This window comes from Lagopus leucura, unplaced genomic scaffold (genome assembly GCF_019238085.1).
Source record: "Lagopus leucura isolate 7727_CA_CO unplaced genomic scaffold, USGS_WTPT01 Super-Scaffold_100030, whole genome shotgun sequence".
NCBI lineage: Eukaryota > Metazoa > Chordata > Aves > Galliformes > Phasianidae > Lagopus > Lagopus leucura.
The window spans coordinates 5,379,220-5,513,789 of record NW_024962281.1 but is presented as its reverse complement, the minus strand read 5'-3'; the positions used below and the strand labels follow the sequence as shown (position 1 = coordinate 5,513,789).

Genomic DNA, 134,570 nt, shown 5'->3' with positions numbered 1-134,570 from the left:
CATGCAACCCCCACCTTTTTGCCACTAAGAAATTCCATCGAGGATCGACTCTTTTCTTCCAGCTGTAGGGTTTTCATACCGTGTTTGTATTCCAGTCCCGATTTCAATTACCTGGCTAACCTTTTCAATTTTCACAGAGAGTGAGAATCAGAAAACAGCAGGTCCCTTATTACAGCTCACACTGGCGGGGAACGTTTCACTCCCCTTCCCTCCCCCATGTTTGTAGGAAAGCTCTGTCAAATTCAAACAAACTCATTGATCATAACTTGTCTATTTACTTACGCTTTGCTGACTGTTAAGTATTCTGGTCCCTTCTGCAGTCCTCTTTTCCGTCCTCTTTCTGACTTGAATGTGCTGTTTTTTATACCATTTCTGAAAGCCAAGGAGAAATAGTATTAAGTCTTAGCCCTGGAGTTCGACTCCAATGGGAACTCTCACCAGGGTCAAATAGTGGAGAATGGAAAAGCTTTGTGTTTCAAGAGAGGATGTTAGCTGATTTTTAATAACGAGACATGATGTTATTCAGTCCTTATTTACATGTCTCTGAGCACTTTCCAGTGGAGGCTCAAGGCATCACAGAGATTCTCCCAGGCAAGGGGCAATTCAGGCACAGGACAACACTGTGCTAATCCCAAAGCCACAGCTCTGCCGCTGAACTGCACTGGCCAAAGCTATCACCTGCAAAAGAAATCATGTTCTTCCTCCTTTTTGCTTTACTTACTTCCCCAAGTCATGACCCTCCTCTTATCTCCTTCAAGAGCAAGTGTAGAGTTTTGCATCGGGGGAGGAAGAATCGCATGCATCAGTACAGGTTAGGGGATGATCTGATGGAGAGGGGCTCTGTGGAGAAGGCCCTGGGGGTCCTGGTGGACAACAGGTTGGCCATGAGCCAGCAGTGTGCCCTTGTGGCCAAGAAGGCCAATGGGATCCTGAGATGCATTAGGAATAGTGTGGCCAGCATGTCAATGGAGGTGATCCTTCCCCTTTACTCTGTCCTGGTAAGGCTGCATTTGGACTATTATGTCCAGTTCTGGGCTACCCAGTTCAAAAAAGACAGATCTCCTACGAAGAGCACAATGGAAGGGCACAAAGATGATTAAGGGCCTGGAGTATCTCCCATATGAAGAAAGGCTGAGTAACCTGGGTCTGTTCAGCCTGGGGAAAAGACTGAGAGGGGATCTGATAAATATTTACAAATATATAAAGGGAGGTGGGAGCCAAATAGATGAGGCCAGGTTCTTCTCGGTGGTGTGTAACAATATGACAGGGAGTAATGGCCTAAAACTCGAACACAGAACTTCTTTATGGTCAGAGTGATGGAGCACTGGAGCAGGCTGCTCAGGGAGGTTGTGAAGTCTCCTCCTATGCAGATATACAAGACCCAGCTGGACGTCTACCTGTGCAACCTATTGCAGGGTACCTGCTTTAGCAGAGGGGTTGGATTCAATGAACTCTTGAGATGTCTTCCAACTACTGAGATTCGTGATTCTGTGATTGATATAAAAATCATTTCTAGGCAAGAGCTCTGCCTGCCCCATCTCTCAGCCACGCAGCTCCTCAAAATGGTGTATTTGATTTTTTAGGGGATTTAGTGAAATAGATGAGCTTCTTTGCAACTCTTCCCCTCCTTCTTATTCTTCCTTTGTTGTTTCCAGCTCATTATCTTTGCCCGCATACAATTTCAAATTAACTTATTTACCCATAGATTTCATATCTCTAAAAACCAGCAGGGGGCCGTGGTAAGACACTCCTCCAGTTAGCAGCAAATGAAGGTCTTAGCCTATGCTAACTAGGCTCTGGGAAAGGTGGCTCAGCTGGGACTGTTCTTGTCTTGCTTCCTTCAGACACTTCTCCCAATTGCTCAAGCGAGGCATTCCATCCACCCATTTTGCAGCCAAAGTTCATCACAACCACTGAACTCCACAACAGTCATCTTCATAAACTGCAAAAACAAGGTTTTCTCAGGAAATCAGGAGGAGTCTATAGCAGTAGATGATATTCCCACTTCATAGCAGGTAAGCTGCACCACTCACCAAAGTTCCCCTTTGTTTTTCAGGGAGAAGGGACATATATCAGGTATTTTCTTCCTGTTTGCAAATATCTTTTTCAGAATTACCTACTGCAGCACAACTGCAGTTAGAATTATCTACCTCAGTGCAGCTACGGTTCCATTTATCAGCAGAGACTGCTGCTAAGCTCCATTTTTAGGCCAGAAGGGTCTGAAAAAGGCAAGGGGCAGATATCTGCTCTGACACCTGCACATATAGCCTCTAAAGAGCATTTGCAGACAACATACCTGGATTAACAGGCCAGCTACTCTGGTAAGAGCCCACTGGAGGTCAGCCTTGTGCTGTAAGAGCCTGTGTGGGGAGCGAGGTGATGGGGTGCTGTCTAAGTTCTACCAACCCAGACCCTAATCCTGAATGTGGAGTGCACAGTGTGCCCCACAAGAGCAGTTCATGCAGACCCAGGGTGCTGCTCAGGTCCAAGCCAACTTGTGCCACGGCACCACAGCTGGCCAGTCAGGCTTAGCACTTGCACTCCTCTCATTCCATGGTCTATTCATCCAAGCTGACCTGAAAAATGCAGTTTCGGGGCTGTTCTCAGTCTTCTGGTTTTGTTTCACAAGACTGCAGCATCATAATGAAATAAGGTTGCACGTTGTGGATGAGAGATCAGGATACTGATGCAGGACCAACACAAGTACACGTCCAGACACGCTTATTTAAGAGCCACGTTCCTTACCAGAGTCAGTAATTAAGGTTTTTATACTGAACATCAGTGTCCTAACTTTACAGTCATCTCCCCTCACCCTGTGGGACAATCCAGGAGCTTAAAAAGCATTTCATGGAGAACAAACTCCTTCAGCTAAACACTTTGAGAAAATGTATTTTTGCCCAAAAGAATCTATGTTTTACTACAGAACCCCATGAGTAGCACTGCAAAGACAGCTTCGTCTCTACCAACTGAAATCAGCTCTTCGTGACTCACAGACTTACATAAAAACTGCAGATCAACAAGGCCTACACAGAAAGAGACAGAAGAGTACTCAATTGTGATTTCCTCTGGTCACTATTCCACCAATCTGTCTGCAGCAAAATTTCTCCGTTTCACCTTCATGGTGACTTACTTTTCCTCTCTGAAACAAGAAGCAGAGCTGTCCTACCTTGCCTTCAGTCAGACCACATCTGGAAGGAAGGTTGCACATCATCCACACACACTCACTGCAGCTCATGACTGCGATGATAGCCAGCATTGAACAAACTCTCTGTGGGCTTTGAAAAGAACAATCACAAGAAGCTGCAGGCATATATTCCTCCTGCTTTGCTGTGAAAGATAAAGCCAATCTTTTGCACTATTTTTCTAGCACAGCAATAGAAGTATCGATCCCCACCAGTGGTTTCCTCCTCTCTGAATGATCAGTTATCCTCTGGTGTTAAACAAGCTGCAATTATGCATTCCAAACGCCTGGAGAATCACAAGGGTCAAGGCACTTTCTGATCTCCTGCCTCCTATTCCCATCAGTACTGCCATCTGCATGGCCTCGTGCATGCCACATCTTCTCAGTAAGAAAAAGGCAGCCTCAGCCTACCCATCCTTCACACCTCAAGGAACAGCAAACAACTTTCTAAAGTCTAAAATGCACTTAAGAGGAACTGGAGTAGATAAAAAAAATAAAATAAAATAGAGAGACAGAGTGGGCCACTGCAATAATATAGTAACGTTGGCTCTCCATAATTTGGTGATAAATCCAGACTGGAATGATTACTTGGAAAATGCAACCCTAAGCAGCCTGAGACTTTGCAGCCAAGTTATGACACAGTCAGAAGTCAGGCAAGCAATGAGTAGGAACAGAGACACAATTGGTGCCTTGACAACATCCATTTCCATATCAGATATCTTTCTATCCCTTTGGTGTGCCTCTCTTGCTGCATACTGGACACTTAGAAGAGTAGGGTGCACTGTGCTCAATATGGGCAAGTCATACACCAGTGAGCTTGGGCCAAGGCAACTCTCAGGTCCTATTTCTTTGTTTTGTTTGTCTTTTCCCCCTTATCCTTTGTTACAACATCATTGCTGTTTACTAAAGAAAGTGAAGCATGCCTTCACCTTGCTTTTTGAATGCTTTGCAACCGATGGCCCATTACCACTTCATTTACCTGTTAACATTTTGTACCTTCACACATAGGACTGGACCACTTTCCTTTACCAACACACCACAGTAGATGAAGTCCTGGTTTGCTACCAGGCCAATCCAATGGTGGAACATGGTGGAAGCAGGACCCAATCTCACACGTCTTGTCTGATTTGCTCCACTGATTTGCCCTGTGCATTTCAGAGACAAAGTCAAGACTTGCTCAGCCTTCCTGGAACTGTCTCACTTTCCCCCATCATAGCCCAGCTGCCACTGCTCCCAGTGCTGCAGGCTGAGTCCTGGCCATAATGCACTTCTGCTGTGGGCACAACTGGATGAAAATACCCTATAACACTGAGGGATAAGGGCACATCATTCTTTAGCACAGCTCAGAGGGAAATAGTGCTTGTTTTAGCATTTCTAAAACAGAAGGTTTTATGGATATTGGGGGTTTGTTTGTTTGATTCTGGCAGAAGCAGCTTTTCAATCTATTTATCAAGCTGCCTGCAGCTCCCATTTCAAGGCTGATGAAGGTATAATAAACAACAAGAGGAAAAATGTCCTTTGCAAGGCGTAATTCAGAGTGATTTAATAAATAAAATAAGGTTGGGAAAAATAAGAAAAACAATCTGTGCAAATTTTAGCTTTCTTCTTCTCTTCACTTTGTAGTATACATTTAAATAAATGCATGAAGTTGATTGGATCATTCTTTCAAAGTCATTCTATAAAAAGTCCTGCCTATGAATTCATCTGCCTACAATGGCTCATGTCTCACCTGCCAATCTCCAAACTGCCCTCCAGATTTCCTCTTTGAAATTTATAAGACCCCCAGAGTTCCTTTGAAAAAAACCACACGTATTCTTTACTAATGAAACCTTTGTGGAAACACCTGTGCAATCAAGTGCAATCAACATCAATACTGCAAAGCACCTGGGTACCACATAGCTCAGATGACTGAGGCTAGCCTTCCCAAAAGCAATATTGCCCCCTTTCTTCTGCCCTGGAGAGAAGAACTTGAAGTCTGCAATAGGCTTTTGTTCTCCATAGTGGAGACATCACTCTCATTGTCACTATGGACTCTCCTCTATATCTTCGCTGTGCAAGTTCTGCCATTTATTTCTGGGGTATGTCAATGAAGTTACTGCATTTCTTTCTAGCACATTTGGGATATCAAGGGCTGATAGACATTCAGATTGGATGTCTGAGTGTCAGCTTCAGCACTTTTCTTCCAGAAGCTGTCACCAAGTTTAATTAAATCACAGCAACTCTTCCCTGGGTCCAACTCTTTCTGCAACTTATTTAGGTTAAGGCCCATGGGCTTCAGCAAATATTAAAACCCTGTTAGCAATAGAGGAAACAAAGAGGAAATTGTAGACAGAAGAAAATGCTGAAAGATGAAAGATGAAAAAGGCACAGAGAAGAGGGAGAAAAAAACAACCCCAGAAGAACCGGGACTGAAAAGAAAATAGGAAAAAAGGAAAAGGAATAAAGAAAGAGAATGAGAGTAAGGATGAAAGAATGGAAGATAAGGAGAAGGGAATGGGAAGGAAGGAAGAAGGCACAGAAGTATGCATAAAGAAAAATCTGCATTGGTTTGTGCTAATGCTTCAACAAATGGAAATGTTATCAACAATAACAGAACCCCTGAGCTCCATAACAATAGGCGAAGTAATTCAAGCACCACTTCCAGATTAAACAAACATCGAAGGGTGGTTGATTTCTTTTTCTTTTCCTTTAGTATATGTAGAAAATAACCTCATGCACTCACTCACATTCTGTGGCTCATCATCACAAAAACATAACTGAAAGAATGAAGCCATCCTTCTGTGCAGACAGAAAACAAACCAGAGGTCTCAGTGCTTTCTGGTTGCTGCAGCTGGGGCCTATCTTCTTATTTATTTATTTTGAAAGTCCCTCCTTGTACTCTAGAGACCATATCCCATAAAATATTGGGATATCAAGTTAAGCGTGAATAATTCATGAGGTAATTATAAAACATTTACACCAGAACATTATTATCTTGCAACTGAAAAAAAAAAAAAAAACCCAAATACTTAATGTCCTCCAATACTGATGGCAAACCTCTTGTGCCCTCAACGCTCTTTATTGCCAGAATTAAATGAAATTAATCTTCAATACTGCTTTTGTGCCTACCAACCCTGAACCACACAAGAAACACTCTGAGGTAACATAAGAAGATGGAAATATCTCTCTTTATATATGTTTATATTCTGACACATGGACACAGAGGGGATTTCATTTCAGTCTTGCCCCCTGAAACATACTCTGAGGCATAAGGGAGTTAAGCTCTTATGCTCAAGTGATAGATTCAGTGCATGCTGATGGGTTATTACCATCCACAGCCACTCCGGAGCTGTGCATGCGGTGAGGAGTTATTGTGACTCATAGAGACAGATGAGTGCAAACACACACCCAAACCATACACAGAGGGATTGGGGTAGGATATCAGCTTTTCTTTCTCATACTGCAAGGATGCATTTTTCCCTTCAGCCATAAGTGAACCTTAGGTTTTGGCTCCTGTTATTACTGCCTGGAACTTGCTTTAAATTGAAAATAATTAATTTCAGATTTACACTGGTGTCACCAAACCAGGATTTGGCCTTGCGTATGCATCCAAAATTAACACTGCCCTCTCTGTCTATAAAGAGTTCTAGGAAAGCATCTCTGATAATGCAAACCTGTAGCAGGACAAGTATAACTGGCAGGGGAGAACTTCTCCAGCCTGGATAACCATTCCTCTGTCACCTTCCACTGGGACACGAGGACAGAGAAAGTGGGAAAATTCCCATGGCCAAACCTTCACTGTGTTCTCTTGGACCTAATCACCACAATACTCCTGAAGGCTTCAATAGACACATACTGAAGAATCTTAAAACTGGTTAACTTACAAAAACCTGGTAGTTTTTTTGTCAGCCTTGTTTCTTGGCAAATGCTAGTTTTTAAATAAATCACTCTCTAACTCACCATCTCCCTGGTGGGCATATGATCATCCATGCAAAAGGAAGGCCAAGGGCTCCTCTTCCTCCCAGCAGCTATTAAAAGGTTATATTAGGCAGCATAGCTGGTGTACCTGCCTTACAACCCAACCAGGAGCAGACTTGTCCCTCTGCAAGGGCTACAAGCACATTGCACATGCTGAGCAGGTGAACACGTCCCCCAGAGATTTATGATTAAGCTGATGTTAAACAAAGCCACCCGCAGCCCGCAGCATTGCAGTTTGATTAACCACACACACCTTTGTAGAAGGATTAGGAGGACTCAATCATTGTGATGCTTGAATCTTAATTGAAAACCAGAAATCTGGTCCCAGCGGTGTGCTGGGCTGGGATCTGACAGGGGAGCATCTGCTTTAGGGGAATGGGGAGGCTCACAGCTCCAAAGAGCCATGCTTACCTCCTGTCACATGCCACGGGATTGTAAAAGACTGATGGATGCAGCAGGGATGGGGGTTTATTTTTCAATCATCTATGCGGAGCCCATTTAGAAATCTGTCTGCTGTATGCAAGTGTCAACAAACACTCATGAAATTTCATCTCTAAATCAATTTGCAAAATAGGAAAAATGCTTTGTGAACACCAATGTAGTCCTGTGTATACAGCTGCCAACAGATGCCCTCTGGGATGATTCTTGCTATTTGCTATGTTTCTCTCAGCAAGATGTCAGAAATATATGAGGTGAAGATGAACTGTAAGAAGGTCTATTATCCCCAGCCCTGAAACACAAAGGAGTTCTGGTTCAGGTCTTCTCCCTTGGGTACCTAACTCAGCCATATTACATGAGGATCTGTGATTAAGAGAGTGCTAAGCACTTTGGATTGCCACACTCATGTGGCTCCATGCTGTCCACGCAGGGAAGCAGTCCCAAGATCTTACCTGGAGTCCATCCGCTGCTCTCTGAATCCCCAGGAGTCCCATTCCCGAGCATTTTATCTCAGTGCTGATGTTGCAGTGCAGTGCTGGCATGAGGAAAGCAACAAGACTGCCCATGAATGGTTATTACTGTTAGCTATGTCATCCTGCAGCTAAAGACCACAAATCACTGTGCTAAATGTTGTTCGTGTCCCCCTCAGATATGTAACTATGATTACAAGACTGAGCCCTAATTTGATACATTAGGACAGAGGCAATAGAACAGGCTGTGTTTCAGTTCATGCATTTGTTCACATTGTTCCTGAACACCTCTTCCTAACAAGTGAGATCTCTTCAGTTCACAGCTCCCAGTGAAATAGCTGAACACCACAGCATTTGTTTCTCTGTGGAAGGACAAAGGGAGGATCAAGTCCAAGCAGTTTCTCCTCAAATCATGGATCAATCGAACAGCTCTGATGATGTCACTATTCCTGGCAGCAGGACCAAATTCAAAATTACCTCAAATTTGAAAGATTGATTTCCACCACCAGCATTTAATGTCTGCTCTACCTTTCTTTTCCCAGAGCAGCACAAATAAAAAGAGAGGGAGAAGGAGACAGTTCAGATTCAAGTGCAATTTAGCATTCATTTGCATTTTTAAATTAGTTAAGCTATGGTCCGTTGCAAAGCAATGACAGAGAATTTTTGTAATAATTAGTCTGCTGGGAGTGCAGAAATGGCTATGGAGGCAGGTTGTGCTCAAAGATGAAGCAGTGCTCAAATGCTCGAACTGGGATTTGCACAGGCACACATACTCTCATTCATACAGGGCCAGATTCAGCTCACCAGACACAGGTAGCTACAATTCAGACAACTTCATCTGCACTAGACACTGACTACAGTGGAGAGACAGGGATGTTTATGGAGTATGATTCATCTCATTCAGAAGACTGAATCAGACCACCTGAGCAGACAGATAACTTTGACAAGAGTGTAGCTACCTCACACAGCCAAAGACATCTGTAGCAGAATCATAGAGGTTGGAAAAGATCACTAAGATCTCCAGGCCCAATCGCTGACCCACCCCCACCATGCCCCCTGACCACATCCCTCAGTACCACCTCCCACAGTACTTGAACACCTCCAGTTAATTACAGTGATCCCACCACAACCCTGGGCAGTCCATTCCTGCTAGACATCACCAATTTTCGGTTCATTTCACATCTCAATTCCCAGTGACCATAGTAGTCACCTGAAGTGATGTGAGATTAAATTCTGCAGTCTCTTGGTGTGTGTCAGTCTTTCTTCAGTGGGTTCCACAAGCATTCTTCCCTTCTCCTTTCCTTCTGCAGTTCCTACCACAAATCTCCTGGTGCCTGACATACATCTCTTTCCTACATCCAGTTCTAATTGCTTCAGAGCCACCAGTAAGTGGTGAGGGAATAAGGAAGTGGTGGTAAGAGTGGGAGTAAACTAAATGACCTCCAATTTTGCCAAAGGGGTCTACCATCCTTCAGCTTGTATTAAGAGATACAAGCACACAAGCACAGGGCAAGTTGCTGTAAATTCAGCAATCTGATTTGAATTCACTGCTTTTGCATCTCATGCATCTCATGTTTGTTATTTGAGAGGTGGGTGGACGTTATAATGCTTTAATGCCTCCTTTTGTGGATGGCAGAACATGACAGCACTAATGCCCGCTTTTCTCGGTGGTAGGAAGAGACTGCTTGTGACTAAACACCACAGAAACACTGTGCACTCAACCATCTTGAAAGCAATTGTCCACCACCCATTAGATACTCTCACACATCATTCTGAGTTTGTTGCCAGCTTTTAGAGCAGGCCAAGCAAAGGACATCTGTTTCTCAGTGTGACTGCTACTTTTTGCTTAAGTTTCCCTCTGGGCGAGCTGAAGCACAAGGAACATTGTGTGAATTTCCTGAAGTGCAAACTTTTCACCTTATCTGAAACTTCAACACTCAGTATACTTAAATTTCTCCAGTTCTGTCATTGCGTTGCCCAGAAATGAATGCTTTCTCCTTCAAAGCAACAACATTCAGTCCCAGCAGCTCACCATCAGAAATCAGCCAGTCCTATGTATCTGGCATGGTGATGCAATACCCTCAGTAAGGACAAAAAGTTAAATGATAAAAAGAGCCCATCTCTAACCATTACACTGGCTAAAATATTTCTGGTGTTTCATTACAGATAGTATTTGCAATCTGTCCATATTCAAGTGATACAATGAAAACTAAAGCCAAAATCACTAAGAACATAGAGCACAAATGCTTGAGTTAATGTCACTAATTACGTACTCATCAGCCCCAAGGGGATCAACAATTCAAGGGATCAACAATTCAAAGAATATACACACTGAACTGTTTTCTTAACCTATGCTACAGAAAATTGCATATTCCATTCAGAGTAATTACAAAGGACCAGGCTTAGGGCTTTGCAGTGGAATGGTTTGCTATTCTTCAAGCATAACACAGGATTCAGAGTGCCAACATTTTACAGACACTTAGTTTATAACGATGTGTCATCTGCTTATCCAGGAACCAGCCATCTTTGAAAAGTTTCACCTGAAATCTCCCTCCAAAGTCACCATGACTCAATAATCATTCTACCTGCATCAAATGCATTAACTCCATGACAGCAGAAATTGAGACCTCATTATTTTGACAACAAAGTGAGTGCAACTGCATATCCCTGAAGGAACCTAAGCCTTTATGGTTACATTACCACGTCACTCTGAGTTTTCATAGGTATTAATCATAAAGTTACACTTTGTTTCAGCAGGAATTTAGGTGGCTTGATCTAAAATATCTGTTGAGGTGAGAAGGGCAAGAACTTAAAAGCTAAAATAAATAAATGAATATACTCACATTAAGGATGCCCAGACCAAAATGCACACCACTCTACATCTGTAGTCACCTGTGCAACCTCTGGGACAGGCACCTCATTTTCCCTGCAGAGGTTGTGGTATGTTAAGTGTTACCAGTTTGCCCCATCACACTGGTGGGTCTCAGCTACAAGAAATAACACCACCTTAGAAAGTTCGGGTTTCTTATTCACTCACCCAGCATTCTGCCTCTAGTCCTGTGCCTAAATTGCAGTGCAAGTACTTCCTAGGATCACCTGTGCGTTTTCCCTTAGGATGTCCTTTTGTTCTTCCTCAGGCAGAGAATTGTTGTGGTCATTATGCTTTGCAGCTGTAGTGTAAGGTCTGGAAAAGGTTTTTTTAGCTTGCAACTTACAGAGAGACGGAAAACAAACCCTCTTTCAACACTGCTGAACGTTTAGATTAAAGGAAATACCCTCAAAATCCGAAATTTTTTTGTGGATTTGCCTCAGCACCTGAGAGTAAATTCATTCTAATTCATTCATTCTTTGTTCCTAAGGTTTCTCACAAAAGCATCACCTTGCAAAGCAGTCTATATTCACACAGAACCAAGCTGATCAAAACTCTACAGGCATATCTGAAAACATCCACAGCCTTATGAACATTTACTCCCAGCTAGTCCTCTAATTACAACAGTATCTTCCCTGTGAGATACAGAAAAGAGGTGGAAAGAAGACAGAAAAGGAACTTCATTGTTGACCAGTTCCTTGGTATAGACCTGTATTTCCAAAATACTGAATTTTCAGAGGGTTTTTTTTCTGAAATATCTCTAGCTATTCAAAGGCTGCCGAAGTAGTTACATGACCTATTTCCTTGTTAAGCTTTTCTTCTTGTTCTCAATGTGGCAGACAGGCTGGGCACCACCCTGCCAAAGGGGTCAATTCCAACACCCTCAGACCTACTCCTGTGGAGAAACAATTGTCTATGACTTTGTTTGCCGTGCATTTCCATAAGTGCAAGCAGATTCAGATAGCCCATAGTTCTGCAAAGTACTGCTCCATAAAAATTAGATCCTGTTAAACCTACACCTCTAGGACATCCCTCCTTTGAGACAGCCTATGTCTCTCTATTTTACAGAATAAAGGCTTGAGAGCTCATTCTCTTGAGTCTAATGCTTCCACTGTGTTATCTGTATTATCTGTGATTGTCTTGAAAACCGAGCTCACCCTGAGGCCAGCTATTAGCATCTTTCAGCATTACAACAGCTTTTATTGTCCCACTATTTCACATGCATCCTGTCAAGACAGCAGATGAATGAGTTACCAGGGGGTAAGCTTAAGTATAAATTTACAAGGCCTCTACTCCATCATAATTGCCAGTATTCATATTCTCATTCTTTATGCTCAACCAGATGTACTTGGAAGTGATTCGTCCTCAGGAAAAAAAAAAAAAAAAAAAAAAAAAAAAGAAAAAGAAATTACAAGAGGGAGTTGGTTGCTTTGTCTTGGCTCTGTAGAAAGAAAAGGCTGTCCTGGAGCTCCTTGTGGTCAAGCTGCCTTCCAAGGAAGTCACTCACTAATTCTCCCTGCCTAACTTGTTCTTCCATCTGTGGCCCCTTCCCACTGTGCTCATTCCACACCATTAGAAATGTTTAGGGAGGGGAGAAATGAAGTCAGCTATTTAATTTGAAAGAGAATTTTCATCCAAGAAGCTGAAGTATTTCAGCAAGGAAATGCATTATCAGGGAGAAAATACTGAATGGGATTGTCTACACTAAAATTATTGACACTGTATATATGTGAGCAACCAAGCAACCATCCATAAAGGACATGCAATACAAATCAGTAGAAGACTCTTGTCCAAGCTCAGCTGCAGTAATTGTCCAGAGACACAACATAAGAAGATTTGGCTATCTGCATTTTTGCATGTGCCTAAAAGCCTTTTGTTAGCATGACTATGATGTCTAGTGGGTATGATTTGCTCACATTTCCAGCTGACAATCAGATCAGCAAAATCTCATCTTTTATATACAGGCTCTGATTCTTTTTATTATTTAACGGATTGATGAAGAAGCTCTTAATGACTCCAATGACCGTTCTGTTTTCAGTGAAGCAGCAAATAACTGAAAACAGTAAATACTCATGATTTCAGATGACAATTACAACTAGTAATTGTCAGTAATAGGCAGACAAACATTAGATGAGGCCATTGGACGAGGCCACATAGAACAAAGCTTGTTGTCAGAGAAATAAGCCATGAAGGGCATCCATCCTGTAATTTGCCCTTATAACCTATGGTGCTATTTCAGCCAGAAGGAGAGTAAAGCTAAAAAAAGAGCTCAAAAGAGCTCCAGATTGTACACACGCATATGTTGCTTAGCATCTAACCATTATGTGAGAACACTGACTTCAGTGATCTTCAGCTCACACCAGTGGAACTCTACTTTATTCTTTCTGACTGCTTGCCCATTCCGTCAATGCTGAAGACAGAACTGCTCTATAATGATTTGTGAATGCTGTATGATGTCCTAATTACTGCAGTGCTTGTTGTATTCATATGTTGGATGAACTGAAAGGTATGTGGGGAAAGAAGTCACGAGGGGAGTCACACATTACAAGGAAAAAAGTGGCTCAACATATACATCCTACTACAGCCAGCTCTGGGATGTTACGAACCACATCCAGGATGTGAAAAAGGCTGAGCATCACAATACCAAAACCATTTGCCTGTGGTCTTGCATCAATGTGGCTGAAATGTGGCTGGGAATGGATTTCTATTCTCTATTAACTTCAACTTGCCTATGGCAAAAAAAAAGAAAAAAAAAAAAAAAAGAGGAGGAGGAGAAGATACAAAGATAATAAAAAACTCTTGGGCTGGATTCACTTTCTGTCTTATACAGACATAAAGAACATACAGACATGGATAAGTCCGTTAAAAGAGAATTAAAACATACTAACCAATTTGCATTGCTGAAGCAATTGAAGTCTTGAAGGGCATAGTCATAAAACTGGTTTCCTCTGAATTTCTTCTTCTATACTCATTAAGAGTCTTGGTTAAATTCCTTCCTTGTTCAAGTTACACCAACAAAAAAATGATTCAACTAAAGGCTTCAGAGTAACTATGGTTTTGCTCCAGTGTAGAGGTAAAAGCTAATGTAGATAATTGCCAGAATTATCAATATTCAAATACAGATTGGGTAATTGGTACCAGAGAGACCCAGCGTGGCCTACTGAGAGTCACACGAATCTTCAAAAAAGTCAAACTTGAGCACTCAGAGAGGGGAGAGCATTATAAATAAAGCACGCTTGCTCTATCCTTATTCTCTACCAGAATAAGAGAATATGCTTGTGACCTCAGATGGAAACTGGGTACTGTCCTTGGAGATCTGAAGCAGTGTTGCTAATCTTATATTCCTAGCATTTACATCCACTGACTATGTAGAGATACACTTCTTCAGGGACAATTCATAGCTGCTGCCCCCCAGCCCTATGACTGATGCTGTCAGGAATGCTGGAGGCTCAATGGCTAATTTACAGACTTAGCTGTACCACAAACATCATCTCCACAATTCAAGTCTGACAAGAAAACAGACAGGACAGGAGAAGATTAGGTGGAGAAAAGTGATTTAGCAGAAAGAAGCTCTCTTCATTCCTGCTGATGTCCTCAGGAACAAACAGGGACAAAACAACATAAAAACTGCCTGTCCCTGGCAGAATGATTCCAGAAGTTTTGCCTCAGAGTTTTGCAAGAGGGACAGAACCAATCCCAGTATGTCAAGTTTTAACACTTTATGGCAGAACAAGGCTGAGTTCCTACAGGAGTAAAATAACCAATTGACCCATAATCTATAAGAACAACAATGGAGAATAAAATTTCCAGTATAATTGGTTTATAAATCATTCCTGTGATACCAGGACCTGGCAATTTATTCTGAACATTTGAGCATTTATTCTAGGGAAATGCTGTGGTTTAGCTATATTTAAACTCTTTGGCTGGTGCTACCGGGGGAAAGATGACAACTGTGCACAATGATTTATTTCTCCACTTTACTTGGATTGTAAAGGTGTAAAGACACAGCCCTGAAAAAGCACTCTATCCAGTGGGCAGAGTGCACTGTGCAAATGCTGTCCTTCCTGGCCCCAGCATTCTGCAGTGCTAGATTTCCACTCAGAATAGCTGGTGATGGGCAGTCACCTTCATCCTCCAAATTTACTCACTGTATATCCTGTTTCTCAGGTCATGAGCTCTCCTTGTGCCATGCATTCCTATCTCTCCTGCATTATAGGAATTTTAACATGTGATTAGCTGCTTTTGGACAAAGAAACCACCGGGGACATTTCGCATTGCTTCCAGGCTGGCTGGTTATTCCTTACTGTCTTGGCTGGTGACGTACAGCCTTCATTCCTCAGCAAAAAGAGCAGAAACACTTTCTGGATGTGGATTCTAGAGACATTAACAGTCTTCTTGGACAGTGGGGTGAGAGGGAGCCCACACCTGAAATGGGATGAGCTCAAGAATCAAGACTGAAAGTACATTATGGCAGTTTTATTTAAGCATTAGCTTAGCAGACAAGAGGAAAAGATCCTGCCTTTCTTCAAGGTAAAAGAATGGAGACACTTGCCAAACCTTTCCCATACTCAGATGGCCAGGACAGGGAGCATGGCTGACAGTTTCCTTTTCCTGAGGCTTATTTCCACTTTCATCCCTCCAGGAAGCAGTAGCAGAACCATCACTCAATCTCTGCAGCTGTTCTGCTCCGTGCCAGAGCAGTGACCTCAGTGACAGCAGATGGGAAGCAATAATGTCATCCCCGTGCCATAGATTTAAAAGGACAAACCATCCTGTATGACCAGCTTTTCATTAGCAGAATTTCACAGGAAAATAGCTGAAGTTTAGGAAGTGCCATATGCATACCCTAAGCAGACAGAGAGATCCAGTTACTTTTATCCTAACAAATGATGCTCCCAACGTTTAATACAGCGCTGAAATCTGTTGAAAAGGAGCAAGATGGAAAGGTAAGATTCAGCACCACACTGCCTTTCTAAGTTATCAAAGGCAATCTGAAAACACTGGACTCTGATTACAAATTTGATCATGAGAACTATGTTCTTGGGGGAGGATAAAGAAACCAGAATTTAAGCTACAGTTGCCCTTGCTTTCCAAAAGTACAAAGCAGTGAGCGAAAAGCAATGACCCTAGCTTCAGCAGCAGAGCCTCAGCCCAACCATTCAATCACATGGACTGGCAGTTAAATACATGTCACAACATACATACCTTCTCCAGACAGAAGTGCCACTCAAGGGCAGCTTCCTCACATACAGACTTCAAGATCAGAGGATATTTGGCATGCAGACACATCAGCATGCATGCTCCTGCCTCACCTATCCAACATCTATCTCTTTATCTCTTTCTAGAGATGAAACTACAAGCATGCTATAAGCATGAAAAAGCCTAACTTGTTCTTTGTTTAGTTACACACAACATACAGTATCTACAAACTCCTATATCTTCACCCAACAAGAAGGGTTGCACTGGATCTAGAGGTTTCATCATGCAGTAAGTTGTCCCTAAGCCTCCTCTTCCAACCTGGCAAAGAATTTCAACTGGCCCTTTGCTCAATGGGAAGAGATAGGGTAAACCAAGCACAGCAGTGACTGTGCATGGCACTTGCCTTCTCCTCCAGCTGTAGCAAATGGAGCTGATTTTATCTTCAAAATCTTCTGTTTGGTTCGTCTCCTGGACACTTATCAGACAACCAGCTGATCTGAGCTAAGACCATGGTGAACTTATCAGAAGGAAGGATTTATATGGAACGGATTATTGCTGCCCATTGCGGACACTGATGCCTAGAACTGTATTTTTAAAGAGAATAATCTTGCTGGTGTGTCTCTTCTGATCAGCCTTTCAAAAATATATTCATATAAGTAGGAGCTGCAGCATCTCTGTTGAAGTGTTCTGACAACATGATGGGCTATTATAAACATATAATTTGCACAAGTGTAACCAGTCCAGATGTTTAGGGTAGGTCAGAGCACTGACTTACCGTGCCCTCTCTAACATAATTCTTGCTATCTCTTGGTCAAAAAGACCCTGTTTAAATGCAAAGCCAATCTGCAAGACAGTGAAAGAAATATGCACAACATGGGTTGCTGACCAAGCAAAACTTTGCCGTAGGATATGGTGTTAAAGGCTTACCAGCTGTTTTCTTCTGTCATTAACAGTACTTTAGAAAATACACTTACACACAGTACAAAAAAAAAGTCAAGAATAAAACCTGGAGATATTTAACTTGCAAATAACAGCACAAAAGCAGGAAAATCTGTGAGTGCAGGCGAGATGCTGATGATTGAGAGATGTTCACCATCACATAGGCTACTTTCCCAAGAAGAGGAATACCCTCTTTTCCAGTAGGAAGGGATGAAATAGCACTTATTTTATCCATTACTGATACACATGAACTAAAGAGGTTGATGTTCAGTACTTGCCTTTTCTATCCATTATTTCCTGCGGTGTTTTTTTTCCTCCTAATATTGCAAAGAGTAACAGCTATTTGCAACACTGTGAATAATGGTTAATGCTTAGATTAAATGTGAGCTGGGAGGCAGAGAAGGATTAAATGCAGAGATGATACTGTCTTAACAGACTGCTGGCCTTTGTCGTAAGTGAGCTATCAGACTTACACCCAACAAAATCCATTAGGAGAACAGCAGCTTTGCCAGCAGCCATTACAAAGGGAAGAGGAAAACATTTCAAATCAAGGGGAATAACTTCTATTGGGATTAGACAAATTCACAGATGGTAGAAATACCAGATTCTTTGAAAAACAACAGCCCATACGAATGCTCAGCATATCTCTAGCCTGAGACAAAGAGAAGGAAAGCAGAAAGCAAACCATATGGGCTTGTTTCTTTGTTTCTCACAACAGGTAAGCAAGTTGACATGTCAGCTACAAGAAAAACATTGGACCCTCTCCTGTATTCTACAGGCTGCAGTGTTGATGCTGTGAAGCACATCCTAGATCTGAGGCAAGGAGTCAGAAACTCAAAAGACAGGGGAAGAAAGATCCAAACAGCCCAAAGGGAGGTGGTGAAAGACGTGACAAGGAAAAGGGAACAGCAATAACCCAAGTCAAAATAAACAGAGAACCACTTGCCTGAACAAACCTGTGGTACAATACCACCTGTGAGTTCTTCTGATCACGTTTGCCAGGTCTCCAGGAGACAGAATTCTCCAGCATCAGTAAATGAGCCCCTGGGGGAAAACATGGCAGACAAAGCAGGAGCATTCAGCCTAATAATGTAACTGAGAATAGCAGGGGAAGTAAAACCTGAAAAGCTTCCAGTCCTGCAGATGTAAACGCAATCCCAAAAGACTGATAATCTTCATTTCTTAATGTGGGGCTGCATCATGATAAGCACAGGGAATGGCAGTGACCCTTACCATGGCTGTGTGCAGGAGGTCAGCACACAGCACAGTGGTCACGTCCAACACAGAAGTGAATGTAGAGCCAAAGCTGTGCCAGCACGAGGATTAGTTTCTCATTTTCTATCTGCTATGAAGCTTGTGATGGCAGGCACATGGGAAAGGCCAATTACACTTCTGCTGATGGTTGCAGCACGCCCTGTGAAATGCTGCATCCCTTCAGTACCTCATGTCAAAGACTGCAAAAGCTGGGTCAGAGAGGCTGAGCAGGCTAAGGAAAACCTGCGTGCACCGAGTCACAGGAGCAGACTTGCACCTTATGGAGCTCTCACAAGGTCTGAACCCTTCCCAGACACACACAAAAAAAACACACAACCTACCTTATTCCCTTAATTTGCTCACTTCAGCACAATTCAGGCTGCTGCACTGTGAAGAGAAGAACAAACATGTCAGATGGACTGCCACAGTGGGACTGAGCACCAGAGCAAGCAGCAGCAGGGACTGATTCCCTAGCTGCTTTGAGACCTGCTGATGCAAGGTATAGCTCTGGGGGTGAACAAGAAACAACTTCTTGCTGTTGCCTTCTTGCTCCCGACAAAGTGTCACAGCCTACTCAGACTCCCTTCACGTTCTGATGCTCAATATAGTTATTATTCCACCCTCAGCAAGGCTTCTGCGTCCATCTCTGAGAAGAGCAGGGGTTGCTTTGTCTGTCGCAGTGATCTTGCATTGCTTCACAAAGCACAGGAATGCATGCTGCCAGAGCTCAACGGGCCATATAGCACAAACCAGAACTCAAAAAGCTTCTGCGTTCTTCACCTTAAAGCACAGGGAAAGCCCACAGGGAAGAGAAGCTGCCAGCTGTTCCCTACATTGATGCTTTTTACACTTCCCAGTCACCCACTCCAAGCCCCATAAATACCTGCAGGGTCAAAGCCCTGTCCTCACAAGTAAGAGCAGTGACCTTGACAAGTGACATAGCCAGTATACAGTCATTTCTTTAGAGGGACTTGCCCCCGGTACAATTTTTTGCTCATTCAGTCTTCCTCCTCCTTCAAGCAATATCTGCCAGAACTAACTACATTCAATTCATTTTCCTCTTCCTCTTTCTCCTTATTTTATTTTATTTTTTGTGTTGTCCCAGCCTCCCCTCTCTGAGGTGTCTCCCTGGGGAAATTCATGTCCCTTGTACTTTTTACTCTGTGTGCATAATAGAACGTTATCTGCATAATTTATCTTTCACTACATGTTGTGTTCCTCCTGGCTAAGTGTTTTTCTAAAATAAATATATATCCTTATTGTGTACACCAGGAAAATGAGCCAGCAAACTTGTCCTGTGTGAGAATTCTATGATACCCAAAACCTGAACTACCAACTATTGGCTCAGTCCTTCAGGTCAAATGCAACTGTCAAGCTGATTGCTGTTCATCTCTGAACGCACATTTTGTAGTGTTCAGTTCTTCCCATAGATCTAATGAAACCCCTGCAAGGCTGAATCCAGATAGAATTTGGAATTGAAATGCAACCCAGAAAACAAGGGAATTCCATGAGATAAGGCAAAACAAATAAACAAATAAACTCCTTCCTGAAGCACCTCGTTACATCTCTTAACGAAACAACACACCTATGGGAAAATCATAGAGTAGAATCATAGAATCATTAAGGCTGGAAAAGACCTCTAAGATCATCTAGTCCAACCATCAACCCAGAATGAGGAACACAAGCACAGGTCATGCACTAATTGACACAACCATGACACCCATCCCACATTGGGCAGCCATGCTGCTTCCACTTAGTGAGCTTTCAAGAAGCACAGCTGCCAGCTAGTTCATACTACAACTCACAGAATGCTGACAAAACAGCTGACTCTTTCTTGAAGTTAAATGTGCTGGGGCAGTTTTGAGGTCCAGTCACCACAATCTTCAGTCAGCTTCTCTCATGGGCTGATGAGCATGAGAACAGCGCTGTGTTTTGCTGACACTGTTTGGGTTTCCAGGTGTTTACAGCTAGAGCAAGAAAAGTTGAAAAAAAGAATACAAAAAAAGACCAAAATAAATCATATTCTTTTCTATCGTGGCCTAAGATTTCATAGCAAATCAGAATCAAAGTATATTAGGGTGAAATTGTGCCCTGAGTAACTAAGGGAGTTAAAAATCAATCTTTATTTATTCTACCACGTGACTGCATCCATTCAAATGAAAGTGAATGCGCTGTTTCAGAGTTTCTCTCCATTTTCCTTTACAATTCTGAAAGTGTCCAAGTTTTCTTCTCGGCCCAACAGTTGTGCTCCTTGTTTTGCACCATCTTTCCCACTTGCAGCCATTCACCAGCAGGTTCAGCACCCAGGGTTACAAGCTACTGGATCTACGCCATAGTAGGATTGAATTGGATACTTGCAATGGTAGCAAATACAAGAACAATGTCATTCAGGTTTGGAGTTTCCTATCAATCCCTTTATAATTCAGATGTCTACAGATACCTTTGGTAGACTGAGATGTCCTTGGAGAGTCTAGATCTTCCCATGGGAAGCTTGCAGGATCAATTCAGGGCCTGAACTCAATTCAAATTCCTGGGCACAGGTGTTTGGGACCTCTTCAAACAACTGATTTCTGAAAGTGCTGAGTCTCCTGGACAGAAAAGACTGAGAAGCAGCTCTTTTACCTAAAAAATGACAACATGGGAGGGGGATCTCAGCAGAACCAATTTGAATTTGACTGACAACACTTTAGAGGTAGGAGTGTGGCACCTGATGGAATCAGCTAAAAAGCCCTGCAAATAGGAAAAAAAAAAAACAGTATGTCTTCTCTCTTCTTTGACAGTATTGCAAAGCTCTGCTGTGCATTTTTCTGTTTTAGCAGAAGAGTTGAAAATGAACTTAAAAGCTGTGGGTAAAGGATGGGTTTTCATTACAGTTTCTTTGACAGTCTCTGAGACTTTGATGCTCTTACCCAGGGAGACGAGCATGAAGGAGGACTGTGCATGGCCACAATGGGAAGAGGAGGAAGAGAGGAAGGTTTAAAACAAATACGCATATTTTAAAACTTCTCATCACCTCTAAACATCAACTGTTCCTTACAAACCTTCCTCTGAAATCAAAGGCAGCAGTTACATCTTAAAGGACTTCTGTTGAGGAAAGACATTTCTTCCACTGATCTACCTGCAGGGCTGCTATCAGGACTCAGACTAGAACTGCTCTTCCTCAGTATTTCAGTAGGTATTACCAGTTTCCAAGTGCAGCCAACACCAGTGTCCTTCAAGCAGGTAAAGTGACACTGTACTTTCTTTCATTTTCGTTGTGTTTGGGCAATTCTCTGTTATCAGTAATGGGAAGAAGTGGTTCCTATGTTTTATTGGCACACAGATGATTTTGCCAGCTTTCCAGCCTTTAGTGGTTCTGGTATCAGATCTGGTGCTGGTACCTGTATTGACATTGCTTCTGGTATTGGTATTGCATCAGTTCCGGTACTGATTGGAAATATTTGCCCTAGTGGATATAAACATTAACATTTGGTAAGGGGAAGGAAGCCTGACAACACACAGGTCGTTTCAACCAGCTCAGCATGATCAAACTCTGGGACGCATCTGCTCAAAGCATCTGTGGTGTTTAAATGTTTGCCCCAGAGCCAAAAAGCCAGGATACAGAAAACACTGACGTGTTCTGCACCAGAAAAATCAGAAGTCATGTCCTCAGTGAGCACTGAGAGCTCAGGTTCCAGAAGAAAAGGTAAAAAGGGGACACAGTTTCAGAAAGGACTGAAAAGCTAACAAAGGATTTTTTCCCTGTACTCAAGTCACAACACTGGTGGCTGCTGAAGAAAACTCAGACAGGTGATAGAGAACAGGTATGGTCATGAAAACACTTTTTCTTTTTCAGAAAGCAGTTTGGGACAATTAAAGTAATTAAAACAGAACTTGCTGAGAAGTCCTATTAAAAAACAAAAAACCACGTTTTTAAATTAAATATAATTTCTGCAATTTGCTGCTGCACAACACAGCAGAAGGTTGTCATAGCTTTTTGTTTTGTAATCTAAGAAGGCCTATTTAGCACAAGCAGCAGGCGGCGTGATTTCTAGCATGAGGGATACATGAACATTTGTATTTCATTTGTTGGCTCTTGGAATTTTTTTGGTTGTTTTTTTTCCCTTCCTCTCTTCATAAAGATGAAGCTTGGTTTGGGAACTTGCATCCAGGCAAGAAATCTCTGTAGGAAGCCCAGTTGGAAAAAGCTGAGCTTTGTCTCTGCTCTGAGTTTCTCTCTGGAAACAGTTCTTCCACTCAGGACTACAGAGGGAGCCTCTCTCTTGCCATAAAGCACCTTCCCCAGCTGCATCAGCTGGGTAACACCAATAACACATTCAACAATTAAATTGGGCTGCACTCACCTTTTCCTTGGGGGTCACGAATGAGGATGTTTGATGACAAACCTCCGGGGATTCTGGAACATGAAGGAAAAGGCGAGGGAAATCTTTCAGCTCTGAAAAATAAATCTGGTCAGTTTATTGTAGCAGTTTGTAAGTACTTAAGTGAGCCAAAAATAGTTTAGCAGTTTGATGGAGCAATACAGGCACCGTATCTATGCTGGGCTGGACATGTGTGTGTTAGCTGCATCACTGACCATAATAATGTCCTTAGGTGTAAGAACAGGATTCATGTGCTCTTCCAGCTGACGTTTTAGTGTAATTCTATGTTAATAAAAGTGCAGCTGAAAAATTCCTGCAGAAAATAAGTCTAAAGCACTCAAAATGGAGGAACCCCCCCCCTGTGGAAGTCTCTCTGATTCTGGGGGTTGGAGGTAAGTGAAACAAACCTATAAATGAAAGGGCTAGCACCCAGCAGCACTGTCCTCCCTGTTACTACAGGCAGTCAGGCCTTGAAATGATGACAAATTGACTTGGAAATGCTCTGATGCACCTGGATGATCTCAGAAAATGAAAGGCCTGGGGGATTCCCTTTTCAGGCTAAAAGGGAAATACACGTTTATGAAAATCACCCATGCTTCTTTACTTTTGTTTTCATCACTGCAATAGAAGTGAAACATGCACTGTCCCAGGGAGAGCCGCTGTCCCACCAGCAGCCAATAACCAGACTCATCCTTTGATGGTTTCATGGCTTCAGCACAGAACTGCAGCTGGGTTTTATCCTTCCCTTGCCCTCTTTAACTGCGGATGGACTCAACTTTTGTTTAGAGCATTCCCCAGTCTCTTGGACAATCAGATAAACAGAGGCGTGCTTTGGCCTTAAGATGTTACCCTAGAGCTTACTGGGACTAGCAAGTAGAGAGGAAGGAGCAAGTAAGTATTAAACAGGATGATAAATCCTACACCACTCCCAGCCACTATAAGGAAACACTAATTTCTTAGCTCTCACAGACCACCCCCCCCATCCCTCAAGCAAAAATGTCATTTTTCTTTCTAATAGAAACATGAGTTACTTGAGGTCAATGCTGCGATCAATACCAGCAGCCCTGGGACTTCTCATACAACATTAATTATATAACCAGGTTACCAGCTGAATACTGCATCTTAACCAAGGAACAGCTCCTAAACTTAGAAGTTGAAGTACTTCTGCTCAGGTGAGTCACAACCACAGAGCCAGCACTGGATGCTTCAGAGTTCATTTAAACTTTATAAAGAACAAGAAATGATTGTTAGCATTTGAAATCATTTGCTCTTATTTATCAACATAAAACCAAAGTACACTCTGAGAATAAGTCAGCTCTGTATTAGAAGCTGTTCCTTTCCCTCTCTTGATAGCGTTTGAAGTGCTAGACTGAAAATACCGAGTACAGAAAAGTTACATCAAATCCTGGGCTTGCCCCACAACTCACTCTATGGACTCATTTCCACCCCTCTGCAGAAGTGCCAAGCCTTCTCCTCTACAGATGTCACACATAGGAGCAGAGATTTCTCTGTGAAAACTGAACTGGATTTACAACTATCCACATATATGTGTACCAGGAGATGGCTCAAGAAAGGCAATGAAGACCCAGATCCCAGTACACTCTCAAGGCAGAGTTCTGTATTTGTAGCCACAAATGCTTCATGTTCACATTTTCTTCTTTGTTCACGCTGGAGACAATTTCACAGACTCTCACTGTTTCATTCCTCCCATCCCTTAATGGAAGTTCATTGAGGAGATTCAACAAGCATCCAAAACACTGCAGAATGGGAGCAGCACGAGGTCAGCTGAGTGACTCATGGTCCTTCTGGAGAGCCAGGACCTACCCAAGTTGCTGAGCATTACAAGGGATGCAGAACAGAAGGATGGCAGTACAAGGCCACAGGGCTGCCTGCAACCTGCTGAGCTGGGAGAAGGAAGAGTACACTCCCCTGCTGCCCTCATGGCTGCCTGCTGGTGACAAAGCTCTTGTTTGGAGCCCTACTGAGAAGCACTGTTTTACCTCATCATTTCATTTCCAGCCTCTGGCCCAGAATATGACCAAACGTGAATTACAATTTATCAAGAACCAGCCCCTGGGGCTGATCATCCTTCTAGAGCTCACCTTTATTCTATTACTTGGACAAAAAATGTTTCCACGTAGATGCCTTCATGTAACTAATGGAGCTGAACCTCTTCTCTGCTCCTGTAGCATCAAGTTAATAACAAATTGTACCCCCTCACCAGGCAAAATAATCCCCTCAGAAACTCTAATCAAACGTGAAAACTCAAAGGACAAAACCAGACGTATGCAAAACATCTGCAGTGCACATAATTTCAGGCACCCCTGGAGCAGGGGCTCTTCTCACAGCCCCCTCCCTGTCTGCAGCTCCTGTTTGCCAGAGACAACAAGAGGAACCTGTGTTCTGCTGCTCCCTCCGCATGGAGATAATTCACTGACAAGGCTCCCAGTAATGTGCCAACTCATTAATTACTGTAAGAACTGTGTCAGCGAGAAGCAGGCAAGGTGACTGCTGAAAATGGTCAGAGAGAGCTGCCTATTAGCACTTGCTACCTTGTCCATTACATGCTGAAAAACAAACCAATAATACCTGACAGACATCTCTTAACTAGTAAATATCACAAGCTGGCTAAATTACATACACAAAGCACTAATTTAAACCAGCTTTGGGGAAATGGACTAAAAGAAAACTGGGCCTCTAAGCCAGTCAGTCCTGTTCCAGGTCCATGGGTCCTATCCTATGGGCACAGCTGAGCCCTGGGATACGATGGCACAACATCTGGTTATGCAAACAAGTGCTTGACTCACAACCCTGTGCCACCTACAGAGGGAGAGAGATGGCCACAGCCCATTTCAGATGGCACAGCTCTGCCCCATCCCTCCCCTTGGAGATGGCACGAGATGTACTCTGGAGTATCTGTGAGAAAAAAAAAAACAACAACAAAGAACCAGATTACAGCTTCTCTCCATGGAGCTGGTGAGTTTACACCTTAGCAAAGAGGCAGAGAGGGAAGCATTAGGTTAATAGTTATGGAAGCATCTTGAGCACTCCTGAGGATCTGCCCACACTTCCCAATCACCACACTAAATCCAAGAGGGTGACCTTCCTTCATGCTCCATAACTGCTTTCTTTCCTTCCAGTCTTTTAATTTCATTGTTTTTAATTTTATTTTCTCCCTTTTCTTTAGCCAGTCTCACTGCAGGCCACAGGGCTAAGAATCCTCACTTTTATCATCTGATATAAGAGGGATATGACAGACACATGCTATAAAATGCCAAATGGCAAACCATAAGGAATCCCAGAAATAACAGTTTGGATGTCCAAAGGGAAGGGCAGGGTATGGATGGCTCCCAAGTGCATCTCTAAGTCTACCAGTGCTGCAGAGAGAAATGTGCTTCTTCCCAGCATGGTTGTGCCCAGACTTGTAAGGTTCCTGGGGAAATCCCTGCGTGTGTTGAGAGCAATCCCTGCAAGAGGGAGACAGGCAGTGCTGGCAGCTCATACCTTTGGAAAAGGTTCTGCAGAGCCTCTGGGTGGTAGCATTAACTGTGTCAAACACCTGGAGTGATCACTTTGAAGAAATCAGTACTTGCTGGCGGAACGCACAGAATGAGTGACACAGGTTCCCCTAAGGGATGCATAGTGAGAACTGGGAGGAAATCAGTAAAGGAAATCTGTGAGGGAACCACCTGGCAGCAATGAGCCAGGACCAGGCTGATGCTGAGCAGCTGAGAGAGGTTTGGGGCAGAGCAGGGGGCCCTGGTATGCTGGGAGGAGGAGAAGAGGAGCTCCCCCAGGGATGGAGGGGAGATGGTGGGCTGGGAGATTAGAAAGATGAGTGTTGGGGTTGAGGAGGTGGAGGGAAAATCAGAAATGAGGGCCAGAGATTCAGATACAAATGGATTACACTGGGATAAAGGCAGCTGGGAGGGAGACAAAGGATGTGAGATTAAGAAGCACGCACAAAAAAAGCACAGGAGAGCTGATCGACATTCAAGGGGAATGAGAAAACAGGGTCAGCTCAACGAGTTGAAACAGTGTGAGATGGGGTTAGCCACAGAGCAGAGCAAGAGGCCCTGGATGCATTTGTAGGTGATAAATCCATCAGCTGCTATTAAATGGAGTACGCACACTGCGCAGGGATGTCTTATATTTTGGTTTAACTGAGAGAGAGCTCCATCCCAGGGACACAACAGCACTGCTAAAGTGCCCCGGCTAAAGGCTCGCTGCCCAGCACTGTGATTCCTTGCCCTGACCCCTACGTGCTAAGCTTCATGTGGTCACCACACAACCTGTGTAAGCTGGGACAAAAAGATGATTGAGAGGGCAGAATGATGCAGTGAGCAGATAACAGAAAAACAGTAGAAGTGCTGGCTCTGGGCTGGGAATCAACATGCGTGGGTCGGGCATTTGGTCGGGCAGGAGGGCCCACATTGGTGTGTGCTGCTCCTCCACACGCCATCCTTTAGCACTTCCTAATAGATTCCTGCACTGCAGCTACTGTGGAATGAGTTGAAACAGATTCTGACTTCAGAAAGCAGCTCTGGAACGTTGCCTCTGCGCGGTAGTGAGTGGAGAAAAGCACCTCCAAATGAGGCAGTGGATAGTCTGACTGTAGCCTGCTCACAAATGCACACCCTAGCGCAGAAAGCAGCGCAACAGCAGAAATAATCAGCAGGAGAGTAGATAATGCGAAAGTCCTCCTCACATGCTGAAGAAACACACGTTTAAGTACAGCCTAAATGACATTAACGGTGCTATGAAGCTGCTGCTTCGGTCTCATTTCACATCCTGGAGCTGCAGCCCTGTTCTTCCCAGCCTGAGGAGCACACGGTGACCCCCTGCTCAAATACAAGCACAAGAGACTTTCATTTCTATTATTCCTGACAAACAAAGGGGTTAAAGCTGAGAGGGGAAAAAAAGAGAAGAAAAAGGGAAGAAGGAACGAACAAGAGGAACCTACTTTGAACAACTGAGGTTAATCTGACTCAAAGCCTAAATCCATGTTAGCAGTTAATCCAGTTAGTAAAGCTTTCATTGGGAGCTTTGAAAAATCCTTTAACCTCTTGCTGTAAACTAGGAGCAGCTTAACAGCTCAGTGTTCATGAGAAAAGCCTGTCAATAACGCTGCTAAGCAGGTATTTAGCAGGATTTAAGAAACAAACATGTGACAACTCTTCTTTAATGAAGCAATTGGGCTTCTCTCCAGGATCCAAATGGTCACCGTTTTCTTGAGCCTTTTCACAATCTGCTTTTCACGTTCCAAAAGGAGATGCAGTTATGGTCTGTCATCTTGGGAAGTATTCCTTCCTGGCAAGACCACAGCCAAAAGCAGATTTCAGTAGTGGTTTTCAGTAGAACCCGATGGATTCTTCACCCTGAGAGATCTTGTACGAAGAAGAATGCAGCGTTCAAAAAATTAAATGAACTTCCCTGTGACTTTTTCCCCTTTCAGGGTCCTCTACACCATTCCAAGGGATGCAGATTGACAAATAGCTTTGACGTTTATGACTTTCTACCCCCAGCCTGAGTCTAGCAGGATAAACAGTAAACCAAGCCTTTTTTTTTTTTTAACCATCTGTCTGCAAAGTCATTACGCATTCGCTCCACCTGCAGAGATAGCCAAAAATGAGCTAGCTGCACTCCAGAAATCGTGCAGCCACATTGGCAGTGCTGTGCTCTGGTTCTTGGCTAAGGCAGAGTAGGGGAACAGGGACACAAGGCAAAAGTCCTGCCCTGGGGTCTTTTGCTCTGTACCAAGAGGTATAATCAGGCCAAGGCCCCTCTGCCTCTTGCGTTCCAGTTATCCGTGCATCCCATTGCCATTCACTTTCACAGATAAAAGGTCATTCTGTATTTTTCCCCCCTCTCGATGTTCCTCCCAAGCAGGAACGTCGCATTACCTTTGCTATTTGCTGTGCTCAGCCAGAGCCCCACGGAACATTAAGCCGCTTTTACCGCCGCGCCGTGCAAGGATGCTCAAAGGGAGGTGGATCATTGCCATTCTGCTGCTGTCTCTAATTCAAGAGAGCCAGGAGAGCGAGCAGGGTCTTTCAGAGAGAAATGCTTTGCAGCCAGGCTGAGAAATCCAACATGTAGAAAGATACAAGAGAAAATAATTCCTCTCTAAGCACCCAATCAGAATTTCAATAGTGCACAGGTTTTGTGTCACTCCAAAGTACTTCCAGTTCTGTCCATTTAGTCTCTGACTTTTTCTGCTGATAAGTGAAAAAATTTTCCAGGCACACACACAGACATATTAAAGCACTTTCGGAAGGATTGCCTTTATGGGAGGCCTATCTAATGAGGCTGTGATCCATGGTCCCCTGTGAATCACTCTGATAGGCATAAGGACAGCACACATACTAATTAACCTATAACTCTGCCACTAAAAAAATCACGCCATGAGTTAATAAACTAAGATAATTATTTTTTCTTTCATAAATCATATTTTCCTATAGCTCAGTGAGGTATTTGCAACCACTGTTCTATCCCCAGTCACTATCCTATGCCATTTCCAAGAAGAGCTTTTAAGCAAGGAAAGAATTACCTTAAAAATAGAGAGTGGTAAAAGCAAGTGAGCTTCCACTCAATTCAAATTCCAGCTTAGTCCTTGTTACCTTCAGGTATACCAATGGAAACTGGACTCTTTCTGCATCGTGAAGAGTCATCTTCACTGCAAATCACTCTTGCAGCAGGTGCAGTTTTAGCAGATATGCTGTTTCTTACTGCAGAGCCTGTTCTATCTAGGTTTGCTGGAAATGTGCAAGGTAAAACGTTCTGGTTTGTTACAAGCATTAATACAAAAGGCAAAGTGGATAAGGGTAGCATTTGTTAGATTTTTGCCACAGCTGTACTGCAGCATCTGGATACAGGGGGAAAGGTTCAAGCTGTGTAATTTAACTTCGTAAAAGCTTTGGCAGCAATCACACGTAAGCAAAAGAGAAAAAAAACCACCCAACCCTCAGTTCTACACAACCTTTGCTGTGCTGCAGTCACTGCCAATTCCCACAAATTCCAGAGGGAATGTCCACCCCAAATTTTCGCCCATTATGATTCACCCCCTTCCCAGCACTAAGATATTTGGGGCTTTTCCAGCCCAGTTGGTTCCCCAAGCCAGCCAGGGCTTCTCAGGGGCTACCAGCAGCCTGAGCTGCCAAGGAGGGCAGCACGATGAGCCCATGGGCCCAATGGTGCCCGCATCCCTCCAGTACCAGTATGGCCCACACAGCTGGGACACACGTTGCAGATGGCCCTGTGCTGCCCCAATGGGAGCTGTGTTCTGCTCAGCCTGGCTGTGTCCCAGTGGCTCGCTGGTTGGCATTGCCCTGGGGGTCACCTCGAGCCATCTGCCCACCGTGCCTATCTGAGCAGACCTTCTGCTACTTCTGCTGCATGTGGAGGAGGCTGGATACTGCCAGGCTCCCTGCCGCTCGCCTCTGAATAAATAAATAACCAGGGAGCAAGGGGAGCCATCGCTCTTTGGTTCAGATGTGGTCTGGCAAGCTGAGTACTGGTACGCTGCTGGGAAAGAGCCAGGAAAAGGCCACCCCTGAGGGGCTCTGCTTTCAATGCTGCTGGAGAGAAAGGAGGATGTGCTGGGATGCTGTCCCCATGGCAGCACCAGCCTGCTGAAAGCATGAACCCCAGCTACATAGAAAGCTGGATGAGACTCCAGGGAGAACCTGTTCTTCGGGTGGGTTGTTAAACTCAGGATTATGTTTTCTCAGGTGGGGATGTATCCCAATGTGGCCCTTCTAATTTGCGTCAGTGGGAGCTGAGCATAAAGAGCAGCTCTGCGAAGAGGGCTGGGACACAGCATCCATCCACCTCCATCGCCAAACAAGGAAACACTGAGCACAGCCCTGCTCTGGAGATGTCAGGGGAAAGAGGAAGGAGGGAGACAAGGAATAAGCAGATGCAGAGAAGTTCTGAGTTCATGTTAGGCTGAAGAAACGTAAACTGGACTGTAAGGAGCACAGAGCAGTCTAAGGCTCACTTCAGTTATTAATACAGAGATTTTACAAGCACACAGTATGATGGGGTTGCTGTGGTACTGGCACAATCACTCCCAGTCTCTGTAGACCTCTCATGTTCTCTCATGCAGTTCCAGGATCTCTGGTTGCTTTCAAGCCTGGCGCAGTTCTTAAAAAGCCTCTGCAGACCCTTCTTGGAAACAGGGATCGGGAACCAGCCCTCCATCTGCAGCTCACAAACAGCATTCCCCACCCCAGCCCCTTCCCATATTCTCTTCCACCTGAAGCTAAGCAGCTTGCAGAGCCTCAGACTGTGACTAACTGCTGAAAACACACTTGCTGAAGAAGTGGGGATCATCTATCACAAGAGGCTGGCAAAACCTACAGGAGATGGGAGCTAAGATGGAAAGTTATGCAGCAAAGCTATGCAAAGGATCAAGCTGAGTCAGGGCCCCTTTACAATAGCATAGTCATGCACTCAGATCGAGCTCCTTGGCCACTGCTAGCACAACTGACCTTCTGTCCAGTTGTCACCTGATGACTGACAAGTTCATCAGCCACACTGCATGCCAGGGAGATGATGAGGGAATTAATGGGACCCTTCTCCCCAGCAGCTGAGAGCTGTGGCTGTGCAGTCACAGGCTCTAGCCTCTCTGCTTTCAGGGCAAACTCAGACTGAATGCACAAAGCAGGAGATGGCTGGGCAATAGGGGAGGACTGGAAGAACATCAGGTAGTGCCAGGCCGCAGGCAGGGACGGATGGCACAGAGTTTCCCTGCGTCAGGCTTTTGGTCCCAGCAGGTTAGCTACAGCCATACTGACAGATGCAACTACCCAGCTTGGAGGGATTCAAATTAAGGTCAAAAGGGGTAATGCAACAGTGAACGAATGAATGCGCTGTTCCTGGCTCACAGTCATGCCCAGATGCACGTTCCTCATTATTTGAGGATAATTAAAATGCATCATTTGCTTGTGTGTGTGCACAAGCACACAGTTTACAACTCTGGAGAAGAATACAACTACAGGAACCATTTCTCTCACTGTCTCTGAAGCAGCTCTCTGGATTTTAAACCTGGGAAAGGGGGAAGGAAGATGGGAAGGGAAAGATAACCTCTTTTTTTAATCTAACCTTGCTGGGAAAGGAGGAGAAGGCTGCTCAGAGCCTTTCAGTCCTGAGCAGCAATTTGGCAGAACACTATTCATGCAATTTCACATTTGCAAGGAGCAGGGCTTGTAGTGCTCATGGCTGGAATTGAGACCAGGAAGGGTGGCTTTGCCCCCTATCCCCATCATTCAAGAGATTAATTAGCCATTATTCTCAGTTCCACAATGTAATTCCAAACCAGATCTGCAACAGCAAACTCTGAACCCATCCCAGAGCATGATGCCAGCTGTGCCCAGCTCCTATCCAACAAGCATGAAGGTCCTGCATGCCAGAACTCCCTCTCTTCTCCTATACAGCAAGGCTCAGCTGTGACAGATGCACTTTGCATCCTGCTATGTGCTCCCCATGGAAGCTGGCAAATGAATTTGTGTAAAATCTGACTCCCAGGAAACAAGTTTGTGTTGATAGTGCTACCCAGAAGCTTTGACCACAACTGGAAGCAGATGAACACAGCGCTGCATAAAGGATAGGACTGAGCTGGGCACAGCCAACAAGGTTGTCTTGGAACTGAGAGACATTTACATCCTATTCTCCAATTACCCAGCAGAAGCACACAGCCTGTGTATCTTCTCCTAAGGTATGAACATATTCTGACATTTTGTCCTACTTCTAAACGTGCCTGCGAGCAGAGAAGGCTGTCTGAGCACCAGTCTGTGCATCAGGCTTGTAAAAGCTGTTTTGGCAAGGCTAACACTGTGTTAGTGTCTGTCAGTGGGTACAAAAGCACACGGACGAGATGACAGAATGCTGTTTGATCATTTTAAATTTCTGATGTTTAGGCGGCTGTGTATTCCCAGCTAGAAAATGCTAAGCCCATCAGTTATGTCCTCGCTGTTCTCTTCATGCCATCTAATCCACACTGGCCTTCCAGCCAGAGCACTGCCCTAAATTGCCACAAAGAGTTAGCTCTCCATTACGCGGCTCAGTGGAGTGAGGGGCAGAGACATCTGTGTGCACTGCTCAGCGTTACTCAGCACAGGATCCCCAGGCCTAATGAGCTTGGACACTGCACTGAATCCTGGCTGACTCCTGCAGCCCTGATCTCCAGCTCATAAACCTTTCCAGAGTGCCAAGGCACACAGGCAGCCTCCTCCCCAGGCTGGTCCAAGGGCTGCTGCCTCCACATCAGCCGTGTCTGATGCATCACCAGGGCAGCAAAGCCCATATCCATAGCCCCAGCTTGACCACGGCTGGCTCTATCACCTAACCTAACAGCCTGCCTGCACTGCCTGCCTCTGTTCTGAGAAGCTGGGCAAGAGACAAGCCAGCAAAAGTCCTACAGGCTTTAGTAATACTAAAAGTATTATAAAGTGTCTCATTGCTGATTATCTTAATTATGCATTAGGGGCTTGACCAAGATTATCTGTGAGCTGAGAAACAGGCATCTTTAAGAAGCTTGCAGATTACCCTTGCTTTGATTTACATCAGGATTTGGTCCTCACACAATGCTGCTAGCAACTGGCATGGCTGTATTCTAAGTCTGTTTATAAAGTCTTGCAGCTGCACTGATCAGGAGCTGGGCACAAACAGCAAGATAAGTCAGTCTGGGCTCTGTGCTGATGTGAGTGGCTCTGCATAGAGCCAGCTTTGTTTTTCCTTCTTCTAAAGACTGATGGTGTTTGTAATTCTGTGAAAACGGGGATGGGGTGGGAGGGGGGGACAATCCTGACCTTTGGATCCTTACATTACTCAGACATCACTACCAGCCCTGTCTGATGGTGAGATCTGCAGAGGCTGCCCAGAAACTCCCAGAGTTCAAGTGCTCATTAATTTGTCAGCATTCACACTTGGGATTTCATCAGGCTAAAACTAATGTAGAGTAAAGATCATCTCCAGAGAAGCTACAAAACAAAGAGCATGGTGACATTTCCATCCTACCTCTCCCTACCAGGGACCTTCTGCTAAACACCAGCTCCCAAAGGAGCCTGCCAAACCTCAGCTGTTATCTGACTGCCTTTCTACTTGTCCCAGTAACATATTTCTCTCCAGGGGTGGATCAGCACAGCACCTGATGGCTCGATCTGGGCTTGGATCTCGTTCCCCAGCACACTGCCATGCGTCTAACGCTGTCACCAGGCTGTGCTCGCTCCTCTCTGGTGCAGCAGTAGTGCAATGCTTTGACTCTGTCTCTGCAGAAGGACAGGAGCCCAAGATGCAGATCTAAAAAAAAAAAAAAAAAAAAAAAAAAGATAGAGGGCATCGCCTGGGCTGTTGTCACTATCATATCCACTTGAATGAAGGAGAAGCCCTATATCCCTGCTGACGTTCTTCTTGGCTTGCTTCGCTCTCCTTGCCTGCTCCAGCACCCTTCTGTTTGCCCATGGGTGCCCAGAACAGCACCAGGCTCCTCAGCCCCTCCTGCCATCACAGAACACACGACCGTACAGCTGAGCTACGCGAGGCCCCATCAGGAACGGGTGCAGATGGACAAGCTGGCTGCAGTAATAAAGTCGATTTGCAACCATTAAAAAGAGGCGAGAGCAAAATGAAGCCCCATGCAGTGCTGCTGCCATTAGAAAAGCAACAGCAGCAGCAAACAAAAACAGGAGTGCACGGAAATTTCTGCCAAGAGGGTCCCGGTCAGGAAACAAGACACATTCACAATGCAGCAGGAGCCAGATAAAAAGCGATTCCGACTCCAACTTTACGGTGGGTCTTTTAACCAGTGCGGTTGTTTGATCCCACCACTTACATTAAAAGCGCATAACAAAAGGGGCCATTTCCCTGTCCTCATTGTAAAAGTGCTGCGGAATCAGGACTGACTATTATGGGCAACTCTGCTTAAAGACATGGTTAACTGCTGCACTGAAGTAATAATCCTGCCGCTAAATCCAGAATTTAAATGCCCCAAGGGCTTAAGGGCTGTCAGGAGCCGGAATTAATTTCCAGAGGTTTTATTTAGTTGCAGCAGCGATTTTACCTGAGGGCGACAGTAAATTTGAAAAAATACAGGACTAATAATTTAACAGAATTGGCTGCGGTATTTTTTTTAGAGACGCACAAACACGCACAGCCAGGCTTCATGAAACGAGTTCTGCGCATTGCCCGATCACAGGTTTCATTTGAATGAAAATGATTAATGGGAGCACAAAGGAAAAACACAGCGCAGCAACAAAACAAATCAGCGCTGCCTCCTAAAGGTCAGAGCAAACCTGCCTCCAGATTTGGAAACCATCTCCTAGGACAACAGCAGGCGTCTGCTGCGGCATCCACCTCCTGCCTCTCCCAGCTCATAGGTTCTCATTTCCAACACCCCAGGCTAGCAGCCAGAGATGCAGGATATGACTGGAAGCGGTGATTTATACCGCCAGCTCTCTAATTTCAGAAGGCAACCTTTGCCTGTCTTTATATTAAACGTTATTTGCAATCATAGCATCGTAGAATCGTTTGAGGTGGAAGGGACCCTTGGAAGTCATCTGGTCCGACTCCCCTGCACTGAACAGGGACACCCACAGCTTCATCAGTGCTCAGTGCTCCTCCAGACTGACCTTGGGTGTCTGCAGAGATGGGGCACCACCACCTCTGTGGGCAACCTGTGCCACTGCCTCACCACCCTTACTATAAAAACCTCATTCTTTATATCCAATCTAAATCTCCCCTTTTTTAGTTTGAAACCATTTGCCTTTGTTTGTGTCCTATCACAACAGACCACACTAAGGAATCTATCCCTTTCCTTCTTACAGTTCCTTTAGGTACCGATAAGCCATTCTCAGGTCTCTGCAGCCTCCTCTTCTTCAGGCTGAACAGCCTCAGCTCTCTCATCCTGTTCTTATAGGGCAGGTGTTCCACCTTTGGATCAGACAAGAAAGTAAAAGATCTTTTACTCAATACCTCAGATCAGCTTGGAAGATGCTTTCCTTCAGGGTAGAGCAAGGGACCCAGTGTTGCAGGCAGGTAGGATTCCCATCACCTATAAGAAGGAACAACACCACAGCAGTTCATAAAAGCACTTGCCTCACTGCCTTGGTTCTAGGCATGAGCAGATCAAACAGCCCTTTGTTCCAGCACCATGCTCGGTCACAGCTCTGGGGACATTGCTCTGAAGAAGTTTCCAAACTGCTATTTTGGAGAGAGAAATGAGTGGTGGGGAGACAGGGCCAAAGAACTGAATTAAACTTATTAACTGTGAGGTTGCCTTACAGGAAAACCTATAGGATTTAAAGCCATTGATAACTCACCTCCACTACTGTAATTGAGAAATATGTTCTTTTTTCTTTTTAATTACTAATTGGGATGGAACAGATGGTGATGGCGATGTTTAATGAAATATGTCCATTCAGTTAGCCATGCCACTGGGGATTGGGCAATGCAAAAAGAACCACCTCCTGCTGCTGTACCAGGGTCCTCCTGCCCAAAGCTGCACACCTGGGCAAGGACTGGGATGATGAGGGCAGAGCAGGAGGCAAAGGTTTGGCCTGCAAAGCCCTGCTCGGCTGCTAGTGCTGCTGCCCCAGAAGCTTTGAAAGGAAAGATCTGGTCTATGTGATAATTACAACGAGGAAGATCGTAGGGTTCAGCCAACATGGTGCTGTAGCAAAAGGAATCTGCCACCAGACCTTGGGGAGGGGAATCTCCATTCATACCTTGGTTTCCTCATCTGTAGAGGTCAGTATTTCTTAGTGCGCTGTGAACATCCCAGCGTGGGCTTTTCTGAGAGCTTGGAAGCCATCCGTCAATCAGCACAGCTTCCTAAGGCAAAGCATGACATTTTATTTCAGGCCTTTGTCGGAAACAAAGTTTTGCTCTTTGGCTCTTTTAAAGGGGATAAACGACATTTGGAAATAGGCAAAACCACATTCATACTGCTCAAAAAAAAAATAAAGGGGGGAGGGTGGGACAGTTGTGTGTTTGTTCAACTTTACCAGTAGTGCATTTACCATGAGAAACAGGCAAAAAGATACAAAGGCCCAGAATCTGATCATCTGAATGCAGAGTAAGTATTTACACGCAGGTAAGTAATTGCTCCCCAGTCTCATTTTAGCTGTTGCAACGAGTGTCTTCAAGGCTGTGGCAGCAGTGGCTTCAGCTGAAGAGAATTCATGACATGACAGCTGGAGTTAATTTACCAGTTTAAAGGCAAACCATTACTGATGTTTCATTCCCTGATGATGAACCGGTGCATTTGTCCAAATGAATCACTTTGGCATTTGATTGCTGTTGTTTTCATTTTCTCTGTTTGTTTTTTAAGTAAGAAAAGCAAAAAGAAAATTAAGAAACCTTTTGAGTTGGGAGATGAAATTTTTCTGTTCTATTTTGGGGAATAAGAGAAAGAGAAAAATGAACGTGGAAGAAAGGGATTGGTTCCAGCAAGAAAACCACTAATTTGTTCAGGATTCATTGAATCATTCCATTTCTTTTTGTCCCTTTCCCAGATCAGGAAGGGGTGCACTCAGATGCTTCCCACATTCAGTTGCTGACTGTTATTGATCTCTACAGCACAGCAAAGAAAATAAAATGCTTCTACAAGAAGTATCTACTCTCAGCAATGATGCTTTTTTTTTTTCACTTTGCAAAAGAAAAAGGGCCCAAACAAGCAAACGTATTGGTCCTTACGATGGTGGGGAAATACTTACAGCAGCGTAATAGATTTATAGAGGCAGAGGACACCTCCTGGCCGCCCTGCCAGCCCCAGCTGAAGAGTGGCACGTGCAGTGACACATAACACAGAGTTCCCCTGGGGAATGTGCCAGTCAATGCAGGCATGCATGAGGGAGCACCCAACACATCCTCTGCCACTCAGCTGCCCCACGAACCCAGATGCCTGCAGTGAGCCATACCCTGCTGGAGTTCCCTCAGCTCTGAACAGCAGCAGACACCTCCCAGGTTCCTCCAGCCCTTTCCTAAACATCCTTCAGACATCCCCACTTTCTGACCCAACTTCATCTTCCTTCCCTCCATTACAAAGGAGAGGGGTGCTTTTTTGCCTCCTTACCATACCACCCCTGGAACTAATCTCTCCCTGATGGCATCACAGACGTATTTTCTGATGTTTGTGGCTATTCCAACAATGTCTTGAGCAAAACAGTTTCCAAAACAGTTTGCAAGGCAAAACGACAAACTCTTGCTAGGCTTTTCGTAATGAATATTAAGTTGCCAGCTGGTGGAAATTCCCAACTCTCTCAGTTCTCCAAATCTGCTATCAACGTTAATCAGCCAAGAACAGGGAAGTTATTCCATTTTCACTGAATATACATTCTTTTTTTTTCTTTTTTCTTTTTTAACAGCAATATCAACAAAATTGATAATTGCAAAAATGCCATCGTACATGATACAGTATTTTATCAACAGAATGTACTGGCACATAACTCATACAGTTGTAACATATAACACAACTCATACAAACTACAGACTGCAGAAAACTGACCAGGTTCACTCATCGATGTTCATGGCAGCAGTTTCAGAGAAGTATCCTAGATCCCGCTGTGATTCATCCTGGCCTGAGAACAGCTCTTGATCTGAACTCTCTTTGTGTTTTGGAGACACTCTGATCTATCTTCAAATCTGCTGACCTGGAGGGCACAGCTTGTCCTCCAGGATGTTTCAGCAGCAGAATCAAATAATTCCACTCTTTCCTGATGCGCCTAACTGGGTGCCACAGGTTGGCTGTGCTGACATAACTGCTGGCTGTAACAACTGCAGGTGACTAACAACAGGACTTGAGAAAAAAGGATAATTTTGCAGCTCTAAAGTGAAGGCGTGCTAGATTAGAAAGTACATAAACTGCAGCCTTTCCAAAATGCTGGAGTCCAGAATCAAATATCTTCATCCATTTGCCCATGCCAAGTCACAATGGCTAGTGGGCAGGTGGAGATGCCTCTTCACCCAGGGTGCTGGTCTTGGCCAAAGCAAAGGAGCTGGTTCTGCATTTGTATCCTGTCCATAACAGCTCCGAGGAAGGGATGCTTTCTGACAGCTTGACCACCTCTCATGCTCACAAGCTGCCTGCCTCGTCATTGGCAGAGTCCTCAAGCAGATCCAGCTGCCCAGACAGAACTGGCTCATACTTCAGAACGTGGCAGGCAGCCAGAGTAGCAAAGAGACGTGCTGGCTTTTCCCTGCACAATCCCCTAACAAGGAATCCTGATGTTCACAGGTACAGCTTTCATTCCCTGGATTCCACATGCTATTGGGCAGTGACTCTGATCATCTCTGAGACTCCCCTTAGCAGAGAACAAACAACCTTTTTTCTTCCTTACCTCTTGAGATGAATACATCAGCAAACATCACTCAACAGAAGTTCGCCTGGACTGGAGTAGCAACTCCGTGCCATAGATGGTGAATTCTATCCTTGCAATTTTAACATCTGTCCCTCCCAGGATTTTTGCCTTTGCTTAAGCAACCAAACCAGATGCCACCAGGGACAATGAGCCATGCTGAAGGTGTTTACGCATTTGGCCACTGGGAATGGGAAAATGTAATATTTTTATTACTTTTCTAGCCCTCCTACCTGCTTTGACCCCGGTGCTGAGCACAGGTCATCTTCAGATGTTAAACTGTGCCCAGACATCCCTCACATCCCCTTCTCTTCAGACGCCTGAGTTTCACAAGAGCTGTATATATGCAACTGCTCCCAAAACCCTTTCAGACACAACATTTTAACCTAGAAGTCTTTGCTAACAATCCTCACAACGGTGCGGACAGAAGCAATCACAGTTTAATGGCACAAGCTACGAAACACTTAATGTGCCACTGGGCAGCAGCCATTGCAGGTGACTGGGAAAGACTCAGGCCTGTAGTCTCCCCAAAATTCCTACCACTTTCCAATCTCTGTGCATTCTGGAATAGGATGGAGTTTGGGAAAAAATAAGCAGCAAAGATCAACTGATTTCACAGGCAAAATGGTGCTTGCAGCTTGCCACAGACAGTCCACAGTATCAAAACACAATTAAATAGTTGCACATCAACAAGCTTTCCTAATTGCTGCAAGGAGCAATTCAATTATGTTTTCAACATTGAAATGAGTCATTATCAGTCTACAGGGGGAAATTCTGTTTGTGGGGTCGTGTTTTTTTTATAGCGTGTGCTATCTTCTTCCCAAAAGTTAGCTATTTTACTGCTGACGATATTCATTTTGGATGGATTCTTCCCTTAGGAACTAAATGGAGCAATTTCTAGTTATAGCAACATTGTTCTGCCGTAGATCAGAAAAGCCCAAAGGCACACTCTCCAATTTGGGGCTACAAAAACAGAAATTTAAGGTCCTTTCTGCCTTGTGACATTCAGCTGCTTCATAATCAGATGATAAGTAATCATCCTTGTATTCTCACTTCATTGTAACTCTAGTCTAGACAGGACCCTAAATACAAGCAGCCTGGTACCCCAGCTCAGCTCAATGCCAGCTGCTTTTCAAGAAAGAAGCAACTCCTGTTATGAAAGCAACTGGGATGAAAGGTGGCAAAGATATTCTGAAGATGCTCTGAATAACAGATGCTAGAAGAATTAAATATGCATTGCATGCTAAGAACGGAAGCACCAGGTTGGGTCTACTTGTTGGGTGACTGAGAAGAACTGAGAGCTACAAGAACACTTGAACCTTCCTCACGGAGAGAGAGCTTCTGTTTTATCATTCCTGCAGTGATTTGAAAGCAAGATGATTGCAGAGGGGTGAGATTCAGCAGCACTGAATAAGTTGTGTTCAGAGAGCTGTGGGTTAAGCAGCGCTGATTTAGATGTTCCTGCCCGCACCTTAGTTCAGCAGAGGTAGCAGGTTGCAGTAGCTGCTCGGTAATTGATCTGTGGTGATTTAAAACCTTAATTTGTTTTCATGCTTCCTGATTTAAAGAAGCATGTACACTTGTGCATAACTGTCTTAAGAAGGCAGAGCAATAGTTCAGCCTGCATTCCTTAGGAAACAAAGCTTAACAGAGCATAGAGACTAAAACCCCTATTAACTCCTAAATGCATTGGCCATTTTCAGGCAAATTTGATGCAGGGCTCTCAAGGTTTACAGCATTCTCACAGATTTTGTAGAGATCCAAATTCCACTCTTACTTATTTCGAGAGGAGGTGTTGGCTGAGCACTGGAGGTAGTGTTGGCTTTGTTGGGACACAAGGGGACAAATTGAGAAGAGGATATTTGTTCTACAGTGGGGCTGAGTCACAGATGAGAACAACATAGAAATCTAGGTTGTATTGGACTTGTTGCTTGTAAAACGTATTGTTATCAAATAGTTGTGTTATATTATATATATGTGCATATATACACATGGCTTCTGTGACATTTCATTTACATACAGCCATTGACAACAACAGAAACAAAAAGCCAATTTTGATCAGAAAGACAAGCAAAGGGTGCAGCAGATCTGCCTGTTGCTAGGGCACATGGTACCTCCGGATGGGGAACAAGGCTCCCTGGCTGGTTTGAAGGCTCTGAACAGCAAATGTGTTTAAGTATTTCGTAGCTTGTACCATTAAACTGTGATTGCTTCTGTCCACACCATTGTGAGGATTGTTAGCAAAGACCTCTAGGTTACAACGTTGTGTCTGAAATGTGCAAATGTGTCAGCTCCAGTGAATCTTCCTCAGCCTAAGCCTTTACTGAGCTGGCTTACCAACATGCCAGTAAGTGGGGCAAACTGTGGACTTGCTGCAGAGTTCAAAACTTGGCTATTCCATGTGTCTGCAAGCCCATCTGCTTTCAGCTCCCAACGTTTCATCTTAAATTTCAGGCATTGGCTGGTTTTCAGTGGCAAATGGCTGCTGGAAATGAGCTCTGCTGCTTATCTACAGGTAAGGCTGTGCTGCCTCCAAGCACAAGATCTGGTGAAGCCAATGCCTGTCCCGCTTCATGGTGGCTTGATCCCAGCACGACCAGCAGGACCCAGCTCTGGGCACAGGGCCTGGGGCCAGCAGGGGAAGTGCCACCCATTAATCAGATGTCTGGAGTTTACAGAAATAGCTTTTTTTCCTCCGGAATAAAACATGACTCTGAATAAATGTTTTATCCCATTGCACATAATGAATGGCAGTGAATGTGATTTGGGGACCTGTCAGAGCGGGGAGCACAGACATAGTACATGCACTGCAGACAGGATTAATGAGATTGTTTAAGTGAAACTCAGGGAATTGAGATCACTGTTAATTTTAATCCCCTTTCCTTTTTTTTTTTTTTCTTCTTGTTCTTTTATATTCACCTTCCTGTCTGGCTGATAAAATCAGGCCATCAAATTGTTTATTAGCAACTCTTGGAGAAGCCAATCCATATGCAGCAGCATGGAAGTGTGGAAGCATCCACTGCCTGGCATTTCCAGCATGTTTAGCATCAAGCTCAGCTTGCAGCTCAGCAGACAACACTATTTACTTCCAGAAGGAGTAGTGGGAAAGAAAGAAACAACAAACAGGTCTCCAGACCTGCAGCTGCTTGAATTGGTCTGATCTATGGCAGCACTGCTGTTCTTCATCATTCTCCATGTAATCCATATTGGATGACAGGGGTATGGAGAGCTGTCACTCCTGTGCAGATCAGAGCAGCTCTCACCCCATGCTCACTGGTGAACATACTGCACCTTCTGCACCTGCATGGGGAGGTAACGGCAGTGCTCAACGTGTTGTCTGCAGTCTGGCTGTAGAGCCATTTTTGGGAGGGGATTGCTCCAGTTTTTTATTAAGTGCTTCAATAGGCAGCGAGTATTCCTGTTGCCAGGTTGGTTTCCTTCTTCAGCTGCCCTTTGCCAGCTGAACATCCCCTCTGTGAGACTCAGGGAGAGGTTGAGTGAAGACTCCTGTGTGGTTCCACCTGGTTTGCTCAAACTACAAAGAAGCTTGTCCTGGCCAAGGAGCACTGTGCTATTAAAAGAGCAGAACAGCAACAGAGCATCATCTCCATCTAATTGTTTCATCAACTCGGAAAACAACAACTGCTTGCTAAATAAGGCTCTTCTTTCCTGCTTTGCAATTGTGCTCTGCTGCCTGCCAAGGGAAGCTCTGCCTCTGGAGGCTTCTCTGGGCCTCTGGAAAAAGTGTCTTTGGGTTTAGTCCAGAAAGACAAAAAAGCAAAACCAAGAGCTGCAACCCAGAAGCAGAGACAGAAACTCTGCAGAGGTTTATCCCCCTCCCACCTAAATGAAAACCACAGAACTGCTAAGCAAGCTCGGACTAGAAGAAAAAGAATTAATGAAACTTATTTGCTGCGTCTGCATCAGAAAATGTTAATGCTCAGCTAAAGAGCAGACACTTGAGAGTTTCCTCAAATAAGTTTATGTTTTCAGTTGCTTTCGGAAAAACAATCAAATTTGCATATTTTTACCAAAATACTTAAAGTGCTTCAGTCTTTCATTTTGCAGGAAACTGAAGCAATCAAGCCGGTCCTGTAGAAGGATTTGAGAAGAAACCAAAAGCCATTTAGAGCTAATTACTGCTTTCATAATGAACTGGCAAATAATCTTACTCTTTTCCTGTCCATGAGTTATCCAGGAATCAAACACGAGGTAAGCACCTATTAGTTAAAGTTAATGCTCAGACACGTTGATTTCCCTTGTCTCAGACTCAGCTCATTGCAGTTTTAAGCATCAACAATAAAACATTTCTGCATTCAAAGTCCAGACCTTTTCACCAGTAGATCTTTTTCTGAACAGCCCTCCTTTTAGTGCTGGCTTGCCCATTTGTGTGCTGCCTTGAAATTTCCTGTCTGCACAAAGTTTCTATCTATATAGAATCACTGAATCATGCAATCAGTAATGTTGGAAAAGGCCTCTAAGATCATCTCATCCAGCTGTCCACCTACCACCAATACTGCCCACTAAACCACATCCCTCAGTGCCATATCTCCATGTTTTGGAACACCTCCACAGACAGTGCCTGGGCAGCAGTTCTAGGGTCAGACCACTCTTATGAAGAAGAATTTTTTCCTAACATCCAACATGAAATATCTATCTGTGGCCCATCCTCCAAGCAGGTGATCAAAGAAGGAACAAGGTCAGATGCCAAACATCCCTGGGTGCCAAACTTGGCAACAGAGTTACTGGTCTGTTGTTAAAAGTAAAGGTTCATTAGATTATGCAAATAGCTCCCAATCTGTGATCTGAAATTTCTATAGGAGGTCACTCAGCAAAGCTCAAGGTCTCTTTGCAGGATGCAAGAGGGAAGGAGCAGACATTTCTTATTCCTGCAAAAGAGATGGGAAAACACAGTGGGGAGAGAGACCAGGGTTACCCCTGACCCTGGCAGCCAGCTCACCTGCAGCTCAGGGGACACTCAAGGGAGATGTCCCCAAACACCAGACACAGCCTGGGCAGTGTGGCTGATGCCAAGTGAAGCCCAGCTGCCAGATATTCTGTGCGCATAGAACAAGGCAGTCATGATGAGGAATTTCTCTCCTTCAGTTATGATTGACAAGAAAAGGAATAAGAAGATAGGAGCTGAAAAGCTGTGTGCAGTAACCTTTCCCTTTGTCAGAAATGTCAAACCAATTCCTAACAGCTCACTTTAAAATGCATTTTACGTCCTCTTTTTGACATCTTTCCCACCTCCCCAATGTTGCCAGAAGATACAAATTCACTCTGACAGCCAGAAGGGGAAGAAAAAACAAGAGAGAAAATTAAAAAAAAAAAAAGGAAAACAAATCCCCACTTTTTATAACCATCACAGCAGACAACAAGACTTGGTATAACACAGTTATTGACCAATCAGGCATGAACCACTTTCTCCATGCAAAAAAAAATAAAATAAAATAAAATAAAAAATAGCACAAAACAGGTGGAAACAAGGTTACTTATCCTAGCAGGACACAAATTTTGTTGTTCTGCTCCCCTGCTAAACGCTGATAGCGCTTTGTAAAATAATATCAGGTTCATTTTCTTAGATTTGTATTGCCTTTCTATTCTCACAAACCTCCTCCTCTCCTTTCCTCCTTCATGCTGTACTGCAGAAACTCACATCTTTGCATCAGGAAAGCTGAGTGAAGGTGCACGTCACACAAATAAGAAAAACAGCAACCAAAGCCAAATACTGCACAATAAAGAGAACAGAGAGAGGTTTTAAAAACTCTCACATCTGCATTTTACAACTTAATAGGTTGACTTACTTAAAAATTAGATACCCTACCTCATTAGCCAGCCAGGGCTCCACCATGCTCAGCAAAGAGAGAAAGAGTAAATCAGGAGAATGATTGACCACACCTCCTTTACTAAGCTATTTTGGAATGGACTAAATCATTGTTTGAAGATGAGAGAATTAACACGGACCAGATATCCACCTCATATGCAGTTATAGTGCCCAACCTTAATGTCATGGCTCAGGGAAGGATAGCACAGCTAAAGATTATCACAGCTGGTAAGAGTTACCAGTGACAAATTTTTGGCTTCAAACCTGTGGGAAAGGATAGACCCAGAGAGAGAAAACACTGAAATTCACCGAGAAGGTCAGTGGAACTGCTTGGGTCTGTCAGGTGCACTCCAATGTCCTGAATAAAACATGTTCATTTATCATGCAAGGAACGAGTTTTAGGAAATGACAGCTCAAAACCCACACACAATAAATAAATAAATAAATAGACAGATCAGAAGAAAAGCATGACCTTCCATCGGCATGTTTAACCACAATTTCGTTTACGTGAGCAGAAGTATGGCAGTTCCCCAAAATTTCTGAGAGTATTTGGGGTAGGAAAACGCAATCCTGTAGATTTTCAGTAGCTGCTTGCCTTAACTCAAACCTTAAGCATAAGGCCATATCAATGACTGCGTTACCTCAGCAAACTTATAAGTCTAACTAGAACTGGGGCAAAAACTGTAGGAACAGAAGGACTTCACACTGCACGAAATCAATGCTGGCTCTGGTCTAAGCAATAGGAGATGCTTTGTCATTTGCAGCTGCACTGAGGACAGCAGCCGGTATTAAAAAATGCCCTTTATGTTGTCAGTGTAGAAAAGCCCTCACAGGCCTGAAAAATGTTTTTATCCCTATCCCACCACGTTCCTTTGGACTCCCTTTCAACTTCAGCCACTTCCTCAGAACAAGAAATAACTGCCAGTCGAGTCAGTGCTTCCCCTCCTCTAAACACTTGGTGAGCGCAAACCTCAGCCGCTCTTATTTCTTGTGTTTACCCAACGGATCACAGCAAAGACGGAGAGGAGGAAGAAGTTTATAATGGGAAAATAATCAATGGTGACATGCCATCGCTGTCTGCAAGGCGATCATTAGCTGCTCAGGAGGGACCTCAGGGCTCCTGTTTGCTTGGTGTGCGGTCGCCTCTTGCAGAGAGCTGAGGCTGTAGGACAGGCATCAGCAGGTGCCTCTTCTGCTGCTCCTGCTACAGCCCAGGGAATTCAGTGCGAATCAGGCAGCTAAATTACACCTCTGGGTTATTATCTGTGGTATTAATTACAGTGTTCTCCTTAATTATCCTCTCTTAACACACTCAGCTTGCGGGAACAATGCAAGGTTGGCAAACAGTGGTATTTAAAAACGATTGGGCCAGAGGCTCAGCTAATATAAAGCAGCACAGCAGGTTTATGAAAAGGTCAGCCTGTGCTGGAGCTGGAGTTTACCCACTGTTTTACGAGGCTGTGAGCTGAGTTTCAGAGAGGCTGACACGTCCCAGCCAGCTGGCTGGAGTAGAGGTGAACTGTTTGGATCCCTCATTCTGTGGTCTGCATTGTAACCATGTGCAAAGTGCTGTTCCCTAGCACAGGTCTTAGGTGATTTTCTGACCTACAATAAAAGAAGCACAACACAATATCAGCATCCGGAATCATAACTTTTCTTTCATCTCCTGTTCCACCCTGCAATCAGACTTGGGAAACCCAGAGATACTCCGATGTATGTTGGCTGTCTGTTCTGTTCTTGAGATAACCAAACCACCATGGATTGACACTAGGTTCACTGACATACATAATGTCACATTTACAACAGAAGACAATTCAGACATATGCTTATTACCTTTGTGTGCCCTGTTCCCAGGCTGGCACCCTGCTCAGCTGCAGCATCTGAGTGAGGGATGCAGCCCAGCTCCTCAGACTCACCCACCTCTGATGTGATGGACATCTGATTGGTGCAGTCTCATTGGAGCCTTGATGCATTCTGGGGACAGAATTACCCCATAGGAAGGTATGCTTGCCCCATCATATAACTCTATTCCTGAAAAAGCACGGATATTCAGATAAAATGTACTAAAAATAAAATCTACATACTGAAGCACACCTTCTTGGACTGTGATCTTTCAAGTGATCCATCATACATGTGTTCACAGCCTCAGACCAGCTTCTCTAGCTGTAGAATATTTTCTTCCACTTCACTCAGAATGCGTGCATCTCTTTTGTTCTCATTTGATAGCTCTGCAAATCACATCTGAGCTTCTGTCCTGCAGAAGACATGGCATAAAAAAAACAACAGCACTGAATGACAGAATCATAGAATCAAAAAGGTTGGAAAAGACCTCTAAGATCACCAAGTCCAAGCCCACCAAACCATCCCTACTGACCGTGTTCTTCAGTGCCACATCTCCACAATTCCTGAATATCCTCAGGGATGGTGACACCCCTCCACCCCCTGGGCAGCAGTGCCACTGCATCACAACTCTTTTGGAGTGGAAATAGTTCCTAATATTTCTAAAGACAGAGATGGACACTGAAAATGTTATCCAGCTTTGTATCCAAAGCTGACTAAAGCTCCATTGGTGCTCGTGACATTACCCATGGAATAGGAGGCACTCTGCAAATATCAGCAGGGCGCTGCGTTCGTCTGCTTCCACAGTTCACAGTTTAAAAGAGAGGATTCTGAGGAACCCAGAAAATACAGCTCCAAACAGGAGATGTATATCTTGCAGTGTATAGAGAGAAGCAATAGAAATCCCATTTTAACAAACCGTCCTCCAGTTCAGAGACTGAAATCCAGTTTGCTGAAGATCACTGCTAGCTCTACGTGTATCATTTAAGTCTCTCTCAGGCCTGTAGCTGTCACAAAGGCCAACATGCTATTGGAATTGTTTATTCTGATAGAAGATTTGTGTGTTTTTCAAGAAAAAATTGTAGTGGCTGCATTTTTAACACAATCCCTACAACACATAATCAGGGCAACAAGAGTGACACTCATATTTTTCCACAGGAAGGAGTCAAGGCACAGTTAGGGCGCTTGTGTTACAATGCCAGAGAAACTATCTCTGTGTGAATTCATTAATGACAAAAAGAAAATTGCCCAACAAAGCAGCAAAAAAGTAAAACAGGAGCATATAAAGGCCCTCCATCCCCTCCTTGTAAGCCTCTTCAATGGCTCTGAGCTCGCTCTGAAAGTAGAACTGTTGTTTCACCAGCAGTGTTGCATCATAAAAATGACTTCTCCGTGTTCCTTCAAAATATTCAGGATAATCAGGTTTGGCTCCTGGTTCCTACCTGCACTGCACCAGGCCATTTCAGGTAGTTCTAAAACCCACCACAGTCAAAGGAAATCTCTGCACCAAGTTAGAGTAAATCTGAGTTCTCAGGGCCTCCCTTTTTGTCCAGAGGAAAGATGTTTATGCTGATGAATAGATTGGCATAAGAGCAGTAAGGTGCAAGAGATCCAAATCCCTGCTGCTGTTAATAGATATGAGTCACCACCGCTGCGTGCTTCCAAATGGAGCTGCAGTTTGTCCTTCGTTGTTTAGCTGGGCAAAGGCAAGTTTGCAAAACTTCATTTTTTCGGTGATTCAATCCCTTGACATAATAGAAATCTCTGTCTCAATCTGCTTACTGGGAAACATCAAACAAAGAAGGCCATTGTGTGCTAGCATTTTATTAATAGTTCACAACTTGAATTTTTCTTCTCTTTTATTCCTGCTGAACTCAGAGAAAACTGCAAACACACATATATATGTACATATATAGCTGCCAAATAGATTTCTTGGAGGAAGGCAGAAAAGTGTGAATAATGGGTTCTGAGGTATGGATAATTAACAGATCAAATACCCCAAGGACTGGGGATTTTTTTCATCAACGGCAGATATTCTCCTTTCCTATTTTTCTAAATAAATTACGTGCACCCTCCAGGTACATTTCTTCTCCTAGTTCACATAATAAAAATAGAGGTGCCTTCTGTGGGAGCAGGGGAGGTTACTTATTTGTTTTAATTTAATTTAGTGCTTCTGACAGTGAGAAAATGACAGCCCTGGCTGCAGTTAGGAACCATACAGGCAGCTGCTGCCCAAACCTCCTGACCATAGCACCTCTACCATGTCATCTCTACTCCTACACAAGAACACTGTTCAATTTAGTCTAGCAGTGCCAAGCTAGAGAAGTTTGCCGTTGTCAGCAGGACGGTCCCTTGGTGTGAATGGCTGCAGCCCGGCCCTAGGGTTCCAAGTCACATTCCAGCAGGGTTTTTAGAAATATTTCCTTACTTCTCATGTATTTATTCTGCTTCCTGGTATACCCATAGCTAAGGAACATGCAAGCCTCCGGTAACATGAAACCCAAGCAATTTGCTTTTTACCAAAGCAGGACAAGGATAGGACACAGGAAAGGATCCTTTCCTCTCCCCACACAGCTGTTTATCTGCCTCTAGAGTTCACTCATCACCAATCCACAGCTGACATATGCTCTGAAATGTGTATGCCACTTTGCCCATGTATCTTTGGAAATAAATGACTTTACAAAAGAATGGCTCCTCACTGGAGTGTTCAGCTGCTGAGTTGTGGAAGCAATCAGAGGATGAGGCCTTAGAAATGGACAGAATTGGGTGCAACCTAGAAGCTCACAAAGGCAGATTTTTCATAGCAATTCTCCTCACACAGGGTAGAGAGCCAAAGCTCTGTGTTCTGCTAACATCACAAGAAAAATGATGTAACTTACTTATGATAAATAAGCATGATAAAGTGTTTCAAAGCTTTTTTCCCCCTAATGAAACACTGTCATCCTAGAAGCAAAACAAAAGTCTTCCCTTAGTGACAGCAATTTAATAGCAGGGACGTTAATTTCATCTCTGCATCAGTGCTCTATTTTATTTAAACTCCCATCCTGCAGCCATTGGGGTGTTTGGGCATCTGCAAAGCCAGTGAGGATCCTGGGTTGCAGCCAAGGGGAGGTTTGGGGTAGGTGGCAGATGGCAGAGCGATGGAGACGGCTCCATATTACTGTGTTGGGGCAGCTGTAAAGGTTCACCAAGAGCAGCAGGGGGCTGCACCCAGGAGAAGTGAGATACGTTGCAACCACTCATACTTAGGCAATGGGATGACCATAAGCCTTGGCTAGCAAAAATGAAAATATGGCTACTGCAAGTAGGCTTTAAGGACTCAGATAACCTAAAACCATCTATTCTTCATCTTTGCTGGAGGAAGTTTGCCATATTGATTCAGCAGGAACCCAGAATGATGGCTACTACTTGCATGAATGACAATAGTTTTCCTCCTTAGAAATCTCCTCACTGGACTACAATGATGAAACAAATGAATTCAGCCACGGTGCATGGCACACCCAAATCCCATGCCCAGAACTGCAAAAGCAAGGTTTGATGTGACCCACAAACCTTGCTAAATTCGTAGCTACAGCCTGCTAAGGCTTGGAAAAAAGCGTAATTCAACATCAAGGAAAGGTGTTGGCCATGAAGCACTGTCGGGGAGACGACTCCATCAGCAGCCCCACTGAATCAAATTGATCCTCCATTATGCCTTTCAATTAACCTATGTAAATATGTGCTACTAATCGCTTCCTTAGCAATTCAGTTTCTTTGCTCATCAAGCCACAAGAAGTCATGGGCAAACACTGCTCAATGTTTGGTGAGCAGTCCCCTCCATCCTGGGAAAAACACAGTGGATAACACTACTGATTGACAGCCATCTTACCTTTCTCTGAAGGCAGACTTTAAAAGGTGATTCTCAGCTCCTTGCTGATACTGTAAGACACTTCTCACAGCCATTCTAGCCCCTGCTGTTGTTCTTAACCATCTTCTCCTTGCTCTGAAGCAGGGGCTGGTGGGCTGCCTGCCCACTCACTGAAATGCTGAAATAAGGACAGAAAAGTGTTTCTGTGGACAAGTCTGTTCATCTTATTTCTTGCTAAGAATGCAGAGGCAGATGGTGCATGAGGAAGAAGGCAGCTGCAATGGTGCCTAAAAGGCAGCCCAGAGGATTCCCAGCTGGTGATCCCAGAAATAGGAAGCCATACTGGTTTGCCTTCACTTCGTTTCTATCACATTGTTGACACGTTGCTGCTCCTGTTCCTACAGAGGACAGTGACTGTGTATCTTAACATCCATACATCACAGGACATGAACTGCCCTCTGCTCTGGCTGTTCTAAAAAGAGGATAAGAGCTCTGGGTGTTCTAAAAAGAGAGGGAGATTTCAGCTGCACAGCACCAGAAGTTCTGGCACATCAGCCCCTGTTTCAGTAGGCTCAGTTCCTTCATAGATCATGTAGAATCTTTTCCAGAAATACAAGAAAGCCAGAGGAGCTTTGATGCAATCAATCAGGGGCTGGTGAGCACCTTATAAAACCCACAGCCAGTCTGAACTCCATATGCAGGGAGAGCTGCATTAGTTTCTGATTCTGAGATTTATTTTACTTCTTGGACACGTAAATCGTAAGCCAACAAGAAGAAAAATAAGTGTTCTTTCTGCAGCAAAGGAACAAGGATGGATTCAGCAGAGACCCACTCAAATGTAATTTCATAAAGAAGCAGGACTTAAGTGATAGTCTTTTGTGTAGGCATTTGCACACATGTGCATAGTGGGTCTCAGGGCTCATTGCACTGTTAGACTTTGAACTGAGGCTATCGTTACCATTTTGCTGTCTGCCTAGAAACAGTTCCACTTCAGAGACAGTTTTACATCAGATGAGCTATGTCAGATATTTCCTATACATTTTACTGGCCTACCCTAAGGATGTAACCCCAAGGAGAAATGGACACATGGTTGAGCAGTCCCAAACCTACTGTTGCTTCAGCTTTCTTTTATTTGCTGTTGGCCTGGGATCTGTGAAGGGTACTGAGCTCTTCAGTCTTACTGTGACCTCACACCTCATATTTCAAAATCATCTGCAAGATTGGACCCCCACCCAGCTTTCATGACATCCAACCGTGATGCTGAGCTCTAGGCTTCCCATCAGCAGGGATACAACCCTGTCTGCTAAGAAGGGTTTCAGTTGAAGGGATTTTCATGTGTAATTGCTTAGGAACCACCAGAGTACGGAAAATGCTAGAAAATGGCTAGGAAGCAAAAGGCAGGAACATTTAGCAGAGGGGAAACATCCTTAGAAAGAGTGGCAAGAAGTACTCAAAGTCAAGAGCTGCATTTAAATTGTGGATTCCTCTTGAACATCAGTGCTAGAACTGGAGCTGTGACCTCCCCCTGCCTGGTACCCAGAAGTTAAGCAGGTGCTGCTGTGGTGGTTAATGCTCACGCTTCTGGTGCTGGCTGGGTGCAGTCTCAGCAAAGCAAATCACAGCCTCGGGGTTCTTCGCCATTAGAAAGTAAACTTAATTAGATTATTGCACAGATATAAATGGAAAACATAACTTCTGGAAAAGTGCAACACCCACGCACTCAGACTCTGCAGAACAATCCAGAAATGCTGCATAATCCTGTCCCTGAGAATGCACATCACAGAGCACAGTCATGCAGCCAGCACCACGAGCCGTAGCATTTTTATGTTTTGTCAATAATTCTCTCCAGCAGCTCACAAGGCTTGCAAAGCCCAAGGCTATAGCCACCAGTTTTTATGAGCATAATAAGCAGAGTTTATTTCCACAGCACAGACATAAACATTTCTAGGATCCCAGCCACGTACAGAGGGCACCTGAGACACCAGCAGCTGTCTCCAGCTCCATTTGACCCCTTGAAAAAGGAGGCATGGAAAATGCTATCCCAGCAGGCATTAATGCAGGTTAATTAAACCTAAACTGCTCGGCAGGGGCACGGTGAATTGAGAAGCAGTGCTTCTCCAGGCCGCCCAGTTCTCCAGTCCCACTGTGGCGTGATCATTAATGGTTCTCAGACAAGCCTCAGGGCTCATTTGCTTGACAAGAGCAAAGCAGTAATTTTACTGTTGAACACTTGCAAAAATGATGTCCTGACTGTTATCAAAAGTGACAGGCAAGTTATGTGAGCAGTTAACTGAAGGTTACTTTTTAGGGCCAAACTTCTGAATAGATGAGACATCAATTAGTTCACGCGTGGAGGAAGAGGGGAAAGAAAACAAAGAGGAAAAAAAAAAAAGGAGGAAGGAAATAGAAGAAGGGGAAAGGAAATAGAAGCAAAGAGATGGACTTAATTGGTCCCCCCCCAATCAGTGCTCTGAGGGACAGGAGGAGGAAGACATTAAGCACAGCAGCTGCCCATGCTCACTGGGGAGCCATGGCCCAGCCGGACGGCAGCAGCTGCTGCAGCTCAGGCAATGCAGCTGGCACTGCAGGAAGGAGCTGAGGCTTCAGCAGACAGAGAAGAAGAGCCCTTCAATCTGTGCCTCCCCCAGGGCTGTGGGGCTTTGGCTTTCCTCCACATCACTCAAGTGAAAGCTTCTTGAGAAACCTTTCCAAGGTACAAAATCATTTCTGCTACGGACACTTTGAAGAGGACCAAGATTAGCCATAGAGTGGAAGTAGCTGGGTGCCCTCCAGTTCAAGGTTTTTAGGAAAAAATAGAATATTTGAGATTTGGGAAACTGCTAAAGGAAAAGCTTTCCGTTCTGACAATGTTCTCCAAATTAAAAAACAAACAGATAAAAAAAAAAACAACCCAACATTGTCAGTGAAATCAAATATCAGATTTGAGTTACTTTAAATAAAGCGTTAGTTTCTTTCAACCTTCAAATACAATATCCTGCAAAAATAAGAGCTAAGTGAAGATACAGTGCAATGCTACAATCAAAATGAAGCCTTCAGTTTAAAGTAATGAAGTTCTTGTTTGATTTTACCCCAACTCAACATGGAACCACAACTTTTCTTCCAAAACAGACATAAAATAGATGGAGCCTTCTCTGCACTGAAGCATCTTAGCTGCTTCACCTGATGGCAAATGTGAGAAAAAAGCAAGAAAAGGAAACTTACAACCTGTGCCCTCACTTATTACCATGAGCTTGGTGAAGCATGCCCAGATCAGAAAGCCACGTCCCCATCACCTGCAGGGCAAGGAACCAGAGGTGTCTTCCCCATGCCCTGCGTGTGTTCTGAAGGGCTTTGCTGCCAACAGTTTCTTGTGTTGGCTGCCAGCTGGGTAGGCAGCTCTGCTGGGTTTCTCTAAGACAGCTCAGAACAAACACAGTGGATCTCTGATCTTTACCAACAAGAAGATTAATGGGTGGCAGAATGATAGAATCATAAATCATTACAGTTGGAAAAGACCCCTAAGATCCCCAAGTCCAACCATCAACCCACCCCCACTGAGACATAACCACGTCCCTCAGTGCCACATCTCCACTGTTCTCAAACACCTCCAGGGATGGTGACCCCCCACCTCTCTGGGCAGCTGTGATACTGCATCACTGCTCTTTCTGAGAAGAAATGTTTCCTAATCCAACCTGAACCTCCCCTGGCACAACTTAAGGCCATTACCTCTGGTGCTATGGGGAGATGCAGGGGAACTGGGGAAATAGGACTGAGACCCGAAATCTGTAGACAAACAATGCAAACTCAAAGGTAGAACAAAAGCTTTATATATATATATATTTTTATAAAGCTATATATATATATATATATATTTTTTAATAGCTACTCTCTGTTATGATCAGCAGAAGGAAAGAGAAGAAACAGCCTGTTTGCATCTCTGCCTCCCTCCCACGCCAGCTGCCAGCAGCACAGGGCATGTGGTCCTACACAGGTGGGTGACAGTCACTGTCTGTTGCCTTAGGGACACGCAAGGACACTCAGCCCTGGTTCCACATCCCAGCAAAGCCCAGAGCTGTGTGCTTCTGGGAAGGCACAGAGATGGTGCACTGAGATTAAAACATACGCTATTTATTGCCAGATAAGTTCAATTTGGGGACTGTCAACCTTGACAGAGCCGTAAATAGTCACAGGGATGGGCTCAAGCTGAATGGATCCCATGGGTTTTGGATGAGAATACTGCAGTTGGGAGTTTCTTTCTCTGAACATCCACTCTCTCTTCATCCCTCCTCTTCACCCCACCTTTTCTGATCTTCATCTTCCCCAGTAAGGCCAGAATTTGCTACGCTGGCTCGTTCATGAAGCATATCCCAGCTTAACTGATATAAGCAGACTTGATGCAGGCAAGGACTAAACCTTACAGGGAGCACCCGTTGGTTTTCCGATCACATCCGGACTGGCTGTCAGGCTCCAAAGGCAGCAGGATTTATTGCACTGAAACACAGCAGCAGCAGAAGCCCGTGAGGAGCCTACGGAGCTTCATGTACAGGAATAAAAATTTCAGGGCCGCTTGGAGATATGAAATATTTCTTAATTACTTTCTGTTCCAGCACAGCTTGAGGCTTTTTTTTTTTTTTTCCTTCCTGTTGTTGTTCTTGGGGTTTGTTTGGTGGTTTTTGCCACCTTTTTTATTTTAATGTGGCTGGTAGCAAAGCAGTATCAGTGCCAGCTGCTGTCTCATAAAGGACAGGCAATGGCTTTGCTGGGGGACCGGCTGTTCATGCAGGATGCTGGCACTGAGAAGGTGACAGCCTCTGTCAGCATGGGATCATTTACCTCACACTGAAACACATTAAAAGCTCCTCTCCCGAGACATTTATTCATAATGGCTTTGTGTAGAGGTGTATTATTGTAAGGTTTGCTTAAAAGCAGCCTGGATAGGCTCCTCACATTGACTCCTTCCTACTCCTCACCAGACCATGCAGTCATGCTCCTGCTGTTCAGTAGCATTTTTAACATATTCCTAAGGCACAATTTTCCCTATCGTCCCTAAAACTTCACCTTGCTTCCTCTCCTCTCCCTCCTGCTCAAGCTCTAAGATAAACGTGATGTGGTTCACTGCCAAGGTCAACACCCTCAGATACCAAAGATCCACTGGGTTTCCCTCATAACCCACTGCAGAGTTTACCATGACCCTGACAACCCCAGCAAGCCAGAGCTAAGGAGAAAGGCCTCTCATCAGGTCCTCACGTCCCATTTTCAACCACTCCACACGTGTTTTACTGAGCTGAGAACAAGGCAGCACTCGCAATAAGCAGCCTTCCCACCCGCGCTGCAGTTGGTGCTCCAGCTTTTAGCCAGAGAAAATTGGTTCTGCATGGCTGTAAAACAAAGCACCCTGGGATCAACCTCAGAACAACAAGCATTCGAAACAGAGAAATGGCACGAGCAGCATTTGCTTCCCTGTTAGCAGAACAGCTCACATCTTTGTTCCTAAAAATGACAGGCTTTCTCCCAGCTCACCAGGCTGGAAGGACAGCAGGGGTTGGGCAGCTGGATGGAAAAGAGAATGGCAGTTTTGCCAGGACAGCCCAGTGACCGTGGTAGGCCGTGTTTTTTAATCTTTTCTAGGTTAAACACGGGCTGTTGTGTCTTGCTACATTACATTATATAATGTGATTGGCTGATACAGTTTGATAGGTTGAATCCAAGAACATAGTGACTCATGTAGGAAATTGGAAGCCTCCTTGTTCCAGCGTAGTGTCTCCAGGAGTTAGAGTGAATAAAACTGATTGTGTTTATTCCATTTTTTGTTGCTTAGTAAATATCTGTTTATTTAGTTATTTATAAGGCCTGTGAAGGAAACCTCCCCAGTGATGAGTTAAAGGCTTGGGAAATCAAGTCTCTAAAATACAATATTTTTAGGAAATGTCCCAAAAAGGGAACAATAAAAGAAGAGAATATCATCAGACTCAGGTGTCAGAGCTCCTGGGCTGCAGACCCTGGCTCCAGCACTGAGTTCAGAGAAAGGCAGTTTGCCTTGCAGGGCAGTGGGAGCCCACTGCTTTAGGAGCTGATTATTTTTTGTTTTTTGACTAAAAGCCTGAGCTTTCCTGAAACCCTTCTCTCTAACATCTGGCCATCTTGGCTTACCAGATATAAGGACCCATTGCACCATAAATCTTAATTAAGATCTGTAAACCGCAGATGAAAAGGATGGTATGAGTACACAGCTATCAGTATCAGGTTCAGCCTCTACGAAGCAGACTTTCATGCTGTACCACGTACAGCAGCAATGAGAAATGTGTGAATGCCACAGCGTTATTGATTTGGTAGCTACTAAAAAGCTCCAGGATCCCTGGCAATAGAAGCATGATAATGAGAAGTAGCCAGGAGAGCACTCTTTCAGCAAATAGCATTTGCATTCACTGGGACAAGAGCATAAGCCCTGCTTATCAATAGAGAGCTGAGAGATGGTTTGAATGCAGGGGATTAGCCAAGTTCATTTTGCATTTGGTGTTTGTGGTTACATTTATGGTGTTGCCTTCGAGGGTATCATTACAGAAGAGCAACTCATCCAAAAAGGAAAGCTGCAAAACATCTTTCAGAGAAGAATCTAAATCCTCTAATTGCTCTTTTGTTTGGTTGGTTGGTTTTGTTTGGTAAAGCCCTTAAATTTTCCACAGCTGAAATACCTTGGTCTCCTTCTACTCAGAACGTGCAGGAACACAGCTGCCTTACAAGATGAAGGAAAGGCAAAATGTTAAACTGCCCTAATGAGTAGCTACTATTTAATGAAAAAGAAGATAAAGTATTGCTTTATGAAAGCCAGAAGTGTCAGAGATTTCTCTAGGGAGGGCGATATAATGTAATTAAGGCAAAGTACAGTCATGAAAAGAGCTACCTCAGGGATGTATGCTGTCTGGTACTGCCCCCTGAAACCCCTCTGATCTCCGTGTAAATGAGGACACAGCTCCAACAGGCTGCCTTCTGCAATTTACCATAGCAGGGCATTTCCAAGACCAGAAAGGAGGAATGTTAGTAAACACCACCCACTCTCCTATGGAGAGAAAGGGGAAAGATACTGCTGTGCTTTAACAGAGGCTACATGAAAAAAAAAAGACTGCTTTGTTACTGCGGGTCATTAGCATAGGTACAGCCATAAATTTTGCTGTTCCCTGCTGCTGGCAAGACAGCTCTCAGTCATAGAGCAGAAATCCTGCTGAAATCGTCCTCCGAGTGAGCTTACAATGCTTTGGACAAAAGGCAAGGGTGCAAGGGATGCCTGGCCTTCCTCCTACACCACTCACAAGCTGCAGTCACATCCTCCACTCATCACCCCACATACACCACCCTGGGGTCACAAACAGCTCCCAGGCACTGATAGGCACTAGAGGCTCTTTGCTGCAATTCAGACCTTGGAAACTCTATTCGTCTTTTTTTGTTGCTGTTTGTTTTTCCTCTTTTGTTTTTTTTCCTTCTTCTCCCTTCATTTATCTCCTTTCTGGTTGAATATACTCTCATGGCTGCCATAGATGTCCCACATGGCAAGATATAAAGGAACACTCTTCACCTCCCAAGAATCCCTAATAAGTGGTTAATTAAACAATGATTACACTTCCTCTGGTAACGCTGCACAGGCAGAAAACTTGGAAGAAAAAAAAAAAAAGTAAAGAAAAAAAAAGGTACAAAGCAAATTCCTCCATTGTTTCTTGTCTTGAAACTGCATCCAACTCCTGCTGGCAGAAAGTTTATAGCCCTCCACAGAGATCCCAGCTGGGTGATTTTTTGCTGCCTCTCAGACACAAATACCATGTAAATTCTCTTAAATTACTTGGTAACTAAGAAAGATATGCTCAGCAAATACCCTATCTCTACATAACACAGTAATTACATATTCTGCATCCAGGTAGTAATTATATTGCCTGTCAATTACTCAGTGATTACACTTTGAAGTAATTACCGTGGCACCTATGTACTCCAGGTGATAAAGTAGCAATAATTTGGTATCCATTCTATGGGGAACTGGATTCCTTATAAACATCTCCACCCTACATACGGTGTAAAAATCAAGTCTGAAGAACTCTTAAGGATAGTGAGAAAGGGAATGTGTCCTTCCTCCCAGCACACTGGTGGGCTGAGTCTTCATGGATGCTGATGATCTCTGAAGACAAGAAACTCCATGCCAAAGGGAGCCCTAAGTCACTAGGGCAAAAAGCACTCTTGTAAGGGCACTGCTTATCGTTATCCCAATATTAAGTAACAAATTCATATTGTTAGTACATGTTCAGTAAGTAATTTCTTCAAATGTAGGATTTGGCTAGCTCTGCTGAATAAATTATGGGGAGGGAGGGAAAAAGCATTTAGAACAACAAAGTCTACTGCCATCTATAGCTCCTGCTTGCCTCCTGAAGCTCATTTCTGAATATATAAATCATTCACATTCTCCCTGTCTCCCAGAGAGATGACCCTTTTTAATTGCAGGGAGTGTTAGAGACTGATTTCTGCTAACCTTATCAGACCAGTCCTGAAAACTCAAATGCAACCTGGGCAGGATTTTAAGAGCTCTGAGTTCTGGCTCTGTCCCTTAACAACGCTTAAGTGGATGCTAATAGGTTAACATGTTAAACATTGCCTCTTTCTCTCCTGAACCAAGTGAGAAATATTTCAATTACTGTATTCCCATGGAAGACCCCTACTCGATCCAAGTTATTACAAGCCACTCTGTATTCATCACATATTTGCTTGCTCTAAGCTATGACCTCTTTGGAGGTTTCACTTAATGACTGCACTGTGCCTGTGCCTGATCCAGGACAGGGGAACCTCTGGGAGATCACAACACAAATCATAAATAAAGGCTCCAATGTTCTTCCTGCCCCATCAACATACTGGAACAAAACTCAGCTCCTAGCCTATGGCACAATCAGAACTCTTCCCTAAGTCTCCTACAGCATGTTTAAATTATTTTTCACTGATATCAGCATGCTTCAGGTCCAGGCCCTAGAGTAATTGCCAACTAAGAAAAGCATTCAGGGTATTCACCAACAGAGTTTATTAATAGATCTTATGATGAGTTTATTGTATATTGCAGAGGGAAGGAAGAGAGAAACTGCATACTGCCTGAAAAAACATGCACCTTTATTAAAAATACCCTTCTTCGTAAAGCATAATGATTATTAATGAAAACTGGTCATATGAGTGCTTCTACAAAAAAATAATCTGCTGTTCTGCAAAAGAAACCTGTTATTGATCTCATAGTGCTGCAGCTGATCACAGCTTTGGTCATCTGGCATCACCATGACTCTAAGATACACAGACATGTCATAACATACCTCTGTCCACTTGCAATCAACCCCACATCATAGGGATATGATTCCTTTATACCACTGTAAGCCAACACTGCATGCCTGGCAGTGCAGTGATAGCACAGTGAAGCTACCAGGGTGTGCTCAGCCCTCCCTGACCTACCTTGCTGAAATGGCAGCATCTTGTTCATATGCCTTCTGCATATGTACCTGGTTCTGTGATTTGAGAGAAAGAAGAAGGTTTTGCTTAAGCTGCTTATTACGAGTTGGGTGTATCTCTGTCCTGGTTCTGTCAAACCTGAAAATCCCTGGTCAGCTCCTCTTTAGCAAGCAAAAATGAACTGGAAGGATCCAGACCATGCTGATGCTAAATGGATGGCAAAGGCTCTGTGCCTGGAACACACAGTTTCACCCTTTGTGTCGAATGCATTTGGCCCTATTAACATTTTATCTGTGTGCCAGAGCAGAAGCAAAGGGCTTGGCAACCAGTCAAGAATAATCTTCCCTGGCACGCGGCACCCTGCTGCTGTAACAGCTCTGATGAACGTAGGGATGGCCAATTGGCACCAGAGAGGAGAGAGAAGGTGGAGATGTGGAAGAGGGGATGGGAAGGAGGGAGCCAGCAGGCCCAGGACTGGAAATGTGGGGCTAGGAGACACGTATGTGAGTGCATATCTAAATTGCTCTGTGCCAGGGCGCCCCAAGGTTGTAGTTTCCTTCAGCCATTGGCTTACTAAATTGTCTGCAGTTCCCTTTCATAGAATGGCTTACGTTGGAGAGAACCATAAAGATATCTAGTTCCAACTCCCTGCTGTGGGCAGGGTCACACCCACCAGATCAGGCTGCCCATGGTCCTATCCTGCCCTTGACTACCTCCAGGGATGGGGCATCCACAGCTTCTCTGGGCAGCATCCTTTTAGTAGAAAATTTCTTCCTAACATCTAACCTAAATTTCCCCTTGTGACTCGGTCTCTGAAAAAAGAAGGTACTAGAACTTACCTGCATGAGAGACCTCTTAGAGCAAAAATGTTACCCATTCGTGAGAACCTCCTGAGCACCTTAGCTCAGGAGAAAGAGCAGTGCCGAAGGCTCTGTCATGGCTAAACTCTAATGAGAAGGAGGGATCACTCACACCACTTCATCATAAGACTGAGGCATGGTCTGGTCAGTAGAATCCGATGGAAAAAATGCCCTATCCCATCTACTTATACCCACAACACTGAATCTTAGGACAACTATTTGGTGCCTCAGATTCAGAATAACAAAAAGTGCAAGTGATGACATTTGAGAAGCCCTGGCAAGTAGCAAGAGTGAAAGTAGGTTACTCCCATTCAGCTGAGGGGCAGAGAAAAATCCTCTGTGGAGAGGAAGAACAAGTTAAATGTGACACATACACAGGCATGTAGACTTTGCTAGGACTCATCTTCAAAGGTTTGATCTGGGAACTGACACTTAACCCAAATGCAAAGTTAAAATCGAAATATACCATGAGAATTCTACTAATATATTAAAATACCTTAGCACTAGAATATGTATGATTTGTTGGTATAACTCATATTCAGATTAATTAATTGGAGCACCTAGAGTTTCAAAAAATAGCTCTGCAATTTCACTGCTTAAATAGCTTAAGGTACCACTGGCTAAGGCAAAAGGGAGGGATGAAGATTCTAGTGATTAAAAAGCCATATTTGAGTGAGATAGTATTCCAAATCTTACAGAATTCATTAGGGATGATAGTGAAGAGCACTCCAATTAGGGCAGCAAAAAGACAGTACAGAGTTGAATTGAGGAGAATTATCAGTGCCAGGTAGGCAAACCATAAGCCACTACAGTAGGGTACAGGATGGTCATAGGATGGTACCTGCCACCAGCCGTTTGACTCCCTGAATTAATCAGAGTGATAAGCATCACACCAAGAAATAGCAATACATCCAAAATGTAAGAGGCAAAGAGTGAAAATAAAACAGAATATGAGTGAGAATCCTGGTGAGGAGAAGGAGAGAAATTCACAATACGGATGGGAGAAGCCGAAGTGTATGAGGTCAGCTGCAGGATTTTCCTGATGGAAGTCAGATTTCTTCCCTTGCCTTGTTTCTTAAGTAACACTTGCTCTCATGCTGCATGTATATGTGTCTGTTTCTGCCTGTTCATTTCAACCCATCTCTATGTAATGGAACAGCCTATAAAACAGGAGTATCCTTATCTTGCAAAAACAAGAAGACAGAGATATTGAGGGGACAGCTGGATTACAGTGGTGTTACTGAGCACGCAGCTCTCATGTTCCTCATTAGTCTTGAGAAAAGTCACGTAAGATCATTTGACCCCTGCATTTGGTTTCTTGTGGAACAACATCTTTTTTTTCTTATGATTTATGTAGAGTTACAGTGCATCCCTGTGGTCTCATGCAGAAGATGAGATTCAGCTGGTCTGCACCTTGGGACTGCCCAACAACAGAAGTCACGGGATGCTGCTGCCGGAGGACTTACTTAGCCATGGAAGTGTCAACATATGAAGTTGACAAAACTACCAAGTTCTCCCAGACGAGTTCTTTCATGTGAATTAATAATGTTCCAGCATAAGGACAACACAAAATGTCTTTCTTTAATATCTTTTTCTGCTTTGATTTATTAACTGCATGGAAACCATGTGTCACCAAACACTACAGTCAATTCCCAAATCCCTTCTGCTGTTATAAATTGAGAAAAAATATAGCTTTTCCAACCAAGGGAGGAATCAGACTCATCTCCAACATGTGAATGAGAAGCCTACAGATCCCAGCAGCTTCAGAGCAAAGCCAGTACACTGAAGACCTAGATTACCTTTGATGGCATGCAAGAGGGCGGATAGACAGACTCCACCAATCTGAAACCTCCTGCCAATAAACCAAATTCAATCCACACTCTACAAATCAAGTCCCTTAGGAAAGTGAATCTAGTTCCTTACTCCACCCCTAAAAAAATCCCACTAGTGCAGTGAATATATTTATCCTCCTGGGGAAACAAAGGAGAGACCCTTGCTTGCCATGCCTATCTCCTGTCTTTCAGAACAGCCAGCTTCTTAGCTGTGTGCTTTAGCACGTGGGTGCCATGTCAGCTGTGCTCAGTTAGTGAGGCATCTTCAAAACCACACTTCAGCCCAGCCTGCAATAACCTCTCAGCATGCCTTTTGGATACTTCTCCAGACAGCTTTTCTTTGTGTTAATTTATTTGTTCTTGTCAGTTCTGCAAGATGCAACTCTGTCCCACCGAGCCATTTCCACATCTAGTAGTCTGATTCAGGGAGGAGGCTTGGAATAACAGCAAGAGAAAGTTCCTCAAAGGAGGAAGATGATGAGAAGCTGAATTTGGTTGGCCTGAAGCTTTTGTTCACATCCTACCAGAGTGAAATGAATGCACATCTTCCCGCTGCAACTACAGTCTCGTAAAGATCCAGTTCAGTGTTTCTCTTTTATTTCTGCTGATAATAATACAACTAATAGTAGTCTTCCCAACCACTGAAAAGTGAATGAAGAAGGCAATCTGCATACTGACTGAACATGCTGCCAGGGAGAATAATAAATGAAAATCAAAGGCCCAATTCCCAGATGACTGTATGCAAAAGAATCAGTTTGCATAAGAATTCACACTTTCAAACACCACTGGAAGTCTGCTCTTGATGGCGTTTTTCTGATGAAAATGATACAAGCAATTGATCTCCCTCAGAAGAAAACATGTGATGTTCAAAAATGCTCAAAATTGTCTCCCTTCTCAAAATGTCCAGGCGTCAAGGCCAGGAAGAGCTGAGCCTTGGGTGCATGAATGCCATATGAAGCATCCCTTGTCATCAGCCGGAATTATGTGATGACTTACAGAAAAAGAGATAATTATGTAGATTGGGATTATTTATTTACATAGCCCTGTCACATTTGGAATGAAACTTGAGCCCCCAATCTGCTCAAATTCCCTGGCACAGCTGATGTACATTTCCCTGTCACAACACGTAGAGCATGCACCTGTCATGCTTACTGTCCCTGGAAGTGAAAGGACATTGTTCAGGCATTAATCACTCAAATCAGGGCAGTGTCTGTCCCAGAAGCCTCCCCAGCTTGGAGCCAGGGTCACTGCTGCTGTTGGCCACAATGACTGCAGTTCTGCGGGTAGAGGATTTGGAAGCACTGTTCCCTGCAGTCATCTGCATGGATGTGCTGGAGATGCATTGCGCCAGTCCATGGCAGACTGACAGCAGCCTTGGCTTTCAAGAGAAAAGCAGTATAAAGCAATACTAGAGCTCAGATGTGGGTTTCATGATAGAACAGCATGAATGATGCTTGCAGCCCATTGCCATGTTCTAAAAGTAATGAAACCAAATGTTGGTGCCATTTTTCCCATCTAGATCTGCTTCTGGAGTATGCCTCTGCATGTTTGGTCAGGGAGGCATGTCTATCCTTTTTGAAAGCCCTTTGGAGCTATCTTCCTTATCTAATGATCTATGTACTGCTGCAGGATGGCTCAGAAATGAACAAGAGACACTTCGCTATGCAAAGCTATAGGATTTCCCCCATAGGGACAGCTCTACCAGAGCTCCCAATTCTCCTTCTAAAGAGCTGGGGCTGAGCATTCAGGTAACTAGAGGTGAAGTTCCTGGCACAATAAACCACAACATTTTTAAAAGATATTGTGAAATTGAAAGGTGCTGTACAGTGATACTTGGGTCACCTTTGCTCCCTTTCCATCCTTCTCCTCTGCCCATTGTCCTGGGCACACTGCACAGAGCAGCCATCAGGAATTTGCACTGCTCAAAACTTTCAACATTCACATTTATTGGACTTCAGACTGGCTTGGGCATTCCCTTCCAGCTTTATGCTCATTTTTTTTTTAAAGACAATATCTAACTCTTTAGATCCACTGTGTCTCCTCCTTGCATCACTGGAGCAGTGCATAGAGATGGGGATGAGTCTATGGTCTGATCATACATGTTAAATACAAATCATTTGAATCAGTAAACCATTTGTAACTGAAGGGGATCCTTATACCTGCCAGAGAAGAGCAACTAAATGAAAAAATACTCAGAGGTATCTGAGTATATTTGGAGTAGTCTCCTCCACATAAGTATCTCAGAGCTACTTCCTTCATTAGCTTCACTTCCCTCCCTTCATCCCTACAATCTAACAAAGTAAAACAGTGAGAAGAAGAACTGAAGAAAGACCAAAGAACTGTTCTCCCAACAGGGAGAAGGTTTGGATCTCACACCCAAGCTGCCTGCACTCAGAAGGGCAACTTCACCTTGGGAGCTGGGCTCCTGCAGCCATTGACCGACATTCCCTCTCCTATCCCCATGGCTGTTTGCTGCCCGTGGGCAGACTTGCAGCCTGTTACTAATTTGGGTTTCTCTCTCCACTTCACTTCACTCATTTGTCAGGATGGAAGATTAAAAACAGATGAAAAACAAACCCAGAAAGGAATTTTTTTTCCCACTTGCTACATGATGGAGTTCAATCAAGAGTGGGACATAGCCTGAACATTTATCTAGAATAAAACGTCACTTATGCTCTTCCTATGCACAAATGTGGGTGTGGAGGGACCACATTCATCTTTTTTTCTTATATCCAGGAGCATTCCTTTGGCCTCCAGCCCAGCAGCAGGGCAGAAAACAGCCAGCATTGATTCATCTGTGCAGAACATGCTTCCATCTACCTGGGAGGAAGGTGTCCACATGGCTGCACTCCTTTCCCGCTGAGGGTTTCCTGTCTTCATCACAAAATTCTCATCATGACAAATCTTGGGCTTTGACAAGATCACTGTGAGCACTGAGCCCAGCGATGCACTGGGTTGGGGCTGATATGGTGCTGCCCAAAGCTCAGGTGCAGGCAATGCTTGATCCCATTTCACTCCCTTTCTCCCTCTATGGGTGCATCAGCATCTTATCTGGGGACATGACAACACAAATCCTCCTTTCTTGAAAGCAGATGAGGCAAAAAAAAGACAAAAGTTGTTCATAGAACCAGCTTCTCTGGAAATGAAGTGCATTACCTAAGGTGTTTCCTGGCAAACTCAGACAATGATTTTTCATAAGTGAAAAAATGGGATTTTTTTTCCATCCACCATTGAAATGTTCACTATTTGTCCTCTCAAAAAATCTCATTTAAGAAACTGGGACATGTTTCAATTCAGCTTTATGTAGAGATTTGTTTTCATTTTTGAATTTAAGAATGGGAATTTAAATCTTAAGATAGGATTAAATGTTCTAAGACAAAACATAGGCTTTCAATTTTGGCAAAATCAAGTGTTTCAGACTGATCAAACTGAATATTTAGCAAAGGGCATTATTTTTCCCCCCATTAAAAAATGAAAAAAAACCCAAAAAAAAACACAACCAAAACCCACCACAAAACCTGTTGTTTTCTCTTCCTACATTACTTTTATAGAACACAATGCTGCACTGGAAGAGGAATGGAATTTGTTGGTGGCCACCAGTCTGGGGGACAAGAAAAGCTGTGAGATACCAATAGAGGGAAAAGGCTGCAGGAAGTGTTTCTGAGCTGACACCACTATGGGTTGGTGGAAAAACAGCGAGTATTCAATGGAGAAAGAAAAAAATAATAATAATAAAAGACCCCAGAATAAAACACAGGAAAAACTTGTGCAGAGCCTTTTAAAATTCAAAACGTTTCAGCTATGTGCTTGGACCCAAGGGGATTTCCTTGGAAGAAATGCATCTGAATGGGACACTCAGCACTACCTCATGAGAGCAATTCTGCACCAGGGAACGTTTTCTGTTCTTTAGCCAGAAAGCTGATTTGCATGTGACCTGTACACAGCAGTCAAACTTTTATGCCACCTTTCATTGTGCGTTTTATCCCAAGACAGAAATGGCTAGCAAGCTTAAATTGTGGGCTCTATCTGCCAGCACTTTTGTTAAAATAATTCCTGGTCTCATGACTATACATCATCACAGTTCCATTAGTTGGTGCCAATTATAATAAACTAATGTGCACAATGATTTCCAGGTGCCTGCAGCTAAAGGGAAAATAATAGCAAGTTTCTACCCCTTTCTTCTCTTGCTTTCTTTCTTTCTCCAGATGATAGACGTACAGATGGAGAGACTGATAACGACTCTGGTGACTGGGACATTCCATCCTTCCTTTCTTGCAATGAAGCTGTTCAAAGCTGATTTCACCAGAACCTTTTATTTGGTAGCAGTATCTGCGATGTAATTGTCTGAGCCTTTTGCATACTGGCACACTGCTCTGACCAAGTCACAACAGAAATCCCTTTGGTTGAGGGCTTCTTCCCTGCCATTGGGAACCTTCTGCTAAATGCAGTGCCATGCAAAGACTGAGTTTCCATGCAGAATGCATTGGAAACAATGCAGATTAATGCATTAATGCATTAATAATGCGTTAATGCATGAATGCATGAATTAATTAAATGATATTTATATCATTTATATTTATATCATTGAAATAAATAAATGAATTAATGAAATGCATTAATGCATGAATAATGCGTTAATGCAGATCTAGGTGGGTGCCATGAGCTTGTTCTCTAGGAACGTCTGAGCAATTGGATTATTTTACTTGTGGCTCAGACCTGAACTTATCATCACCACCCTACATAACCAGATGCTTCTCTAGTCATAAAGTTCAGAATGGTTTCTACCCTAACAAATCCGGGCTGCATCTGCCCTGAGAGTAAAGGATTTTGCACTGAAACACTGGAACACTGGAACACATAACCCAACAGGCAAACGTTCCCTCCCTGTGTCAGTCCCTGGAGACAGCACAAACCCATCTTAGCAGAGTGGAGGCTGATGCAAGTGCAGAGATTAGATGCCATGGCTCAAACGCCAAGGGAAGAGCGTGCTGCAACCAAGTTCCTCAGCTGAGCCAAGTGCAAAAGCAGTGCTGCAGTACCTGGGGTGCTGGAGACCTCTTCCCATTGCCTTGACACAGCAACATGGGAAAAGCCCCATGCAACACTTCCCAGACGTCTGGTTGCCTCTAACTAGCACTATCAGTGTCTGAGCATCTTGAGCGAAACAGCTCTTGTCTTGTTCCTTCTGCTGTTTTGCTGCATCCCACCCAATGACACAAAATGCGCCAGGCAAGAATGGAGAAGTATTATGGTTGCCTAGGCAATGCCTTTGCCACGTACAATAAATAAATGACAATGGGTTTGGGTTAGCAGAATCTCAGGGGTCTGTATTGCACTCACTGCTGCAGTAACTCTTTACCAAAAATCCTGCTTCTCCCTCAACGTACATAGACACACACATCAGTGCTGGTGCATTCCTCCTGCCTTTCACCGCAGGAAACTGCCTCCTCCAGCTCATTCACCATATAAAGGAAAGAGTGGAGAAGAAAAAACATCCAAAGACGCACTCAGTGGAACCCGCTCCCTCCTGCATCTCTGTAAATGACTGACAAACTGTGGGAGAAATCCAAAACCCGAAGACAAAGAATCCTGCGGTACAGCGAGCCACTACAGGGAAACCTCTTTTTTAACACAAAAGGAAATAGTCTTATATACACATATCAAAAGGAAAAGAAAGCCACCAGCCCAACACCCTGCTCGAAACGGGTTTCTATTGCAGGGATACACTGCAGACCAGCACTCGATGCAGGCAGGCAGCCACCGCCTGCCCAAGCGTGATGGCGTTGCTCGTTTTTCACTCTGACACCACTGCAGGCTCCACAAGGCTCCTTGACTTGCAAGGTGATCAGAATATTGAGCACGATACTGCGGTAGCGAGTCTGGCACCCAGCACAGCAACAGAGCGGCTGCCTTCCTCCCCGCCCCTTTTCTCACCCGCACGCAAGGAAAGAAAGGAAAAAGAAGAACAAAACCCCCCAAAGACAATGAGGTTCTTGGCATCCAACACCCCCTCGTACATCTTTGGAGAAGGGACCTCGTCTCCATTGTTTCTGATCCTTCAGCTCATTTCACAGATGTCAGAATGTCCCCCTCGTCCCCACGTGCACACACCCTTTAGTATGCATGCTTTTGCTATGAAAATGTAACCCTGGAAGTACATTGTATTGATGGCCGTGCTGCAGGGACCCTGCAGACCTTGTCTGCCCATAACTATGCAAATAAAGTTCCTGGAGAGAGCAATAAGTCATTATCTACCCCACGTAATGGAGCCCATGGCTTGGTTCAGCTGCTAGGGACACATTCTGCACTGGGAGACAGACTTTTCTCCAACCTCCATTCACTCACAGAACCTCAAGCCTCAGTGCCCGGTTTCAGCTGGTAACTCCGTCCCAACTGAAATTAGGACACTATCAATGAGGTGGGAATTTGAATCTCTAAGAGCATTGATGAATGACTGTTACCCAACGTACCTCAAGGCACACCATGCACAAGCCTGTTGCTTGTCCAGCTCGTTCTCACTGTCCTTGGGTCTGCTGGACAACTACCATCCCAATCTGCCCATCCACAACTCACATTCCTGCCTGTAGCCTTCCTACAACGAGGGATGAGTCATCACAAATACCTCAGCAAATCTTCTCTTACCCCTGTGGTCTTCTTTACCTCATTCAACTGGGTAGATGTGCATACAGAACAGGTTCTTTTCCCTCTTTATGAGGTGCTTGTGCTATATGTAGAATGGGAAAGTCAGTGAAATTCTGCCGTATAAAGGCGAAAGGCTCAATCACCTGTTTTTGTTGTATTTCTGATACCCAAACGTAGCCTGCATGATCAAATACCTTCAGAAAACTTGCACTCCCTGCTCTTCTTAGTTCTTTTTGTTTATTTATTTCAACTAAATAAGATGTCTCTGAGAGGCATTTTAATTTACATAAATATTGTGGAGAAGAAGATTTCATGCTGCTACCTGACTAATCAGTTATACGCCACTGCAAAAAAAGCACTAGCAGCACAGCACAGGAGAGGTGTGATTCTCTCCCTCTCCCATTTGTATTTCTTCTGGAGAATTTCGTATCGATCGGCTGAATGACACAGCAGAAATCTCCATTTCAAATTAAAAAAAAAATTTGCTGACTCAGTTTCAGATAATGTTTGTAATATATTTCAGTGTCAAAAAAGCATTCACCTCACTGACCAGTTTTGAGTCAAGAACTTGAAACTGAAGCATTCTGCTGTTATTCCTTTCAAACACAGGTAAGTGTTACAAAAACGAAGACTGGAAAAAGAGATCATTATTATAAATATCTGATCACAAATATTCTGGAGCAATATATGCTTCACCAATGTGATGCAGGGATTGATGACATAATCAGTTCTCTTGCTACTCTGCCTCTGGCAAAAGGTGTGCTTATGTGTATCACAGAGCTCCTCCTTCCTCCAGTCCTTCCCACCCTTGGAGTTGCTCAGTAGAGCTCATTGCTGCCTGCGGTGAATCAAAATGTGTTATCATCAGGCTCAACATGTTATTGAGTTAATTAAATGTCACACTTTTGATAACATTAATTAAAAGCATTTCAGATTCATCTGAACATACACCCTTTGCAAAACCTGAAAAAAAATTAAGCGGCAGTGTTTTCATCTGGATAGATTTTGTTGCTAGAAACACTCACCACTCCATTCAGAGCTGATATGCACTGTATTTTATCAGCTGTAAGACAGCACGTTCTTCCTTGTTTTTTTTCATTCTGTACCAGACCGCAGAGAACACACGAGACATTCCGTTGTGTCCCATATTCAGGAGCTCAGGCTCCCAAGACAGGGTTTTCAGGACTTTCAGGACGTGGCTTTTAGTGCATTACACTCTGTAAGTCAATGACAACAACTTCAGACTCCACATTGCCCAAGATCACTGCAAAGTCATCATGGAGGTTGTTTTTGTGCAAGTTTGCACAGCACGAAGATTCCCCCCTATTTCTACTTAATGTTGCATTTCCACATCACAAATTTGAAACAAGGCAAAAAAACAACCAACCAACCAACCAAAACAATCCCAAGAGGCTGTGGCCAAGATGATTTTCCAAGCTAGGTGCTATGCTACCCATAAAATCCTATGCACAGTGTAGCCCTTATCTTAGACAATATTGCGTCTCCCTTTAGCCCATTAGTTCTTCCTCTTTCCTTCTCCCTGGCAGGTTAGCCCTCACCAACACTGCCTGTGTTTTAGAGGTTCTATTCTGAGAACTAGAACAATGCTCATGTCCAAGCTTTCACTTCAGGATGCTTCATACTCTCTTGAATTACCTCACACTGCTGTTCTCTCAGTACAGATTGAAATGATATTTTGCATCAAGCACAAGTCTTTTTCATAGTTTTCTATTGTATAAAGGGTATGAAATACCAAATACAGCCCAGGTAGGCAGGAGGGCACTTTAGATGCAAACTGCAGCCTCATCATGACTTCCCATTACTTACTAATAACTACTGGGCTGCTTCTCTAAGTACTCACTCGCGTGGGTTTGGTTGTTTTTTGAAACCAGTTTGGCTACAGAGTACAAACAAACCATATCTGATTAAACCAAAAGGGAAAAAGAAATAAAGATACCAAAATAAATAGAAGCAACTGTCATCTCTTCTCCAATTCTCTGCAATCTGTCTGGAGCCTGAACTGCAGTGTACACAGAAAGGACTCTTCCATGAGATGACTCTCTTTAGTTTCCTTTTCATCATGACATTATTAGGGTCATGCTGTGGGTTCCCATTGCACACTGCTTTATTATTTTGTCTGAAAGTGCTGTCTCATCTGTCTGACATATGAGGTGTCCCAGAGCATCTCTCATTTAGCTTGATCTTTAAAAGATATGGGGGAAATAAGTGCCCTAGAAGCTGTGGCTGAGCGTGAAGAGAGGTGGACACACATATATGCAGAGACAGAGAAAGGGAAAGAAAGAAAGAAGTGGAGAGACTTCTTTTTGTCAGACAACTATGTAAAACACACTGCTTGCTATTAAAATGCTAAACTGGAATAGCTTCCACAGATAAAGGCTATGAGAAAATCCTGCTATTAAGTGCTCCAGCATTGTTTTTGGCAGTCGCATGCTGGAAGCAATGTAGCTATGATGAGTGAATTTTTGCTGAACTTGCTGAAAACAGGAATAAGAGCAGTATAGACAATAATATCACTATTTCAGCTCACACCAAACTGGGACTGTTGTATTACCCATGCATGCCAGCTTTCTTGCAACCCCTGAAGGGTCATGGCAATCTGGGAAGGAATGGGGCAGGGGTAGCAATGCGAAGTCAAAGTTTTACCTGGCTAACATATCACGGATTTGCTCAAAACTGGGTTAGCTGGAAAGTTCACAGACCTTTCAGCAAGCTTTGCACAAATAACCCAGTGAGATTGCCCTTAGGTCAGGCTTCCACTGTGGGCACAGCCAGTGCTCACGTGGTGGGGGCTTATTAGAAGATTAGGCAGTGTTTAAGTTATGTAGTACTGAACTGGCATTTAAACTCAGAGTTTAACAAAGGGGAAGACAACTGGAAGAATCAGGAAAAATAAAATTCACCCTCTGAGGTAACACATACGGATTCCCAGAGACTGTCAAGTGAAGACCCTTGGCCAAACCAATTCAATCGAGAAGCCTGCAGATGTTAGCTGTGCTGGTGGTTACCTGGCAGAATGGAAATGCAAGACAAGTGTCAGTGCTGAAATATGAGCCTGATGTGGTTGAGAAATTTCATTTTGACATTGTCCTCCCATCTCTGTCCTGCTACAGCATCTTTTGAGGGTTATTTGCTGCCTCTTTCAAAAAGTGGTAGGAAAACAAACATCCAGACCGATATCTGGAGCTAGTGAAAAAGCAGTGAGAGAAATAAACGTTTTCACGTCTTTCAGAGCAAACAGTAAGTCAATCTAAACAAGCTGCCCTCACTGCCATCATCCTATCAAGGCCAGGCTGTGTGCTGGTCAAGATGGGAGCTCATCTCCTGCACTGAGAAACACCAATCTCAGAGTACATTCCTTTGAAATCACCAGCATCATCCGCAGTAACTTCACAGTCTGGCCCCAGAAGATCAGTTGAAATGGCCTATCTTATCCTTAATGTCTTCTGCAGCCTCTGAAAAGCAATACTTCCTGGAAATGGTTTTTCAAGAGCACTTCCCATCTACGCAGACACCTACAATCTACTCTGACCTTCACTGAGACGTTTCTCTCAGGGAAGGAAAATGATATCTTTTAATTCTTTCTAATGTTCTAGTGTATTGTTTTTCTCCTTCTCATGCAATATAATTAAAATGATGCCCTCCAAGTTGGAGGATACTTAAAATAAACAGCTTCTGTGGAAGCTGAACGACTCAGCTATGGTGCTTAATCAAGTGGAGAAGATGTTTATTGCTGCATATGCTCTGCTGCTGTGAAAACTAGCCCTTAAACGTTCCGTTTATAAACACAAGAAAATAAAAATCCAATAAGAACAAGTTAAGGTCCTTGACACACTATGGGAAAGCGAAGGCAAGAAAGAAGGATTGTCTCTTGCACAATAGGAGTAGACTTAGGTCAGTTAATACATTACAGAATGAATTACTTGTGACAGATGAACCACAGGACACAGAAAATGATGCTTTTCTTCCAGTAAGTGCCCACATACAGATATCCGTAAAACCTGTAAAATTTCACTGTCCCTCAACAATCCCAGTGCTGACAGCTTCAGAGCTCCAATAAAACCTGTGGCCTGAAGATTGCTCGCATGCCAACATTTTCTCCTTGGTTTATCATGCACCACACTCAATAGGAGATCCAAACAGAGGCATTTCAGTGGATGATGAGTATATTTAAGATACACACAAAGGACAGAATAGCAGATGTTAGCAACAATGATAAATGATTGGGAAATATTTTGAGGGCCAAATGTTTCAGAGTCCACAGGAACAAAACAAGCCACTCACTGCAGTAACTGACTGAAAACTAAGACAGAAGAGTCTACGGAAGGATGAGCCCAACTTTGCCTCTGGAAATGTAAAGGTTCATATGGCTCCAAACCTCAGGAGGTCCTTCCTTTCATGCACAACTCAATCAGTGTCACTTCCTCATTTATTTTTTGAGTGGACAGCATCACACAGGCAAAGCTCATCTGTGTTACTGGGATGCTCTATTTGCAGATCACTCACATTTTTTTTCAGTGGGACCGAACCAGGCAAAATCCTATGACTGCAGAAATGATGGCAATTAAAGTGAGCGGGAAGAGAGACCTGGAGATGTGTGTCCCATCTGCACGAGCCATGTGTCCCTCTCCTCGGGACCCCTGAGCCACACAGTGCCTCTGAAATAGTTCACTTCTGAGCACATTGAGTCCACTCGCAGAAGTACTGCGAGGCCCATCCAAGCTGCCAGCTCAGGAACGCTGCCCTTTGGTGCCTGCACTGGTATGAATCAGCTCCTGGATAATTAGTCCATTTTTACCCTCTGTATCTTTCCAGGGAGGAGTTTTTATATCTTTCCTATTACATAATTCTGTTGAAGCCTTTAAGTTGAACAAATTACATTATTAACCATGCTAATAGTAACAAACAGAGTGATTGGTAGGAATTTCATTTGGCACGCTGGAAATTACAGCTGATCAACACAAGCAGGACTCTTTGCTAGAGAAAGAGATTATTTCCCTCCTCAAAATGATTTCTCTCTGCAATGTGCAAGTCCCTGCACCTTGCCTCTTCCTTAGGCTTTGAATTACAGAGAGAGAGCTCTTGCACTTTGACTTATCTTGGCTCTGCTACCTACTGCACACCTTCCTACTGTGCCCCACTGTAAAGCCTCAGGAGTAAATGGCTCTAAATTAGAAAAATAGAATACAATAAGGAAAGCACCAGGGATGAATTAACTCACATATGCAACAGAAAATAAGCACCTGCTTACAGATTGTCATAAGGAGCCAAGGAAAACCTGCCAGAGAAATCAAAACACCAATCACTGCACTTAAGCAGCACCGCATTCTTTCAGAAATTGCACCAAAAAAGGATTTTATTTTTCCATCCTTTTTTTTCTTTTAGGATGAGTTGCTGAAATAAGATGCTGGAGATCAAAATCCAGCACTAACGTATGTATAACATGAACAGAAAGAGCAGCATCAATCTCTCTTTAGATTCTGTCACTAAGCCACTTAAAGCATGGCAAAAAACATAATTTTGTTTGGTTTTGTGTTTGTTTTTTTAAATTTAATTTCTGTTTGTGTCCCATTGTACTTAAAAGAACTCTACATCAAGAAATTTGCAGATAAGGACAGATACAGAGAAAGCTTCCATGCAGCACCTTCTGGACTTGTCCCTGCAGCAGTGTTTGAAGTAGAGATGTTATTTTGAGTTGCACGCATTCAGTTTGGGAACAGAAGCAGCACGGCGTGAGCACAGCAATCAGGAGCACAGCCGAATATTTTCAGTACTAAGTACACAAGGAGACAGACTCTAGCACAAAAACAGTAAGGAGTTTGCAAACCAATTCAAGCACAAATAATCATGAGGACAATGCAGTCGTCCATGGATAGATCACGTCTGAATGCTTTCACCTATGGGAAAGCACTCAGCTTGGCCCCTTGCAAAACGCTACCAAAAGAGTCTAGATGAAACTGCAGAAAGAATTGATCCCCCTCCCAGCCACCCTCACCCTTCCAACAGAAGTCCGTTCCTCGCTGCAACACTTTCTAAACTGGAGATGGCGAAACACATGAAGAAGAGTTCTCCTTCTCCATCAGTTCCCAGAAGCACGTGCTGATTTTTAACCATTCTGGGAGGTCACTGGGACTGCCAACAGGACTGTTTGTTACCAATCCAGAACCGGAGTGCCAGCTCCCTGCAAGGCCACCGCCCTCAGCCTCCGCTCCATTCGTGTTTTGATTCCCATCCTGTTCCTGGTAGGTGGAAATACTCCAACAGCTCTGATACCAGCTTTCTGCTGGCTTATTCAGACATCAAACCTTGCTGGCAAATCTGAAGTGCCGCCTTCTCGAACAAAATCACTACCACCACATTAATGTATCATAATCCCCTGGGATGCCAACCATGAGTAAAAATCCAATTCAGGGATTTTCACTGGGAGATGAAAGGGTTTTCTCAAACTCACCCCATGTTCCTTCACCTCCTGGGCAGGGACTGAATAACTCTGAATAGGATTTTGCATGGAATGAAAGGAGAAAAAGATGTAAAGCCCCGGTGGGTCCTGCTTACAAAGGCTCACACAGGGAAATGAAGGACATGAAAACAGGAGGGAAGAGAGACAGAAATTATAAAAGAAAAAGCCTTTATGATCCTAATAACAAAAATTCATAATCCAGCCCGTCTTTTGTTCTGACTCAGAAGGACGTTTCCCCTGAGGGACAGCAAACAGAAAAAAGAAACAGATGTAGAAACAGAAAGAGATGGGGAAAATTATTGAGAAAACTGGGAAAAACAAAACATCTCTGTGGCACACAGCTTACAGCAGAACAAGCTTCACAGGCTCCATACTAATCCTCACAGTAGCATTTGGGGAGCACACCACTCAAAAGAAGATCCTCTTCTGCCAAACCCTCTGCAAATCCCGTGGGATCTGCTGGAGTTACTGCAAACCTGGTGCTGTTTGGATAACCCTGCCCAGGGGTTGGTGGATGTTTGAACTTTTCCAGCAACCTAGTGGCATAGCTTCCAGCAAGCTGGGGGGCAAACCTGACCAGTTTTCTATCTCTGATCCCATGCCTTCTTTAGGCAAATGGATGGCAGTTCTCCACCAAGCAGGACATTTTGGCCAAAGACACAGAAAACTGCAAAGGAAGGTCCTGCATGTCTGGAAGGTTCATAAATAACTCACAGATTTTGTGCACAACTGCTCTGCTTAACCTTCTCTCTTTCTGTCCTACCCTTCAAAATGCTTTGCTTCTATCCTTCATGTTGCCCTAAATAGGTGCTTTCTTGAGGCTGGCTGTATAATAACAACTGATTTCTCTAAGGATCGTTGCTGTCTGAAAGCATGTCACTCCACTCTGAGCATCCTGCTCCATTCAATTTATAGTGAAGACAGACCACCTAACGTACCAGGCTGCTGGCAGGAACACTGCAAATCAACCCAGCGTGTCCTTTGGACGTACTTGGAAGTGGAAGAGTGCTGCTCAGAAAACCAATGTTGTTGGCCAGTAGCCACATCTAGCCAAAGCACACTGGTGTTTCTAGCAATGAGCAAACTTCTGCTTAGCCTCAGGACCATGGGAAGCTGAAGAGGCCAAGGAATTAAACGACCTAAGACAGACACACTTAGACCTTTTAGTCTGTATTGGATTTTTCATATTGACTTTCTCTCTGGTGCAGTGGATGGAAAAGTTCAGAAGAAGACATGCAAAATTAAAAGTTTTTTTTCAAGGAAAGGCTGGATCTGATGAAGTTGCTAGGAATTGTGAAATTAATTAATTACAACCAGGATTTTTCCTTCTGGTTTCAGTCATAAGCCAGATATCTCAGCACATCTTGCTTCTTTCTCTTAGGTATAGGTGAACCTGGATAAGAACACACATCTGAGCGCTCCTCTAGCCCTCCTGACCCAATGCTAACTGATACAAATGTAGAGAATTTGACTCAAACCTCGTAATCTCAACTTACAACGCTCTGAAAGAAGAAATTCTAGCATAAATATACTAATCCATTGCTAAACAAGCAGCAGAATAATGTTGCGCACAAGCTCTGATTGCTTGTTAAATTTAATTACGTTATGCTGCTTAAAACACAGCCTAGAAGGCAGTGCTGGGGCTGCAGCCCCTTTGGGGTGGCTCCCACCAGCCTCCCACCAGGGCAGTCCTGGCAGGATGCAGTTATCATGCAGCCATAGGAAACAAACGCCTGCGGCACTGCTGGCTCTGATCGTTAAGTGCCCAACCAGAAATAAGCGCCTGATGCAATTATAATAACGATGACCAAAACACTGTGAAGACGAGGACGTTCTGCATTTGTGCTTGCAGCTAAAATGAGAGTAGTATGGGCTGTTATGCCTTGTTCATTTTCTCAAGATAGTGCAGAAAGGATGGAGGTAAGGTCAGAATTCTCAAACGCTTCTGTCTCCCTGGAAATGAGACCACAATATCCTTAATGCTCCGTGTAACTGCAGTGTGTAATCATAGGCTGCATTCCTGGATCATGAGCCCTAACTGTCCAGCTGCTGTATGCGGTAGCAGCTGACATCTTCTTCTATTGATGAGTCTCTTCGGTGGTTTGACTTCAATAAACACCGTGTGAATTGGCGTAATGATGACAACCAGAGTCATCAGACTTATGCTGAGCCCCAAAAGATGTGAACATCTCACTTAATATAATCATCCTCTTTCAGCTAATCCGTTTCTTCTTAAGCTGTCAGCCAAAAGGAGCCTCCATACTTCTATCAGTGAGGACTGAGTCGGAGTGAGAAGAGAGGAAGATGCCTGTGGCATTGCTTTCTTCTCAGCTTTCCCTCCCACAGTGCACCTGCCCGGATCCTCTGGCCCAACTAAATTTAACAAACGCTTCAGTGCACAATGGGTGCCAGGAAAAGCAACCCATCAACTGCAAATATTTTGGGGAATTCACACTCCCTGCCCGCTCACTTATGCTACAGCTGGAGCCAGTCTGGAGATGTTTCCTTATTGTTTCCGCCATGACTCAGAGAGCTGGTAAAGCAAACACCTGATGCTTTTACAACTAGATTTTGGGTGTATGGTACATAGCTTCAAAAGATCCAGTGGTAAAACAACAGTCTGCCTGGTTTTGGTATCAGCAGTTGCTTTCTTTATGAGAGGACTGATGCATTTCCTGTCTATGGGTCTGGCAATGCAAGTTTCAGGTAACACTACAGGAACTGGGAATACTCATAAAATGCATGCTGAGGCTTTATGAAAGACAGCATCACGTTGAGGGGACCAAGAAGCGAACTGAACAATTTCCCCTTAGCAAAGCCTCTTAAATTTGAGGAGTTATTTCCCCAGAATTCAGCAGTGTTAGAAAGATCAAAAGAAACTATTGAATGGACCTATAATGAAGAGCAGCTAAGTGCAATCACAGTAAATTGCACTAAGCTCCATCTTTACCTCCTCAGAAAGAGTATTTACAGATAAAAATATACATGAGGATACATATTTTTATACATGGAGTGAAAGGGTTCTGTGCAGCCAGCCAGCATAAAACATACATATCATAGAAACCACACCTGAGCATGTTACTCCGTCACCCAACCACTGGCCCACAAACCACAGCTGTTTCACGTGCCCTGTTGTTTTGCAGGGAAGGAAGGAGTGGATGGTGGTGAATGTGTGATGGTGGGCTTCTCACAGCCATCAGCCTATTGCAGTGCTCCTTCAATGAAGAAGGACAAACTGGTACTAAAATGTCTTTCCTAAACCAGAGAGATCATAAAACCTGCCACAAAGGAAGGCTGCAACAAGAAGACGTACAAGAAAAGAAGTTACAGGCTCAGGGTACATTTTGTCTGCTTTAGACCTTTTCAAAAAGGAGAGCAAGACATTAATCTAATTTACTCAGCCAGCTATATGAGGTTTATGCCTCCTTCATATCACCAGTCTGGCATAAAGCAACCAGAAGTGCACAGGTAAATCAATCTCATAATTTCCATTTTAGCTTTAACAAGTTATTTTACTGTTTCTAAGTGCTAAACATGTGTATCTGATGCCTGCAATACGCATTATGCAGCGATGCATCCTGAATAGATATATGAATATTAAAGGTTGCGCTGTTCTGACAGCTTGTTCTAGAGTTTGCATTATGCTGCCTGAGATTTTCAGTTCTTCTTAAATGTAAGTTGCATATCAGTGTAAACTCTCTCCCTCCTTTTGACAGGGTGCCCTTGTAGATGGTAATTTCCCGAGTTGGGAAGAAGAGATTCACAATTCATCTTGGGTTGGGTATCCTACAGCAAGACGTTGTTGCAGAACATAAATATGTATCACTAGATAAAAAAAAGCTGCTGCCCTATTCCTACAGTAGGTTGTGATAAATGTGAAGGATTATAATGGATGTCATTGTGGCTGCAGTAATGTGAAACTGATACAAAAGAGGCCAAAATCAGGTATATGCAGGAGTCCAGTACAAAGAGTTGCTATTTAGAGAGAGAAAATATGATACAGGCACCCAGATTGTCTGTAACCAATCCCAGGATACTCAGAGTAGGTGTAATAACCACAGCAAATATCTTAAGGAAGTTAAGTATAAAATAACACTAACTTATGCTAGGACTCCCCAAACAATGGACTCTCCTCCAGCTTCAGGCTGTGAGAGCATTTGACTCAAGCCCATTTTGGCATTCACTCTCTCCCAGATTCCTGTTGAGCCCCTATCTCTCACTACTCTTCCATTCTCCTGAGGACACATCACATACCCCAGCCCACCACATGTCTTCTTGGTCACCACAGCCTGCAAACCACAGCAGTCTTCTGCTCACATACCTCAAAGCAACATGTTGCTCTTTGATTCAGGATAGACATGCTCCCAGTTTGCATGACAGTAATTGTTTACAGGGGAGGAAAACCAGATCACATAGGATATGGCTGCACAAGGTGAGACAGAGCTCTGCTCTTACTCTACCACCAAGCCTGAGCACAGATTGATGCCTTTAGCAAATTAATGAACTAAGAAGGCACACAGGCAAGCTCACCTTCTGCCAGCATGCACCTCATCCATCACCTGCAGCTCTCTCTGGGGCTTTCATAGACAAATTGTCCTCAGTGGGGAGGATCCCAGCCAGAGTTACCCTCTCCAGCCACCTTGGCTGTTAAATCCTACATCATTCAGAAGGAAAGAACTAAGAACAGATCCAGAGAAGCGTGGGCCACTGTGCACTGTGCGTTGAAAGGGGAAGGGAAACAATTTGTGACAAAGCAACCTGACATGCTATTAGAGCAGTATTCAGGCTCCTTGGTTTTGTTGGGAGCCAGCTTACTGTCTGCCCAAGGACTGCTGTTCCCTGCATAGAGCACTGGCTGAAGCTTTTCTGCCTGCAAGCAGCTGCTGTCAGTTTAAACGCGCAGCATTTTCAGAGGTAGCTGAGAGAATGAGGTAGGCAAATCATTTAGGAAAATGGAAAACTATAAGATGCAGCTGTCTCATTGCTTGAGGTGCTTTTGAAAATGTCATTCTGCACCTAAAGAGACTTTCTTAACGATTTTAATTTCTCTCCTTTTTTTTTTTTTTTTTTTTTTTTTTTTCTGAGAATACCCAGCAGAGAGCTGAAAGACAAACAGAAGTTGGAAGGCCTTCCAGTGAGAGATTTTTATAGATGTATGGTAAGCCAAAATAGGAAATCTCTGCAAGTAACAGCAGTAGAGACTGGAGAGACCTATGTAGGAGACAAGTAGCCAAGAGAGGCAGGAAACCTAGTGGAGCCAAGAAAGGAGCAAAGGAGGCTGTAAAATGAGAAGAGAACAGCAGAGGGCTAGAGGACAACTCAGAGACCACAAATCTGCATTTGTTATTTTTTCAGTAGCTGGGTTTAAACTGAGTGGCTTGAGTCACCAAGACCTGTAAAGCAGACACTGAGCCTGGGCCAAGCCATGTCAGGCTGAAAACCTAATTGGGTTTGCTTAGATTGAAGACAGAGGTCAAACCCGCATTTAGGTGCTGCAGAAAATCAGGCTAGCTGGGGCTAAGGATTAAGCGACAGCCCCTGTGGAATCTACCAGTGCCTTTCAGATATCAGCACTGCCAGCCAGATTGCTGCTGATGGACGAGACACCGGGCAGACAGCGCTGAATCAACGCATGGGTTAAATTTGAGAAGGGAGGAGCAGACTTCAGAAGGGAAGAACCTACTTTTTGTCTGACTGTAAGTGCTGGAGATTTCCCAATCTCTTGGATTTCTATTCATTTAGGACTACTCTTTAGAGCACAATTTCCAATGGTTTCTTACCACGAAGCATCACCTGACTCAGTCTGAGTCACACCAGAGCAGCAGTTTCAAGGTTTCTATTAAAGTCCTAAACCCAGCCTCAGGTTTTGCCTGGGGACCATTCACCAAACCCAGCCTGGTCCACAACAGCCGCCCCCAACACACAGGAATATTCCAAGGCTCTGCTGAGAATGCCAGTCTGGTCCTCCATTTGGGAACACCATGCTAAATTTCTTCCTTTCTCTGGCAGAGCTGCATCAGCCCCTTTATTTCCTCCCCTATTTTGACACAGGGACAAGCAAATGGCCATGAACTGCAGGATTTTTCTCCAAATGACACAAAAGAAAACACAAGAGCCAAGAATTACAAACTTCCTACCATGGAGGAACATCATTGCAAAGCATTGTGCTGCAAGCAACAAGCTGCAGGCGATCCTAGATTGTCCAGAAAACCATGATGTGCATCAATTGAAATGTTAAAATGTTTTGAAACAAGTAATAAGCACCTTCCAAATAATTCCTCAACTCACAGACATTATCTATTAAGGTTATCATCAACTGCAGTAGTAAACTGTTGATCTCCAACGTTAGTCTATGGCTATAACCACTCAGCAATTCAAACGCTAAAAGGTATGGAGCTACAATACAGTTTGTAAGAACTATGCACTGTCACTGATGCCAGAGAATTTTCATTGTTTTTTCCCATTATATGAGGCAAATGGCTCTGCCTTTTCCCCTTGCACCTGTATCCCTTCAGCACTTTGCCCAACAGTCTCAGCAGGGCTGAAGGGAAAACCTATCATTAAGAATTTACTCTGAAGCTCAATCCACACACTGCTACAGGAAAAAACAATTTCTATCAATGGGGAGCAGAACCAGTGGCAGATTAAGTAGTCTGCTCAAGGCAACACAGGGCTGCTAAGGCAGAGATGTCCCTCTGCTGCCCACAGGACAGGGGATCTTTGCCATGGTGGAGTGCCACAGGTTCTCCATTCAAGCTGAGCTAGCACACTGCAGCCAACACAAGATTTTGGCTCCCATTAACACAGAAGTGCAGCCTATCTTCCCTGATCTCCCAGCACTGGCTCTCCAGAAATAAGCATGAATTTCATGAGATGCTACAAGTAAATCCGCTAATTGTTTCAGGAGCTGAAATTAATTAAAAATACAGCCCTTGAAAGAAACTTAGCATCTGTACATCTTCTATTTGTTCTGGATGATCTTAAGAGTGGAATAATAAACTACAGATTTTCTGTGTAATGAACCTTAATTGAAATCTTTTACGTAAGACTGCAATCAAAGAAAATAGATTGTAATTAATCCCAGGTTATTATAATTTTATATCTAATTATTATAATGACATAAACCAGCATGAGACTCTACCCAACTTTTAGGGGAGGGTCTGAGACATCGAAGGTAGCCCAGCTCATGCCTTCCCCCTGTCTCCGCGTCCCCAGCTGCTCTGCACAAAAAAAAAATGCAGCTTCCCCTGCATAGCACAGCCATGCCATTAGCAGCAGGGAGCAGCTCCACCACTGCTCCTCACCACTCGGCAGCGGTGTGTGATGACAGGAGAATCTCTGGTTTCCCTCTTCTCTGGAAACACGGTGTTCCCCCTTGTTATTGCAGTTCAAACGCTCCCCATCTCTCCCCCTGAAAGCCTTGAAGGATGACATTAGAGCTGCTGAAGCTCCCACCAACATGCACAAGCTGCCCACAGCACGTCACTTGGTGTTTTCTGCTTCATCTGTTTCTGTTGAGTCACCTTGTTTTGCTAAGATGCCTTTGCTAAGGTTGGCCTCCTGCTTCCGTGCGGTGCTGCGAGGTGAGGGCAGGCCATGGGGCAGCTCCCTGGGGAGTGGAGGGCAGCAAACTTGTGCCAATGCCTCCTGAAGCAGAGTCCCAAATGAGGGCAGTTCTGCAGTGGCACTCGCAAGGGTAATGAAACCGCTGCTTCCCAATGGCTGTGAGGAACAAAAAATCTCTGTACAACTTCACTGCAATGAAAGCAAGTGCTAAAACCAAAATTTAAAATTCAGAGCATATAAATTCTACAGTAGTAGCAGAATTTGAAAGTCTTTTTCCCTCTATGGGACTTTTCTCATTTTAGACTCAAGCAAAAAATTTTTGCAAAATCACTTCAATTAAACAAACAGTGGGACAGAGCCTCAAACCTCAGAGCGTGTTTCTGATTTTCACTTTTTGTTCTATGAAAACAGTGCCAACGAATTGAGAATCCACATGAGGAGTGGGCAAGTACTAAAGAGAAATGACTCGTATGTGAGCTGGTGGAACAGGCTGTGGTAGAGGTGCAGAGCTGAGATGCTGCAGCTGTATCCTGGTCCAAGAGCTCGCAGCACACCAAGTGGACTTTGGGTTAATTATGGCTACGTCAGACTCTTTGGGTTGGGAGCTGCTTTTGATTAATGCTTCATAAAACTGTCAGCCATTTTTTTTTTTTTTTCCTCTTTAAGCTGATCTTCATCAAAGTTTGCAGCTCTGACTGGGACAAAGCTATATCTCACTGGAATTAAGTCTCCTAATTCCTAATGTCATTACTTCCCCCCTCCCTCACTGACCCCTCCCCAGTGTAAACCAAAGCACGTAGGAGGGGACCAACAAGAAGTCCCTCCAAAGCACAACCCTAAGCTAAGCTAAAACATGAACATAGGAACACCCTGAAAGACACTCTCAGGATAAGTGGACTTCAGATTTCCAGTGCTGAGGAGCCTTTACATTGCAAACCGGGATGAACAAAATGCAAAATCACTTTTCCCTCAGGAAGAAATTTATGCAGGCTTCACTGTGTCTAAGCAACATTACTATGGACTTAAGCAGACATCCAGTTAACAGCAGTGCACACCGAACGCTGCATTACCACATCTCTCTGGATCCTATAAATCTGCCATACGTTTCCACTGTGTCTCAGCAAGCACCTTTATTAAATGGATAGGAAAAGGCACACATTACTGAGGCTGCACTTTGGCCCTGGTGTATAGAACCTCTTTTCTGCCACAACAGAGCATCGCTTTCTGCAGCAGCTCAAGGCAGCCTGCAGGATTTTAGGACAGCTGCAGACACCATTACATGTTCAGCTGTAAAGCACCGTACCAGAGCTCTTTTCTCCCTTGCAAAGAAGCAGCAGCAAAGCTCTTGCCATAACAGCCATTTGCCTGGCAGTATGGGGCCATCAGGGCTGCAGGATGAACTCCAAACCCACTGCAGATAGATTCATAGAATCATAGAATCACCAAGGTTGGAAAAGACCTAAAAGATCACCCAGTCCAACCGTTCACCTATTCCCAGTAGCTCCCACTAAACCATGTCCCTGAACACAACATCCAGCCTTTCCTTGAACACCCCCAGGCTCGGTGACTCCACCACCTCCCTGGGCAGTCCGTACCAGTGCCTGACCACCCTTTCTGAAAAGTAATACTTCCTCATGTCCAGCCTGAATCTCCCCTGCCATAGCTTGAAACAATTCCCCCTGGTCCTATCACTAATGACACGAGAGCAGCTTTCAGCAGTTACTTTCTAAAGGATCGCATCCAATACTGCCAAATGTCTACATTTGCTCAGCACAGGACATTCAGGTCCTGGCCTCACCAGAGCTCCCACGGTGTCTGGGATGGAGAGAGATGCAGCAAACACACATGAGCTGCCTCTGCAGATGCCAGTGTTCAAACACACATCAGGCCCTAGACAGAATAAATTCAAACGCTGCATTAGCACTCAGCCTCAGCCCATAACTGGTGAGCATGCACTTTCTCAGGCAGTGCCTCATCAAAAGCCCTGAGGTGCACATTGAGGTATGCGTGCTGCTGGCAGAAGCCCACGTGTAACTTTCTCTACTCACAACAGCCCCATTTCCATCAGCACTTCTCCAGTCCATAAACACAACCTACAAACTAGCTGCAGAGATAACGCTTCCCTCCTCAGGTGCTTTTATCATTCCCAATCCCTTTAAGAAAAAAAATGATGGATTCTTCAGTTTGCCCATCAATTTGGATTATATTCTCCTTTTATCAGCATTTTCTCTTTAATGGCTTTGGCCATTCAGACATCAGAGAGCTGAGCTTTCCTCCTTGAAGGAAACTTCAAAACATTGTTGGGAGGAAGAAATAAGCCTAAGTAAAATCACCAGTCATGTGTGCTGGACTATTGCAAAGGAGTCATCAATTATGCAGGTTTTGGAATATGTTACTCTGCTCACAGCTGTTTGATAGCCGGGTGATATGATTTACGAGAGCAGCCAAGATTCAATTACTGATTTCCCATAAATTAGCTATACAGTCCTTTCATCCAGCGCCAGCTTGTGAAGGGCTCTGATGAACAGTGGGAATCGAGGAGGGGGTTATCTGACCATGAAATGAACTGAGGTTTTCAAAGAGAAATCAAAAGGAGAGAAACAACAAGCAGTGTGACACCAGTGGGAGGTGTCAGACTTGGGATTCGTGAAATTGGGCTGTCACTCCTGGGCAGGAATGAGAACACTTCGTACAGATGCGCTGATGGAGCCAGTCTTCAGACTATCTGTCTCTTCGTCCTTGACTTCTTATCTTGTGGCTTGGGAGAGGCAGATTATGACTAAAAGGAAATGGTACTCTTTGCTGCATTTTATAAATCCGTAAATATTATTGACAGGAATTGCTTAATAAGTGCCTGAAAAATTTTAGGTGCATGCACTGACTTCAGTGAGGATTTTTATCAGCGCAGAGAAAGCAGAACTGAGGCTTTGGATTGATAACACCAATTTAATAGAGGCTATAGTGGCATGCTATCAGAGTAAAAATGACTGTCAGTCTCATTCCAAGGCAAAACTGACCGTGAAATACCAGAACATCTCGCCTGTAGGAAGTATTTGGGAGCCCCACTTAGAAAATGTGAATGAAGTGGGAAGGAAGTGATGGAGCAAAGCTTGCTTTGTCACCCTGCTGTGCCAATGGCTCTGGCCAAGGCTCTGTCCTGCACAGCCCACCAAGGACTCCACAACACTGCTGCTTAGGTTGTTTTCCCTCTGATGTTCCCAGCCAGCCTGAAAGGCACGAGCACACATCTCTGACAGCACACTGCCTTTACCACCACTTTCATTTCGAGGCTGAGACTTTTAATCTGCTCTGTGGCAGCTGAAAGCAGAAGACTCTCTAATTAGAAATGAAACATGCCAGCCAGAGGAGAATCAAGCAGTCCCTCGATTATACTTTAAAGGATCGAAGGAAATAAAAAGAAGAGACAGAAACAAAAGTTAAAGAATAAAACTTCGGTAGAGCTCCTCTGTGCACTCAGAGGTTATAAGCAAAAGTCTTTTCTTCCCCCTATAGCTAATGGAGAAAGACACCTCCTGAGATCAATACAAGTACGCCTGAAGCTTAGGCTCCTGATGCAGGCAGCTCCTTAAGTTAGAAACTCTAATTCTCCCCTCTTGATAAACCAGTTAACTTTTCCTCTTCTTCCATCCAAGCAAATTCACACTCACCCTCACCAGGAGTCACAACGTACCTAGCAAACTGCGAAGGTCAGGGGAAAACATCTCTCTATTCTGTAGCTCTTTTTTTGTTCCTCCCTTTTTACATCTTCATTTCTCTGGCCTGCTATAGGCCATCCCCATGGAATAGAACAGAGGCACAATCAGCATGTCCTTATAACCCTCTGGACCCAGATCAATATGACATTGTATAAAGACAGCTCCAAAATTCCAGCCAAAGACTCCATAGCATTACTGAAACCAATCTAAAAAAGTATTTATATACAGCCTCAGGAAATAATATGTTCCTCATTATCATCTATGAGTGGGTTCCACAACTCAACAGCAAAGAGCTCACTTTCCCTTCAAGCTTGTGAATGTCTTCCATATGGGGACATAAAAGTCATCATCAAAACATCAAAACTAAGCAGCAGCCATATGCTGTGAGAAGCTCTGATAGTTCTGATGTTTGTTACTGGAAGACCACTCAAAACTTAGAGAAGGGAACAAAACAGGCTGCTGAGATATCCATGGGGCTTTCAAGGTTTTAGTTCTTTCTTCTATTTCCTCTGGATTTGTTTTATTTTTCGCACACGAGTGGGAGGAGATGGCTGAAGCAAGTAGCTGTTTTTCCGCTTGTTTGAAAATAATAGGGTGAAAATTAATGTGGTTCCCTTTTGTGTGTGTAGCAAATGCTCCTGCTGGGGCACTGCTGTACCAGAGCAGCTGAGGGAAATGGATTTTATTATCCTGGTGTCTGATCCCTTCACTTAGCTGCTTGGTTATTACATACCTATCCCCTTAATTGTGCAAGCTGCTATATAGACAAATAACAGGTGAGGCCTGTAATGACAGGTTGTTACCATCCAGAGCACTCAACTGGTAAAGCTATTCTCACAGAAAATTGCTTTTCTCACCTGCATAAGCCCTGCAAGGTGCCGAGATGCTATAGGAGGTTTGCCGAGCTGTGCTTTCAGTGCATGGGACGCGGCAGCCACACCAGGCTGACTAAAACCAGGGATTGCCCTTGGCATTGTGATAGAGGCAGTCCAAACGTGGCTGCAAGCTCAAACGAGCCTCAGGAAATGTTCTGTAAGAACATTTGCAGCCTGAGCAGCTTTTGGCCAGCTCATATCAATGCTTAAGACAGGTCTGTGTTTCACTGATTCAACGCTAAGTCCCCAGGTCTCCCCCTCACCTTCAGACAAGAGTCAGCATATAACGGCAAGGCTCTTCCTTGAGCTGACCACTCAATAGACTTCTTGAGCCTCCCTTATTCTTCAGCCTCTTGTTTTCTTCCTGTAAATGTCTCAATTAAATTAGCATTTAAAAACCCAAGTTACCGTACAGTGCCCAAAATAATAAATGTCTCAGAATTTCAATTACCTTAAATGTGGAAGAGCTGGATCCCTTTTCTGTATCTAATGCGTCACACAGAACCATTACCCTACTATCAATTAATTATAACAAGGTCAGCACATTCCCTTATGTCTCTTCATGACCAAGGTTTGGCCACCAAAAATAGCCAAGAGGACAGTGCTAAGCTTTGGGGAGAAACATATATGGAGAAGAGAGGAGATGAGGCCAAGATGTCTGTTGGTCTTGGAGACTAAGCAAGAAGTACAAAGACATAAAGCTCCAGGGAGATGTGCTATAAGGATTAACAAGAATGGCTCCAAGAACAGAACGTGAAAGATCTTCCTCCACAAAAGATTAAAAAAAAAAAAAAAAAAAAAAAAAAAAAAAAAAGAAAAATGGAGAGAAATGGAAAAAAAGGGAAAAAAAATAAGGAGAAGGAAAAATGAAAGCTGCATAGAACTGTCCATTTTCTCCTTTTCCCCTTTGTTTTCCTACCTTGTCTGCACTTTCCCCACCTGGTTTTCTAGAGAGGCAGTATTTTAATGGAATGTGTTTTACTATGATGATGTACAACACCCTTAAGTGCTTTGGTGAAGGAAGAAAGAAAGGCTGTGCAATAAATAAAATCCTCATCTACGATCAAAGGCACATAAATTATGGATGTGCGTGGGTGACTGCACACATGTACCTACAGGTAATTCCTCTGTTGGATGGTAGCTGCATTGCAAAGGATCGAGGTCAGTGACAGATGAAGACATTTGGCAGTGGATTACCTCCAAAATAAGTTAGTTTTGGGGAGGTTGGCATCATGTGGACTGGAGCCAAGAAGACTGCTGAAGATGAAGTAATATCCACTACATGGCTGCAAGACAAAACACTGAGGCAGATACTTAAAACTGACCTTAAAGATTTGCAGAGACATTGGCACAACACTGCTGGATGCTGAGCTCCAGAGCTGGTCCCACAATACCAGTTTTTCTGCTAATTACTGTGTTCCTTGCTTCCTTCCATTTCAGTTCATTTCTAATTGCCTCGTACCTAGCAGAAACGAGGAATGATATCTACCTTCCTGCAGCTCCTGCTCAAGTGTTTGAAGACTACTGTAATACCTCCCACCCATTTTGTTTTTCAAAGCAGGGAAGTCATTTGACTTGTGCCCCTGTACAGAACTTTGTTCCTTCTCAGTTGTAAGGATTTGAAAATTTCAAACAACTCCTGTGCCTCTCTGCCAGCAAGAAGGAATTTTTGGGGAAGGTGAAGCATAGCAGTGCTTGATGGTCTCTGGCACAGCTGTTTGATCTGGTGGCTCTCATAATGAGTCAGCCCAAATAAGGCTTCTGACTAAACTTTCTGCATCAAAATTTAGCCAGGCTGGGAGTTAGTAAGAGAACAGTGAGCACCAGCTGCAGATTGCCCATGTTGCCTTTTGGGGTTTGGTTTCGTTGTGTTTTCCTGTGGGTTGGCCTAAAAGTTTCTGCTTCCATAGCATCTACAATACTTTAATTCATTGGATTAATTAGGTTAATTGGATTAACTCTTGTCCCACATCTAGAGCTTTCCCATTGAAACAGTATCATGCCCCATCTCCCTTAACAGATGTAACTCATTTTTGTACAAATAGGGTTAATTGTTTAAAGATGCAGGAAAAATTCCTTACAAAGGGTAATAGAACAAAGAGCTTCCAATTTGTGAATTGATTCTCCTTTGAGCCACACTATGAATGAAGGGAGACAGTGGAATATGATGACATAGAATCAAAACAAAGCCAATATATATAGTTCTTAAGGCACAGAAGAACAGAGGAGGGGGAGGGCGTCTATCCTGCAGCCTTACAGACAGTATTAGCATCTTGTTGCTTAATGAGCCATAGATGTAACAGACACACCATGAAAATAAAAGAGGGAGGGAAAAGCAAGCATCAATAACATGGAAAAGCAGCCACAGAGGCTGCTGCTCAGTGAATGTCACCTCCCTCATACCCTGACTCTTCCCAGCCAGCTGCCATCCTCCCTTACCAGATGCTTGATTTCTGGCTCTCTGAGCATTTTATCTCTGCCATAATTTGGTTATCGTTATGTCCTTGGGCTTAGAGCTGGAAGCAGCCAAGAGGCAAGATACAAGAATGGTACCCAAGGGTTCTTTGCAATTTCTATCATTTCCTTCTCAATGTGCAGAGGGACACCACAACCTTGTTAACATTGGGAAGAGAAGGGACGCAGTAGTGCTTTCCCCTCAGTAGTCACACACAGGTTTTCATACTCAGGAAAAGCAAAAAGCTGCTGCCCTGTATCCTTGGTTTGACAGGTTTGGTGAAACAAGCCTTCATCTCAAAAGTCCTTGCTGCTTACTAGCAGAAGCAACCCCAAAGCTTCCAGAACAGCACCCACCGTCCTTCACAGCTATTTTACTGGCATAGCTTTCAGGCAAGAAGCCATGGCCATGGCAGGAGTAACAGCCAGGTAGAGACCTGTACATCATCAGCACCTCGTCTTCTTGCCTCCTGTGTTTTTTGTTTGCTTTTTTTTTTTTTTTTTGCAGCTCTCACACCTGCATTCAAGGTGTATTCCTTTCCTGTGGGATTATTTGGAGGTTTGCTTGTGCAGGGCAAACAGCATTTCTGTAATAAAGCCTCAGCCACATTCCATTAGTGTCATTTCCATCTACAGAAGTGAAGTGTCAGCTAATAAAAGGTAGCACAGACCCCTTGGGCAAGATAAAATGAGAGAGCAGGGGAGGAAAAAACTCTGCTGTCAAAGATGGAGAAATGATAAATGCCGTTCCAGAAGCAGGAGCACCTGAAATAGGAATAAGGGAGCACTGGAAGACATGGAAGGGAAAGGAAGAAGGGGGTATATTATCTTTGTTCAGAGAGCTTGCATCTGAAGGTCTCATTAACTTAAAAATTACCTGTGCCTATCTTCTTTCAACACTACAGACAACATCCAGCCTCTGCTGGAAGTGCTGACATGCAGTTATTGCCTGCAAGCTGTGATGGCTGTAAGGATGTGCGGTGGGGCCAGCAGGGAAAGCAACACAGGCTGAGCCCCACACAGAGCCACTGAGCCTTGTCTGTGTGTGGATGCAAGAAGACAGGGCATCCTTGACTGTGTCTGAGCTGGGTGAAAGAAGGGCATTTCCCAGCTGCCAGAACCAAGCTTGTCTGCCCAACTGGCCCCACACTCCAAGTCAGAGGTCAAGCAGGTCCTTTCCAGCTACGTGATTCAAGGTCAAGCCCCTCAGGGAACCACTCAGAGCACACCTTCCCTGCAGCTCAGTGACACACTCGTGACCCCCAGGTCTGTCTGCTCCCATTACACAACAGAAAAGAGGTGACTGCAGCACTGCTGTGGCCTCAGTGTTGTCCTGGAGTCCCTGCAGCCATACGATGAAGCACGCCCATCAGTGGGCTCTGTCTGATCTCTCCACAGTGTCCCTTCCTCTGAACAAGGACAAAGAACCCCAGAAATCACACAAGAAGAAATAAAGTTCAGTTAGGAACAAAGAACTACTTTATTCCTGCAGCCAGGACTCATCTCCCTATCTCAGATATCTTTTGTCTGTACTTGGGCTCCAGTTCTGGAAAAGCCTCAGTTCTCTTCTGCCATTAACAATAATATGCATCTTCCTATGGCAGTTCACCTGACTTTGCAAACAGTGCTCATCTCCACTAGAGAAACACAACCATCAAGGAGGATCTCTGATTAGATTTACACCAACACAGCAACTCCCAGTGCCATAATCCATGTATTTAACATAGCACTTCACATCATGCAAACAGGGCCAAGTGTGCCATACCCCAGGGACATCAGGTCTTCAGAGAGGCCAAAAGCTATTGGCAGCTGGCAGAAAAGACAGCAACCTTCAGGCTCCTTGCACTGCCCCTAGGAGCACAGACAGCTCAGGATAAGCCCAAAGGCTGTGTTCACAAGGTCTTCCCAAGCAGCTCTGTGCACTCATGCATCCACAGACATTTGTTCTGTGCTCCCCAGTGTATTGGATGTGCCTTCCTTTAGAGTTGCTCTCAGAAACAAGGCTGTTGCCCATTTTGCTCTCAAACCAGCCTGTGAAATGCTAACTGCCAGCTGTATGGAAAAAAATCAACACATATAAAACCACCATACACGTGCATACAGAAAGCTGATGTGTTTAAGGGCATCAGAAAATCCTCATTGATCATCCAAGAGACTTGGGGACTTTTCTTTTGATTTTAAATGGAAATATTGTCACTTGGAAGACAATCTCTTCATTGCTTTCACTACACAAGGATTTTTTCCTGCATCTCTATCGAAGCATCATCTCTGGGGATGCAGGCAGGGTTTTCAGTCTATGACAGATAACCACGTCCCTCCAATTTCCCAGCTAAGAGCTTCCTAAATTCACCTAGCTCAGCACTCCAGGGAGCCAACTGGATACCAGTTTGCTTAATAAAAGTTGCCTTTATACAAAGATTTAAATCCTATTTTCTAAGAACTGCCAGGGGATTTCCAGGGTGTAATCCACCTTCTGCTGACCCTCTGTGGCAAAGCAACTTTTTACGTCGCTGGATTTTTTTCTTATTTGAGCACAAAATAGGCTTTTTCTGGTGATGTGGGAAGAAGGGGGACATGGGAGTGCCTGAGGACTGCCACGGGCAGGAGAAAGGTTAGGGAGTTGTTTCCACATCTGCTGCAGAGTCAGTGATCAGTGATGACAGGAGAGAGAGGGGATTGCTGAAGCAGCTGCGGTTCTGCTCATGGAAACTGTCTATAACCACATAACATAAGCTGAGTGAACAGGTCTCTGAAGGAGCTTGGGAAGCCTTCTCTGCTGCTTCAGAGGCAAGGTTTCCTATGATCCTATCACCATGCAGAGCACCAGCGTTGCTCCCAGACAAGCCCGGGAGGATGCAAGCTGTTCTAAAGTGTTTTGGTTCTGATAGGGACGTGGCACTATCTCACCCTGCTGCCACAAGCAGCAGTCACTAGGGCAAAAACGAGGCCGGAACAATTAAAGCTAGGAACAAATATCCATCAATGATTCAAAATATTTGAGGAAGATTTGCTTGTCTCTAAGGCCCCAAAAGCCATATTGTGAGAGGGTCCTTTACCCAAGAAGAAATTCACATTGGGACTTGAAGTCCCCAAAACATATGCAGTGGATTATGAACAAATGTGAGTAAAAGGATGGCTCAGTTTAATGCCATTCTTGTACACACACAGGCTTCCGTCTCTTCTTCACAGAAAGATTATCCTCCCCACAGATAGATGCTGGAAGTCATCCAAAAATTTAAGAACATTCTTTCATTCACAGGTGTTTTTGAGCTTACAACAACAGTGCTTATTCTGGAAGATGATGAGGGAGAGAATTGCCTTGGCCCTTCAATCAGCTTTTGCCCATTTCACATCAAATTTCAATCTGATAATACTCAGTATAAACTGGAACAATCTAACACAAACAGAGACGGCTCTGCAGTTATTCCAGCAGCCAGATGAAGCGCTAATGACACAAATTAAATGGAAAAATGCTGATACACTCAGAGCACACCACAGACTTCTTAGACAAGTTGGACATGAGCCAGCAATGTGTCCCTACAGTCCCCAGAGCAGCATCCTGGGCTGCAGGAGGGATGGATGAGTGGTCCTTCCCTTCTGCTCAGCACTGGTGAGACACATCTGAAGTGCTCAGCCAGTGCAGGGTTCCCTGGGACAGGAGAGACATGGGCACATCAAAACAACCCCAGTGAAGGGGCATGATGGTTATTAAGGGATTGGTGTATGAGGAAAGGCTGAGAGAGATGTGATTGTTTACCTTCGAGGACAGAAAGCTCAGAGGGAACTTATCAGTGTGCATGAATACCAGATGGGACAAGTAAAGGAGAGAGAGCAAAACTCGTCTCTGTAGTGCTCAGAGTCAGCACAAGAGGCAGAGGGCTCAAACTGAAAAGCAAGAAAATCCATCCAAACACAAAACTATTATTTTTTTCATACTGGAAGGTTGACTGAATACTAGAACAGATTGCCCAAGAGTTTCTGGAGCCTCTGTCCTTACAGATGCAGAAAATGCAAACAGACGCAGCCCTAATGTGGTCTTGACACTGCTCTGATCAAGAAGGGTATCCCAGAAGATCTCAGAGCTCTGTTCTGTTGCAAGCAGTGGAGAGGTCCCATGGTCGTGGTACTTGCGCTTAATTCAGTGCATAATTCCACCTCCATCTCTCAGCAAACCAGTTCCCTGGAACTGAGATAGGAATGAGAATGCCTGCATTCCCCCTTGCTCAGATATTTAGGATTCACCAGCAAAGCTTCAGCAACAACAGACGGGGAGAAACACTCCAGCATATTTGAAACCACGTTCAGCTGCTGAGAGCAGTTGAACAAAGGATCATTACAAAGACATGCAGAAGATGTGACAGGGATGCAGCAAGATAGTTCTGGGACTAAGGGACCTAAACTACAACAAAAGGATGGAGAAGTGGAGCTGGAGTCCATAGGACAAAAAAAGTGATCTGACCAAGTGATATCAGTTCTGGAGGGACTGAGGAGGGAAAAGAAACTGTACAGCTACTTAAAGATGTATCAAACACAGAGAACAAGGGCCATGAACTTAAAGATGGGGAAAGGTTACACCACAAAGGAGCTGAGATGGAAATCAAGAGCATCAAAAATAAAACAGGTGCAGCAGAGAGAGCAGTAATAGTGAGCAGGGCAAAAAAAAAAAAAAAAGGAGCTAGCTCAGAATACTGACAAGTCAAAAGTATCGATCCCCTGCTTCCTTGGCCAAATAGAACTGGAAGGAGTAGTGCTCTGGGGAGGATGGAGAAACTTTAGCTGAGCCATCCACTGCTCCCTCTCCGCCTGACAAAGACAAGGGGTCAGTCACACAGTGCTGTCACATTGATGGCTGTAGCTGTGAGGTGTAGAGGTTTGGCAACTTACTGCATGTGGCACAAAAGAGGAAAAAGAGTCACACAGCATCCTGGACAGAAATGTCTCTACTCTAGAAAAGGAGCAGACCAGAAGTTAGGCACAATGACAGGACTCTGATGGTAACAGGCAGTCAATGTAGAGGAGAGAGGGACAGAGAGGAAAAAGCATCCAATGCAGGTAAAGACGTCCTTTCAAAAGAGCAGTTTCCTTGCATTTTTTGTGCTATGCCCTGCTCCCGTCCTTCCTTTACTATCAAAGATTTGTCACCAGTTCCATGTCCCCTGCATCAGGAGGCAGCCAGCCAGCTCTTCTCTACACCAGCACATAAGTGTGCTGACATGCAAAGCCCATGTTTCCCAGCTTGCTGGAAACATGCTGTGTAATGAAAGGGTCTCCCAGCAAGAGGAACACAGCCTGTGTGCCAATTACCTTGGCAGATATCATGGGATCAAACGGGGCAAGAAGAAAGCAGTAGGTGCAAGAAGGCTGAGCTTTCCTGCCTGCTCTGCACTCAGCTGAACACTGCTTTGTAATGAAGTCATTTAGGCCTGCAAGACACATAGCCAGATGGGCTGCCCCTCAGGGACTACCCTCTGCACCATCCATTCCTTGGGGTTTGAACTCATTAAGGTCAGTGGTTTACAAACGCAATCAAGGAAGCAAGCTTGAGCAAGATGTTCTGATGGCAGTAAAAGTGCGTTCTGCTTCATCAGCACTTCTGAAAAATTAGTTCAAATGTCCTCAATGGCAAGCAGCATTTAGTGCTGACCAGTACAGGAGAGAGAGGGAGGGAAAAGAGGCTACACAGGTTTTTGTTTTTAAATAAGACACAAAGCAAGTTTGGCACAATGAGTAAATCACAAGCAACTGCATCCCTACAGTGTCCTGCTGCATGAAACGCCTTCCAATATAAATCAGTGCCATATCTAGCCAAACAAGAAAGCTGTGCCAGTTCTTGCTGCATAGTTTACATTGCTCTGAGATCTTGGCAGAAGCAGCATCTCTGTTCTTTTTGGATCGCTGCAGTACCTCACCTTATGCAGCACCGCACAGCTGCAAGGTGGGTTTGTTGCTCACAACCCCTCCACAGCCACCCATCAGGCTCTACAGCCCAGTACCATTTTACCAGCATTCCTATTTTATGTCTTTTTTCCCCACACTGCCATGGGGACCTGATAGCATCCCCTATGGTAACCCTTAAAAAACCTTATTCCTATCATTGAACCACATTTTCACTCCTTTCAAAATATTTTGTTACCAGGCTGACATTCAAATCTTTATTCCAAACTGAGTTCTCTTTTTTTTTTTTTTTTCTTTCCTTTTAACAAAATTTTATCAGCTTATTTTTACATTTGTGAAAGAGCTCTTAGAGCTTTTCTTAAAACCAGTTAAAAAGACAAATAATCATAGAATAATTTGGGTTGGAAGAGACCTTAGATATCATCTAATTCCAACTCCTTGCCACGGACACCAAAAAGCATCATTCAGCAAAAAAAAGCCTGAAGGCTTGAAACGGGGCAGCATGACTCCAAACTATTAGTTTGATTTTGCTGAGATAAAGGGCAACTGAAGCAAGAAGAGCATCATTCTTCCTCAGACAGTTGTCCTGAGCATCCTTCCACAGCAACTGATCCAGTTCCCTCTTTGCAGGAAGAGAAATCACACCCTGGTGGTGCTGACCCGGCCACACAACCTCCCTGCCAACCCTAATAAGTTCACGGTCTGCTGTCCCTGGGCTGCTGCTTGGCCAATTTGCATGAGGAAGATTGTAAATGTCACACCGAAACACGCACAGCTGTGTTCATCCAAAGCAAATAAAGCTTAGGACCAGTAAGCGGAGAAAACTGTGTCCACAAAGCAGTTGTAAATCAGCCCTGTTCCAGACCCTTTGCAAGTTTTATGGTCTCACAAGCATTTGCCAGATTCAAAGGCCTCCTTTGAACAAAAATAGAGCGTCTGCTTACTTTGCCAACCATGAATTTGCAGTTTTAATGGTGCAAAGTACACTGTTACCCTGATAACACAGGGCAAAGGACAACCCTCTCTTGAGGTTCATCTTCCCACCCACAGCAGTAAAAGGCCTGAAAGCCCACATGCTCCACTGAACACTGGCAGTTTAGCTGTGGGACCCAATGCAGTTTCACCCACGAGACAGTAGGCCAGTAACCACGATGCCAAAATAAGAAATTAGTAACTGGTCCCCCTGGGTGCTGGAGGGAAGAGATGTCCTCAATGATTCACCCGAGATCTCCATTCTGTGTGTTCGTCTTTCACATTCTGCAGGGTGAAAAGAGGTGGTCTGAAGGCCAATATAGCTGCCTCAGGGCCAGAGTTCGGTGGGCTGTGTCAAGGGTAAGAGACATCAGCTTCCAAAGCAACGTTTCCAAGGGATTTGGAAGCCCCCCCACCCCTCCCATTTAAAGACTTCCCCATTAAAAACTACTGCATTTTACCTCCCTTCACGGAACTGACCAGAACTTGTCTATGTACAGGTCTATTACTGACAAGATAAAGCAGCGTTGAGCCCAGCAGGTTCTCCACAACTGTATCAGCTCCATAACAGCAAAAAGTGCGAGCAAATTCTTTCTTTTATTTGGCATAAGCCACCTGCCCCACACTGCACTAGCAAAGTGCAAGACATTCATACCTGTGTATGTATTCCTTACTCTCATGCTTCCCCTTTTCAAAGGCTGAAGCTCCCTCACCATGGCTTAGACAATGGGGAGCAAGACGTAAAGTTGCCTATCAAAGCCTCGCAACCAGCCTCTGAATGCTACACAGACTCAACTGTAAGGAAAGATGGTGCTCAGCAAGACCCTGGCAAGAGTCAAACCTGCTTCTTGATAAATCATTTCTTCATCTGCTTCCTGAAAGCCGTTCTTCCAGCTCAGTGGTGTTCTGGGGGTTTGCTGTAGATGTTTCCCCTCCTCCCTCCTTCTCTCCCTCCCTCCCTGTGCACGTTCACCCAGCTCTGGCAGACGCATCCTAGGATTCCTGTGTTGTAGTCACACAACAGAGGCAGAGTTAGTGAGGTGGCTGCACCATGGCCCTCAGCCTCAAGAACAGGCTATGGCAGTGAAAGGATGAAGCTATCCCATCTCTCATACCAGAGAAAAGGACTTTACTTCAACGCAGCTCACAAAGCTCAGGACATCAATCAGCTTCTCCTTCCCCCCCGTGAATATCCTCATCAGTCCCTTTCCCCCAAAAAATCTCTTTAACTCTTACAAGCTTTCCTTACACCATTGTCCTAAGACTCAGCTAAAAGCCCCTGAGAGCACATAAAGGCACAGGATTACATTTAAGCAAGCAGTAAAATGGGAATATGATCAAGGAGCTCCACTTTATGTAACCATGCCGTGCTGGGGAAGTGATTACTCAAACTGAGCCCCAAAGTGGACAAATTGCAGCCACATTATCACAGTCTTGTTCAGGTCGTGCTGAACTGTGATCTGCTTTTATGTCCATTCATCGCACGGTATTCTGATTTCCGAGCTAAAGAAACAACCCTCACCACTGGAAAGTGAATTTCAGGGTAAGTAAGGTAGGTAGAAATAAAGGGGCAAATATATCTAATACAGGAAGAGAGCTGCCTCATATCCTTCCTCTCTCTCACTCTTACACCTTGGACAAGCAGCAGTTTTGAAGATGTCGCAGTGAGGACGGTATTTAAGTGACACAATATTGATTTTAGCAGCTTGGCACCTCTCATGGAAGTGCTGGTAAACACGGCCTGTATTTGCTAGGGGAAAAGTTTCAGAGGTGACTGCTGTAAAACGTAACTCTAAGGATGGTAAAAAAGGAATAATAATACACAACTGCTTAGGGTTGTGTCAAATGTGGGAAGCAGGTGGCACAAACGGAAAAGCTGGAGAAAGGTCAAGCCTTGGAGGAATTGAGAGAGAAACTCTTCTTGCAGGCAGAGCTGATCTGAAGCGGTCTCTTGTCAGAAGCAACCAGGAAGAAAATCAAGTAAATAGCTTTAAAGGAACTGGAAGATAGAATTCATCTCATCTCATTTTAAGCATTTTAAAATGAAGTATGTAACCTGCGCTTATCATCCAGTCTTCCCGAGTAAAAAGAGAAAGAGAAAATAGAGGGCAATAAACGTTGGCTATCTGTGAAAGCACTCCAATCCAGGAGCCAGTTCAAACGTGCTCAGAGATGAGGTTGGATGAGGAAAATCCCAACCAGAATCACCATAGAACTCCCGAGAAGGTGCATTTGTCAACGTGAATTTAATGAGGTGTTTGCTTGGAGCAGCACCCCACCATCACATTGCAAGAGAGACTGCTTGGATGTGGCCCCTTGCCAACTTCAGTAAACCAGCAGAACTCTCACAAAAAAGAAATCACAAAACAAGGTGTTTTGTATGGGTTTTTTTCTTGAAAAAACAAGGAAAGATGAACGCTAATGCAATAAATGAAGAAAATACATCAACTTTGATTCCTATTTGCCTAGGTCTATAATTACCTCAGGAAAAAAAATATGATTGGGTTGTGAGATAAACAGCATTTATTCTTGATAAAAGAACAATAGTGCATTTTTGACAAGCATTTTTCAATATGCCACCTTGGTTGTTCTAGTAACAGACATTAAAAATGAAGTATGATAGAATTTCTAAGAAGATTCCAATGGTTAACAAAAGAAAACAGTGTATTTCTCTTTTTAAGAGGATCTCAGATTTCTCAGGGATAACAAGAAATTTTTAATCAGTCTCTTTGCAAATTTGCATGGGGTAATTTTTGAAAGTACAGTTTTATTCCTGGCTTAGGTATAGATGCTACTTGAGAATCAGCAAAGACGAATCAGAGGCATGTAACTGGATGGAGGCCAGCTAGCTCTACGGTGGGGTATGAGTGGGAACTGGAGGTGCAGAGAATCACAGAAAGAAAGATAGGATAAGATTCTTAGGGAGCACCAAATATTCAGCAATTTTAGAGGGAAAAAAAGCATTGCCAACGTGATTCAGGATCCAGATCTGCAAGAAAAAACATTTACTTTGTCCTTTGCCCCTTCTGCGGTGCAGCCCAGCAAAAAAGCATGTTCAGGCTTTCCTTTATGCTGTAAATTCTTCACTTATGGAAACTAGGCTTACTCAACCTTCCTAAGTCTAATTCTGATCCTAGCATTAACATGAAAATGGCATTAGCTTTCCATGTAAGCCTGGTCATGGACCCGCTCTATTCTGACAGCAGCCTGGTCTTGCATAACCCAAACTCCCTGTTAGTTCTCTATGGAACTAGATTTGTACAAAGTCCTTTTACAGATGCCCCAAATGCTGGCAGTGAAGAACTCATAATCTTGAGTTGTTTAATCCAGCCATTCCTCCTTATTTTAACTTCATATGCTAAAGCACCTGATGTATAGAAGGCATCAAATCTGCCATATCTACTCTGAGATCAGCTTCCACTGCTCTGTATCGTTTGTATTAGCTTCTCCTTGCTTTCCAGACACATTTCCACATCCCTAACACACTGACAGAGCTCTTACACACTGACACCCCAGTACAATCCCATTGCAAAGGAGCCCAGAGAAAACCTCTTATTGCATTCGGCTGCAGCCAACAGAAAAGAAACACTAGAAAGTGGAAGAACTTATGCAACAGATAAATCATAAGGAGAACATGCCCACACTTCTCATTGCACAGATCCCATACATCACCACGACTCTGCGCAGTTCCCCCAGTGGAGACAAATTTCAACTTCTAACGTACTTTCCATCTGACTCCTCCAGGATAAAAGATGAGTCGCTGTCCTGAGATATTACATTTGGATTGTAACATATTAAAAACCTCAGTGTTTTGGAACAATTTGGTTTGGAGAGCCAGTACTAATTCCATCTCTGTGGTTTGAGCTGTGCATTCTACCATCATCATGAGAAAACTCCTCTAGTCCAATTTCTATCTCACATCTCTTCTCTTCTGGCTTGTCTGGTCTTCATCAACCAGCAAAGCTGTGATCAATCTTGTAAATTTAATTTAGAGATCATCTTGCTGGCTTTGAATCAGACAAGGTTAGCTGTCTGCTTGTTGCCTACAGTCTGCTAATCTTGTATAATTCCTCCATGACCACCTGGCCGGAACAGTTGTTGGGAGCTTTGAGTGGGGAGAGCACAACGTCTCTTCTACGAAGTGCTTGGGACTTTAGTTGGACACACGCAGATGGCATCCTGGCTGCTGCTCAAACCTCCATAACTTCTGCATAAGGACAAACCCTCACATTTTTAATAAACTGGCTGCATTGCAAACATCATCTCAGCAGCATAAAGCTGGAGCTACCATTTCCAAAACTCCTCCTAGACTTCCCCACTGGTTATAAATTTCTCCTAACTGTAACACTACAAAAGTGCACTACCTCTTTGTGTATTGTGACCATTGCTGCCAATGGAGGCCAACATTCTGTCACTGAAACACTAGCAGTTCTGCAGAGGAGAGATCCATAGAGCAAGAGAATTCCTGCTATTTGCAAGTAAACAATGCACTTTCCTCTAAGAAGAACCTTTGGCATAAGCCAAGGGTTACAAACTGACCATATTATTGGCACAAATATTATTCATGCAAACTTTACTTCTGTATATTCCCTTTCTAAGGAAATACGCAACACCAGCAGGGGATAAAAAACCTTTGCTGCACGCACATCTCAGGTGGATATCTTTCATCTCCTTTCCTAATATTTCCTTTAGGCTTCGATAATTTTTATTGTTTTTTTTCTCTTTGCTCTTTCCCACGCTTGAGCAGTTCTTGGATTTGGCAGGCAGAGAGCAGCAGTTATACGACATGCATTTCTTAATGTATCAAAACACATCCCTTTGATTCATTTTTTAAAAAAAGCAAACTGTTCACTCAAGGTTAATAACTTTTCCACTCCACCTGGGCATAAGAGATTTCCAGATGTTGCTGGGAATTTTTAAACAACGCTCGTACCTTCAGAAATGAGCTGGGCAAAATCTGCTTTCCAGCCACCCCTCAGACCAAGGCGAATGACTGGCCTCTCTGAGAGCTGGCCCAGAGGCTTGTTGATTGCTGCCATTTTGACATATTTAATAGAAGTCCTGTGATGTCATGAGAGCTGCGCGAGCTCCACAGCAGCTATCCCAACAATTCCTATTAGTAACGAAGCATCACACATAACAGGAAATATGCTGAAACCAAACACTGACCTTGGACAACAAACACGTAACATTCACCTCAGCAATTCTTTATATTTGTACATTCAAGACTACAAGATGAAACTGTGTCCAGGAAAAAGCCTATGTGTGGGCATTTGATAGGGATAACATATGTGCTCTTTGCTGGGTGTAACAATCAGAAAGGTCAGCGTGATGGAAGGGTGATACAGGAGTGTAGTATCAAAGGGACTAGTGTGAATGGAATGGTGTGGCAAAGGAAAACTGCTCACCCATCTCCAAAGATCTGGGCTCAACAAGGAAAACTCCACAAGGGAGGGATCTTCAACCAGAGATCCTTCCCCAGTGGCTGTCAGCCTTTAACTGAGGTCTAAGAGAGGTGCAGCCAGGCTCCACCCCAATTGCACAGCTGAATTGCCTTCACCTGTGCTCTCAAGGCTGACCAGGTCCTTTCCCCAGGTGCTCAATCAGTGGCTCAGGCTGTGACTCAACAGTTACCATAGACTGGGTGACCACCTGAGATAGCCCCTATGAAGATAACATCAGGGAGGGAGGGAATTAACACTCTGATCAGCTCTGACCATCCAGGACTCAACCAGGATGTGGATCAGAGCAGTGAACACTGCTGCTTTGCCAGATGAGAGGAACCAGGTGATTTGCAAGCAGTTCACGCATTCACTTTAATCATTCATATAAACTGAGTCACGTCATCACTAGACTTTAATCAGGCTCTCTAGAACACATTTAGTGTACAGAAGACTCAAACCTTCATAATAATGACATTTTACGCATAGGCAGCATTAACTTCTCTTTCCATTTCTTCAGTATTCCAAATATTAGAGCCATCTCTGGCTCAAGCGCCTTCCTTATCCATCAGACCCCACTACTCACAAGACCAAAAATCTTCCCTAGCTTCAAAACAAATACCACAAAACAAGCAAAGCTTGGCATCAAAATGGGAGGAAGGATGAAGTTCTCCTTAAGACCATGCAGCTGAAAGATAGAATGCTTCCATGGAAAAAAAAAAAAAAGAAAAAGAAACAACCTGTTTGCAAAATAAATATGATTTGGCCAGTTTCACAAAGGCAATTGTCTGACTGAAGAGCCAACTGAAGTACCACTGAAATACAAGAAATGCAAGAAAAGGCCCAACAAATGGTAATCTCTCCCATTGCTCATCCCCACCTAATACACAGAATTAACATATAGCTTCCTCTCACTCTAAATCAGTCGAACAAAACAAAGACAGCATTTCAAAATCTGCTAGGTAAAATAGACCATCTTTTGTTCTGCATGTGTCCATACCAAAAACATATCTCAGCTTGTTTTAAGATTTGATTCTTTTTTTTTTCCTTCAGATTTATGGTTACAAAAAAAATAATAAAAACAAGCAAGGGAAAATATGTTGATTTATCATTTCCAGCATGGATTTCCCTGGGATCTCTGCATCTACTTTTCACAGGCACTGTATGTTTCTAAGAAGGATTTGAATGTGGAAAGAAGGAGACTTACCAGGTGGTGCTGGAGGAAGAATCCCATGGGCAGGAGAAGGGTTGCAGAGCTGCAGAGACAGCAGACAAACTCTGAGCCTTGCTAGAGTGGAGAGGAGCACTTGAGGAACTCTGGTCAATGGCATCAGGGAGAGGAAAAGGATGGAGGGCCTAGAAAGGAAGAGCAGGACATTGCTGTTAAATAACCAATAGATACTGCAGATACAAAGGCACGAGCCAGAGTCTCAGCTGAGCAGGTTAAATTGGTACCTTTATATGTTTTTAGCCCAGGTTCCCAATGAAAGCAGCAGCTGAGCACATGCAGATTAGTAACCCCTCTTGATTTCTTTATCAGGAAAGAAAACAAGAGTGTCGCTGTCTGGGAACAGCTTAAACCTTTCAGAGATCTTACCAAAATCATACTATTTTTCCCCAGCTCCACCTCAGCTCACCAGCAGATGCTGTCACCCACATGACAACAGGAGCAACAGCTGAAAAGTGGCAGCAAATTGGCAAGGAGGGCCACAACGCCCTGCCCAGAAACCTGAAAGCAGTGTTCATCACTACACGTTATCCAGCCACACCGAATTGCAATGCGTGCTTATGTGGGTAATACAGAGGGAGAGGGAAGAACAGAAACTACTTGCCTGAAAGGCACTTCACATGGAAGCACCATCTTGAAATTAATTCCTATTAATTTTTAAAGTGGAATTTTAAATAGGCTTGTAATTTTTTAAAAAGTCTGGCACAAGTCTGCCTCTTGCCAGTCCCAGCATTTAGAAACTTTCACCTATGGAAAAATCCTATTTTCAGTAGCAGGGCTGACAGCATTGAAGCTGAATAAGGAGAAATTTAAATTAGTCAGAAAACCATCACGTTTAGATGAGAACAATGTCCTCCCAGGAAGCAGCATTTAAACTGCCTCTGAGATTTCTGGAGGAAGGACATCGCTCAGCATTGCTCTTTATACAAAAGTCAATAGCCTGAAGAAAGATGGATTGTTTTTCATAGCATCCGTAAGAGCTTGAATCAGAAAGTATCATATTGTCAGGGCATCTGAGGTTAAGCTCCCAGTTTTTGGTTGCTTCTCTATCCTATTTCGAGCAGCTGGGAAATCTGGATGAGGAACAGAGGTGGCGGTGTGAAAGCACAAAAGGCGCAGAGCAAAAGGGAGCGAAGCACATTGCCCCATGCATGGGAACCACAGCCTTACAAAGAAACAGCTGCAGTCAGAAATCTGCACACAGCCATGAGTTCTGCAGGGAACACAGCCTGCCTTAAGGCAAAACTCCAAGAAACAAACCACAGCAAGGACGCTGTTTCCACCTCTTCATGCCACTCATCCCAACCTTTGGTTGCCCTCAAAGGAAGCACCAGAGGCTTCATTTTAGCAACACCACAAGCAAACAACACAAGTAGCACAGCAGTTCTAAGCAGTTGTCCTGTGAGAGAGCTGGGCCAGCCCAAGAGCAAAATGGTACATGGAGCCAGAGGGATGCTGGGCACAACATGCGGTGCAGTGGATCTGCAGTACCAACAGGGCTACATATAAGAGCTCGCATCCTTCATTTGTTTATATTTTTACACCTAGAGTTACCAAATGTAATTGTTTGTCCTGTTACAGGAAGACAGACAGCCCAGCTGGTGTCTTTCTGGAGAATCTATATTGCCAAGAGAGTAAGCTGTGTACAGACCTACTGAGATGCTGGTAAAATGAATCACCCCCATCTCTTTGTAGCCCAAATAAGCAATGATGATTCATAGGTTAGAAGGGACCTTAAAGGTCATCTAGTCCCAGCACCCCCCCTTGGATGACCCCACACACTATCCAAGCCACAAAAACCTCTGTCATATGAACCAACACAACTGGTATTTCTAGTAACAGATCAAAGTATTTATTTTGTCAGAAACAATTTCCTCAATTTTTACTCTCCAAAGAGATGCTTAAAGTGCCTGTAAATGTTTTTGTGATAGGGAGATGAAGTTGTCACTGGGATAAGGGACAAAAAATAATTAGTGTAGAGTGAAACCCCCTTGGAGCAGTAATAAATCTTCAAGTGATTAATTAAACATACTCCAAAAAAATTCCATTTCTACCGCTTCTGCCTTTGTGAACAATCACAAATGGAAGTCCACTGAAGTGCAACAAAGGAGATATATTCCCTGTTGTACACCGAGGGATGCTGAGGCACAGAGATGCTCATCATCACATCTGGTGCCTGTGTTCTGCCTTCCTCTTTGTTCATAGAGAAAGGAGTCAGGAAAGCCCTTACCCCCCTGGGTAAGCACAGAAGCAGTGAGATCATGCTCTGAGCACAGCCTGGAGCCCTGTGGGAGAGCAGAGGAATCCTCCTGACATCTGCATTGCTGGCAGCAGCTGGGGACAAAGCTCTAGATGTGATAGCACAAAAAAAAAAAATTAAAAATAAAATCAGCACAGGTGTGTTCATTGCCCTGGAACACCCTGGGGATATGGCATTTCTGGAGAAACAAGTCCTCTGCTTCCAATTTGCATGTTGACTTCAGGCTGCCAGATAGCTTGGGAGCAGTTTGCAGATATGATTACCCGGGACTCGGCCCTTCTGAAAGTCTCCATAGGTGACATCAAAAAAAATCTTCATTCAAACATATTGCATATTTTTAAATGTAAAGGAATGGTAATTTTTTTTTATTATTTTTTTTTTTTTTTTTAAATATGCCATCAAAATCCCTGGGTGGAAAAGGCTTTTCTTTTAAAAGGAGCAAAATCCTCTGCATAGAGATTAATTTTATTCAATGAGAGCAGAAGCAGGCCTCGGTGCAACACTGCTGATCGAGTAACTATAGGATAACAGTAATTCACCTGTAATTCTGTAAAAAGCAATCCTTTAACCAATGTGAACAGTACTAAGGCCATCCAAAACCAACTTAAATTAGGAACAATTTCTTCTCTGGAGAAGCAGTGATGCAGTGGCACTGCTGCCCAGGGAAGTGGGGGGTCACCATCCCTGGGGGTGGTCCAGAACCATGGAAACGTGGCACTGATGGATGCTGTCAGTGGGCATGGAGAGGGCAGGCAGGGGTTGGATTCAAGGATCTCTGAGTTCTTTTCCAACCTTAATGATTCTGTGACTCTATGAAATATCCTCCAAATCCTCATGCCCAATACATCCTCCTGGCTAAACACAACTTCAGTAACTAGAGTCATGCAACAGGAACTGCCAGTTAAGAAGCTAAACCAGGTAAGTAGATGCTAACATCTGTTCCTCATCAATTGGTTTTGGATTGCTCTAAAAAGTCCACCTGTGACTGCTGGCAGTAAATTGCTATGGCCCGTGAAAATAATCCAAGGAAGACATGAAACAATAGCAGAGTTAAAAAAAAAAAAAAAAAGTCACTGAATAGAAAGTTGCACATCTCAATCAACCTCACAAAATTCATTTTCCTCTATTCTAGGAGGAATTTTCTATGGCCATGCCTTGTTCTAGCAACTATTCAGCATCACATGCATGCTTATTCTTAAAAAACTCTGAACAAATCGTTCAGCTGAAAATGATTTCCCCTGAGGAGGGAAGAGAACAAACACGTGCCAGATGCTTCTGGAAGGCAGACAGTCACTGCAAGGCTGAGAACAGCACAGGGACTGAGATGGGGCACAATTACCAGCGCTACCTTAGATTAATTTTCATTCTGCTTTCCTATCAGGCTCATTGCTGCGAAAACAAAAGGGATGAGATCCAATGAAAGCACTTTGCATGAGGAGAGGATAGGATGGCAGAACAAGGTTAAAACACACACAAGTTTCAATGTTTCAATTCATTTTTGCTCCGTTTCAGAACTTGTGCATACCTGTGGGTTTGCATGAGACTTTCTGGCTGTTGAGCTGAAAACACCAGCGCTACTTCTTTTATAATCTGCTCAGTGAGAGTTCAGCAACCTTTCCATCTCTACGCATTGGCTTTGGGAAAACTATTTGCACAAAACTGATTTTTGTGCTTTGGCAACCGTATACCAGTTCTAATGAAGAACATTGGATCTTTTTGGAATTTGCACTTTGGATCACTGTTATTTTTCTTTTTTAAATAGTTGTTACTTTGGATCACTGACATCCCATTCCAATTTATGCAACTTCCACTTTTCTGTTTTCACGTGGGCACGTTGTGATATCAAGCCACAAACAGCCCTCCTGTTGAAGATGAACATTTGGGGCAAAACATGAGGTTGGGTTAAAATGTTGGTTTCCTGTATACCAAAATTACAATGAAACAAATTCACATTTGGAAATACCAAAGACTAAAAGGAAAAAACAAGGACGGACCTCTAAAACATCTGATTTTCTACCAAGAAAACAACCAGAAAATGTTTTGTAAGAATTTGGAGAGAAAAAGGAGAAGTCACCAACGCAGCTTATGGCAAAAAGAATCACTGAAATCATCCCCTCCCACCTGGTACTTGGTGGTAGAGGTGGAATGTATGGCAGGCAGTGATGGCCGTGGATTTATGGATCGATTATGGGCCTTTTTGTGCCTCAGTCACCGTAGTCGAGAAATGGTAAGAAAACACACCGTCTGTTCCCTGGTGCCACTTCAGTATCACAGTGACTGCATTTAGATTCCTTGGATATACGCCAGTTCCTTGGAGCCTCACTCACCTGCTCCCGACAGCAAAATGTTTACTGATAATAATTACAGCTGGGATTAGCAGAGGTTTCTCGGGAATCCGGATGCCCATGGGAACATGCAGCACCGCAACTCTCCACCTATGGGTTTTACTCCAACTCTGATTGATTTCTTCCCTCCCCCCCCAGCAGCGTTTCAAGCTCACACGTGCAGAACAGCAAGAACACTTACAGGGGCAGCATCCTCACGTCGGCTACAGGCAGAGAATCCCGTTGTGACAGCAAATGTGCCCGTTCCAAAAAGCATTATTTCCATTCTGGTAGATACCTTTAAGCGGGGGCACTTTTCCAGCTTACCAAACGAACGGATAAATCGAGTGCTGGATCAACAGAAGAGCGTGGGGAGAGGGAAAGAGAGGGCTGGAAGGAGCCGGATCGTTCACCCCAGCTGCCGAGGAGAACAAAACCCTTCGCTGGTGCGCAGGAACGATTTGCTTCCACTTCCCCGGCTCTCGGAGGGCAGGAGAGGGATGAGATCCTCTCTCTTTGTTCTTTACTGCTTGGGGCATTTGCATAAAAAGAGGCTCTTTGTTATTTAAACACTCATCTGCTCCCAGCGCTTACCCTCATTTTCAAGTTATGATCCTCTATTAGCAATGTGTCAATCACGCTGCTACGGGGGTGGCCTGAAGGTTAGACTGCAAGAGCTCAGCTTCAGGGCTTCCCGTGCATGAGGATGCACAGCCTCGAAGCTTCTCATTTTCCAGCAGGTGGGTCCGAAGGTTGGCAGCGGTGTTGGTGCAAGACATTGAACTGGGAGTGCCATTGCTTCATTATTCAGCCCGGAAAGAGCCGAGGAGCACTGCAGGCTGAATCTGAAATTGCCTCCTCCAGCACAAGCAAGAGATGAGCATCATTCTTCTCCCATGCAAACACAAAGAGGAGCAACTCTTGAGATCAGTGCCATGAAGTCAGTGCAAGGCACGGTTAGACCAAATGGTGCCAGAAAGCTGAACGAGCTTCTAAAACCTGGTGAATATTTATTCTGTATCTCATGTAGGAACACTGAGCAAATTTGGCTTTCCATATATACCAGAAGCAAACTGAGTGCTGCTACGAGGAGATGAAATGGCTTTGTTACCACATCCAGGATTCCTTTGTTCAAATATGGAAAGAATAGGAAGCTAAATTAAATGCTTTAGTAATCACAAAGTAATTAAATGTCAATTGCTCATTGCAACATGGAGTGCAATAATAGACTCAATATGAACGTCTGAATTTGCAATTGCACCTGTTCTGATCCTTAAGGTATTTTCTGTTAAGCTTTTGTGAAAATGTGGCAATTTCCTGCATAACTCCCCACATTAAAAAGTGCCAGTATTTCAATATCCTTTACCAAACTCATTCTATGATCCATGGTTTTAAGTTACTATTGTAGTATTGTCTGATCCATCTTATTTCTGAAAACAAAAAACCTTTCCAGAAGCTTTTGTGTCACTCAAAATGTTGCAGAAATTTGCATCAGAATCAGATTCTGCTGATTCAGTGTTTGAAGTTCTTCATGAAATTACTGCCATTACTTAAAATTTTATCAGTGCTATGTGGTGATAGATGGACAGGATGATCTTAGAGGTCTTTTCCAGCCCTGATGATTGTTTGATTCTACTTTGGCATTTTAGGGCATTTAAAAAATCCCCGCCTGCACACAACTACAGATCCAAACTTTGAGTTGGATCCAAACTTGGTGTTTGGATCACCCCAGAGAAGGCTGAGCTTCTCTGTTTTTAAACACAGCCCATGGCACCAATAACATCAAGCTTCATCTGATAGGGCACATTAGTGCCTCCAACTTCAGTTGTAGATAGAGGTCCTTTAACAAGGTCTCAGCCTGGCCTGTGTCCCCAGCCAATCCAAAGCAGAGGTTGTCCTTGGCATGAGCTTGAACAAGACGGAGAAAAATGGTTCAGAGGCACCAGTCCTGAAGAAAACCTGCCTGTTTTTGTACTTTTTAAACATTGCTTCAAGTCCAAAGCAATTTTACCCATCTTAAGTCCTGGTACATTTGCCATTTGTGAGGACTTACCCCCATTTTCAAGTGGGGTACCAAAAACATACGATCAGAAGGAACTAATAAGACAAAAAAGCACTTGATGGATTTGACAGAATCTAAATGTGTCACAACATGATGGAAAGCACAGCAATGACAGCAGAGCAGCAACATCTAAGGCAGCAGTCAGGATTTGCTCAAACACATCAGCTAAAGGCACAGGAATAAAGGAAAGAAGCTGCTTACCTTTGGAAGGCCTCAGGTACACAAGGAGCTCCAACAAGATCCCTTCACCTCCACTGCCAACACTTAAATGAGGTCTGGGAAGGGGTGAATCCTGGCTCCACCCCTTCCAGTCACTCAGGAGCACTGCGTACACCTGAGCTCCCCTGTGTTGGCCCTGCCTTCCCACCAGGTGCTCAATCACTGGTTTAAGCTGGGAATTAGCATTTCCATTACAGCTATGATTTTTGATTCACTATCAGCTGATCTAAACATTGTTCACTGCCTCTGAAATACCAAGCAAACCATGAAATTAGAACCCTGCCTGTGCCTTGCCTTTAGTACTCTGAAGAAATCAAAGAGTTCCTACAAAGGCTTAATTCCTTACTGATAAATGGAAATGGCTTTTTTGCAAAAATTCTTGTTTGAAAAAAAAAAAAGCTGCATTTGTTATGAAAAAAATTGTATAGCCATTGTGATTTAGCTAAATATATACTGACTCATAAAAGGTACAAGGTTGGCATTATTTCTCCAGAAGTTGAACATTTTTGTCTCAGGAAAAAAAAAAAAAAATAAAAATAAAAAATCTAAGAACATCTTGATCCAAAAGGTAGTTCTAAAGGATTCTGGAATTTAAGAGTCACATAACAGCAGTAAATTTCCAATGGCAAGAAAGTGCCTGAAAGGGAAGCATGTAATATAGCTGTATTTTCCATTGTTTGACCCTGGACAGACACAGTCCTTCCTTCTGACAGCACAGCTCACACACTGCTATCAGCCCTGCCTGTTTCTGTGTTCTCTCTGGCCCAGTAAGGGAGAACATGTCCCTGCTGTCATACAACATTGCTCCATCCTCCTGCATCTTACTTCACATGGGAGCCCCATCCTGAGTTCCACAGCTATCCAGGGCTGCTCTTTCAGCCTCTCCTGAGTCCCTGCTGTAGAAGCTGATGGGAGCTATATATCTGCTGTAGAAAAGGCTTCAAAACCAGCAGGATCAAGGTGATTTAATCGGGGAGGGGAAGGAATTGTCCACCTGGCAAGTCTGCTTGCAAACCAAGGTGTGATTGTGATGCACCTGTGGCTGAAAAGCAAAAGCACAGACCTCTTTCCTTCAGCATGGGATACGAAATCTGAACCAAGCCAAAATCAAACCCACAGCACCACAGTGCTACGGAGCACTGTTTACCTCCAGGAAAAGAATTAATACTGGGACAACTCAGGCAGACTATTTTAGATATGCAGTGTTGAAATATTAATATTGTTGGTAGAGACAGTACATGAACCTACTCTTCTGCAAAGTCTGGCCAAATATATTGAAGTCAAACACTGAATAAGTAACTAGAAAATCTGGATCTTTAACTGTTAGTTTGAATGCCTCCAGCCAGTCACAATTTGTTCTGTCCTGCTTCTAGCTAGAGCAGCTGTTACAAAAACAACCTGTTAGGCACTTCTTGTAGGGTTGGGGAAAATATGTTTTAGAACCCCCACAGTCTTGTTTCCAACTATAAAGTAACAACTGCTGTGCTGAGAACTGGGGGATACAACTACTTTCATCAGTGGAAGAGGTTTGACTTTGGGACCTGTAGGATAAAATATACTATAACTGCTCCAAATGAGTATCTCACAAAGGTAATAACAAAAGAGTTGAAATAGAGACCCTCAATCCAAACTAGTATAATATGGTACTTCTACACAGTTACCACCACTGGAACTGTTTTCCATTTACATCATCTTGCTTGCACTTGAAATCTCGCATGAAGGAATCTCTGCAGAATACCCAAAAAATAAGTTGTATTTGTCGTCCAATTCCCACTCTAAATTCCTCTTGAGAAGCAGAAATATCTCCTGTGGAACCAGCAGACTGTACACAAAGTAGCATGTCAAGTTTCATTCTGTAATCAGTGAAATATACTCTGATCAGTGCAGTGGAGCCTTTGCCACTGCATAGTTAAATATTTCTCAGCATTTCAACAGATGTAAATGTAAAATTCCTTGGGCACATCTTTAAATTTATAATCAACACATGAAGGACAGAAGGACTGACACGATGGATGACACAGTCCATCAGGTTGTCACTGATTCAAGCCATGATTCAAGTCATTAAAGACTGCATAAATCAGACAAGAAGGTAATAACATTGTCTTCTTTCGTGCCCTAGACTGCAGGCAAACAAAAGGGATTCAGTTCCTTCTTCTAGCCAATGGTGTCCAAATCCACATTTCTCAACAGTGCAATCAAACCAGCCAGCTGCTGGTTCCTCAGGGCTCCTGCTCACCAAATCTGGTGATCAAGCTGCCCAGAACATATGGGTGTCCTACACAGGGCAGACATGCTCCTTCCCTTGTTGAACATTTAAATATTGCTCATGAGTGACAGATTGAACATAGGTAAAACATAGGTAAAAGGCATTTTTAAAGTAATTTCCCTGTAGCCCTGAAGGTAGGTTCTCAAATAAGTATGTAATGATCAAAACCACATTTTCAGTATCTTTTTCCCTTGTCTGTGAGTTAAAAGGGGCTGTGTTGAAACTGGAATTCAGTAAATCTGCATAGGTCCATAAGAGTACACAGCTATTCAGCCACAAGGATATGCCAGTGGTGATCTACAGAGCATGTGATGCAAAAGCAGGTTTCAGATGTGTGAAGTTCACTGTAGAGATGCTTCACGTGGCACAGAAATGCCATGCAGCTCCCAGACACCAGGGATTCAGGAGGGCAGAATTATAAATGGAGTAGAAAATGAATTAGAGAAATTCATGAAGGACAATACATTAAGTGGAATCATTTGGATGCAAGTGGTAGCTCCAAGCCTTCATTTCTGATTACTAGGAGCTGAAAGGACAGAAGAAAGCTCACTGTGTATACAGTTTCATATACTTTCAAAATTGTTTGCTAACTTGCTCTATTACATCAGCAGCAAATATGAAAGGCTGGAAAGCAACCCCAGAATTAAAACTCACTTCATCTGGAACATGGAGTTCATAGACCACGATCCTACAGCACTGCTGGGTCTGTTCTGCCACTCGCCCTTTCTCAGGGTGGGAGCACACCAAGCAGTGTGGGCAGCCCTAAGGCTCAATGAGCAACACGGGGGGGTCGGATGTAATTTGAGGATACAAAGAGGATCTGCGGCTGCAGCTGTTGGAATGCAGGCCACCTACATCCCTCATTTTTTCCTGTGACAGAAAGGTAAATGGAGATCCTCCCTCCCTCACACCAGGAAATATAAAGCAGGAGATTACAGTTATTACAACCACCTCTTGTTTGAAACAAAGTTCAAAGGCTTGTCTTCTTTAATCAATCTTCCAGCAGACTAGCGGGGCTGTAAATCTCACTTTCATAGAACCAAAGCACCAGGGCTAAATCAGAGTTCTTCCCTCTGTTTCCCTTTTCAAAGGAAAGCACGATGCAAAGGAGCTCAGATGAAAAAGTTAACTGAACTGATGATACAAGCCACAACACTTTCTCCAAGGAAAGCAAAAGGCAAGAGGTAATAAAGCATCTTGGCTCCAACACCATATGCTGGCAAGGCATTTTCAGGAGCAGATATAATGAATATTCAGCAATCTCTGGGTATTGTGGTATAGCAAAGTGCCTCTGTCAGGGGAGTCATTTCTGTGGCTGAGGTGAGAAAATAATAGATCTCCACTTGGCAGAGGTAACCACAGACATGTTAACTCGGAGCACACAGACCTCCCTGGGTAATGTCCGACAGGAGATTATTAATGAGTCCATTAATGAGCATTTCCACTGTGATGAAGTGGGGAAGGAGATTTTACCATATGTGCACCGAGAAAACCTTGGAATTAAAGGTTCAAGAAAAAAAATATATATATGGAAGAAGACAACATTCAAAAACAGGAATAAAAGCGGAGACTCATCTAGATACATTGTCCTACTTAGTGGAACCCTCAAATGTACAGGAATTGTGTTTTGTTCACAGACTGCAAAGATCTCACAAACGCATGAGCACGAGGAGTTTCATGCTAGGATTGCTTCTGAAACCATCAAAATGCTTAATTCTCTTCTCTATCTTCGTAATAGCTCAGACATCATTCAGTCTGGGTTTTTTCCAGTCTAGACTCATTAATGAGAGCATGGGTTTTATATGGCCCCTCAAACACCACAAAAATGGAGAGCAGAAAACCAGGTCAAAGGGAGCAGTGTGCAAACCATCTGGGGGTCTGTGTCTGGTTCCACGGCACATTGTAATGATTTTGCACATCAACAAACAAAAAAATAGAGCTCTTCCTCTACAAAATTGAATAATTCATTCTTTAGGCTGCCATGGTTTGATACTATACATCCATTTTGGTTTTGCTTTGACTAGGTACACATGTCCCCCTCAACGAAAAGCACTTATCTGTAGCTGTAGAATCCACAGAAGTACAAGGCAATGGCTCACAGGAACAAAGATTGAAGAGAATCTGTGTTTATCAGTCTCCAATTTGCTGCTGTAGGAGCTTGATTAGAAAATAATGACAGTCTCACAGTATCTGTCAGAAGATTCTAATTCAGGGTCCTATCTCTGGCAGCCAAAGCAGGCGAGATGCATCAGAACTCAACAACCTTCTTCCCTTCTACATCATCACTATACATTTCCTACCGTTATCCTTTCTTCTGTCCTATATAATTCCTTTGCATAGCAGCCGTATCAGCACTACAAGCCCCCAGGACACTGCACATCTTCTTGTTTCTGCCTTAAACTGCAAAACCTGCACTTCCCAGCAGCCCCATAGCTACTTTTGACGTCCTCTGGATGCTTAGCTCAGTAAATATATGATCAAAACCTGCAGTTGCCTGATAGACATTCAGCTCTGCAGAAGGCCAACAACCTATTTCTTTCATCCTAGATTGTGCAACCATCTCATAACCTGAGGTCCTGAGACTTGTCTGTATTGCGTTGTGTTGCGTTATTTTTTTCTTCTTTTTGTCTTCCTTTCTTTTTTGTATAAATGTGCTCTTAGCCCCACTTTTCCCTGAAGGAAACATGAGAAAGCACTGAGTCATGCTCTGCTTTCCTAGAGAAGATGCTTTCTGCATTGCTCTCCTGTTAATTTTCAAGCATCACACAGGAACTAGAATGACAAAATCCATCCTTTCATCAGTACAGGCATACTCCAGGGATTGGGATATTTGCAGAGTTAAAGATACCTATTTATCAGTAAGAAACTCATCTCCCTTCATCCTCAGTGGATTTCAGAACACCTCTGGAAATGGCTCAGAGCTGCAGAGAGACATGACTTCAGAGAGCATGCATTAACTGGAGGAGTTTTGTGGTGAATCAAGGGGAGAAATGACAAGGAGAAGATGGAGGCAGCTGCAGAAGATTCCTGGGACCATGCAGGGGGACGTTGGTGCTGGTGCTGCAGCCAGCCCTGCAGTCAGTGACTTGCAAAGTGCCAATTGAGAGCCACATCAGCAGTCCAACAAATCTGTGATGCTATGAATTCACTCTGCCCAGCCACCCACCCAGCAGCTCCCTGTGCAGACATCACCGAAGGTAAGGAAGCACCCCCTCACCGCCATGCAGACTAGAACCCACGAACTCCTCTTGGTGTTAAATGGCTGAAAGGCACAGGCATAAAACATTTCCTTGTTTTTACTGTTCTAAGCTACAAAACAGCCTCTAAAAGAGAAGGTCTCAATTTCAACTCAAGGTGCTGAACCAGTGTCAGTGTTAACCATGTGAGGACAGAAAAGGGACAGTTTCAGGCATGATCTGGTACGCCAGCAGGCAAACTGACAGCACCCCAGTGTACCAATTCATGCTACATAAGATATCATCCTTGCTACCATTCCCCACACGAGCCACATGAACCCAAGAGAACTTGGATAATGTCTGCAGAGTTTCATTGCACAGCTGTACCTCCTGCAGGGCTTGTGTTCTGGCAGCCAACAAGTCTGTGCTACAGTCCCATTGCTTGCCAGAGGGCCGAAGCATTCAGGCACCAAAACACCCAAGCTGGCATGCAGCAGACCTGTTAAGGCAGCATCAGGCCAATGCCAAGCTGCTGAAAAACAACTGACAGCTGTGAAGATGGAAGCAAGTTAATTTAAAGCTGTCTGTGCTGCAGCACAGACACCCAGAGAAACAGCGCCATAGGGAAATGTACACAGCACCAACACAATCAACTAGGACAGTGAAGGGTGAAGTAACTGTCCCCCTCCTGTGCAGGTCTGAGACTCAAAAGAATTCATACATACAGCAAATGACTGAAAGGAGGATAGCAGTATACAGGATTACACGTCGTCTTTGGTGTTTCCGAGTCACAAGGTGGGTTCTGAACCTTGAAACCCTCTACCAACAACAGGCATCCAACAGAGTAGGAGAATGGAATGGGAGCTCTCTCAGTTTGTTTGCTAAGACTCTTGCTTGTAAAATCAAATGCTGTAGATGCAGTATGATAAAGAACAAAATACAGCACAGGCAGAGTTCCAAATCCTTTGGAAGGTCTCTGGTTGCTCAGATGCCATGAACAGACTCTCAAGGAAACATGTCTTCAAACACAGCAGTTTGGCAAAATTCAGCCAACTTCACTAGAAAGAGCAATGAGGTTTATAAGCTCTGCTGAGAGCCCAGCTACATACCAACACCTCTGTTGATGCTGATACCTGTCACTGTGAGGTTCCTTTATCTGTTTGAGGAGCATCTCTCACACAGAGCAAAGGTATTCTTCAGATACCAGACTGGTTGGAGAGGTTTGAGGTTTCACTCCTGAAGAAGTGGGCTAGCAAACGGTTTACTTCCTATACCACAAACATCTTCCCCATCCCTGGAAAAACAGAGCAAACAAGACAACCTCTGCCAGGTTCTGCCATAGCTGTAACAGTACCAGCTGCTCTGTTACACACAGGTTGTGGGATGCTCTGCAGCTCCTCTAGAAGATGTGGGTTAGGTAGGGGCTGTGTCGGATGCTGCTGTGAGATGCTGCAGAAGGCATTCAGCTGTGACAGCAATGGGAGCTGCACAAGCAGAAGACAGAGCTAATTAAGTAGCCTTATGGATATTTATGTTATCCATAAAGGCCCACGAGGCTCTTAGCAAGGGTGTCATATCAGGTCATGGTGCCAGGGAGAGCAGCATGAGGATTTTGCTCTTTCTCAGACATCTAATGTGAGTGACTGAATGAGTGCATAAGGGTGTCTGGCATTTCATGGGAAACTGAGCTTTAATGAGTTAGGAGAGAACTCTGTTCATCTTGCTGTACGGAGGCATTCCTTCCCCTCCGTGCAGATCAGTGTGACATCTGGATAGAAATTATCCCTTTCCATTTCGACTGCTCCATCAGGGCCAGTTGCTACAGTGCAGGCTCTATGCAGCTGAGGCAGAAGCTGCCTCCTCGTCAGGGAGCCCAAGAAGAGAAGGAAATGAAAGAACAAAATTCCCAGCCACTATGCAGAGCATCACAAACACAGGCTCTGGCCAACCCCCATTTTCCATCTCACTATCTGCAATGTCTCTGATATACAGAAATATCTAAGCAGCCCAGAGCTTGGAACAGTGGAAATGAGCAGAGGTAGAAAAGATTCACAATACTGAGCAACACAAAGAGGGAAATTACAAACCTTTCAGATCACAGTACCATTGGCCTGAGGTTCTATGGAGAAGCACATGTGGTCTCAGTGACAAAAAAGGGGCAGACAAAGGGTCACAGTAGGTTGTCTCAACTCCCCATGCAAGCCTTCACTGCAGGTGCCAGAGAGACAGGCTTTGTTCCTTACAGAACACGGAGGGGTGGTCAGCAATTTCCACAGAACAGTTTGAGTGGGACGTGCAAGGAGAAGAGTGCGACCACATGCTGAAGGGGGGTGGCAGGAAAGGAATGGTTCCAGTTCAGGTTTTTATTGCCTCATTTGCTTTAAATACATTTTAAACAGACATTGCTAAACTCAGGAAGATTCACACTAAATTTAGTCAATTAACCAGTGGATCAGTAACTTAAATTTTTTTAAAAGTCACTTTTAAAGCCAGCTGTGAGCCTCCACAGAGAGGACTGTACTTTTTCAATGAAGGCAATTTAAACATGCACAGTGGTTCAGAAGTTCGGGCCACATCCTGGCACAGGTAAGTCTTAAACATCTCTGATTTTTCTTCTCTTGTCAGGGTGTTTTCAATTCCCCAGCCCCTACAAACACACTGCTCAGTCTCCAAGCAGGCCACCTGCAGCTCCAACACGCAGCTCCTGCCACTTGAAAGAAACACACTAAAAAGCCTTTTGCAAAGAAAACCCTCCAGGCAGCTGTGTTTGAAGAAGCAAAGACAAAAGCTTTTGCAACTAGTGCAGACTTCACAGGCTCTCCTGGGCACGGGACTAAATGCAGTTTTCCCTGGGGAACCTATTTCTTCTTCCTTCCCTACGACTTTCTACAAAAGACAGCCAGGTTGGCAGCCCAGCCAGGACTCCTCTGTGGGTCAAACAGCTCAAACACTATTTCTGCTATAGGAATTCTGCTGCTATCCTTGCTGTGCTGCACCAGGACAGGTGCCCAGGGAGCACCAAGTGCTGAGTTCAACAGAGAAAAGCAATGTGTTACCAAACTGCACTCATTGCTGAGGCTCCACAGCAGTTCCACATTAGGATCTCCCTTTTTCGGTGGAAATGTGCAACTCTGCCCTTTGCAAGCCTGTAAAGGGATCCCAGAACTGATGTTGCTACCAGACCCACGTGACTCAGTGTAGATGTATATGGACCTCACCAGTGTGGGCCCAGGAACAAACTGAGGGTCAGTGTACAGGCAACCTTACTTCTCCGTCCTCTCCCGAGCATCCCAACGTTTCTGGTCCCCAGAAAGCATGCAAGGATAGCCCAGGATCTGCAGGTGAGGCAATAGGGTCGCCATGTTATTCCCTCTTGGTGCAAATGTCACTTCTCCACCTGAGTAATTAGGCTGTGAATAGACCACATTTTCCTCTCTCAATCCTTATACCACTCCATTCTGTTTGGTCCCTAATTACAGAGGATAATAAATCCAGCTAGATAGTGCTTTTCTGAAGAGCAATTTGGTTTTACTTTTCCCAGCACTAATGAGTTCATTAATAGAGGGATTTTCCCTCTCCCTCCCCTCTCTTAGTCTGTGTTTCCTTAAATAGCATCACACACACAGATAGCTCTCCCATTCCACAGCAGGTGATGTCCCTCCCCAACCCATCTCCTGCATTCCCCTGATAGCAAGAGGAGCAGAGCAGAGCACTTCTTGACCTTTTCCTTCTGTCAAAAGGGATGGAAAGCAAGCATGATTAATATCTCTGTTAACTAGCACCAGGAGGATCAGTCAGCAGCTCACACATGTGGCTGACAAACACTGGGCTTGTGCAGCTTGCCAGGTCAGACCCAGCACAGGTCTGGGAAGGCAGCTGAGTGCTGGGGGAGCAGTTTAGCTGGGAGAAAGGGATGGGGGAAAGGTAGCATGCAGTTCTTACAATAGCTTAGCTTTTTCACTCAAAGCAAAGCGAGAAAAAAATGCACACAATAAGAAAAATTTCCTAACAGCAAGGCCTTCATCAATAGGCCTCTGTGAAAATTCCACCCCCAATTTTTGTACCCAGGAAATTGAATCACAATTTCCAAGGAAAGATGTTGCAGTTGACAACTATTAATCTAACTCTAAGAGGAATCCCCTAAAGTATTGATGGGAAATCTCTGCCATATACGTAATGTCATCTGCATCGTCTCTGCAAAGCACAGTGCAGACCCTGGAATTCCAGCTTCCATTTTGCATATGAAATGAAGCATTTGATGTGTTTCAACTTCTAGCTTCAAGTTTCCTTTCCAGAAAACATTCCATTAATTCAACCCAGATTCAGTGACAGTTGCCCTCACTCAGACTATTTCAGAGCATTTTCTCTGGGTCTGAAGATGTGCCCACTGACCCGAGGAGCAAACATTGCATCCCTAAGTATTTCTCTTCTTGGAAATTTTTTACAGTATAAATCTAAACTGAATCAGCAAGCCTGAAACAAGGACTGAAGGTCATGGCGGTGATGTTTGGGGTATGGAGAGGTACTGATGATTCTGGAGATTTCTGTTCTGCCTTCGGGCTCTGACTTTCCCCTAAGTCCCTTCTTTGACAAAACTATTTTCTATATCTCTCTGCAGCCCATTTATTATCCTCTCTATTAATAAACCTTCATTCCCTGATGAATGAATGCAATTTATCATTAAATTAGAAGATGAAATGGGTCTATTTTTTTTTTAACAAGGAGATTAACTACTATCAACAGGATATATCTCCATTATAAAATCCCATCTTCCTCACCAAATGCAGGAGTGGCATTGTTTAAAGCAGCCCTAAGACAAGGCAAGGCAGGAGTCAGAGGGGTGACATGCTGCTATGTAAATAGATAGATCAATCTAAAAGTGACTGGGAAAGAAAACACGTGGCATTACAGCCACGATTCCACTTGGATCTTTCTAATAGATCTTAATAAAAAAAAAAAGAGAGAGAGAGAAATTTGAGTTTCCAGGAACTGACATGACAAAACACAATCTAGATAATAAAAGCCATCTCTCCATGCATACACCAGCAATTAATCACTTAACAAAAAGTCAGTTAGGAAAAGCAATCAAACTGAATGTGAAGCAGCTCTGTACTGGAAAATGAGGCCGTTCTCACGAATCATCTGTGTGTCACACAGGTCCCAGGTGCTGTCCCTCAGGAGAGCAGTGGAAATCAGCACCAGCACAAGCACAGAACGTGTTTCCAGCACTGCTGTGGCCAAGCAAGCACATTTCCTTCAAGCTTCATTCCCTGGCTGCAACCTCTTTGTGGAAGTAAAACTGCATTCATTGCAATCCTAGGATCTGATCTACTACAGGAGGGCAGTGGGAAAGCCTCAGTGCTGCCTGGGAGCTGTTTATGCCTCCAGAACTGCCCTGCGTGTGTCATGCTCCTCTCTCGGAAGCCGTATTGCTACAAGGGCTGTGCTGGCCTATTTGCCTTTCCTCCCGCATTCTTCCATCTTTACTGCAGAATTCAACTTTGGTAGAGCGTTAGAGAAGTCAGCCAGCTCTGAGCTCCATAAAAAAAAAGCACAAAAGCAGCCCATCCAGTATCATTCCATACCAACGACCAAAGCAAACCTCCACACGCCTAGTTACTCAGTGTCTATCTCTAGAGCTTAAGAAGTGATTTTCTTTCATTCCTAGATGCTAAGATGAGCCACCTTCTGTCGCCACAGCTCTGAAGCACACAGTGAAGAAAGAATTGGATTTCTACCCCTCATCGCTGCCTGTGATGAGCTTTCTTTTATACAGAACACAGGTAAAAAGAGGGCAAGACAAACACTACTAAACATACTACCTACATACTAGTGTACCCTTCTGCTCCAGATGCAATCTTTTCTGAGGAAACACTCTCTTGGCTGAGCTATTCACAGGCCTGCAATGGAAGAATCTATTAATTCAAAGTAAGGACTCCTTCTCTAAAGAGCTGCTGATACAATGGAACTGATAAAACGGAGGTAATTTAAAGGTCAGATGAAATCCAGTTCATGTTCATCCTGCTTTATAATGGAACATCACCAAGATGCTTCATGAGCTAAAGGACATTTACATGTATTTTTATTTTTTAAGAAAAATTGTTTATCTGTAACAGAGACACTGAATGCCTGATATGAAACCTTACCACATTAATCTGCCCAACAGCTGGCATCCTACTGCCTGCCTGGGTGTTCTTTTCTGGAAATTAAATCTCCTATCATCTTTTTATCACACTACGGAGGAAAGAATAGGGAGCCAAATGTAGCATTCACAAAAGCAGCAGAAGAAGGAGCTGAAACTGATAGGGCTGCATTAATTCAAGCATGCAAGAGATGAGTATGAGTCAAGTTACTGCTATACAGTCACATTCCTCCCATAGTGCCCCTTTGTTTGTCATGGGACTCAGAAGTCACACAGACTGAATCTTGACCTTGAAACCAAATATCTGTTCTCTTTACACCTTTCCTTTTCTCATCTAAAGGCCAGTTAGGTTTCCTGATCAGGTTTTAGTCCAAGGCCATAGAAACTGAATGTCACCCATCGACCATAAACACCCCCAGGCCAACCAAAGAGATCCATCTCCTCTGGCTGCTCCATTTCCTTCTGTAGCAAAAGACTGCTGCAATCAGATCTCTCCTTCCTTCCTGTCTGTTCTCTGCCTCCATCCTTCACGTGCTCCTCCCTAAGTCCCTATAATTAATATTAAATGTTACAGTTTTGTCCTATTAACACAAACTGCCCTTTCCAGAGGCAGATTAAAGGGCTTCCATTGAGGATTTCTCCTCTCCTTAATAATTTTACTGCTGTGATCAGTGCTGACTGTGTCTCTCACTAGCTCCTAGGGGAAAAGAGTGGGAGGGAAAAAGAAGACAAACACTTATTAGCAACTCCTTTAAAGAGCTGGAGATTATGAATTAAACTGGTGATTAACTTCCATCTTACTGTCATGGCAGGTTCCCCTTTTCTTCCTCCTTCTGTTCTTCCTATGGGAATAACAGTTTGGAATCACACAAATCACTCGCAAAGCTTCGCCTTAGTAATTTACTGGGCAGCATAATTCAACGCTCTTTCTTTTCCTCTCTCTCTCTCTCTCTGTCTCTCTCTCTCCATTTCTTTCTTTTTTTGTTGTGGGGAAAAAATAATTGCTCATAGAATACTTGAGCATATAGGCATGTGAGTGTGGAGGTGCACATGCATCCCCCTTCATGATCCCTCCAGTTTGGTTCTCGGATAGGAAAGAAACCTACTGGCTCTAAGGCAGGTCTAGTTCCCTTCCCAGCTTGGTCCTGAGATATTTTAGCTCTGAATTTTCAAGAGGCATTTAGGGACAGACCTGACTCATCAGAGAGCATCACCTTCATTCAGCATCACAAGGGCTGGCAGAAAGTATCCATACTTCCAGCACCAGCCCACACCCTACTTGAACCCATGCATCAGCACAGCCAAATTCTTCCAAGTTCCCCCTGGGGCTCCTTCCTCGCAGCAGTTTCCAGAGGTACTCAAGTCCAAAAGAGAAACTAGTTGTCCCCAATATGAATTTGTGAACTTGTGACCGAAGTCTTTTTCCACCTGCAAATTTGGTGACTTGTGAAATATATTCCACAGCCATATCACTTGTGCTTTCCCAGAGATGATGGGAGGCAGCTGAGCTTCTCCTTCCTAAAAACACCATCCCAGGGAGATTGACCAGCTGGTGTCATTGAGGGATTTAGATAGAAAGCAAAACAATCCTGAATCTTTTGAGCCAAATGAAGAGGAGCATGCATGTTATCTGGCTTATTAGAAGACCATAAATAAATTACTATTTCTAGGGCTGTCATGACAAATGGATAACTGAATTTTGACACTCATAGTATCACCAAGAAAATCTGCCCCATGAGAATTCACTATGACAGCTCATCATACTAATTGCAAATCGATATTATCCTGAGATTCAACATCTGTGAAGGTGCTTGTTTATAGTTAAGCTATTTATAATCAAGATGCACTTATTTAGTGTACAAATACAAAATCTGAGTTAAATACAGATCTATCTGTACACCCGTGGCATTTATTTAAAATGTTTCAGGATGTGGCAGCTATTTCAAAGGGAACTTAATCAGTCCCTGGAGCTTTTCCTTCTCCTGCTAGGGAAGGAAAGTGCAGCTATATTGATTTCTAATGTACATTTCTGCCACGTGAGCCATTTTATTGAGCCAACAAACTGTTTAACGGACAGGGTCCCAGAGGTCTTTGATTTTCACAGGAGCATAGACACACCCTGTGTAGAAAGCTGATGTAATGTTAACTGGAATTTACAAGACAATACATCATGTTACATCGCAGAGCCTGTACTTCAGCCTGCCTGAAGTCCATTGGATGGGAATGACCCCGTGTCATTCATTTGCCACTTTAACCACCTCCTTCTATTAGTTCCATCATTTTCTAAACTCCTTTTCTCCTTTCCACCAAAACACAACAGATTTTTAAAATAAAATACGTTAGAGTTTTGGCTCATGGTTCCTGTACAGAAAGCCCATGCAAGTGTTTCTTCACAAATAACTCTCCCAGCTCTCAAGTACCAAGAAAAGTGTATTAGAGTACTTGTCTCTGTGGAAGAAAGCTCTCTTAAAAATTGAACCCAGTACCCAGTACCTAACTTCTAGCTCTTTAATAGAGTTCTTTCAAATCAGACATATCTCCAGTGTTATTTGTCCATTTAGAAGTCAAGTGTTAGTAACCAGTGATCTGTTTCTCCTTTACAATGCATAAGATTGCTTTGAACCAATTCAACCTCTTGCTTTATTCTCATCATCACAGCCTGAGATGGTTTAACATAATCAAATCAAAATAAAATAAAATTCTCCACCAGTCAAAGGCATTGATTTGCCTATAGATATGTTATCTGGGAAGAGAGGGGCAGATTTTCTTTCCAGCTAGGAAAAATCTCTCCTAAACCAATATGCATTACGTGAAAAGTTAAAAAGTTCTATTTGCAATACCATATGCAAGCAGAAAAGTGCACAGATATGTTATAGCATCTGCTACATTCAAATAGCAAGCCAAGGGAGAATACAGCATCACAATCTTCTTTGGTTCCCACCGAAAGATGCCCATTGATTTGATTTACTGCCTTTTGTTTCCAGACAATGGCTTCATAGATTCAGTAACCAAGCAGCAAATGCAAAGTGAGGCCACGTCTGGTCATAGGCATGGAGATTTAATGAGAGGATTGCGATTCCCCATGTCTCAGCCAAGCTGTTTCTCACCCTCAGTGTTCCAAATCTTCCCTGAAACCTAACAAAGCCTTTTCTCTCAGCACAGCCTACATAAATCACTTTTGTCTAATTCAATCACCTTGGTAGTGAACTATCTACACGGGAAGGGAAAGCTATATAGAAGAAAAATGCTGTCATGTTGCAACATCACGAATGGGCTGCAATTTTTCTCTCTGATTTTTCCAAAGAAAGTGCATGATAATATTCCAGTTTTCACCAAAAAGAACTACGTTGATGGTTGGAAGAAATCGGAGCGAGCATTTCCCCCTTTCTCCCCTCCCCTCAGGAAATTCACACTGTTTACATCCTGGGTTTTATGCTTCCATTCCTCTTAACAAGTAACAGCCACTGATGCGTTGTGGGAATTTGCAGAGATTTTGCAACTTTAGCTTTTGACCACGTACACAGCAGGCAAAGGCAGCAACAGAATGGTACCACAACACTTGTGCCCAGCAGCGCTCAAGTGCCTTCGCTGTAGCCAAACTGCAGACAAAAAAGCTGCCTGCCTTCAGAGTTTCTCAAACCAGCAGTTATGTAAATACTTTGGAAAAAATATGAGAAGATTTGGTGCTGTTCCCCAGTGCGTGACTCAATACTGCTCAGTGTATAGAAGGAAGGTCATTAGCCATTAGTGTCTCAGGAACGTCATGAGCTTCCATTCACTGATGGTGGCGACCTTTGGAGGAGGAGCTTTGTCAACTGCTGTGATCAAATAGGCCATGCACAAACTGTCAAAGAGGAATCTTAGACACTCCTTCCATTGATAGGAATCCTTCCATTCATATTCCACAGAGTATGTCAGCAAAAAATAACTACTGCAAATTCCCTTTGTTAAACCTAATGAGTAGTCCACGTTTTCTAGCACCTTTTTCCCAGCGGAGAATCGACTGCATCACACAAAAAGTAGATAACAGAGTACATTGAATAAACTTCACAAACATCTTATGGGGGCAAAATTTTGCCAGAGCCCGGAGCGAAGAGCAGGTTGAGAGATGACATGAAAGCAGACTTGTACCTGTCATAGGATTTAACACTGCAAGCTGCAAGGGAAAATATTGCCCAAGGCAACAACAAGCTACTTGGCTAGTGTGTTGAAATCCCATTTTTTTCCAGTCTTTATGAGAAGGGCACCTGAGGTATAAGGTACCTCACCTGGGGCAGTGAGGATTTAGGTGAGGTGAGCATCTTGATTTGCACACAACCCAGCCAGGATTTTCAAATGACAACTTTCACCTGCAGGTGGATTTCCAGAAACAGAAACGTGCAATTCTAATGCAGAAGCACTCTTAGTAACCCAACAGCAGCTTTCTATCTCAAATAATGGGGTAAAAATAAGGTGGTTTTAGGAAACATTGTTAGCTAGCAAGCTGACTGTTTTGGATGGCACTGAAGCAAACAGAGCTTCCAGAACATGTTAATAAAAGAAGTACATTCACTAATCTGAGCAATTCAAAGAAACTGCGACGTCGAAGCAAAAAACACTTGTAGTGAGAAGCCTCTATCACAACAGTACATCTCAGCAGAGCAATCAAATCTGGAACATCTCAGGTAGGTGAAAAGCTGTTTTTTCTGCTAATGCATTATGAAAACATACCTTATTATCAGCACTTTCTGGAGCACGGAGATTGTTAGAAAGAGCAGTGATACTTAATACTTCCTTCTAGAGTCAAAGATCTTCATTAGAGTGGATGGAGGATCAGACCATTCTTATTCACTAAAAGAAGAATGATCCTACAGGGTTTCATTTTATCCTTCACGTCTTTGACACGCAAATATTTCCATTGTCAAAAGCCTTAAGAAAACAAATGAACAGAAAACAACCACAGCTTGCTTCTTTCACTCCAGAAGACAAATTACTGTAGTTGGTCCTGTGAGCAAATTTGGGCATGTAGGAGGATGCTTCAGCCTCTAAACTTGTGGACACTGAGGGGCCACTTCAGCATTGCAGGCTGTCATCTCCCCATTTCCTCAACCTACTGCTGGCAGTTGGAATTTTCCTCTGAAGGGTTCTGCTTCTTGGTGTCCCCTCCACACACACTCCATTGAACTCAGCAGGCAAATAAAACAATGAAGGTAAATAATATTTGTTTCTTTCATTTCAGTTTTATGTATTTATTTTTAAACCACAACAAGAGGAATGAAGAGGATGAGGTGAACAGCTCTTGGACTGATATGCATGCCTCTGTGTAAGCCTCTCTCAAAACCTGGTCGCCCCTCACCTCAAAATAAATGGCTTCTTTCTTCTACAGGCAAGACACAGGGTAGAAAAGTTTTATTTCCTGCAGTACCTGAGAGGGATGCTGAGGCAGGAGCAGGGAGCTGCACAAAAAATAGAGATCAAGATAATATTCTCAACAACTGCATGATACTCAGCACCTGGAAAGAAAAGTTCCGGCAAGATTGGCTCTAGAAGCAACTCTGGTTTATTTCTTATGCATATGATATCGTAATCTAAGATGTTTTATAGGCAAGACCTTGGAAAGAAATAGTAGTTCTGGGTTCTCAGGGATCGCCTGGTAATTATTTTGTACAGGTCAGTACATAATTAACTTCTGACTTTTGGCTCAAACTTCCCATGGAAGGAGCAATGTATTTTCTCCAGGGCTACAAGGCCTATGCTGCATCTTAATAGTTACCCTCCCGATACTGCATAAATCATAATAGTGCCAAGCCCGTGGAATGCAGCAAGACAGCTCACAGCTAAATTCAGGTGTCATTAATATAAAACACAAGACATTGAAAACTATTAATAAACCAGCAATGATGGGGGAAAAACAACCATCCTTTCCTTTTCAATTCCTCTTTTTTCAGGGATTACTGCCTTAACCTGACTCACACATCTGGCACAGGAGCCAAACACACTCACAAGAAGACCTGAATGCCTCACTCAGCAAGCTCTTCACACAGCCTTGTACACGCATACAATCTGTCATGCAGTCATCTAACCAAGGGCTTTGCACCACTTCCCAGGACTCCACAACCACAGATGGGTGATGACTAAACTTTCCATGGAGACTTTCCATCGATCATAAACCAACACAGCCCCTAATCCTTTTGTCAATAAGTACATTGCCCAGGAGAATGAAGGTCAAGAGCAATCTATATAAAAGCAGGGAAAGATGTAGGGTAGGGGTCTTCATATGTAAGACATTGAGCTAAAGTTTATATATGGCCTTACAAGAAGGGAAAGCATATCTGCATTGGTTGAAACACGACAGTCAGCAGACACTTTGAATGACAGCCTGCACAGCCTGTAGGGCAGGAGGAAGACAATGCAGCCTTTCTGTACAGGCCACTTCTGTTTTGAACATCCTTCAACCTGAGGTGCAGCTCCCAATAAAGAAACATACAGAAACCAGGAGATAATTTTGTAGGGACATACCACACACGATGGAGTACTTCATAACCAATAAGCTCCAGCACAGAGACCATATACAGCTTTATTACTTTTTCTAACTAAAGCTCTGTTTCTAAGATTAGACCTCTCATTTTTTAAACAAATTGAAAACATTTTGTCACACGATACGGGGTCTGAATTTCAGCCAAAAATCACTCACTCACCCCGCAGATCCCTCACCTCCACTCTTAATGGCCTCTAACTTCACTCTGCAGTTTTCTATGCAGAGGTCTCCACTGGATGTTTTCCACCAATCCACTGCATATCAAAACAGACCTCATCAAATGTCTTACCAATTCAATTTTAAACATTCTTTTGGAACTGTAGATAAAACAGAACTTTAAATTAGTTTGAGTGGATTCTCTTTCATCTGGATATCTTTTCAGCAAAATTCTTGACTAATCACTTTAGAAAACACTGCAGGAACATTCTAGGGTGTTATTTTACCAGTAATTGTGAAAGAAAATGCCACAGGCTTTTGAGCTTCTAGGAAATTTTTATTTAGTTGCACTGTCTTACATACAAATAGTTCACTACACACAGAAATGAACAGGATATGAATGTACTTCATAGAATTCTTTGTAAAATCCACTAAATTTACATTTCAGATCTGCTTTTCATTTTACAGCATCAAAAAGGCAAGCATTAGTACTGTAGCAATTTGAACCTCTGCCTTGAGAAACACAATGAAAATACTGGGGCCCTGTTTCTTCATTAGCTATACTCCACAGAACAAACTGGCAATAATGGATTTAGTATTCCCAACATACTCTGAGCGTTCTTTACTGTCATGCCAGCCACTTCTTCACTGAAAATTCTGTAACATATCTGGGGAAAGAAGGCAGTGTGCATGTTCTGTTTTCAACTTCAAGGAGCTTACCCTCATCTATGGGTTTAGTATCAGAATTTTAACAAAGGAAAGAAAAGAAACTGAACATGGTGTTGCTGTAAAACCCAGAGATGAAAATCAGACCATAAACAGAACCAAATTGCAGCTGTGAATGAGACTTTAGGTGAATTATTCAAATGGGGTCCATTTTCATTTAGTCACAGAGTGATTTCCACAGCCTTATGGCTTCTCCTTTATTCTTAAAATGATAACAGGGGTCAACTATCAAAACCAAAATGAACTCACAGACTTCCAGGAGCATTGAAAGATTCATTGACATGCTTCAGAGGGAAAGAATCAGTGAGTAATCATTTGAAAGAAGAACAGACTCTAAAGGAATCTGGAGGAACAGGTACTCCCTGACTCTCACTAGAGAAAGAATGAAGAAAGAGGAGACACTTAGAAAGTGGTTTGTTTCCAGCCCGAAAAAGCTTGGATCTACTGACAGATGTAACACCCGAATATATGTACACCCTTGTCTACAGGTGTGCACGCAGAGTAACAAGTTTAGCAAGTCAAAAGCATTCTGCACATTCCTCATAGCATCCTACCAAAAAGGCCTGATCTGCTCCAACTGCACAAGGGATCGGGGAGAGAGATACTGAAGCAGGCTTACAGCTACGTGTGCGTTGCAGCCACTCCATTCCAGATCAGATTCAACCTTTCATCTGTAATTAATATATAGCAAATAAAAGTGCAGTGATTTTTATTCATTTCAATTCTCATTCTAAGAAATAAAATTCCGAAAGCTTCAGATGCAGCAACTGAGCTTTTGGGAGAGAAAATAGGCCGGGAGATGTTTTCTTAATAAGGTACAATTGCCTTATAAGACTGATCTAATCCCCCTGACCTAGTCTGATGATAGGGATGAGTTGAAGTAACAAGAGAAGGCAAAAGAGTGATTTCACAAATTCTTTGCCATGTTCCTGTTTCCATTTCCCTCAACAGCTGCCATTTATTGCACTGCTAATATGGCTCAGTCTTGATTACAGTCATATCCTGCTCCTTGTTATCACCATTCGTAGAACAGCCAAACGTAACACTGAAGATTAGTATCTCTTATAGGAAACAAGCATTAGAAGCCAGTTATCCCTAAGCACTAATGAAAGCACAAAGAAAAACAGAAAAACCATCGGATGAACTGGATGGACTACAGAGGCCTCAGTCATCAGTACCAACTGAAATGTTTGAATCACCAGAAGGAAGGATAACAATCAAATTCACCTGTAGTGAAGACAGTAACAAGACTGATGATAAAACAGTTAAGATTTCTGTTGTAGAGCAAGCATCTACAATCCCAACCATGCAACACAAGCAGCTTCATTTTTATTGAGGTAAGCCTAGAACTGCAGAGAACAAAGTCCCATCAGTTGCTTACTGCAAAGGTGACACACCACTGTCAGCAGCTGCAATGTTTAATAGCATCTTCTGATGAAAAATTATCCACCAGTCACAGACCAGAAAGATGATGACACAGAAGTTTCCTGGACAACTTTATCCAGAATGAGTTCTACAGGATTGTTATTGTTTTTATTGGTTTGTTTCAAAATGCAGCAAAGTGAACACGCAGCAGGTAATCCTGGCTTTGAAAGCCTCACTGAGATTATTATGGGTTAACTTTTATCCTGCTTGAATGAGTTCCACAAAGGAAAGTCATTTTATAAATGCCTTTCAAAACCATTTGGACTCAACTTGAAAAATAAGAGATCTGGCAAGTAAGTCCTCCTAAACATCACAAAAACCCAGCAACATCAAGCACAGAGCTAAAACCCAGCCTATAAACAAAGCAGGGAGAAATGTCTTGCCAACCAGTAGCATGAGGATCCTCGTAGAAGGGTTTCAGCAGGGGTCAGTTGCCTGTTTCTTGAATCAGCTGGATTAAGCCAGAGAATGGGAACTCCAAGGAGCAGGAGCCAGCCCTAACCACATCCATAAGTAGCAAATACAGGGCACTGTACCAAGACAAGCAAGTAACAATTGCCTTGGCACCAGGAGGACATAGAAGAGTATATAATGCAGAGGCAGACATCAGTCAAAATAAAAAAAATAAATTAAAAATAAAACAGAAGAGACTCTGGATAACAGCAAAACATGCAATATGGGAAGTGCAGGTACATATGGGGCCTCCATGAGAGGACATACAAAATTCACATCTCTTAAATTCACATCTCTTGATTTTCTTACCTGATCTAAATTGTCCGAATGCCTGGACATGCTTCAAAACATGTTGTAACTTTTTTTTTTTTTGCCTTACTTTCCCCAAACATCAGAAAAAGCAAATTCTTTTCTTTCTCTTCAGTAACAAGGAATGTTCAAGGACCAGCAGGAGTCCCCAGACCTAAACAAATCTCTCCAGTCTGCCAACTAGCATCACCAGGACAGAGGGCTGCAAAGCAGGTAAATTCTTCCCCTGGCAAAACAAAAGAAAAAAAAAGAAAAAAAAAAGGAAAAAGAAAAAAAAGAAAAAAGAAAAAAAAAAAAAAAAAAAAAAAAAAAAAAAAGAAAAGAAAAAAAAAGAAAAGAAAAAGAGAAAAAAAAAAAGGAGTTTTGCTGCCTTCAGCAGGAACAGCTGTTAGGCATCGTTGTGTTACACACACAGACATCTGCTTTCTCAATCTTGTGCATAGCCACTCTACTCCCTAACCCAGGACAGTGCAAGGAGAGCAGGTGGTTGGGAGAAAAGAAAGCAAGTCTGAATTCCTTTGTTATACAGATGATATTTGCAACCAAAGGAGAAATCCCCCGAGCTGGTCATATCTTTCACAGAGCTGATTTCTAAGGGAAGCAGAGGTCTGATTAGCCTCAAGATTTAAGGCACAGCTGCCAAGAGATGTTTTTGCCTTCTGCCCTTGGTCCTGCTTTCCAATAGAAAACACAGGGAAACACGATTTCCCTTGTAATCCATGGGTCCTATTAGTGTTCCCTGTTTGGAGCTCCTCCTCTTGACTGTCAACACAGTGGGGGCTGGAAAAGAACAGTGACAAGAATTTTGCCCATGTGGGGATAAATATCAGTAAAGAAAGTACAGCAAGGAGCCAGCAAGCAGCAGGGAGAATGCTTCTGCACAGAACCACATCCCCAGGAGTAACCATGGACTGAAATCAGAGCCTGTTATTAATTTAAGTAGACACTGAGACCCAGTAGCTGGAGTAAATCAGATTAAACTCCTTCTCTTCAATAGATAGGAGCCAAGCATATTAATTTCTTCCCCCTTTCTTTTGAATGACAACCCAGGGGATATTTTTGTCTGTTCAGCTATACAAACATACTAATTGGAAACAAATAGCAACTGGAGATCAAAAACATCAGGTTAATTTTGGCACTGAATAATGTCCTTTGTGATAAAACCAAATGTGAGGGGAAAGACTTGGGTAATTCCCAGCCTGGGGGTTACAGTACTGGTGAAGCAAGCTGTCCGTTTCACACATCCCCACCCCACCTCAAGGATGGAAAGATTCTTTGAACACATTGGAAATAAAGAAAAACAGCTAAAAAAGTGTTAAAAGTGACTCTTTCTTTTCCACAAGGAATTTTACGAAGCACAGGACAAGTCAACAAAGTAGGACTTAAAGAAGAAAAATCCCCTTACAATGGGATAAAACAGAAGGGAAAAAAACATCCTATGCAATGTAGGAGTGCTACATTTTTATTTAAATATTCAGAAATTAATGAGAAGCAAAGCAGAGTGGCTGACTTACACTATGACTGAGAAGCCCATTCCTCCCTCCCAAGCAACCACACTCAGCACCCTGAGAGCATAGCAGGAGCCCAGGATACCGGAGCTTTTATATGAAACTGCTAAATGCTCCTTACCTGCCCCAGCCTTGATGGCTCTGGTGCTTGCCAAACCTCTTTGAGAAACCTCATGCGAGAAGGGAAAAAAGACAAAAAAGACAAAAAAAAAAAAAAAAAAAAAAAAACAGCAGGAAGAAGAAAAACAACAGAGATGATCCTTAAAAGCCAACAGCAACACATAGCAACTGCAACTCAAGTAAATCTTCCACGAGATGGAGACTTAAGGCACGTTACGCTTGCCATGTCAAGGGAGATGATTTCAGAGACTTCTTAAAAAGACAGTGATTTGAGTTAAAAAAATGGAAATAAAACAAAACGTATCAGCGCTTTAAAGGTTAACATCCTCTGCTGAACAACATGCGTTTATCCAACCACATCCTAGAGTAGTTTTTTCAACCCTGAGACCAATGAGCACAGCTAAGAGGAGGGCCTTTGGATGGTGGAGAGGCTGAGTTACCCCCTCCTTTCTGCTTTGCCTCTTTTCCACCACCACCCCTTTTTTTTTTTTTTTTTTTTTTTTTTTTTTTAGTTTAGTAAATTAATGCAGCAAGAAACTCCCAAGATCTGGCAAGCCCTAGAAGGGGAGAGAGGGCAGAGGGGAAATGAAATGCATTAGGAGGACACTGAGCCACTTCCTTCCTGAACGCAATGGGAGTGCTTCCCAAGAAACTTCCCCTTCACTCCCCTCCACTCTGGCCCTGAGCAATGGGACATCTTCCCTACAGCAGCAATAACTTATTCGGGAGGAAAATAACCCAGGAAGCTGGAATCAACAGCAGCCAAACGGTGAGCAGGAAAGCGACACGACCGGGACTGCAGCACAGCTTCACACTGACAAATTCCTCTGGATGTAATTAGGAAGACACCCTGGCAAGCAGCAGAGATTAAAGCCCGGGGTTGTTGAGGGTCGCCCCCCTCCCATCCAACCCCACCATCCCGATGGCAAATCTACACCCCCTGCATCTCT

General features: G+C 43.7%; 1 long non-coding RNA gene across 1 annotated transcript; it reads right to left on the bottom strand.

Annotated features, from left to right (window-relative positions):
- Positions 1-50,683: 50,683 nt before the first annotated feature.
- Positions 50,684-110,831, bottom strand: LOC122185733. The gene is made up of 3 exons (XR_006180963.1): positions 110,805-110,831; positions 103,937-104,085; positions 50,684-50,714 (listed from the first exon to the last, which is right to left on the bottom strand). It is a non-coding gene; the product is annotated as an uncharacterized LOC122185733 (long non-coding RNA).
- Between the last annotated feature and the right edge of the window lie 23,739 nt (positions 110,832-134,570).